At 42.1% G+C, this 140,411-nt stretch overlaps 18 protein-coding genes and 2 pseudogenes across 22 annotated transcripts; 6 read left to right on the forward strand and 14 right to left on the reverse strand.

The window, feature by feature from the left end:
• Window positions 1-5,990: 5,990 nt before the first annotated feature.
• On the reverse strand, window positions 5,991-8,763 carry LOC4344436 (uncharacterized). The gene is made up of 4 exons (XM_015792817.3): window positions 8,503-8,763; window positions 7,342-7,447; window positions 6,559-6,707; window positions 5,991-6,474 (listed from the first exon to the last, which is right to left on the reverse strand). The coding sequence occupies exons 1-4, from the start codon at window positions 8,692-8,694 to the stop codon at window positions 6,379-6,381; spliced, it is 543 nt and encodes a 180-aa protein (XP_015648303.1). The 5' UTR covers window positions 8,695-8,763; the 3' UTR covers window positions 5,991-6,378.
• A 2,949-nt stretch (window positions 8,764-11,712) lies between these two features.
• Window positions 11,713-15,880, forward strand: LOC4344437 (receptor homology region, transmembrane domain- and RING domain-containing protein 2-like). 2 transcript variants are annotated; one of them, XM_066312832.1, is made up of 6 exons: window positions 11,713-11,919; window positions 12,066-12,267; window positions 12,426-12,682; window positions 13,077-13,301; window positions 13,653-14,057; window positions 14,626-15,873. In XM_066312832.1, exons 3-6 carry the CDS (start codon window positions 12,442-12,444, stop codon window positions 15,240-15,242), a joined length of 1,488 nt encoding a protein of 495 aa, XP_066168929.1. In that variant the 5' UTR covers window positions 11,713-11,919; window positions 12,066-12,267; window positions 12,426-12,441; the 3' UTR covers window positions 15,243-15,873. The 2 variants fall into 2 exon arrangements, with proteins under 2 accessions (XP_066168929.1, NP_001409304.1); NM_001422375.1 differs by lacking the exon at window positions 12,066-12,267 and having other exon boundaries at window positions 11,722-11,919; window positions 14,626-15,880.
• A 1,504-nt stretch (window positions 15,881-17,384) lies between these two features.
• Window positions 17,385-18,050, reverse strand: LOC4344438 (uncharacterized). Its single transcript, NM_001422376.1, has one exon. It carries the CDS (start codon window positions 17,927-17,929, stop codon window positions 17,639-17,641), a length of 291 nt encoding a protein of 96 aa, NP_001409305.1. The 5' UTR covers window positions 17,930-18,050; the 3' UTR covers window positions 17,385-17,638.
• Window positions 18,051-25,194: 7,144 nt separating this feature from the next.
• LOC4344439 (ferredoxin-1, chloroplastic-like) lies at window positions 25,195-26,138 on the reverse strand. The gene has a single exon (NM_001403311.1). The coding sequence runs from the start codon at window positions 26,049-26,051 to the stop codon at window positions 25,632-25,634; it is 420 nt and encodes a 139-aa protein (NP_001390240.1). The 5' UTR covers window positions 26,052-26,138; the 3' UTR covers window positions 25,195-25,631.
• A 7,972-nt stretch (window positions 26,139-34,110) lies between these two features.
• LOC4344440 (putative 1-phosphatidylinositol-3-phosphate 5-kinase FAB1D) lies at window positions 34,111-42,262 on the forward strand. Of its 2 annotated transcripts, none has more exons than XM_015794604.3 (12): window positions 34,111-34,416; window positions 35,059-35,197; window positions 35,688-36,392; window positions 36,506-36,650; window positions 36,747-37,094; window positions 37,736-38,686; window positions 38,824-39,158; window positions 39,324-39,450; window positions 39,526-39,690; window positions 39,827-41,224; window positions 41,307-41,567; window positions 41,656-42,262. In XM_015794604.3, exons 2-12 carry the CDS (start codon window positions 35,160-35,162, stop codon window positions 42,013-42,015), a joined length of 4,833 nt encoding a protein of 1,610 aa, XP_015650090.1. In that variant the 5' UTR covers window positions 34,111-34,416; window positions 35,059-35,159; the 3' UTR covers window positions 42,016-42,262. The 2 variants fall into 2 exon arrangements, with proteins under 2 accessions (XP_015650090.1, XP_015650089.1); XM_015794603.3 differs by lacking the exon at window positions 34,111-34,416 and adding an exon at window positions 34,794-34,958.
• Window positions 42,263-43,517: 1,255 nt separating this feature from the next.
• LOC4344441 (uncharacterized) lies at window positions 43,518-45,092 on the reverse strand. Its single transcript, XM_015794606.3, has one exon. It carries the CDS (start codon window positions 44,771-44,773, stop codon window positions 43,826-43,828), a length of 948 nt encoding a protein of 315 aa, XP_015650092.1. The 5' UTR covers window positions 44,774-45,092; the 3' UTR covers window positions 43,518-43,825.
• Window positions 45,093-52,345: 7,253 nt separating this feature from the next.
• LOC4344442 (UDP-galactose transporter 1) lies at window positions 52,346-55,689 on the reverse strand. Its single transcript, NM_001403318.1, has 5 exons — window positions 55,191-55,689; window positions 53,722-53,971; window positions 53,380-53,587; window positions 53,006-53,237; window positions 52,346-52,922 (listed from the first exon to the last, which is right to left on the reverse strand). Exons 1-5 carry the CDS (start codon window positions 55,299-55,301, stop codon window positions 52,710-52,712), a joined length of 1,014 nt encoding a protein of 337 aa, NP_001390247.1. The 5' UTR covers window positions 55,302-55,689; the 3' UTR covers window positions 52,346-52,709.
• A 776-nt stretch (window positions 55,690-56,465) lies between these two features.
• On the reverse strand, window positions 56,466-60,590 carry LOC4344443 (PHD finger protein EHD3-like). Its single transcript, NM_001403316.1, has 6 exons — window positions 60,202-60,590; window positions 59,854-60,057; window positions 59,444-59,764; window positions 58,444-58,533; window positions 58,214-58,258; window positions 56,466-58,124 (listed from the first exon to the last, which is right to left on the reverse strand). The coding sequence occupies exons 1-6, from the start codon at window positions 60,301-60,303 to the stop codon at window positions 57,195-57,197; spliced, it is 1,692 nt and encodes a 563-aa protein (NP_001390245.1). The 5' UTR covers window positions 60,304-60,590; the 3' UTR covers window positions 56,466-57,194.
• A 1,027-nt stretch (window positions 60,591-61,617) lies between these two features.
• On the reverse strand, window positions 61,618-64,959 carry LOC4344444 (F-box protein At5g39450). The gene is made up of 2 exons (NM_001403313.1): window positions 63,211-64,959; window positions 61,618-62,159 (listed from the first exon to the last, which is right to left on the reverse strand). The coding sequence occupies exons 1-2, from the start codon at window positions 64,878-64,880 to the stop codon at window positions 62,156-62,158; spliced, it is 1,674 nt and encodes a 557-aa protein (NP_001390242.1). The 5' UTR covers window positions 64,881-64,959; the 3' UTR covers window positions 61,618-62,155.
• Window positions 64,960-72,146: 7,187 nt separating this feature from the next.
• Window positions 72,147-74,067, reverse strand: LOC4344445 (indole-2-monooxygenase). Its single transcript, XM_015793500.3, has one exon. It carries the CDS (start codon window positions 73,992-73,994, stop codon window positions 72,390-72,392), a length of 1,605 nt encoding a protein of 534 aa, XP_015648986.1. The 5' UTR covers window positions 73,995-74,067; the 3' UTR covers window positions 72,147-72,389.
• A 2,921-nt stretch (window positions 74,068-76,988) lies between these two features.
• Window positions 76,989-78,395, reverse strand: LOC4344446 (indole-2-monooxygenase-like; annotated as a pseudogene).
• A 1,776-nt stretch (window positions 78,396-80,171) lies between these two features.
• On the reverse strand, window positions 80,172-82,000 carry LOC9266988 (indole-2-monooxygenase-like; annotated as a pseudogene).
• A 3,311-nt stretch (window positions 82,001-85,311) lies between these two features.
• LOC4344448 (indole-2-monooxygenase) lies at window positions 85,312-87,711 on the reverse strand. The gene is made up of 2 exons (XM_015792971.3): window positions 86,410-87,711; window positions 85,312-86,226 (listed from the first exon to the last, which is right to left on the reverse strand). The coding sequence occupies exons 1-2, from the start codon at window positions 87,424-87,426 to the stop codon at window positions 85,594-85,596; spliced, it is 1,650 nt and encodes a 549-aa protein (XP_015648457.1). The 5' UTR covers window positions 87,427-87,711; the 3' UTR covers window positions 85,312-85,593.
• Window positions 87,712-91,603: 3,892 nt separating this feature from the next.
• LOC4344449 (indole-2-monooxygenase) lies at window positions 91,604-93,800 on the forward strand. The gene is made up of 2 exons (XM_015793665.3): window positions 91,604-92,785; window positions 92,931-93,800. The coding sequence occupies exons 1-2, from the start codon at window positions 91,808-91,810 to the stop codon at window positions 93,537-93,539; spliced, it is 1,587 nt and encodes a 528-aa protein (XP_015649151.2). The 5' UTR covers window positions 91,604-91,807; the 3' UTR covers window positions 93,540-93,800.
• Window positions 93,801-102,599: 8,799 nt separating this feature from the next.
• LOC4344451 (indole-2-monooxygenase) lies at window positions 102,600-104,989 on the forward strand. The gene is made up of 2 exons (XM_015793948.3): window positions 102,600-103,657; window positions 104,131-104,989. The coding sequence occupies exons 1-2, from the start codon at window positions 102,707-102,709 to the stop codon at window positions 104,752-104,754; spliced, it is 1,575 nt and encodes a 524-aa protein (XP_015649434.1). The 5' UTR covers window positions 102,600-102,706; the 3' UTR covers window positions 104,755-104,989.
• An 835-nt stretch (window positions 104,990-105,824) lies between these two features.
• LOC9272541 (protein DMP3) lies at window positions 105,825-107,007 on the reverse strand. The gene is made up of 2 exons (XM_015793502.3): window positions 106,854-107,007; window positions 105,825-106,761 (listed from the first exon to the last, which is right to left on the reverse strand). The coding sequence occupies exon 2, from the start codon at window positions 106,631-106,633 to the stop codon at window positions 105,959-105,961; it is 675 nt and encodes a 224-aa protein (XP_015648988.1). The 5' UTR covers window positions 106,634-106,761; window positions 106,854-107,007; the 3' UTR covers window positions 105,825-105,958.
• A 5,603-nt stretch (window positions 107,008-112,610) lies between these two features.
• LOC107276923 (uncharacterized) lies at window positions 112,611-113,736 on the forward strand. Its single transcript, XM_015794039.3, has one exon. The coding sequence runs from the start codon at window positions 112,768-112,770 to the stop codon at window positions 113,434-113,436; it is 669 nt and encodes a 222-aa protein (XP_015649525.1). The 5' UTR covers window positions 112,611-112,767; the 3' UTR covers window positions 113,437-113,736.
• A 5,017-nt stretch (window positions 113,737-118,753) lies between these two features.
• On the reverse strand, window positions 118,754-122,228 carry LOC112936061 (uncharacterized). 2 transcript variants are annotated; one of them, XM_066303314.1, is made up of 4 exons: window positions 121,887-122,228; window positions 121,115-121,624; window positions 120,801-121,026; window positions 120,085-120,715 (listed from the first exon to the last, which is right to left on the reverse strand). In XM_066303314.1, exons 2-4 carry the CDS (start codon window positions 121,622-121,624, stop codon window positions 120,276-120,278), a joined length of 1,176 nt encoding a protein of 391 aa, XP_066159411.1. In that variant the 5' UTR covers window positions 121,887-122,228; the 3' UTR covers window positions 120,085-120,275. The 2 variants fall into 2 exon arrangements, with proteins under 2 accessions (XP_015649062.1, XP_066159411.1); XM_015793576.3 differs by lacking the exons at window positions 120,085-120,715; window positions 120,801-121,026; window positions 121,115-121,624 and adding exons at window positions 118,754-119,493; window positions 119,581-119,910 and having other exon boundaries at window positions 121,887-122,225.
• A 3,728-nt stretch (window positions 122,229-125,956) lies between these two features.
• On the forward strand, window positions 125,957-130,475 carry LOC4344454 (disease resistance protein RGA5). Its single transcript, XM_015793666.3, has 2 exons — window positions 125,957-126,771; window positions 128,471-130,475. Exons 1-2 carry the CDS (start codon window positions 125,957-125,959, stop codon window positions 130,473-130,475), a joined length of 2,820 nt encoding a protein of 939 aa, XP_015649152.3.
• Window positions 130,476-134,631: 4,156 nt separating this feature from the next.
• On the reverse strand, window positions 134,632-137,580 carry LOC4344455 (uncharacterized). 2 transcript variants are annotated; one of them, XM_066303432.1, is made up of 2 exons: window positions 136,255-137,580; window positions 134,632-134,837 (listed from the first exon to the last, which is right to left on the reverse strand). In XM_066303432.1, exon 1 carries the CDS (start codon window positions 137,300-137,302, stop codon window positions 136,289-136,291), a length of 1,014 nt encoding a protein of 337 aa, XP_066159529.1. In that variant the 5' UTR covers window positions 137,303-137,580; the 3' UTR covers window positions 134,632-134,837; window positions 136,255-136,288. The 2 variants fall into 2 exon arrangements, with proteins under 2 accessions (XP_066159529.1, XP_066159528.1); XM_066303431.1 differs by lacking the exon at window positions 134,632-134,837 and adding an exon at window positions 135,869-136,172.
• Window positions 137,581-140,411: the final 2,831 nt, after the last annotated feature.

Consider the following 140,411-nt stretch of genomic DNA (forward strand, 5'->3'; position numbering starts at 1 on the left):
AAACAGGGGAGACAACGAGCAGGCCATACAGGAGTATAGTGGTGTGGAGCCGGCAACGGTTGGCGGTACTTCTAGAAATTTAAAAATGAATCCTTAAAATTTGAAATAAAAAATAAAATAAATTTTGAAAATAGAAAAATAATTCTAAGATTTCAAGTAGGAATACACTTTACAGATAAGAAAATATCGGAATGAAAAATATGGAATTTTCAGAAAAAAAAATAGTCCATCTCGAACTCAACGATGACAGATAACAATAAAAAGGGGAGAAACATTAGGCCCGTAAAGGAGTAAGTTGGTGGCAGTTGATGCGACGTCTAAAAACTATAAATAAAACCACAAATATAATCCCAATGATGATTAAGAGGAGGGACGATAGACAAGCCGTTAAGTAGCACGATCACGATGGTTGATGGGACTTCTAGAAAGTAAAATCCAATGACAATCATGTTCAATTTTTAAAATCTCAATGATAATAAAAATACATGAGTATAGTATGGCGGAGCTGGCGGCGGTTGGGCGGATTTCTAGAAAGTAAAAAATGAACCCCAACGATAGTTATATTCAATTTTTAAAATCCCAATAACAATAAATATGGGAGACAACAGGCGGATCATAGAGAAATACAATATTGACGGTTGACAACACTCCTAAAAATTATAATAACAGAACATGACGAGACAATGGACTCTAAAAACTAGAAGATGTTTTTTTAAGGTTTAAAGGAAGGTAAATAAAAGCCGTGATAGATCGGGTAAACAAATAAAGGAGTTATAAAAGAGTAAGAGTTAAATACTATAAAAATTTAAGGATGATAAGGTTCGATCTTTTAAGGTTATAAGTCAACATAATGGCCACTCACTCCGTTTCACAATATAAGTCATTCTAGTATTTCCCACATTCATATTGATGTTATTGAATCTGGACATATATACTCCCTCCGTACTCATAAAGGAAAGTCGTTTTGTACAGCGACACGGTCTCCAAAACACAACTTTGACTTATTGTCTCTATAAAAATATTTATTGTAAAGTGATATATGTATACTTTTATGAAAGTACTTTTCAAGACAAATCTATTCATATAATTTTTACATTTTCAAACTCAACAACTCGAGAGTTATTCATGATTTATATTTCTAAGGTTTGACTTAAATATTGTCCTAAACGACTTCCTTTACAAATACGGAGGGAGTATCTATCTAGATTCATTAACATTAATATGAATGTGGGAAATACTAGAATGACCTACATTGTGAAAGGGAGGAAGTATTTAAAAAAAGTAAGTAATTTCAAATATAGAAAAATGGATAATTTTATATGTGTGCTAGCCGCGTTGCACGGGTCACCCAGCTAGTTCTACATATAAAAGAGGGGGGTGGGGAGGGGGATCGTCAATTCCCTAGGAGCTCGGGCTTCAACTATACATACATGTACTGTATTTTTGTGATATTTAGCTTTAAATCTGTAGTTTTGTGATAAATTTATTGTTAAATTTATAGTTTTATGATAATTTGCTCAAAGTACATGTAAGTTTTGTAAAATTTACTCATTAATTAATTATGTGCAGTTTAATAATTAGTAAAGGTTTCTTGTAGGACTGTACTGTGTATGGTAAGCGTGTGCATGCTTTGTCAAGATCAATATCGCAAAGAGAGATCATGTTGAACACGCCACAGATCTATCGATCGATGATCTAGACGAACGTACACATATCGATCCATCGAATATATGAGACGTCTAGCTTGGATCGAGATGGTGATTTAATTTGATCGTTCGATCGCGATGGATTTACGCGTCATCCATGGACTAGTAGCTAGCGATCCAACATCGATTTGTCTCATTTTTACACTGGATCTGATCAATCAATCTCTCCTATACAGTGTCATCAGAAGCTCTAGCTCAGACACAGGGCGCTAGCTAGTAGTAGACCAATTATTGATTAATCGATCAATACCCGCGCTCCATTCCAATTCTCAGATATCATTTATAATAAAAACGTACGGGCCGCAGATTATATTTGTTGAATAATTAAATTTTTGCAGATCTAGTGGAATTTAAAATAGTTATGTTTTATATGCATCTCTTATTTGGTTCTTGTAAAATTTTAATTGTATCCAATGTGTAATTATATCAACCAATCTAATTATTATAAATATTAGTTGAACAATCGCATTACGATGTTTATATTTCTATATTTTCCTACTTTTGTAAAAAAATATTTTTTGAGATAAATATTTCGAGCGTATGTACGTACGTACGTCGTCGCTGTCTCATCACATCACTTGGAGTCTTGGATCGATCATGTGTATCTGGAGAAAAAGAAGATCGAGAGAGAGAGAAGAAATTCCTAGCCTAGCTAGATAGCTACTACAGGCAGATCGAAGCAGACTCTTCTCCCTAATTGGACCTCACAAACGCCGGCTGTCCCCTCCACTCGGAATCAGGCAACTAGCAGTAGTCAAACTAAGGTGGTGTTTGGATCCAATCATCCCTATCATATCTGATGTTTGAATATTAATTTGAAGTATTAAACATAGGCTACTTATAAAACTAATTATATAAATGAGAGCTAATTCGCGTGACAAGTTTTTTATGTCTAATTAATCCATAATTAGCACATGTTTACTGTAGCATCACATAGGCTAATTATGGAATTAATGGGTTTATTAATAGTCTACGTTTAATACTTCTATTAGTATCCAAATATCCAATATGACATGGACTAAAAATTTTTAGTCCCATCCAAACAGCCCCTAATACTACATGCTGCAAAGGAAGGCTACATAAAGCTATCGCTAACAAATACTCTATCCGTCGCAAAATATAAGTATTTTTGGATCTTGACGTACACGGTCTCCGAGATGCTACTTTGACCAACAATATTTATAAAAGAATGATGTTTTAAATAAAAATGGTTGTATATTATGATAGTTTGTTTAATGATAAATATAGTAAAATCAATTTTACATGATTGATATTTTTTTATTTTTTTCTATTAATGGTCAAAGTTAAAATGTTTGACTTGTCACTATGTTAAAATTGTTTATATTTTAGAACGGAGGGAGTACTAGTTTGTTTAAAAGAAAACAAATGGCATTAGTACTTTGATACGGCAGCTATACTTCTATCATATCCATTGCAAGTAAAGTACAATAATAAACGGGCTCTAAAAATTGCCACTCAATAAATATTTATATTTGTATGGTTACTACATTGATTGAAGATGATGTGTAATTCTTTTGTGTGTTCACGAAAAATAGATAACGTGTTAATTCTTGAGAAATGAATTTGAAATATATTCGGAGAAATGGATAATATATAGTGGAGCTAACTATAGCTAAAAATTAAGATAAACACTTTACAAGTAGAAGGGAGTAGTAATTAAATATTGACCTGACCGATTTTTATTTTAAGTTGAGGGTGTTAGTTTTGTCTGCGTTAGATCGACCGACTCCGAGAGGATTTGTATTGTGTCCTTTTGTTGTGCATCAAATTAAGGGAAACTAATACAGTATGTCATTCAAAGAAAGCAAAGAAAGTACTATAGTGCTAGTCCTTAGCAAGAGTAGTCAAGAGTCAAGATGGATTCTTTGCGATCCTCGTTGCACGATGATTAAGCAAAGTTGCTTTTTTTTTTGCTGGAAAAGTTGATGTTGTGATTGTGTAGGTAGACCTTGGCTAATGAACTGGCTATATATGTTATGTTATGTATGTGTCGGATTTTGGCTGGGACGGTCGGTAATTTGCGTGACGGATAGAAGCTTCTGGAGTAATTTGACTGACCGTCACATTCACATCACTACTCACTTAAAATTAATTTGTCTTTCGGTCGGCCCAGTGGTAGTGGAGTTTGATCGTTTCCAGCACCTTTCTGTTTCCAATCCTACAGTATCGATCGTCAATCTGCCTTCCTTTTTCTTTACTGAAAAGGCCACCACCTTAGCTAGCTCGTACGAGAGAGGAGAAATATGAGTTTGATTTGGCTCAACCGGCCGGCACAAGAGCCGATCATAGTGTCCTCTTCTTTTCGGCTTACATATTATGAATTATATATCATAGGCACACGCTTCTAATTAAGCTTCTAATCTGTAGTAAGAGTTAATCCAAAATACTTTCTTCATCAGTATTTCTTACGAGATATCTTCTGATTTTCAAAACATAGTACATACAGACATGAATGCTCATATAAACAAGCGCACAATCACCATATTACTGAGTTGTGATCCAAATTCATTTGCACATAATAAAGGCCAGCTTTTGCCAGAGCGAAGCGGAGGCCCGTCGCCGGAGGCTTAGGTCGGAGCGTTATCCTTTTAAGGTTTCACCTTCATATATACCTCTTGTAAGCCATCGTTCGCCGTTGTAACCTTACCCCGATATAGTGAAGATATTTTGCTGACTGGCGCCCATGGTTTTTCTCTCTTGTTTTGGGAGTTTTCTACATTAAATCTCGTGTCTTATGTGATTGATCTATTGTTCTTTGTCGTTTATTTGCCTATCGTTTCCTAACACTGATGAGCATACATGTCTTATTCTTGATAGGTACGTCGCCTACCACTATAAGAAAATAGCCATAAATACGAGCGCATATATTAAATCTAGAACTTGAATCTGAGTGGACAGATTCTTCTAAAGAAAAATAACCGGTTGAACTATGCTTACTCTATCTTCTTAGAGGACTTTTTATGTCAATATTTCTACTTTTTAGTTTTAATTCATCAGTTTATGTCCTTGAATAATTATCATAAACTTATTTCCATCCTTCATCCACATTACCATATCAAACACATTACCATAACTCTCACGCAAGTAAGGTGAAACAAGGACATTTTTGCAATTTTTTAGTGGCAGTCTTGTAATAACGATTCAGAGTAGTAGTAAATTTGTAATTGCCCAAAAAAAACTACATACCTAAGCTAAGAATGCGAATGCTCTCCATCTTTGTTTGGTATTCACCTCCGGTCGCTCCACCTTAGGAGGGGAAGAAGGAGGGGAGGGTTGGCGCCGGTGGAGAAGGGGGAGGGCCGGTGCCGGAGTGGGGCACAAGTGGTCGTAGCTGGCACCGATATGCATCAAGCGTTGGGAGGAGATCAGAACTCAGGAGAATAGGAAGAGGAATAGTTCAGTGCTAGGTAGGGTGGAATTTTTATGGAGAACCCTCGTAATTTTTATGGAATTTTTACAATGATATCCTTATAAGAGGAATTTCTCTTATTCTCATTGTATTTCGTGAAAATACGAGGGCTTTTTAGGAAAAATAAAACGAGTTGTCAGCTAGTGCGAGGGCTTGTTTGAGATTATGTATACAGATGAGGAGTTTTTGCAAAATAGACTGAACACGTGTCAAATTCTCTGAGAAACCAAAAATGAGAAAATTGGGAAGGAAGAAGTGTTATGACCGGAGGATTCTCTTCCATTTCAAATGTGAACCCTCTTTTGTCCTTAATTCTCTGTTTCTTCTTCTTCTTCTTCTCAAATACTCCTTAGGACTAGGCTGTTGAATTTATTTCTCCTACATGGGAATACAAGTTTATAGCCCAAATTAAACTCCATGAGCAAAAGGGCATAGGAGCAGCAAATTATTGTGTGATTGTTTCAGCATGTTAGGTTTAGAATATGCAGAGTTGCAGACCGTATGATGTGGCAAATCCTCTCTTAGCCAATGTTATTGTTTTTTAGGATCTTGTTATGCTTTACGGTCCACACAAATAACTTTGCATTTATTTTCAGTTTCCACCTTTCATTGAAAAGGGCATAAACACGGCCGTCGTATCAAATCACTTTTACTACCGCCCCAACCACTATCACGGCCTCCTAATGATAATAAAACCAGGAATCGTAACTTATTCCAACCATCTACATATTTGAAAAACGAAAGCCTTTTGGATGCTAATGAGGAAATAAAGTGAGAGGAAATGTGCTGGAAAATTGCTTCAGGAACTCAAAAGTGACCCGTATTCATAATCACACTCAGAGAAGACACAGGTGTTAAATCAAAATGAGTTATTGAATAAGTATTACAATTGCAAAATACCCTGTCATTCATGGAGCCAGATTCTCAATGGAAAAAGGATTTGCCCTATTACACATATTTCAGCAAATACAGTAACTCGACTCCTGCCTTCGCATGAAAAACAAGAATGCGTGGGAATACACAAGCTACAGGCAAAAGAGTCAAGCTCTGGGCCTCTGGCCATGATTTCTTCAAATGTGAAATGATCCCTAAATAAACACTGTTTTTGTGAACGACTGCTACATGTCTACACATGGTAAGTTCACACAAAAAAATTCCTTCGGTTAGATCAACAGTCCAAGGGAAGCAACTTGTCTGCTGGCCACCAAACAGCGTAGTTTCAGCTTTTCAGGTAGCTTAAGATCAATCCTGCTTGTTACGAACCTCACGAGCACGGTGCCTAAGCTCCGCCCTTTTCCATCTTACCATCAGCAGGCAGAGTGTGACAAGAGTGTTCACCTACAGAAACAAGACAAGAAACAGTTGCCCACAATGCACGGGATGGAAGACAGAAATGATCAACTGGATGAGACATGCACTTACCAAAATAAGGATCGTTATCAAAAGGAGGGGCCCAGACCAGACAACTGAAATGAACAGACCTTGGGGATCAAAATAATTCTGGCTTGAGAAGCTCTTCCAGTGTTGCCCTAAGAATGTATTTATTCTCTCAGCGAGAAATACACCAGAAACTGCACCAAACCAACAAGAGCAGGTAAATAAAATAGTAAGCTAGCATACCAGAAATAAATTCATTCTTTAAAATTGATGAAACGTACAAAATAACATGTGTCAGAATATGAAAGAGAATTTTCACTAATGCTCCGCTATCGTCTTGCAAACTAGGGTTGAGATATTCATCCTAACATATAGTTAATTCATGCTGAAGATAGCTGAAACAAGAGCAATGCATGCCCTTCACATCTACTGCATGGAACAAGAATCTGGAAAGGTTTACAGTGCATTAATTGACATAATTCGCCAGTAACTTGTTCAATATTCCTACCAATGTATAACTCAGAAGGTTCTACCACTAAAGAAACTTACATTAAATTTAAGCAAGTAGGTAGAACTCCACACAAATATGTTGTTTTTTTTATGGTTTTAGGGAACCTCTATCCACATTTGAGGGAAAACGTTAAGTTAGAAAGCACATAAAAACAAGACAATTATGGTTGGTAGAGTATAACATTTAATATGATACCAGCAGAATATAGGAAAAAAGGATAATAGTATTTATGTGAATATAAGCATTCAATAAACATTATAAAATTGCAGGAGAACCATGCAGGACAATATCAGCAACCAAGACAAATCAAAACTTACATGTTAAAGCTGACAAGATAAGTTGGAAGTTGACATTTCTCCTTGAGATGATTGTTACCAGCAGCAGAATGGCATGAAAAATTAACATGCTGATCAACCAAGGTTCCTGATGAAGGGAATAATAAAGATTATAGCACAGACATAAAAATTGATACGATGAGATATTGCATTTACTAAATGTTTGCTAGGTTGACGAAACAGACAATTAAACGTGAAGGCAAATTAGATGTAGCAAAATATGGATATCCACTACCCAAAGTATTCGGGTCACCACTGAATTTTGTTTGTCTTTAATACCACGGATAGTGTGCAGTTGGTTATTCATTTTACAATTCCAACTACCTATATTAGCTTTCATTTAGTATTCCTTGTTTTGAGAAAAGGAAGGAACTAGAAATTCAAGGTGTATGGTTGACTGGGTCAAGGAGGCTTTCCCCAGCAACATGGTACACGGATGGCCTGTCGGCATAGATGGAGCAACATAGCATGACAGTGCAAAGCATGCGAAAACTCAGGTATGGTATCACGTCCCGATAGAAGATTAGACATGTTCCTTTATTTTATAATTTCCCTGAGATGTTAGAGCTGTTGCGTTGTGTTTATGATAATGGAAAGGGAGAGGGCTACCTCTTTGCTTGTGAAGAAAACAAAATAGATTAGATATGTCATTCCGTAAGCATGGTATGACTACACAGTACAGTACACTTGTAAAAAACCCAAAGCTCATTAGTTTTCTCCATCTATCGATGGTTTCATGTACATAGGAAAGACAGGCACTCAATATTGTTGATTGGGGCAAAGAATTATCGCCATAGAAATTATATAGTTAGATCCGTCACAAGAAGCATGCATCATCTTTTTTTGTGGGATTTTGGATGAATAGCAAGCATCACAAGGTGGGTGTCGTCATTCATTTGCTAAACTAGCACTACTCCCTTTGATAAGCCCTCAACTATATACTGTATCAGGTAGCCCTATTGCTTTTCACTTGTCTTGTCTAATCTATCATACTGATATTGATGCGCGCGAGGCAGGGGAACGAATTTTCTTACATTATTTAATTACTTGATGATTGAGGAGCAAAAGGTTGAAGTGGGAAGTTAGATCCCAGGTAGATCCAGGGCAGATGGGGGGCAAGAAGGCTATAAGAAAGAAACCGACCTTCCAGTCGACGGCGTGGAAGAAGCCGAGGAAGGAGTCGAGGGCGGGGCGGAATCCGGAGCGGAGGTCGGAGGAGACGCGCCCAAAGAGCTCCGCCACCACGTCGGCGTGCTCGTTCAGCGCCTCCCGCACCTCACCCACCGCGCGCCCCACCATCTCCGCCGCCGACGCCGACGACGCCGCGTCGCCCATCTCTCCGGCGAGTCCAAGGAAGACTCGAGAGAGAGGCGAGTGAGATCGATCCAAGGTTGCGGAGAAGACGAGATGAGAGAAAATAATTAATTAAATAAATAAAAGCCCCCTCTTCTGCTGATCGGGGCCCACACGTCAGCCACCTATATACAGTATATGTTCTCGAAAATTCTCTCTCTACAACTCTCGAGTAGTGATTATATCACAGTTTCTCACCATCTTCCGCGTGTCTTCCACTTCCAGATGTTGCTATGTTAACGTGAGCAAACAATCTATTCTTAGCTTAATAAGAGCGACTAGACTAGCAGGCTACAAATCGGCTATAAGCACACGTAAAAAGAAGAAGAGAGAAGGAAAACGGGCTACAAATTTATAGCCAGTTACAGCACAGACTCTAATATATTATATGTGTATGAGAGGTGGGACCATATATTAATGGTATAGTATATGCTTGTAGCTAACTATTGTATGAATGAATGAGCTATTAGATTGATTATACATGAATTGGAGCTAATAGTTGGCTATACTGCTAAACTTGCTTTAAGAGCAAGTTTAATAGTATAGCCAACTACTAGCTCCAATTCATCTATAGCCAATCTAATAGCTCATTCATACAATAGTCACATACTACACAATTAATATCTGGTCCCATCTGTCATACACACATTACGTCTTAGAGTCCGTGCTACAGCTGGCTACAAATCTAGAGCCCCGCTACCCTTACCTCTCCTCATTTATCTTCTTAAAATATATTTACAGCTGGCTTATAGCGTGCTATTGTACATGCTCTAAGGACTCCTTAATCAATCGTCGTCGTATTGAAGAAAGAGCAATTAATGGCCCCGTAAAACCAAGCCAGCAATTTGATCAGCAATTCTACACAAAGCAATTCAGCAAAGAAGCTACTACTACTACAGATGAGCTTACACCTGTACCAGTAAATTACAGTGCATAATAATGTTGGATTTCAGGCGGTAGCTGTGCTCTGTGGAGTAGAGTACCTCGCAGCATGATCTGGATGATGTTATTAGGGCAGGAGAGAGAGTTGTGCCGACTTTAGTTCATCGGATTTGTTTTCTTTTATATGGCTCAACATCTCCAATGCAGTCGCAGAGTCCAGAGGAAAACGGCGGTATAGAAGAAAACTGGAGTATTCTATTTAGCACACAGATTACTGCTCTCTTCCCTTGAAAGGCCACATGCTGATTTGTTTCTCATACTCCTTCCGTTTTGAAATGTTTGACACAATTAACTTTTTAGCACATGTTTGACCGTTCGTCTTATTCAAAAATTTTTGTGAAATATGTTTGATTGAGAAAATCCCTTATATACCCCTGAAATTTTTCCTAATCCCTTCTATACCCCTGAATTTTGCTTACTTCCTTATATACCCCCAAAATTTGATTTTGATCCCTTGCATACCCCTCCCGTCAGTTGACCGTTAGTTGACCGTGTATTTTCTATAAAAATGACCATTTTACCCTTGGATGAACAAAGAAATTCATGAATTACATTATTAAAAATATAAAAGCTTCTCGCATGAGACTATTATAGTTATGAGTTTGTTGTGCGATGCATTATTTATCCCAAAAAATATTTTTAGATAATGAAATAAAAAAAATACGTATTAATTTTTTAAAAAAAAGGTCATAAAAATGAGGAGCATTCATATAAAGATAGGTATACCAATGTTCACAACATTTTTTTTTATGAATGCTCCTGATAAAAAAATCCATTGTCCTATTAAAATTTCAAATAAAAATTTTATTTTTTTTACATTTATTTTATTTTCAAAATTTATGTCAAAATTTTCTGCACTAATTATTTAGTCTCATTAGTTTTATAAAATGCACACGATGTGCACTCAAACAAAATTTTCAATTATTTTTGAAGCTTATATTTAAACCTAAAGCATCAAGGGCAAAAAAGACATTTGCAACCAAACGTAACAGTAAAATGATGGAAAATGTAACGGTAGGGGCATGGAAGGGATCAAATTGAAATTTCAGGGGTACAGAAGGGATCGGGTAAATTTTAGGGGTATGAAAGGGATTGAGTGAGTTTTCAGGGGTACACAGGGAATTTACTCAAAATTATATGCTTACATAAAAATATATTTAACAATGAATCAAATGATAGAAAAAAATTAATAATTACTTAAATTTTTTAAATAAGACAAATGGTCAAACATATTCTTAAAAAGTCAAAGTCAAATATTTCGAAACGGAGGGAGTACGTAGATACCCATGAAAACATCAGACATGGCTGTTCTGGTCAGAGTAGCACAACAGTGCCAATTGCAATTGCCATCATTCTTTACTGTCAAATACCTAAACTGCAGCTAAAGCCGGCCCCGTTGAATTGTCAGATGAAAAATTGTGCGTACCCTTATTTTCTCTGGTAGAGAACAACCGAGTAAGAAAATACTCCCTCCGTAAAAAAAAAGACACCCTGGTTTCCGTGCCCAATATTTAACCGTTCGTTTTATTTAAAAAAATTATAAAAAAAATTAAAAAGACAAGTCACGTATAAAATATTAATTATGTTTTATCATCTAACAACAATGAAAATACGAATTATAAAAAAATTTCATATAAGACGGACTATTAAAGTTGGATACGGAAACCCAGGGTTTGTCTTTTTTTGAGACGGAGGGAGTATATCACATGATAAATATGCTGCAAATAAAATACTAGTAGTACGTTTTTAAGGGAAAATATACTGCGTATTTCCTGAACACCACATACTGCAACTACTACTACTTTCTTTTATTTATAGCTACTTATATTATTCCAATTCCGAACAGTGATACCCATTAGGAGCATAGCGAAATCACCTGATATTCCAAATTTCCCAGAGTCAGTACTACGTGGCAAATTTTTAAAACACAAATGAATAATTGATTTTTTGTATTTCAGAGAATAACACAGGAGGTTCCAAAAATTGTAGAGGGATTGAGATAGATGATGACAGAGAGGGTCGGACAATAAATCTGATGCAGATGGATGGAATCAACTCAAGACTGAGGGAGGCCAATTTGAGCTTCCATTTCGCATCTCTCTCAGCCTCACCGTCGTCGCCTCCCTTAATCTCTCATGCTTATGCTCATGGCAGCCGACGTCTCCATCCCCACGCCGCCTCTCTGCTCTCTGCTCTCCCTCCACACCTACTGATTCTTCTTCCCCTTCCCTTCTCCGCTTTCCCTGCCTTGCAAATCCGCCAAAGGTTCGCCCTTTTTCCTCTTCCACCGGTTGCGTTTTTTTTTTCTTTTTTTTTTGGGGGTGGAACGTCCCGCGAGTGTTGGGATTGGGCCTTCCTCGTTGCCTCATCTTGATCTGATATGGTGATATTCTCTTATTGGAACGGGTTAGGGCTCATCTTAGTGTTCCTCTTGCGTGATTCCGAGCTAAAGGTGCCGTCTTTCCTCCCAAACCACCACCATTCATTTAGTGTTCCGGTGGTGATCCAGTGCAACAAATTGGGTAGTAATTTTGTTGGTTTTTGGAGATTGCTCAATTTTGGGGCAAAATTTGAGAAGAGGATGGTTAAGTTCTCGTCAGAGCCTCATCAGGGGTAAAAATATCTTGCTCCTCCTGTGAGAGAGGAACTGTTTTAGCCTCTCTGTTTTGCTACTATAGGATTTTTCCTTGGCTGCGATGCTACAAAGATTGTTTTGGACCTGTGCATGATGAAATGTTCCGTATGTTTATTTCGCTGGCTCAATTTTGCAGGACTTTTAGCTGATCGATGAATTGCTGTTCAAGTGAAGCGGTTTTAAGTTCCAAAGTGGCGCTTCTGAATTCACTCTTCTGTACTATAGTATTGCCAAAGGAGAATTGCTCTAATAAGATGAACTGTACAAAAGGAGGGGGATTTCCCCTTTTGTTTTGCGCAGTCATTTGTCTCATGGCCCAACAGGGGGCTTGCAATGTGGTGCTAATAGCGAATAACACTACCTTGTCATTTGATGATGTCGAGGCAACTTTTAGTGAGTGCTACAACTTACCAAGTATCCTTGCATTTCACTACTGATCAACAACCAATGCAGGCACTGCAGAGTAAACGTTAATTGTTTTTATGTTACGTGCTGCCTCTATAGGTTATGAATATTTATTTGGATATTGCACTAGTTTGTTTCCTAAACAAATGCTGCTAATCTTGTGTGACAATTGATGAATGGGATGATTGCTTTTCTTGCATCATGCTAGTTGTACTGTATGGGTCTTCTAGCTGTTGTACCTGTATTAGCTTTTACTAATTCTTCTCTAGCTATTTGCATGTTTCTTTACATTTGTTAGTGGCTTAGTGCGCAGTGCTATACTAGTGCCTGCATCATTCTATTTGTGTTATGGACAACTTATTGGCATATCAATCACTTGCAGCTCCAGAAGTGAAAGATTCAGGTGTAAATGGTGCAATTTACGCTGTGGAACCTCTGGATGCATGTAGTCCATTGAGAAAGAAAGCAGCCAATGGTCCTGTTTCACCATTTGCACTGGTCATACGAGGTGGTTGCCAATTTGACGATAAAGTTAGAAATGCACAGAATGCCGGATTTAAGGCTGTGATAGTATATGATGATGAAGACAGTGGTGTCCTGGTTTCAAGTAATTCTACTCGAATCTACCCTATGTCTCTTATGGTCCTGAAATCAATTTTCTTATGTCTAACGATATGTCACCCGTGATTATTACATATAAAAAAGTGTTTCTGTGCTTTGATCTGATCGTTTATAATGTATCATGATACTTTCTTAGCTACATGTTAGGGATGGCTGAAAAAGAATTTTCATCATGTCTATGTCACAAGATGTAAATTGTAGGAATAATTAGCACCCTTTTAAAAAAACAAAAAGAAGAAGAAGCAATAATCAGCATCCTTGTATAAACTGGATATATTACTTGCTCTGTGCATATATATGCAATAGCCATTTGAGTTTTGACTAGAAATTGTTACAGTGGCTGGGAGCTCGTCCGGGATCTACATATATGCGGTATTCCTCTCTAAGGCTTCAGGAGAGGTTTTGAAGAAATATTCAGGTCAAAGTGATGTAGAGGTGTGGATACTACCAGTATATGAAAACTCAGCTTGGTCTATCATGGCAATTTCTTTCACATCACTGCTTGCTATGGCTGCTGTTCTAGCTACTTGTTTCTTTGTGAGGAGACACCAGATAAGGCGGGACAGGGGAAGGATTCCTGTAACCCGGGAATTTCATGGAATGAGCAGTCAATTGGTTAAAGCAATGCCAAGTCTTATTTTTACAAAAGTGCAAGAAGACAATAGTACATCATCATCTTGTGCCATTTGCTTGGAAGACTACAGTTTTGGAGAAAAGCTAAGAGTGTTGCCTTGTCGTCACAGTATGTTCCTCTCACATTTAAAGATCACAGTTATTTTAGAATAGCTTTGTCAGACTTGATGATTTGGGTTCTCACTGTCTTCATGTTTTGTACAGCCAGATTAATCTGTTTCTAGCAGATATTGCCTTTTACATATTAGGATTTATGGATACAAACGCAACTTAGCATTACTAGGATTAATAGAAGTGCTGTTCTGGCGTGATTGATAAAATCTTCCATCAAGATCAATATTGGTTTATCTATTTGTTTCCTTTGCTGCTTGAGATGCCAACTCAATTAAATATGTGCTCGCTGGATTTCATTTTATTCCTGATTCCATAGCGGAGTAAATCTTGGCAACAGTGCTTTATCTCTGAATTTTTAGTTGCGTTGGTGGATGGTTCCACAGCATTGCTTGTGACAAGATGATCATTTAGTGATTCCACAATGTAATTCATATGAAATGATTACTGCATCCATTTAATGCAACTGCTTTAGATAGTTGAGTATTGCATTTTAGTTGATCCCTCTTCTATGTGGTATTATTTTTGACATGTGTCCTGAGACTTTGGTTGTTTCGCTTTTACAGAGTTCCATGCGACTTGTGTGGACATGTGGTTGACCTCGTGGAAGACATTCTGCCCTGTGTGCAAGCGAGATGCAAGTGCTGGAACCTCAAAACCCCCTGCATCGGAGTCCACCCCTTTGCTTTCTTCTGTTATTCATCTGTCTGCTGAATCAACAGCTTTGTCTTCTTTTCGGTCAACGGTGGCAGTATCTCCCCCTAGGCCAATAAGACGTCATCCTTCATCACAGTCCACATCCCGCGCTTACTCCATTTCCAGTGCCCCCCGCAATTATAACCTTCAAAGATATTACACTAACTCACCTTATATTAGTACGAGTAGAAGCAATGTAGATCTTGCAAATATGTCATCACAATGGTCTCACACTCCGCACCAAGCATCCATGCATTCTCTAAGAAGTGGCCATTTGTCTCTACCGATCAACATCAGGTATACAATACCACATGTTTCTCGTTCTGACTATGGATCTGCCAGCCTGGGTTTATCCCATGATTCCTGTTCTCACCATGGATCTCCGAGTTATTATCATAGCTCTTTGGGCCAGCAACGTTCTTACCTGATGCACCGCACCGAGTCAGGGCCAAGCCTGTCTACTATGGTGCTCCAGTCGCCACAATAGAGTCAGTAGCAGTACAATGGCGAATCAGGAGAAGTCTATCAGCTGCGGTTTAACTCGATCATTACGTCAGGCCTATGTACAGCATTGTCTTGATTCTGATGGAAGCTTGTCTGCTGTGACATCGGATCAGTCGCTACCAAGATGCTGATTGATCTTACGAAGTTCACTGTTTCATGAGCATTTGTGCAAGCCCCTGCTAGATTTGTTCCTGGGAGATGCAAATAAAACAGAAAAATCCTATGCGACACAAAACTGGCAGGTTCATGCAAAGTTAATTCATGGAACTATTTCGTGCCAGCCACCATTGTGATTCAACAAGGTTACTTACATTGTCTGTACGGAGGGGAAATTGGTGATCTTAAATCGAAGAAAGACTTGCTGAGTTTTGCTGAAGAAGCAAATATCCATCAGTCTACAAGGAATGGTTTGACTTTGCGTATTGTTTGAGGCTTGTATTATAGGTGATGACTTTAGAGTTGGTGTAATGGTGTGTTTCTTTTACATTAGTTATTTTGTCATGCGTATAAATGTTACAGCTTAGCAATAATCTGTTAGTCGGTGAATGTTTTGTAGCTCTCTAATATTTATTCTTTTTTGCGAAACTTTCTAATACTTATTCTGATCTTGGATATTTGTGCAAGTGTGTTTTTGTTGCTTCGTTCTTCCTTTCAAGATCAACTGTACCTGAAAATTCTAGAGCATGTTTACGCTATGTTAGCTGATGGGAGAATTCTAAACTTAACCCTATGTTCACTGAAATACAAGTTTAGACGTGGGACAGATGTCTAAAACTGTTTCGTTTCTGACATCAGAAATGGGAGAGGTCACCTCTTATAATGCCAGTTTGGTGGAGGTTTTCCATAAGATTTCTGGAGGTCCTGATGCTTGAAACGCTTCATGCAAACTTTTGATTCGTTGCTTGTTGTGCCTTTTTACTTATTTAACTGAGAATTTTCTTCTGGACTTATTACCAGGTATTTGATTATACTGTTTAATTAATGCCTTTGAATCTTTTTTACAAGAGCGCAACGTGTACTTTTACGGCTACAATTATGACAGTACCAATTACCGTCCGGGAGTTCCTGCATTTGAAATAATGCAGGCCTTTTAGAGCATAGAGATAGAGGGAGAGCGGCGCTTAGATAGGGGCATGTTTGGTTTATGGGATTTATCCGTAAGTTTCTTCATTTCAGTCGCTAAGAATCTAAACAGAGATGATTAAAAGGACTAAAATGTATATTAAAACTAAAATCTATTAGTCCTTTATATGAGAAAATTAGTATTATATATACAATCGCACTAAATCTAAACAGGGATGATTAAAAGGACTAAAATGAGAAAATTAGGGTTATACAATCGCATTAAATCTAAACAGGGATGATTAAAAAGACTAAAATATATATTAAAACTAAAATCCATTAGTCCTTTTTATGAGAAAATTAGGATTATACAATCGCAAAAGAGTGGTTTTGCTGAAATACCACCGCTTCAAAATGAGTTATTGAAATGCCATTCTAAACTGAGAGGTGTTTACCAAAATACTATTTTTATTTTTTTTATAGAAATATTTTCGCTCAATATTATTTTAATACCCCTGAGACGGCCCAACTATCGTACTCTTTCACTCTCCCAGTAGATCTGACACTTCTCTTTCCCCTCTTCCTCTCTCTCGGACGCCGTCGAGAGTAGTGGCCGAGAGGCGGACGGTGGCCGGTGGAACTTCTTGCTACCTTTTAGCTAAGTTTCTACTCTCTCCATTCCAAATTAACCAATAAAACCAATGCTAATTTAAACAGCATCAGAGAACAAGAATAATTTAAATCGCATTAAGACACGATACACATATTTCTCCCACGATACATATATCTTAAAACACATTATCAATTACACATTAGTTGTATCTTAAAACACCTTACCAATTACACATACTTACCAATTACACATTAGCATATAAGACCTTACCAATTAAACATTAGCATACAAGCATGCACACATTTTTCATGTTTTATTAGTTATACTTCTTTATTAATTATACTCTGATGAAATTCGTTATATAATGAACAATAACAATTTTAGTTTCCAATTTCAGTTATATGTTGATCAATTTAAGAAATTTTATATAATTATACGATGATTAATTTAGAAAGAGGAAGAGAAGAGAAGGAGAGAGTAATTATATATCGACCGAGGCGATGATCATGGATTATATAGTTCTATTTGAAAAAAAAAGGCTAGCTACTAGCTAGCAGCTTGTCGCATAGTAGTACTATGCATTATTCGTACTAGTATTACATACACACATACGTATACGGCCTGGCTTAATTAGCAGGAGAGGAGAGGAGAGGAGACGGTTCTAGCACGCATGTGCATATGCTTGAAGGCGGGGCAGGGCGCGATTACGCTTGGCGGCCCACCACCTTGTGCTGCTGCTGATGCGCGACGCGGCCGGCGTCGGAGAAGAGGTCCACGGGCTCCGACTCTGCGATCTTCCTGCAGCCGGCCTCATCTTCTTCCTCCTCCGGACAGACGCGGCGAGCCTGGTCGAAGAGATCGACGGGCTGGGAGTCAGCGACCTTGCCGGCCTCGAGCGGGGTGCCGTTGATGAAGCCAGTCCGTAGCATCTCGTCGTCACCGTTCACCTTCGCCTGGGCCGTGCCGTGCCTCACCTCCTTCTTGCTCGTCGCCATGTTAATTACTCTCTCTCTCTCTCTCTCTTCGATCGATGTATATGATCGATCTCTCCTGATGCGGCTGGCTGGATATATATATAATTAGTTAAGCGATCGATGATCGCCTTTAATTTGCTATGAAGGAACAGAATACACACACATATATATATAGGGAATTGAAGTGATGAAAGCTGATGCGAGGACACGCAGCAGCGACGTGGACGCTACCTGTTGATTTACGCGCCTACGTACACTCTCTAGAACTCTCTGCAATAAACTCATCTCCATGATCCATGACGACCAGCCTCCGCGTGTACTCCTGCACCGACCTCAATCGCCAAATACAGTCAGTCGGTGGACAGAAAATGCAAATAAGGACAGAGCTAGCAAGCCAATTTTGTCTTTGAGTATGGTTAATTACCTCTTCATTTCATTTGATAGCGAGTAAGGTTACCTCTATAATATAATATATATATATATATATATAGTATAAAATATACATATTGCATAAGTCTAAAATATGCTAAATTTTAGTAGAAAATCCCAATATCAAATTTAATAAACTTTATAAGACCAATTCATCCAAAAGAGGTTCAAGCACAATATGATTTGAGACTATACTAGCCAGTTGAAAAAAAAAATACTGAAACAAATTAAGACTGTGTTAAACAGTAAAACTCCGCCATATACCTACAGGCAACTAAAGAAAGTAAGGAAGAAGAAAACGGGCCTTGCCCTCGTCGCTGCTCATCCACCATCGCTCCCTGCAGTTCGCCACCATCATCGGAGCTTGTCCATCCAGATCCGTTGGACAGGAGCTCAAGGCTATTTGGTCTGACACTTATGATCTCGCGTGTCAGATCTAACTGTTTTGGTGGCTCAAGAAGGGGGGCAATAGCTTGTCAGGATGATGGCATCATCAGCAGCGACGGCAAGGTCCGAAATTTCCAACCGAAATTTCCGTCATTTCGGTCCCCTCCGATACGATATTAATTCGGCCGAAATTTTTGAATTTTTCAATTTTTTCATGAATTTGGGTAATATTTGTTCAAATTCAACTAAATTTTGTTCAAAATTTCTGAAATTTCTGAAATTTCGGTGACTCCCGATCAAAAACCTTCAACCGATAGAGTGAACCCTGGCGACGGCAAGGAGAGGAGGATCCCAACACCAACGACAGCGGTGGAGATGATGGCGCCCCTTGAGCTTCTGGATTTGACATCCTCTTCGAGTCCTTCCTTCTTCCTGGGTAGCAAGACCTTACCACCCACTAGAGATCTGACAACAACAAGCATGCCGACGCTAGAGCTGGTGGCCATGAAGTCGTGGCTACCTGCTACAGTCACTAAAGAAGAGAGGATGGCCTCCATCATCAACGAGGGAATCCATTGAGTGGCAATGACGAAATAGGAAACCCTAAGCTTTCAAATGGGAAGAGGGAGGTGACAGGATGTGTAAGGTCTCAACCTGGACGTGGAGTGAAGATCGATTCGGGCCTAGTTAGGTGATTTTGCATCAGCAGAACCATGCCTTGGCAACCAAGCAGCCGCTGTGTGCATCCATGGGTGCGAACCACCATCCATATCGTGTGCTGCTGGGAAGGGTGACAATGCGGAGGAGAATGGAGAAGTGGTCATGTGTCACGCCCCGAACTAGCTCCGAACGGAACCAGCCCGTGACGCTCCAAATTAACCTGTTAACCGATACCAGTCCCAGGAAATAGTGCTGGTATCACAGGAAGACAGAATATCGCAACAACAGAGGTCTCTTTATTACAGAGTAGGAGTACAGTCATGTTGGGCTACGGACAGATCCCGAGCTCACAACTGCATTACAAAAGAGGAAAGCGGAAGCCAAGACTTGGACCAATCATCACAGGCGCGACTTGGAAACTAGGCCGAAACCCTAAAACTCATCGTAGCCGACTTGCTCCTGGAAGAACTCCTCGTCAGCGGGATCCACTTCATCTTCTTCGGCAACTGGGGGGAGGATTATTTATATAGAGCAAGGGTGAGTACATGAGTACTCAGCAAACCATGGGAATTAAGTGTTTAATGCTGGCTTCAAGGGAAAGGCTGTTGTTTTTGCAATTGATTTTATTTAAACTCCTTTTCGAAACAGCTAAGTGAGTGCTTCTCAAACGACATGGATGAGACAGTGCATCTCGTCCGGTCGGAGTATGTGCATTGTATCAGTCTTTGATTGATTCAAGATTGGCACCCGGCCACAACTTTCAAGCGGCCACCCGGGCCTAGCTGATCCCATCAGCCACAGGGTTTCCAAACATCGAATCCAAATCCACAACAGCAATTTCACAAAGCAGTAGTCAAACAAAACTACGCTAAGGAATCACCTTACATCCACCCATGACCGTGGGCACGGCTGTTCGAACAGTTTAATAACCTCTGCAGAGGGGGTACACTTTACCCACACGGCATTACTAACCCGGATCACCCAGCCCGTGGGGATCAGCCACGTCGGGAGACCTCCAAGCTTTCATGACAAGGCATTTCCAAAGCCGACACAGATTTACCATATGCCGACGAGAGGGGTCCCAGACCAACAACAGGTTAGGTCCCAGACCATACTGTGCCAGGAAGCCCAGGGTCCTCCCCGACACCACCCCGGCGAATCCACTTGTCTCTCGGCATCAAGGCTCCCCTGATTAGCTAATTACTCAGCCAGGGGTGTCCCATTCCACCCATGTGGTCGTACTTGTTATATGTTCGGATGAAATTCCAAAGGAATCGGTCCTTAAGTGCAAGAACAGGAAACCGTGCTCCCGGCACGTCCCCTGGTCTGCGATTTTGGAAATTCATTTAGTTCGCAAGCACCGACCCAGGCGTCGGGTTTTTCCAAGTCTTTTGTAAAACCCAAGTTTTACCCATACTTGGATATTTTAAATTTGAGGAGAGGCGTTCCGATGCGCTTGCCCGAAGGCCCGTGCATCGAAGCACAACAGTCGACAAAGGGAGTTTAAGTGTTCAATAATTCAAGGAGGGTAATTGCAGCAATTAGGATTGGGACCGGCAGGCTATCTCGCAAGCCGCGGCCGAATTGCTTGTGTAAATCCTATTCATGCAATATTTGCGGAAAAGAAATACTTAGATTTAAATTATAGGTGCAAGATGATCAAAGGTGACTTGCCTTGCTCGAGATCTTGAGCTTGATTCTCGAAATCCTCGCATTGCGGGTCTTCGGGCTCCGAAACTACACGCGAAACGGGACAACTCAACAAACGGCGAAAAATAAAGCCCTATTATTGACCTCTAAGCGTGCCATTAGATAGATCTCGAGATTTGAGGAATTTTGGAAGTTGAACGGAGTCAAACGGTCATACGGTTGAGAAGATATTGAATTTCTAAGATTATTGGATTTTTGATCTAAAGGAAAAGGATTTAGTTAAACCCTTTTGAAAAAGAAAAAGAAAGAGGGAGGAGAAATAGACTTCCCTCAGGCGGCTAGGGCGCGGCCCGAGAGAAAAGGCCGCGGCTCGGCCGAGCTTAATGGGCCTGCCGGCCCGAGAAGGCGGCCCAAGGCACGCGCGAGAGGGGAGGAGAGAGAGGGAGACGGTGGGCCAGGTCCTTCTCGCGTGGTCCCGAGTGGGACCCGCTTGTCGGTGGCTTGGCTCACCGTGCGGAGGGAGCACGCGGCGTGCGCTAGGGTATGGGGAGAGAGACGCGGTGCACGCGCGCGGTTCGCGGAGGACGCGGATGCGACGGGCCCACGCGCAGCCTCACGGCTCGCGGTGGACCGCGCGCGCGAGCGGGGCTGGAGGGAGCGGCTAACCAGGGTCGGCTCGACCCGGTCTTGGCCGAGCTGGCGCCGATGTGGCACCTACGTGGCTGCCACGCGGGCCGGCGGGAGGTAGACAACGACGTCGGCCGGAACGGACGGCGGACGGCGGCTGCGAACGGCGGGGCGAACCACGGCGATACAGGCGAAAGCGAGCACACCGGGTGGTTGCATGAGACGAGGGGAGACGAGCCAACGGCTCGGATTCGCCGGAGGGAGTTCGACGGCGGCGGATTGCGGCGGCGGCATCCGGCGGCGAGAGAAGAGGGAAACGGCGACGGCGCGACGGGAGATCAATTCGGGCGAGCTAGAGCATCAACGCGACTCCGGGAATCCATTCCTTGCGCCGGATTAGGAGGGAACGCACCGAGGGAGGCCGGCGACGAGAGGCGCTACCGAGCTCGGGCGGTGACGGCGGCGAGCACACAGTGGGCAGCGGCAAGGCTTGGGGCGGCGCCAGCTAGCTACGGGGAGGCTACACAAGCTTCTATCGAAAGCTAAGGGGAAGAGGGGGAACGAAGAGGGAGAACGGGGAGATGCACTACCATGCGGGACGAGGCGCAGTGACGATGGGCCGATGGCACGGGAGTGATCTCTCCGGCCTCAGGCTGGGGAAGCGGAGGAAGACGATGCGCCCGAAGTCCCCTTCACGCGTCCTTCGCACGCACCGGCTCTCCCGGTGCTTGGCGATGAACGGCGGAGGCGAGACAGAGGGGCGGCAATGGCGCGGTGGTGGCGAGCGAAACGGGAGGAGGAATCGATGGGAGGGTGCCTTGGTTAAATAGGAGGCGATGTCGGTTTGGGAACCGACCTAGGGCGGTCAAGGGAGAGAGCTAGAGCTCGGCGGTCGCGGCCAAAACGGCGTCGGGGAGGGGGGTGACGCCGGCGGAAGAGAAGAGGGAAAAAGGAGGAGAGAAAGGGGGGCTTGCCCTTTGCCACTTTGGGAAAAGGCGGAGGGAGAAAGGGCGACGCGGCAGAGGGAGGAGGAGCTCTGCCTCCATCCCTTGGAAGCTAGCGCGCGGAGTGGCGGGGCCGGGTCGTGACAACGGCGATGACGGCGGGGGCGGTTTGGAACGGAGCGGTGACACGGGCGGCAGGCCCGGGCTCAGGCGCGGCAGAGGGCTGACTGCGGCGGCGACTGGCCGGTTGGCCACCACGGCGCGCGCGCGCGGGAAGCAACGGGCGGCGCGGCGATTTGGGCGGCGTCGGCGGGAACGGCAGCGAGAGCGGAGAGGGAGGGAGAGGCGCTCGGCGCGGCTCTCGCGCACGTGCACGCGCGTGCGCGTGCGGCGCACGGGCAGAGTGAGGGAGGGGAGAGAGAGAGAGAGAGAGAAAGATGGGCCGAGAGGGAATCGGCCCACCGGACCTAAGGGAGGCAAAATAGACTTTTCGAGAAGGATTGATATTAGGGATTTGAATTTGACGATGGATTGGGGATTTGAGATTTGGAATTGGCACGGAGACTGACAACAAGCAAAGAAACAATTTTCGCAATTAGGGTTTTTAGAATTTAAATTTTCCCGCTAGGCGCCACGATGGAACGGGCGCTACATCATGGCTTCGATCGGCCGCTATCGATAGCTAGTTGAGCTTAGCTTGTATAATCATCAGCGGATAACAGTGATCAGCCCTCAAGACACAGTGATTTACGTGGAAAAATCCCCTCGGTGTGAGGAGTAAAAAACCACGGGACCAACGGTCCACTCCAAGCTTCCACTATAATCCAGTACAAATGGAGTCTTCTCTAGAACATCTAGAGGCACATCACAACAACAGCTACAACATCAAGTTACGCAATTGGCATCATCCATCAACCATCAAAACTAACAAGAGGCATATCAGCAAACAAGCAAAGAAATGATAGATCCTGTCATCTTCGTTTCTCAGCTGAGATCTCCCAAGCCACATATGCAAATTGCACGAAACATGGCTGAAATGATGATCTATGAGTCCTTTCCAACCTTTCCAAAAAACACCTAATCGGATACCGTTTGACCTCTCAAACTGACACTTTACTAACTACTGCATAATCTGTAACTGCAGTAACTCGAGTTGACAAACCACCACTCAAATCCGGCGCTCTACTCAACCAATCCTCATACAAACTAACCAGACTAAAGTGCTTAAAGTGAGAAACAAACTCATCAAGTTTAGTGCCAATCCAACCACGTTTGAGCCTCCAATGAATGACTTGATGAAGATCGGGTAAGAATGCAGGCTAGGGTTTTTCTTCCCATCATAAAGAGATAAGGCAATATCCACCATTGATCAACATATGAATTAATGGCTCATATTTGTTGGACTTTTTCGGCTGCAATAAGCTGATAGTAAAGGCTTCATATGGAGAGAAATTTGGCCCAACCGTCAGCGGAAATGCTAATGGGCGATCGATCTCCTGGAGATGGGGGCAGCGATCGATCCCCTCCCCCTCCCTCCCTTCACCTGTTTTCCCTTTTTGGCACCGCATTACTTTCCTATTTTAGTAAATTTATGCACCTAAAATTTATACACATCAAGTTTACACATCTAAAGTTTAGAGACCCAATATCTAAAGTTTAGAGACCCAAAGTTTATAAGTCAAAAGTTTATATATCCGATTCAAGTTTGAATTTGAATTCAAATATTTTTTATATATAGTATTTCTATACACCTAAAGTTTATAGACCCAAAGTTTATAAGTCAAAAGTTTACATAGCCGTTTCAAATTTGAATTTGAATTATATCTAATTCAAATTTGAATTTGAATTCAAATATTTTCTATATATAGTATTTTTATGCATCTAAAGTTTATACACCTAAAGTTTATAGACCCAAAGTTTATAAGTTAAAAGTTTACATTCCCGTTTCAAATTTGAATTTGAATTATATCTGATTTAAATTTGAATTTGAATTCAAATATTTTCCATATATAGTATTTATATACATCTAAAGTTTATATATCTAAAGTTTATAGACTCAAAGTTTATAAGTCAAAAGTTTACATACCCGATTCAAATTTGAATTTAAATTCAAACTTTTTATATATATAGTATTTCTATACATAAATTTTTCTAACTTTTGTTTTTTTTAAAAAAATTTTTGTGGTGTAGTGTAGTAGGAAAAGAAGAAGGGGGAGAAAAAAGGGGGAGAAGTGAGAGGAAGTATTACCTATAGGGGGAGGGGGGGCCGGATCTAATCGCTTGGGTGATCGATCGCCCATTAGGACCCTTCGAACCGTCAGCTCTTCGGTTAGGTACACGAGACAACGCAGCAGAAAGAAATTAAGGGATGGATATAGAAACGTCCACGTGGCCGCAGGAGATTGGGCGTCTTATCCAAGCTCTGGGCTACCAGGATCACACAATAATACGTACATCTCTGAGTCTTCTCTTTTTTCATTATACAAAGTACCTACAAAGTATGATCCGTATTAATTTCATACCAAGTAACTTTAATATCTGGCGCTTCTGCTCCCTTAGCTTCTTTGTGTGGATAGATATATGACCGTTTTAGCGATTTTAATGGGATTAATTTTGACCTCGATCGGCATATATACATCCATTCATACACGAACAGTTAATTCAGTACGAAACACATGGAGTAGACACAAGAGTAGAACTAGGATATATAGCTTATTAATTAACTGTTCTTTCAAATACATGGAGTACGTATTTGACAGTAGTATATATGACACAGTAATGCATGCATATATGACACCAAAATGTGATATGGATATGATTAAGCAGGTGCAGCAAAACGTACATTAATTAAACAACAACAATTAACCCTCGGGCACGCCTGTGTTTTGTTATCTCGCTCAACATATACGTACGTAATACTTTGCTTGCATAGCATAGGGACGACGACATTATATTCTTAATTGATAAACTCAAGAACGCATGGAGATGGATCGAGAGATTTATAAATATGGAGCTTGCTTGATTGATTAGATGAGGTCGTCCTCCTTGTGGGTCTCGATGACGACGTCGGACTTGGGGTAGGCGTGGCAGGTGAGGACCCAGCCGGCGGCAACCTGGTCGTCGTCGAGGAAGCTCTGGTCGGACTGGTCGATCTCGCCGGAGACCACCTTGCCGGCGCAGGAGGAGCAGGAGCCCGCGCGGCAGGAGTAAGGCAGGTCGATCCCTTCCTCCTCCGCCTGGTCCAGGATGTACACGTCGTCCGGCACCTGCAGCTCCACCTCGCCGTCCGGTGTGATCAGCTTCACGTTGTACGTCGCCTGCATCCGCAGCCTGTCTCCCAGCTTGTTGCTCGCCGGCAGCACCGACACGCGCGCCGGCGCCGGCGCCGTCGCCACCCGCAGGGACATCGGCAACCGGACCTGGCTGCTCAGTGCCGTCGCCGCCATGGCTGCTATAGCTAATTAAGCTAGCTAGCTGCTGCTGCTAGGTAAGGTAGACGAGGAGGAGAGGAGTGAGCTAGCAAGAATGTGAGCGTGAGGTTGAAGGAGGCTGAGGCAATAAGAAGGGAGGTGGAGGGTGCCACGTGGCGAGCGGCGACTGGTTGGCTTATCTGCGGGGGAGTGGATGGGGCAACGACCACCACACGATGCACATCGCCGATGCTGTCCGGCCGTCTTGCGTGTGGTCGCCTCGCTTTTCTTTTTTGTTTTCTTCTTCACACCTTAACTTCTTTTGAGCTTTTTTTTTTAAAAAAAATAATTTGTGAGCCAATCACATGTACCTCCAGGATTCAGATCTGGTATCTCTTTTTCCCATGGCCGTCCATTGATTTTGTTTTTCACGAGAAAAATAATTGAACAAGATGTATGTGTGGTCACACACATTTTCTTTAATTTCTTTTGCTATGTATATATGTTGTCCACACATACGTTGAATCACAATTGTTAGATTGGGATTTGATGGTCACGAGTCTTGCACAAGATAGAGTGCGATGTGCAGCCTCTAATAATTTTGAACTGCTGCATGTGCCTTCTTCCTTCCTGTTCCTGGCTAGGAACTTTCTCCAAACTAACCTAACCTCTCTGTTTTTCTTCTCTCTTTTTTGAGGGCCAGGCCAAAACTTTTGCTTTGTACGATCACATGCACGCTTATATGATATTCCATGTAAATGGGCCGGCCCAATCCGCATAGCCGTACCCGATTCCAAGATACGGCCCATAGAACACTGGATGCGATGACCAGCCCATCTTGTCTCTTATTGGGCTTGTTTGTTGACAGGAACATCCATCTCATCTACTTCTAGGACACGATGGAACCTGCAGCAGGCAGCAGGTACATACAGGAGTGATTGAGTATAAAAATATGAGTGGATGTATAACAAGAGAGTAGTTCATGTGCTGATCGAATTCGATCGATCCAACTCTATATGCATGCAGGAATATATACGCATGATCGATGATTGTACATGATATTTTCAACTCTTTAAGTTCTACTCTATATATATATATTGCTACTGGCCGGCCGGCCACGTGTTGGTTACGTGGTCCTTTTGATCCTCACACGACACTATCAGTGAACAAACACGTTGTACACACACATATATACGTGTATGTGTAAGCGGAACAATAATTGATTGATCAATTAGTAGATCGAGATAACTGGAGTAGTATCAACTGCTGCACATATATGCATGTCAAGCATCCATCACATGTTCACATATATATACCCCGATATGAATATTGATCATCCGCATGCAATCGAATCGCCCTTCATGTGGTAGGACTAAAAGACAATTTTACCTCATTCAATTTTATATTACATTCTATTTAAGTCAAACAACAAACCAATTTAAATATTTTGAATCATTTATACTGATAGTATATGTGTGTGTAACTAGTACATTGTATCGTAACAAAAGAAAAACTCTCCACAGCTAGCTGACTCACATGCATGCCTTGGCCCTAGCTTGTTGGGACGTAATACATATCCGTGCATTATTAGCAAATTAATAGCAATTGATTAAGAAAATGACTAGCTACACAGATTCCCTAGGGAGGAAAAAAACACACATATCTAACAATTAATAGACAGATTGATATATGGAGTGAGAGAAAAAAAAAGATTTACAACCGAAAAGAAAGAAAACATCGGGAAAGCACCACTGGTATTGACGTATAGTAATGTGATGATAAAGTCGTGGATGCATATCTTTAGCAAATATGTCCATGAATACTTAGCAAATATGCAAGTGAAGCTTGTACCATGATTTGAGTGAGATCAGATCGAGATGTGCTATTGGTTTCTGTCTTTTTAGTACATGTTAGGGGATGCATTCTCGGGTGTACGAGTGTGGTGTTGCATGTATGGTGGTGTATGTACGTTTATTGCACAATTGAAAAAAAAAAGAAAAATCAAACATGGATTATATTTCATTAGTGAAATTAAATTGTAGCTGGGTGTGTTTAGTTCACGCTAAAATTATAAGTTTAATTGAAATTGTAATGATGTGACTGAAAAGTTGAAAGTTTATGTATGTAGAAAAGTTTTGATGTGATAAAAAAGTTAAAATTTTGAAGAAAAAATTAGGAACTAAACCAGGCCTAGGTACGGTCGCGTGAAGATTGCTCGGATCCGATCGACATCCAAACGTACCGACACGGTCAAACCAGGGATGCGCGAATGTTTCCTATCTATAGTTTGACCAGCATGCATGTTCTAATGTTTTCTATTCTTCCGGTAGCCACTACTGTTCTATTTTCCTATTTCATTAATCAATATACTAATAATGACTAAGCATATGCTTCCCACCCGGCCCTATCCAAATTCCAATCTCAACCAATAATTAAGCAATTAACCAATGAGCTATATATGAGATTTTTTTATTGTACTAGCCAAACTGATTAATTTTAATTGTTGCTTTTAATCATTTCACTTTGCTTGTAAGCAATTCATCGATCAGTTCGTGCTTTGCCTGCGGCCTACCCTTTTTGTTGCCCGGCACTACTCCCAGGATATATACGGAGTATATGCCAACACGTACCATGCACGTTTCTTCGTTTTGTATTCTCTCTCTTCGCGTGTGTGATCCAGTTGCCTTCTTTTATCCGACAAGATTAATCTTCATCACTTTTAAAGAAGAAACCACGTTTAAAATTGCTGATTTTTTTTGTTGAAAATTCTCTCTGTGTCTCTAGTATTTCAAGTGCTGATCTCGTGGTTTTTTTACTCCCCTTTGTCACAAAACATGCATGTACTCTGAATGCCGCATCTATATTGTTTGAAAATATAACATTGACTACTACTACCTCCGAGGACAAAGGGAGTAATTTGTACCTAATTAAAAGCAAAACATTTTAAAACCAACAATATTATAATACTATCAAAGTATTTTTCATGACATATTTACCACATGCAACTTTCTAATATTGGAAAAATAAACATGTTTAGAGTTTTTAGAGTTTAACTTGAGACATCAATTATGATAAATTTATATTACACGGGGTATATATAAGACTACCCACCTACAACATATGCGAAATATGTAACTTTTTTTTAATAATGGATATATAAAGTTGGTCATTGTTTCAACTGAAGCTACAACCACCTATTACAAAGTTTTAGTTCGAAGGCCAAGCACGGTACAATAAAACCATGATAGATGAAAAGACTGGTACAACAACACCAACCAAAGAAAATAAGCAACTTATTTAAAGTTTAAGTTTATTCCTTAATCTCCATTTAAAGGTAATGAAGATATGTATGATGATTGATCCTAAATTTCGACCGCAGCAATGCGAAATAGCTAGCTTGTTTTGACAGGGATTTGTATATATGCTATGCATCTTCTGGATTCCTAGTTGCCATCGTTTGTCATGACAATGATATATTGCGCTAGCTTGAAGAAATGGTAGTTGGACAAATAATTATCTCATTTTATATGGTATAAGGGTGAAACTAGGTATTCGATCATTGGCATATACTAGCTAATTGCTCATGTGTTACAACAAGATTTCACAAAGAGTCCTCATGATAATTTCGATCTTAGACCATTTCCTATTATCTATATCTATATCTATACCTAATTAAAAAATACGTAAGGCTTCGCCCTCCCCTTCGTCCATCCGCCCCACCCCTTCCTCCCGCGCCGCCTCCTCTTTCCCTCCCTCCCGGCGCCCCCATCTCTCCCCCTCCCCTGCAGCCCCTCTTCTCTCTAGCGCCCCTTCTCTCCCACCTCCCTCCTTGACTCCTTCCCTCCCGGCACCCCCCTTCCCCCCATCTCTCCCTCGCTGCACACTCCCCCTTCCCCCTCGATATCTCTTCTCCTTGGCGCCCCTCCTCTCTCCTGTGCCTGTGTTCCCTCCCTCTTGTGCATTCAAGAAAAACAGAACCTCCTTGTTCGGGAACACGTTTTGACGTACTCACTCGGCCGTGTTCAGCACAAGAGCTCACCATTGTCGTTTCTCTCTGTCGGGACCATGTTGTTGTCGGCCGCGTTTCCATTATTCTTGTTTTCTTCGTAGCCAACCGCCACCATCAATGGATGAGTCATAATGTGGAACACGTCCGGCCACCTTACTTACCGCCGTTGGTCGCTGGAGCACTGTCGCCCATCTTCTCTCATCTTTTGTTTCTTGTGTTGGCTAGGGAAGACGACGAATAGTATTAGTCGTTTTTTCCTATGTGTTTAAGGAAAAAAGAATCCTCTCGTCCGGGAACGTGTTTTGACACGCCTGCATCCAGTCGTGTTCACCACTAAAGCTCGTCGTTGTCGTTTCTCTTTCTATCGGGACCACATACACGTCCTACCACTTTCCTCACCATCGTTTGGTCACTGGAGCACTGGCGCCCATCTTCCCTCCTCTTTTATTTCTCGCCTTGAGTTAGGGAAGACAATGAACAATGTCTGTTGGGCATTATTCCTTCTTAGTCTAGCCCAACCATGCTACTGAACCACTCACATAATATTAAGACCATATGAGAATGAATAGAACATGAAAAATTCTAATTTATATCAATTAAACAAGCGAAAGGAACACCATAGAAGATCCAATATTGAAGACAATATCGATGCACGTTATTTGTTAATAAGGTTCAGCCGAAGCCTACATCCCCAGAGCAGTGGTCCTCCCCAATCAAGCATATTACAACGTATCCGAATTACAATTAATGATTCTCGGCCAGACGCCGCCGACAGCCGATACCTCTCACCTATGCTAAGTCATCATTGTCGTCATCATGTTTGGATCTCATATGACGTTTCTTTCGCGTTTGGTTTCCGATGTATTATCGGGGTCGGTTTTATAACAAAATCATTTCTCATTATTTATTAAAAAACATCACACTTGCATCAGTTATATTTTTCAGTGGTTAGCTTGACATATATACAGTCCATCAATCCTATTGTTTGGGGTCCACGTGGCAGTGGTAGTGGGTGTCTGGTGGAACCGTGACTAGCAGAACCACCACATCACTACCATACTAGTGTTTGGGAAAGAGGGACTTCAGTCCCTCTCATAAAAGTACAAGTCCCTACTAGTATGTATGGTGTTGTTTGGGAATGAGGGACACCACCAAAGTAATATAGATATTAGTGCGATTTCTGATAAATATTTCATGTTTTCAAATATGCTAGCTCAACGTAAATTATGACATTATATTACAGAATATGGAATCATGCATGTAGCTATAATACCAACGAGCTTAATTATCTAGACAGGATAAGGTTGACGAAAAGGATATTGTTATTATTTATTTTGTTCTCTATATATGAACTGGATATTAAGTCCAGCATGTGTGGTTCAGTTAAGTCATCGATCATGTTAGGACTTAGGAGTTAGGAACAACAATACACACTCCGTAAAGTCTTGTCGATTGGTTGCTTGAAATAAGCGTTCTTCAGACATACGTTAATTATAACGATTAATGGATCGATGGCAACTACAGATAGAAGTCTTTTTTATCTTTATCTTTATAAGTTGGTATTTTGAGTAGTTTTATTGTTTTTTAATTAAACCTTGTTTTTAGTTCATAGTTGTTTCTATAGTACCATTTTGTAGCAAAGACCGAAATATTTTTTATCATCTTAAAAAGAAATAATCGATGACGAATAAATGCTGTGCGTAGGAATGAGATCATCTGACACGAACCATACTAAAGTGTGATCCATATGTCACTTTTTTTTCGCGAACGCGTAAAAAGATTGCACGTCAATATGATCCATATGTCAGTGACTGAACTACGTGTCTTTACCTATTATAAAAGTTTAAGGTGTTTTTGCCAGAATTTTGGTACGTCATCTGTCTTTGAAACGGTTTTAGTTTTATGTTTCGGTTTTAATCTATATGTCTACTACAATAAATTCTTCTTAAAAAAAAGTAAAAGAAGTCCGACTAAAAAAAGGTAAATAAAGGAAGAAAAAAAGTCCGACTTAACGAGTGATTAAAAAAAAAGTTCCGTCGTCACTTAAAGAGCGATTAAAAAAAAAGCTTCCGTCGTCGTCAGTAAAAAAAAAAAAATCTCTTGTCCGACTATGTAGAAAAAGGAAAAAAATCTTCCAGTAAAAAAAAGTCCGTTTGGTTTTTTTTGGCACCGATATTTTTTTCCCTTTTTTCTTTGCACGCAAAAGAGTTTTTTATGCGCACACGCTAAAGCTTTTGGTTTTTTCTTTTTTTTAATCCGATCTATTCACCGCGCACCTCTCGGGTGCTTTTAGTTTTTTCGTCAATGTTTTTTGTCACCTGTTTTTTTCTCCCGTATGCTTTTTGTTTTTCTCTTCCGGTTTTATAATCCCATCTGTTTACCGCACGCCTCCCGAGGTGAACCCTAGCGCCGCGCCGCTGCCATACCGATTTGTGTATTTTCTCCTCCAATTTAATTGCAAAAATGGATTCCCCACTCCTCTTATCATTTTCTCCATGATTTTCCCTTCGATTCGGCTTTAATTGCCAGTTTTAATCTCTGTTCTATAGTTGCCGATGATGACGGCGATCTTCCTCGGTTATTTTTATCCCGAGTTTTATGCTCTGATTTTGGGGAAAACGGAAAGAGTAGATCGAGTGGATTAAAAACCCTCGACCAATTTTGGTTTACCAAGAAAGATTCGGCCGGATTTGATGGGGAGATTTGCTCTAGCAAACGTATGGGCACGGGATTATCTTCGGGAGGTTGAAGATGTAGTCATATTCGGGAAGTTGAAGATGGTAGGGTCGAAGAGAAGCAGACCAAATGGAGGGAGGTAGCGGACTAGCCTAGGGCTGAAAAGGAAGGAAGGCTTTCGGTCAAAACCCAGAAAATATTTTCATTAACTTTTTTTAATTATAATCTATAGCGATTCCAATATTAAGATTTTTATTAACTTTTTCAATTATAATGTATAGTGATCCCAATATTTTAATTTATTACTTAGCTCTCAATATATTACTGAAAAATGTTTACCCGTTGTAACGTACGGACATCTTTTCTAGTATATAATTAGGTGAGAGGATCTACTTCCGCACGCATACAACGAAGGGAGATTAATTTTTCATATTCGGCAATACGTACATGCTCTTTTAAAATTAATTATGTGCTTATTAATTAATTTTTTTTGCCGCGGGGTTTCTTTCATATACATGATGTGAGCCTATACATCATGCTTATTAATTACTAATAACATTGTTTAAGTAGTTAATTGTTCTTTAGAAGAAGTTGAAGGTGCGTGGCTCGTGACATAATCACAAGCTTAACGCAAAGCATCATATATATCTTCAACGTTCTTTAAACGTTTCTTGTGGTGGGGGTGGTGAGGCAAATAGACCCCACATAACTACTCCGTAGTACATACAACATACATATATGTATGTAGGAATAGGATGGTATGAGCATATATAGGATTTGATTAACAAAAGACCGAGAGCTAGCACATATAGCAGGGATGGTAACTAAAGATTTGTTGTACTAATTTTTTTTTGGCAGTAAGTTTTTTTTTTTAAAAAAGAAAGTAGTAGCATAAAAACGATTCGAACTACCCTGCGTAGGCATGCACATACATACGTGCATACGTCACGATTTTGTATATAGACATACATAACAGATGCAATGTCAACGTTAATTAATTAGATTTATTTACAAAGATTTGGAAGCAGTAAAATTTATTTTGATACTCCTACATGGGTTTTACGCTTGATATTGGTTAATCAATCAATCAATTAATTAATTGATGAGGTCCGACGCGGTCAGAGACGGTTGGTAGAGTCGTCGTCTCCCTCCTTGTCCTTGGACTGCGTCGCGTGTTTCCAAGGCAATTTTTTCTCCTCTCCTCTCCTCAGATAATTAATTAATTAAAGAAAGAAATTGAATAAAAATAGTACTTGTGTGTGAAAAAGAAAAAGAGAAGAGAAGATAGTTTGTGCGTGGGCTCCACGAGGAGCGTAGACCGGAGACGATTTGCCGAGTTGGAGTGGAGGGAGACTCATCATCATCAGAGGATAATACTCTACTTACTAGTAGTAGGAGAGAAAGAACACCAACATTCAACTACTAGTACAAATTCAACAACAATGGAATACACTAGAGTCGGGAAACAGCTTTACTAGTCGTAAATTTTTCTTTCTTTCTTTCTTGCTTTCTCCACCACGCCAAGTCCACAGCCACCTCCATTTTCTCCTCCTCCATTCTTCTCTTCTCCACCTCTCCTATCTTCTTCTTCTTCTTCTTCCCAATTGCTTGCCAGATTCAATTGTAGTGGTCGGTATTGTGCAACAAACGCGGGCGGCGGCGGAGATCTGAGCGAATACAGACTGACCCCTTCCCTGCCTTGCCACTTTGGCTGAGGTATAGATCCAACATCTCTCGCAAGCTGTTTCCTTTTCTTGCTTCACTTGGGAAATTTGAGATTTTTGATCCCCCGATGAAACTGACTGGGGGTTGCAATTGGATTTTCCGGGGATCCAAAGTCGATGATTTGGAATGAAAAATTATCGGTTTTTGATGTGAAATGTTCGTCCTGTGTCATTTTTTGCGATGGTGCGTGGTTCGTAGCCGTCAATTTGATTCCCCAATGCGTGCCAGCCGCTGACTTGGACCATCCCGACGCGCCCCTTGTGTTGTTGTGTCTCTTCTTTTTTAAAATTTCCTTCTTTCCGTGTTTATTTAAATTATTATTATTATTATATAGTTGTTGTATTGGATGTAGTCGGGATGGCCAGCCTGGACTCTCGGTTGTTTTTCCCCCCAATTGCTGCAAGTTTCCTCTTTGTCTTCTTCTTCTTCTTCCTCCTCCGGATTCAAGTTCAATCTCCTCCCCTCTTTTCACATTGCCACTTATCATCTGTGTCAAATTTGTTTTGCAAATTCTCTTTTGTAGCTCTCTACTTGTGAGCACCGATCGATCGTCTCTTTCTTTCCCTCGATTTGTTGGATGTGGTAATGGAGGTTTGACTGACTGACTGCCTGCTTCTGCTTGGTCGTGGTCAGGTCGTCGATTCGGAGCGGTGGCCGCCGGCGGAGGTGCTCGGAGTCGGAGGGGTAGCGTATATGTGACGCCTGCTTTGCCCTTGCCTTGCAGATTGCAGGCCATGTCATGTGCCCAGCAAGACATGGATCCACCAACAAGGTATTCCCCCACCTCTGTTTGTGGATCTCCCTTTCTTTTTACGCATAGATATACTACTACTAATTGCTTAACCTTCAATCTATCCATGTTTCATCACTCATTACATTTTGACAGTCATAGCAATATATCTTAGAAGCCATATATAGACCACTTCTTTGATTTTCGGTCTTGCACACATGTAGCCTGGGTCAATCAATTTCTTCCACCATCAACATCTGTAGCTTTGAGTCACCATTCACCATACAGACAGAATTTTTATTACTTAGGAGTATTTCTGTAGGTTTAATTCCCGACAACCTAGCTAGCTAGTTCGCCTCCAGGTAAGATGGATTACCCTTGAGGAAAGGGAACTCCGTTGCAACACATGTCATGCCCTGCAAGTTGCTATTAATTTGCTATTGTTTCACTTTGCCAAAACCCTGTATTTATTGTCTTCCTATGACCTATGTGTCTATTTGCATTGTGACCCGGTATTTTCTCATACGGACAGGGACGCTTTGTCTGAGGCTTTAGATGGTAATCGCAGCGATCACAGCGTGTATGATGCAGAGCATTCTGGACAGAACGGAATTGGGGATACCAAAAAGCGTACAAGCAGCAGCGATCTATCCACAGATGACAATTTCTCCTCTAGTGCTTTGCAGAGCAAACATGAACATATGAACCGTGATGCTCTTTCTATAGATGACCGCTCGGTTAAGTCTGGTGATGAATCCGATGGGGCTGAGAGTACCAGTGGCAAAAGTGGCAGTATTGACTCAACATGCACTGAAAATGATAGCATCTGGATACCACCTGAAGCTGCAGACAAGGAATATGAGGCTGACAGTGTTTCTGGAAAGATTGCTTACGCTGACGACGACGATGATTACAGTGATGGGATCAAGTGGGGCCGGTCAAGTTTCCCAGCCACTAATGAGGAGCAGGAGGTCAGCCACAATACTAGGGATGAGCGAGAAAGCGCGATGCTAGATGCCATGAATGGGCAGTTAAAGATACTTGTAAGTCGGTTCCTGGCCTCTGCTGGTATCTCCTTTTCCAAAGGAGAGAGCGGTGAGAGTTGGCTTGATATCCTTACCTCCCTATCGTGGGAAGCTGCACTACTGATCAAACCAGATGCTAGCAAGGGAAAGGAAATGGACCCTGGATCTTACATCAAGGTCAAGTGCATAGCATCTGGTACTCGTCGGCAAAGGTGAAACATAATTTGTTCCTTACTGAAGAAAATTCTTTGAAAACATTGAATTTTTTTTTATGTTTCAAATTATACCCCCCCCCCCCCCCTTCATTTTGCAATGTTGATTGCAGTGAGGTGATCAAGGGGTTAGTCTTCAAGAAAAATGCTGCTCACAAGCACATGCCGACCAGTTGCCACAATCCTAGACTGCTGCTTCTCAAAGGAGTCCTTGGGCATTCTGATGTTGGTTTGTCATCATTCAATTCAATGGATCAGGTTTGCCACTACATATACATGCATGCAGATATTAAATTAAATCCCATTTTTGTTGGCTTGAAGGTTAATAGTTTCCTTTTTGCGTCTCTATGGTAGGAAAAAGACCATCTGGAGAGGGCTATTAGTAAAATGATGGAAATATGTAGTCCTAATGTTATTTTGGTTGAGAAAACTGTTTCACGGGATATACAAGAACTTCTTCTGAAAGAAGGTGTTACTCTAATTTTCGATATGAAGCTCAATCGGTTGGAAAGAATTGCTCGCTGTACGGGTTCTCCCATAATCTCATTCTCAGAAGTCTTGGATAAACCAAAGCTGAAACGTTGTGACTCGTTCCACATAGAAAAATTTATTGAGGAGCATAACAGTGCCAGTGATGGTGGAAAAAGGCTATCGAAAACATTAATGTTCTTGGAAGGCTTCCCCAAACCGTTGGGTTGTACGGTATGTCTAGTTCATAATTGTAGTATCTATAACACATTCATGCATTTTGATCTTATTCATTTCGTCCATAAAATTTGTTCTTCCTGAAATCTCCCCATCCTTTTATTAGGAGTGACAATGAAACCTCTAATCAAAACACCCCTGTCACTGTTGTATGCCAATCTATTCTAGCTTGCTGTCTTTTACTTCAAACAATTATTGATTCCTGATGGTACTTGTCTGATCCTGCCCCATATCCAAGTGAAGTGAAGTAAAAGATTTTTATGTTTTGACTTACAAAAGGGATAGTAGGGAGGTGTAGATATCTGAAATGCTCTCAAAACATGACAAAGGAGCTGCTCCTTGTCTTTTGGCAAGGCATGCCAAATTTTAGCAAATAAAGCTTGGCAGGAGCTATGCACTCTATGGTTCTTTACAATAGCAAACCTGGTTTTGATTATGATGTGCTATACAGTAGCAAGTTTCATGCATCTTTTTTTTATTATGATGCCAAATGAATATGACCCCTTCCATGCATACTTATTCTCTCGACTGAATAGGCACATGTGGAGTCACTTCTTTCCACTGAGTAGACACATGTGGGGTAGTCCATATTTTTTATAAATTATCTGCACAATTATAATTCTTTCTTTATCATCCAGATATTGCTAAGGGGTGCAAATAGTGAAGAACTGAAAAAAGTCAAGCAAGTCATGCACTACACAGTATTTGCAGCGTACCACTTGATTCTTGAAACATCATTCTTTGAAGATCAGAGGATATTTTTGAATGATCAAAATGCTTCAAGAGAGAATTCTGTTACTGCCATGGCAGGGCCATCAGCAAATGGTTACGATCCATCTGTTCTTTGTGCCTCTGACTTTCCTTCACGAGATGACTCTCCAGCACTTAGACTGTACCATGCCACTTCTAATGGCTACACTGATGTGAAGAAATCCCTCAGTTCATCAACAAAAGTAGATGCTCCAAGTTCAATAACAAACAGCTCCTCGAGTGTTGGAGAAGATGCAAGTATCCGATACGACTCAAAGCCACCACTTCATTCTCAAAGGTTACCATCACCAGTCCCAGGAACGCTAAGGAAATACGTTGGCATGTTATCTCATCAGAATATTTATTTACCTGTCACATCCTTGCAAGAAACATCTGCTACCCAGATAGAAGGCGAGGTTGAATCTGGTAAAGAAATTGTCAGTAATGGTTTTCATGTTGGGTCAAAGGTGGAAGAGCCTGCAGTTTCTACTGCAAATGTGGATTGCTCACAAGATCACCAGAGACAAGAAAGAATTCAAGATATAATGCCAACAAATTCTACGCACGACAAACGTGAAGAATCACCTGTTATGGTAGAAGATGGGGAACAACATAGCACCATTGATATCATTAGCAAAGAGAAAACTACTAACGAAGATCAAGCGGATGATGCCCTTGATACTCACAGCATATTAATTTTGATGTCCAGTCAATGCATAACAAAGCAGGTTATTTGTGAGCAGAGCCATCTTTCTCGTATAAAATATTATGGGAATTTCGATGTGTCCTTAGGGCGATATTTGCAAGACATTTTGCAGAATCCGGTTTTGCAGAATCAGGTACACTGTTTATTAAACTTTTACTTTGTCCTCGAGTAGTTTTTCTTATTTTCACGAAATACCCACATTTTGTTTTAGCATTGCAACTTGATTCTGTTTGGATGCTTACTCAGCTCATTGATGTAAATTCATAGCAGAAACTGAGCTGCTCTTCATGTGGAGAGTTTCCAGAGTCTCATCTGTACTCTTACACTCATCGGAATGGGAATTTGACCGTTCGAGTCAAGCATTTGGCGCCTCAACATCATTTGCCTGGTGAATCTGAAGGGAAAATATGGATGTGGACCAGATGCTTGAGATGTGAGAATGAACATGGGATGTCCAAATCGACTCCAAGAGTGCTCATATCATCTGAAGCACGAAGTCTCTCTTTTGGAAAATTCCTAGAACTCAGTTTTTCAAGCCATTCTGCGGCAAGAAGGCTTTCAATATGCGGACATTTGGTGAACAGGGACTGCTTGCGCTTTTTTGGGTAAGCTAGCCAGCTAGGCATATTTTCATTTGCATCAAACAAAAATAATTTTAAGCTGAAACACCAGTATTTGGTTACCAAGCATAGCTATGCCGTGGAAAGACATACTACTATACCTTTCGTCTTTCTTGACATTCATTATTGTCTGTTCACTACTGCTTTCAGGTTGGGCTCGAAAGTTGCAATGTTCCGGTACTCATCAGTTGAAATTTATACAACCTGCAAACCACAAACCACTCTCCAGTTTGATAATCCCTGCAGGCAGGATTGGTTTAAAGAAGAGAGGAGATATGTATGTTTTATTAACTTCAGTATAATCATGCTATGTTTTCGATATGTTTTAATGTTTTATGTTTCATCTTTCAAGGTTCTTGCTAGAGGTATAAAGCTTTTTTCTGAGGTTGCAAGCATGCTACAACCCTTAAAGGATCAGCTTCTTGATGTGACAACAACCAATTGCACCGGCTCTCTCCCTGTTAAAGACTTCTCTGAACTTGAAGAGTTGTTGATCAAAGAAAAGGCCTTTTTTGAGGTAAGCATCCCTTCATTTCCATTGGTGTAGGTGTCGCCAATGGTATTCCTGCACATCACAGTAGGACTTTTGTTTCTAGATGAATTTGTTGTGTTTAATTTTTTTTTTTTGTGCTATCATCTGTGTTGCCATCCAGGATTCTCTAGAAAAGACAATTAATCAGAATGAGAATCTATCTGCATCTGTGCATGAACTTGTTGATATCAATTGGTCCTACCAGGATCTTCTACTTGAACTTTATTTGTGGGACCGTCGACTGGATCAACTTACTAAGTGTGTTTCAGCTGGACAAGAGCGTGTTGTTAGTTGCAAAGATCCTTTTGATACTGTTGTCAAGAATATTAGGGTAAATCAGGAGATTGAAAATAAAGCTGACGAATTGACATGTGATAGAACTACATCAGTTTTGAGCGCAGTTGGTTTGACTGAGTGTCCAAGTAATAGAAATTACATTGACCACCAATCAGTTGACATTGAAGCACCCGTGCTTACTGAAAATCAGGGGGCTGGGTGTGCTCAATTTTCTTCCACTGGAGGTAGAAATGATGAAGACTCTTACACTGCTCCTTGTCAACTAGAGGTAGATAGCATGGCACAAACCAAAGAAGTTCCTTCATTTGAAATTTCAGAGGTTCAGGGTGATGGGATAGTTGTTCATCCAATTTCTTTGGACCAGGAGCCTTCAAACGCTCCCAATCATTTCAGAAAAATTCCAGACTGGGATACAGGGGAAGGGTGGATTTGGAATTCTTTCCATGAATGTCAATTGGCTTACAGAAAGGACATACAAAATGAAATTTTGGATAAATTTGAAATTGTCAACCGTTATTCTCCGTCTCATATGTCTCCCTTGTTTGAGCAACATGAAGAAGTGAGCTCTCCACAGTTCACTGTTGGTCCAGGTGGTAATATTTTATCTGTACTGGAGGATGAGATATCTAGTATAATAGCCCGTGCTCTTGCTGTATCTGGGGAACACCGCCATTTAGTGGAGAATGAAACAGAGGGTGCCAGGTTGGAGCATGCTAAAACAATGGAAAAATCATATAGCTTTATGTCTGGAAGTTCTCTTGACTCATCACCATGGTCATCTATCGGATCTTTAGATTCCGAAGCAAGTTTTTTGTCTCTTGGTTCATCAGTTTCATCAGATGACCTATCTGGTTATGATAGCTTGCCTTTGTTCTCTTCAATACATCCAGAAGTCGCTGTAAATGGAAAAGTAGCTCTCAGAGGCAAATATTCTGTTACTAGCATATATGCTAAACAATTCCAAGATCTTCGAAAGAAGTGCTGCCCATCTGAGCTTGCATATATTACTTCCCTAAGTCGCTGCAAGAAGTGGGATGCTCAGGGTGGAAAAAGTAAAGCTTTCTTTGCAAAGACAGTGGATGACAGGTTCATCATAAAGCAAATAAAGAAGACAGAGTTTGAGTCCTTCATAAAATTTGCCCCTGATTACTTCAAGCATGTTTACCATTCTCTAGACACTGGAAGCCAAACTTGCCTTGCCAAAATATTGGGAATTTATCAGGTACTTTTACATTGATAATTGGAGTTTATTTCAATATATTCCTGACTTTATAGTGCTTTTCTTACAAGTTGCTTCTTCTCAGGTTAAGCAAACAAGGCATGGAAAAGAGATAAAGATCGATCTGTTGGTGATGGAAAACCTTCTCTTCGGGCACAATATTTCACGGATTTATGATCTTAAAGGTGCTATCTTTTCACGACACGTTGCACACTCCAATGACCGTAATACTGTTTACTTGGATCAAAACTACGTCGAGGACATGCGTGTTTCTCCGATTTATATTGGTGGAAGAACAAAGCATCTTTTGCAACGTGCAATCTGGAACGACACATCATTCCTCACTGTATGTATAAAGCAAATCCTGAATCCAATTACAGGTAATTGTGGCTTTCAATTAAAAATGTGTCTTTAACCGATTTATTGGCTTGCAGTCGGTCAACGTTATGGACTATTCTCTGCTTGTGGGAGTGGACAAAGAAAAGCATGAGCTTGTATTTGGCATCATTGATTATCTGAGGCAGTACACTTGGGACAAGCAGCTGGAAACATGGGTGAAAAGTTCCCTAGTAGTGCCAAAGAATGTTTCACCAACTGTAGTTTCACCCAAGGAGTACAAGAAAAGGTTCCGGAAGTTCATGGCGAAGCACTTCCTCACAGTTCCAGATACATGGAGTTCAGAGAATTCTTCCGGACCAAGCAAATCGTTTGGGCATAGCAATAACATGTTGGTAGAAGTCCATAGTGATGACAATCTGCTTCAGCATCCAATTGAGGCTGAGACAGTTGTATAAATGACTTCTCTGACAGTTGTTGAATCCTATCCTGTTGCTACTTGGCTTTTTTTTTTTCATTTTGTAAAATGGTGTACATAGGAGGGCCTCACTCACTAATTGATTTTGGCAACCCCAGAGAAGTTTGCAGATTTTAGGCAAGTCGATGGGGGGCAAGTGAGGCCTACAGTACATGTATGTATACAAATGTTCATTGTTAATTTCACAGTTATTACAGTGAAATTGCAAAATTGATGATTATTCTGAACCTCAGTTTCCACCAGCTAGTTAGTTGGTAACTTGTGACATTATTGATAGACCAATATTGCTCCGATTCATTTCCGCTGGAGACGATCTTCTTGCTGTGAGCACTGAGCCATACTCATTCGCAGAAGCAAAATAGGAGTGCTGCCATGAAGCACAAAACCTGGGTTGTCGCAAATTAAAGGGGTATGTTCACAACCACAAGCATGGCATCGACTTCTCGCCCAAATCCTTGTAATGAAGATTATGACGAGCAGAGGAATTTTTTTCTTTTTTAAGACAAGTATAACTATGGCATTGCGATTGTTTTTTTGATCTTGTCTTGGTGCTTGGTTGCAGAACTGCTTTAGCCAAGGGATTGTTGTCGCGCTGTTCATTTGTTGGAGTGCAGTCAAGGTCAGCTAATTTAATTCCCCATTGCATACATGCAGATTCTCAACCCACAAAGAATGGAATATGGGCTAGCTATACTCCAATTATCATCATTCTTCGTTTCTCCACCTCATGCATGACTCTGCAAAGAAAGATGCTTGAATCCAATCGATTTGGCATTTCTTCATCTGATTGAGTCCTACAAGTCAAGGTGATCATTGCCATGTCCCAATTCAAGAGGACCCACCTTCTCATCATCTTGCAGCCAAAATGGTGAGCAATATCATGGAGAATCATGTCCAAGAGCTCTGCGTAGCTGCATCGAGGGTGTGTGCTGTTCTCAGTTTTCTTTCCCTGTTCATCTTCTTTGCTTGAGTGATTATTAAAATAACCAATTAATATGTTTGTGCTGCCATATATATTCTCGCATAGTGGAGTGATGAATGATAAGGAAGGTGATAAGCCTACCGCCAAGAACAAAAGGGAGAAGAAGAAGAAGAAGCTAGAGCAAAGAGATGGAGGTTAAAAGATGTCATTTTTAAACCCTTCCCGATTACCAGTACTTGTTTCTTTTTGTCCCCTCCTCTCTAGTCTGTCCAAGTTGTTACTTTTCCAGTTTTTTTATTATTTTTTTTAATGGAACTTTTCCAGTTTTAGAAAAGGGCAAAGAGTTGGTTTCCCTTTCGGACATCTGATTCGTCGCACTTTTAGATTCTTCCTTTCACAGGTAGTAAATATTACACCATCATCAGTCATAAAACACCATTAAAATATGGAGTACAAAAGAAGAATTAGGACTTACTAGTGGACATATATATATGTTGATTCTGACAATTAAGCATGAACTGGTCGCTAGTAGCCGCAATGGTAATTTGGAGACACAAAGATGGCATGCATGGGCATATATATTGATCGATCTATAGCTAGATACAGTGACTAGATGAGTGATATAGCTAAGCTAGAGAAGTGCCTGAATTACAAGAAAACAAAAACACCTACGACCTTCCTAGCTGGAGTACTACATTAAGTAATTCTCATTTGTTAATTACTAGTAGCAAACTCATCCATGCATCTTGTGCTAATGCGACTATCTACCATGCATTAATTATATTAGTAATATGCATGCATGATGTTAATAATCTGTTTGTGGCAATAATTAATAATCATACAGTGGATGTCTGGATTAGACTTTGGATCAGCGATGGCTGCAGAGGTCGGAGAGCATCTTCCTGCCCTCGACAATGTCATCGAACAAGTCGTCGAGCTCGGCGATGACGGCCTCGGCGCCGGAGCTGAGCATGGCGAGGCAGCCTTTGACGAGGTGGGCCCTCTCGGCCATGTCCTCCCGGTGGGCGTAGCCGGTGCCGGTGGCGACGACCCTGTCGAGGTCGGCCTTGAGGCTGTCGATGGCGGCCCTGGCCTGGCGGAACTCGTACATCAGGATGCCGTCGGCGGCGGGGGCGGCGAGGGCGCGCATCTCCTGGGCGACGCGGTGGCGGAGGCGAGCCATGGAGGAGGCGTAGCCGGGTGCGGTGGGCAGGGGAAGGGGAGTGCAGGTGGAGATGAGGTGGTCGGGGAGGCAGGAGGAGACGGTGGCAGAGAGGAGGATGGCGAGGAGGAAGGAGGTGGCGTTGCGGAGGGCGTAGAGGAGGGCGCGGAAGCCGTTGAAGGCGTTGAGGTTGAGGTCCCTCGGGGAGCGGTGGTCGAGGAGGAGGAGGGAGGCCGGGTCGAGGATGTTGTCGTGGAGGAGGGCGCGGTTGTCCTGGAGGAGGCCGGCGGCGTGGCGGCGAGGGGCGTTGATGGCGCGGGCGGCGTGGATGTAGTCGTCGTCATGGTCGTAGAGGTGGTGGATGGCGTGGGCGGCGGCGGCGGAGTAGGCGTGGAGGGCGGAGGCGCCGGCGCGGACGAGGAGGCAGGCGTCCCACAGGCGGGAGGTCTCGTCCATGTACTCGTCCAGCCACCTCTCCCCCGCCGGCAGGTGCAGCCTCCCCACCACCTCCAGCAGCTGCGCGTGCACCGACCGCACCAGCGCCGCAGCCTGCTGCACGAACGCCGCCGACATGAACCCCACTTCGCCGACCGCCAGACTCCGGTGCAGCGCCTCCACCCCCTGCCCGATCGACGAGTAGAACCTCTTCATCATCCTTAGCTTAATTAATTAATTCCTAGCTATCTACTCCTTCCTTGTAGTGTTCATGGTCATGGCTGCTGCCTCTCTGCCTGTATATACTCCTGCGGTGCCTACATATAGGAGAGATGTCATGGCAGTGGCAGCAGCTACTCCTAGTCCTCGATGCTAATCTAGTGTGTACAGCAGCAACAGCCAGACTGCAAGAGCAATGGAACGAATGATATGATGGTGTGTCTGGGCGCCAGGGGGAAGGATGATTGTCACTGCCTACTGCTTCTTCGATCATCTCTCTCACTCATCTATACGAATGATATGCACTATTACTTGCTACTGTTCATCACTATCTATCCATCTATCGATTCGATTCGATTATGTGTGTATCATCACGTACCTGCCTTTGCATTGCCATTTTGATTTCCTACGTGCTCTCTTCCTCTCAAAAATAACTTAGGCCCTGTTTAGTTCCAAGGGTGAAAAGTTTCTGCATTTCACATTGGACATACCAACACACATATAAAGTATTAAATGTAGCCTAATAACAAAACAAATTACAGATTCCACATGTAAACCGCAAGACGAATTTATTAAGCCTAATTAATCCGTTATTAGCAAATATTTATTGTACCACCACATTATCAAATCATGGAGCAATGTTTCGCAATTTACACACAATCTGTGTAATTAGTTTTTTTTTTGTCTATATTTAATACTCTATGCATGTGTCCAAACATTCGATGTGATAGAGTCAAAAGTTTTTGCGTGGGAACTAAACAGACCCATAACCTAGATGGAAATGTGAACCCTCCTAGTAAAACAAATCAAGACAATCTTCTATTCAAATTCATTATACTAAGAGGGGTCACATCACCTCTTAGGTTGAGTTTTTTTTTCAACAAAGGGAGTGCTCATATACATATGCATCGGAAAACGCAATACACCTAGTTACTTACCCCCTCTGTCACATAAAAAATCCAACCTGGTATTGGATAAGACATTTTTTAGTTTAACGAAGAGAAAATGTGTATCATTCAATATTAAATTAGTTTTTTCTTTTTTGGACGGATGGAGTAGAGGGTACAGTACAGTACTAGATTAGCTTTGTGTCTCCATGGCTGGCTAGCAAGTAGCAACAGAAACAGGGGACAGGGGTAGTAGAAATACTAGAATGGTGCGTGGTTGTTTTGATATGAATGTCCAATTGCAAATTGATTGGGACCATATACAGAAAAAAGGAAGCTACCAAGACAAGAAGCAAGAGGAGGGGCCTCTCCATTAAAATTCATGTCTCGCTTCACATATACAGGCAGTTATACTAGTACACAAATAGCCTGCACTGTCATGAGCTGCTGCCGTCCTATGTACGTACTTGTATATTTTCTTCCTATACCATACGACTTATTAATTAGAGTTTCATCCGTATGTAACAAATATTCATTCTACTCGATGGATCGATCGGCAGCATAATGTAAAATTGAATTAAACGTGCCCAAGATCGATGATGACGGACAACAGGAAGAAGAGGAGAAACAGAATTAAGCAGAGCAGAGTGCTCTGTTAAGTTGCCTTTATCCTGTCTGTCCTCAATCTGCGTTTCAACAAACTCTATCGCCTACCTTGTACTCCAATTGATGGCAACAAATTTAAGCTGATGATTCATATATGAACCTAAATCAATTAGTTATTAACAACATTAATTAGAATAAGATCTGAAGAAGAAGAAGAAGAAGAGGAGGAGGAGGGAGGACAAAAATTCAAAGGTGGGCAGGAGAACGAGAGATTTGTCTGTCTGTCCATCGATGCAAGTTCCCATGGCTGTGGGCATGAATTTGCAAGCAAGCAAGGAATGATGGGTTTCCTTGTACCCGTACAAATCTCTCTGGCAATGGCTATGGCTATGGCTTCTTCCATCTTTTGAGGAGGCGGCTTCCTCCGCTTGCTCATCCCTCTCAACCGGGCCTCCGAACCACCCAACAATCATTCCTCATATATGCCCGTGCCCACCCCTCTTCTTTCAAGGACCTCAACTACTCTCAAATCATCCAATTTCTGATTCCTCCATTACAAACTTCACCTTGTACCATCCTACTTCATATTTGTTTTTTCCGACAAGTATTATCCAGTACTAATACTTTTAAACTTGGATGAGTTGATATGTTTTCTTAATTATTTGCATTGGTTCGATATATGTAAATCATACAGGAGCATGTACAATTTGTCCTAAAGAAATGCTACATGTTCTTTTATTTTGAATAGCCGAATGGTTGAATAGCTGAGTGAATTTGTGATGATTATTCAAATGTACAAATGAATCTATTAAGTAGTACAAAATTGAAAAAATGATTTAAAACCATTTTTTTAGGAAATCCATATTAAAAAGTTTTTACAGAAATCGCAACGTTTAGAAACTCCAGAAGTATACAAGTTTATCCACATTCTATTCCTCGGAAAAGAAGTATACAAATTTATCCGCATTCTATTCCTCGGAAAAGAATGCTCTTATTGAAGTTTTATTTGGAAAGCCGTATCAATGTCTAAAATGGAGGGAGGGAGGACGGATGATTCTTATGAAAGCACAATGCCGTTAAATCCTGAAAAATTTGCTCCCATGGGAAGTCAAACCCAGGATCTAAGGTGCTATTGAGACTCCTGTAACTACTAGGTTACAGGCCCTTTCGCAAACTCGACTATCCTTAGTTGAATACTCTCCACAAAATTCGATCTAAAATTTAAAATTATGACAATCAATTTTATATTAAAATAAGTTGATAGGTCTGGTAAGTTTATAACATTATGATAGTTAAATTTTTAGGCAAATTATTTATTTTGTCTTTAAACGCTTGTCAAAATTTTAAAAAGCTTAACCAAATCTTATTCTGAACATGATGGTGTATTTCTTTTACTAGCCTGAAGGAAGTAGTTTTTTTTTAGGATTCTTGTTGAATTGGCTCCACAAACGAGACAAAGTATGTTAATATGATTACAATTAGGGGGGAGTACGTGTAGTAGGGATTAGTAAATGGTGTTAGTGTAGGCGCTCGTGGGGTTTGGGAGACCGAGAGAGATCGAGGAGGGATCGGGGAAATCAAAGGGTATGTATGTTGTTTGCCTTTTATCTATCTAATCGAGCCATATACTAAGATCAAGGTTAGCAGCGATCGAGTACTAATTAATTACCTTTTGTTTTCTCCACTAATCAATGATGTATACATAGGACATGATGCATGAGTTGGCATGTTTCATTGTGTATATTTTATTACTACTAACAATTGCATCGGTGGCCATGCATGCAATGTCCGTAGTTGACCGGTAGGCTCCACAGCACTCAATGGTTGATATAATCATTCCTAGCTAACTTGTCTTGTCCGGCCACCCGTTTAATTAATTTTGCTAATCTTTAATTTCTACACTTCGTACTTCTCCCCTGTAATATACAGTTCGTACTTCACCAAAATGAACTTTTTACTAGTACTTCTCCCCTGTAATTTTTTTTTTAACTTTTTACTAGTACGCGGTGTGATTTGCCTTGCTTTTTGGCAGGCAACCTTTTGTCTTTGTTGTTTCTCTAAATTAAGTACTGTCTTCAGTGATCGATGCTAGATGTTTAGTCCAAATTAGTACGGTTGGTGTGGCAATTCAACATGAAAGCACACTGATCAGTAATTTAACTCATTACTGCTAGGAGTATATGGTGTGTGCAGTAGGACGTGTAGGATCTAGCTAGCAGTGATATGACCAAATTAAATTAATTGGTGATAAAAAGACCATCACAAATAACATAAATCTACTCGATTACTGTAGGTCTTGTGTAGCTACTGCTACTTGGTTACAGCACCACTTTGATGAATGCAGGAGTCAGGAGGAATATGCATGAGATAGATGAACACAGAGAGAGAGAGAGAGGTTTGAGTAGGTAGGTAGCTGGAAATGCTTGCTGGTCTCTTTGGGCATGCATGCATTGATGCATAAGGCTGCGCCTTGTATCATTATTCGTGGACTAATTAATAACTAGAGTCATGCATCGATCGATCACACAGCTTGTTTATATGTACAATCAGTAACAGTAGATGCAATGATCGGCAGCCTTTTTCTCCTAGCATCGCGGAACATTTCATCAGAGCAAGTTTAATAGTATAGCCCAGTACTAGCTTCAAATCATCTATAACCAATGTAATAGCTAATACATACAATAGTTGCTTACGTATAATTAACACCTAGTCCAACCTGTCATACACACGTTACGTTTTAGAGTCCGTGCTGTAGCTGGCTACAGATCTGTAGCCTGCTGCTCTTCTCTCTCTTCCTTTATCTCTTTAAAATATGTTATAGCTGGCTTATAGCCTGCTATTGTACCTGCTCTCATCACCATGGTCGATCTTCGTCGTATACTACTCCATGTATGTGCATGCATATAATATATATATATATATATATATATATATATATATATATATATATATATATATATATATATATATATATATATATATATATATATATATATATATATATATATATATATATATATATATATATATATATATATATATATATATATAACACTTTTTATTTTAGGTTATAAGAATTTCTAACATTATCAGTACCGATGTTAGATCGATCGATTGCCAGCGACGGCGCATTTCAGGGAGAAGCTCATGCCTAGTATACTCCGTAGCTAATTAATTGACCATACTGCATGCATCGATCTGCTTTTATATAATCCTATATGTACGCCAAATACTAAGCAAATTAAAGTGGTGTTCTTTTCTCTTGAAGATGAAGATAAAGATTAATGCTTTTATGCAAAACGAGATAGTATTAACGTATCATTGATTGAGTTTTAATTATTACAAATTTAAAAAATAGATTAATATGGTATTTTTAAAGTAACTTTTATATAGAAAGTTTTTGCACGAAACGTACCGTTTAGTAATTTAAAAAACGTGCTACGAAAATTTTAATCTTCATCAACTCTTGTTGGAGAAAAGAACGCCAAAGCCCGGCAGAGTCTTCAAGCTGCTGAGACTTGTACTACCAGCTGCTTGCGGAGTGAGTATGAGTATTATATGCAACACACTTCAGCAATCTGTTCCCAAGGCCAGCAGTACATTTTTCCTTCATCCCAATTTGCTTTTGACATGATAGGATCTTTAATTGGCTGCATACATAATTAAGGAAAAAAAATCAAAAAGGCAAGCATATGCAAGCTAGTCAAAAGATGATTGCTACTAGCGTCTTGTTCCAATGAGCAGCAGGCACAGCCGTAACAACGCCTTTATGATGATCGAAATGAGAGAGATGGTATATATGAGAATGATGCACATGGAGGAACAACATATAAGCACTCGATCGAATCTCTGAGGTAAGGCTGAAAAGTGTCTTATGTTGATGGCGCCCATGGATTGATTGTATTTCCCCTTCTTTTTGGAACACAACAAGCAGCTGCTACCAAGCACATTTATATCGATAGAGTAGCATAGTATCCTTCTCTACATATGTGGATGGGTAGCGTCACGTCTTATATAGTACTTCATCCGTCGTATAATATAAGAGATTTTGGAGAGACATGACACTTTCAAATACTACGAATCTGGATAGCTCCCCTATCCAGATTCGTAGTCCTAAAAGTATGTAGCAAAAAGTACAAGTTTCCTCTACTATTTTTTGACCAGCTAATTAAATAATTAATTTCAGCGTATCAGCATATATCCTTGACTCCACCTTTCCTCCACAGTGCACCCGTTGACACGTGAGGGTGGAGGTGAGAGGGGAGGAGCATATGCCATGTTGGAGGCCAGACCGGTGCGACGCTTCCTCATAGCGGCTGGTCGACGGATCCATGGCAGAGTGAAAATGGAAGTCTGGGAGGAGACTACAATAGGTGAGCTTGCGCATGTCCGCCTTGATAGGGAAGATAAGGTGGTGGCGTGAGACCAACACGGAGCTCCAAGAGGAGAAGAGCGGTACAGTCGCCATTCTCTGGCAACTTTCTGGGCATCCACATGATCATCTCCATCGACATGCTCAGAGAGATAGAGAGGAGAGAAATGGAGGCGCATGGGACTTGTGGGGCTAGCTAACTTTTTATAAAATATGTGTTGACTGGATTACCACGTAGAACCAAAACCACCCATATTAGGCTAAGAGTATATTAGTTAGTTTGATTAAATAGTTTAGGAGGATAATTTATCAATTTCTATAGTTAAGAGGGTAAATCTTACCTTTTCTTTACTATAGTTGATGAGGTAAATTAGACTTAACCCTTGTATGTATGCTCCCGTAGGTAGGTATGAAGGAACACATATGTAGGTACGTACGGTGAGGATCCTGCAGATGCACTTCTTTCCACGGTCGTCGGAGTGAGTTGTAAAGATGATGTGCATGGAGGTACTACGACTGCAAAGTTGGCTCACTTTCACAACTCATCTTTTGCAGCAGGATCTTATATTTGCTTCTCCATCATGCATGTTTGCTGCTGCCTAGCTATATATACGTACGTACCCTACCTCTAATTATATTGCATGGGCTGCTTTCTGGAGACAGAAAATGGATGAGCAACTTCTTTGGGGGCATATGCTGTCTGCAAACTCATATATTCCAGCTCCCAATCTTTGGATGCATTTTGATTTCTGCCTGCTGCAGGGCTGCTTGATTTCAGGGGCACCTTTCTTTCTTCAGACATTCCAGCTTGGCTTCCAAAAGATGTTTGCCTATGAATCGATATAATGCTTCTTCTCTGCTGGTGCAGAAACTAACAAAGCATATGCATATACTCGATCAGTGACTGGTAATATGTGTCGTTGTGCGTTCTGAGAAGAGGTGATCAATTGCACGGGTAGCAATTTCATTTTTGTCCCACTATAAACAGACAGACAACATTTTCTTCAATTGTAAAAAAAGTAGCTTCCAAGGTTACAACCTTATAGAGTTATAATCTTGTAATTTTTCTTCTGCTCTATCAATAGAACTTCGCACCGCCTTATGCGAGTCGTTAAAAAAAAAGTAGCTACCATGGCTAGCAGTAAGGGTATTATGTCTTTCTCATGTAGGTCACTAGTCAGATTGCTACCATTTGTAGCAATCCTAAGTATGAGTAAAATGATTTTAAAAATATAGGACAATTACCAGTGGTAGTGGTCCGAAACAGGGACCGAAATGAAAAATACCTGGTCAAGACAGGATTAAAATATTAAAAAAGATGTCGAGCCATTATCAATGTTATGGTCCAAACAGAGACCGATCAATATGAAAAGTAACCAGGAGCTGAATTGCAAATGTTCCCGTACTGGGCTCCTTGGGCCGGAACGGCCGTAAGTGGTCTGGGCACAGGCTTTGATGCATCTCTTTTGTCCTTGTTGTTCTTACTTCCATTCCATTGTATAGATTTTAATTGTTCTTAAAAACAATAGCAAATGTACAGACTATAATACTTAAGTTTTTTTTATGCAGTTCCTTTCTGTATTGAACATGTTGCGCAATTCCTTACTCCTTTACAGTAGGACACTTTGTTATTGAGAAACACAAACAAAAGAACAAAACAGAGGCGCCAGAATGATAAAAACAATAGTATAGTTTGGATGGAGCAATAACATAATAATAATATCTATAGTCAACTGAACAATGCTGTGTGATCAAATGTGTAGCAATAGTAGCATAGTTACGAGCAAACAAAAATCTTTTAATCCTGTGAGAAAAAGGAAGAAAAGAATAGAAAGAGAGAGAGAGAGAGAGATACAGCTGAGGAGCACCCCAGCATGTTCAGATGACAAGAAGGAAGTTCTATTAGCTCTATACGAACAACTCAACTGAAAACTCTGAATAATTTTCTATGACAAAAGTGCCTCAGGATTAATCCTGAAAGCTGTTAGATGATGCTCCTTTATTCCTATTGATCATGCACCAACAATTCCCTCCTCTTTTGAGTATCAACTTGTTTTAATTTGGTGGCCAATTAAATCTTCTCTTGCTTGTCTCCTACGAGGGGAAGCATCTCCATCCGGCTCCTCGGCGTGCGTGGGCTCGAATTAACGCTCTGCTGCGAGATGAGATGCCTCACATAGCCATAGAAGGTGCAGCCGACGAGCGTGATTGCGCACCCGACAGCGTTCATCGCGGAGATCGGGTTCCGGAAGATCATCCACGACACCAACACAGCCACAGCAACCTGTATAAATCACAGTATCCATCAACCCAATTTGTGAATGCAGAGCACAAATGAACAGCAGTAGAGTTGCAGTCGAGTCTCACTTTCAGGTTGCCGGCTACGTTAAAGGTGACAGCCGTTGTGGAATGGATGACGTAGAAGATGGAGAAGTTGAGGCAAAATGCGAGTACTCCGGAGGTGGTGATGATGATCAGTGCAGGGACGATGGAATCATACGTGTAGAGCCAATTGATGACGCCACTCCCTTCCAGCACAATCGCTGGTACTGACAGTATCATGGTTGCAAATGGCGCCATGTAGTACACAGTGTTAATGCTGCACAGAAGAAGAACAAAATGACAGATGCAGAATCAATAAACACACCAAAAGAGGAAAACATGCAAGGCTAAGTATGGTAAAGTAAAATTCAGACTGAATCAATTTTTACTGGCCCAAGGTAAAAAGAATCCATTTTTACCTATCAAATTTGTATCCATGGAGTAGAGACTCTGCAAGGATGGTCTTGGTAGATGTTGCCAGGCAACCAACCATAGCAGCACAAAAACCAAACATGTTGAAACTAAGCTCAGTTATTGATGTTAACATGATTCCTCCCACTATTGGTACCAGAGAAGCCCATATGCGCCACTCGAAATACTTCCTCCAGACCAACCACTGCAGAATAACTGTGTTACAATGGAAGAATCCATCAGAATATGCTTACATTAATTGCAGAAAAGCGGAATAACTGAGAACGACTGAATTGACAATAAAGAGCTCAAAAAAAAAAAGAGCTTAGAAAGGCCAGGAATCAGAGAACCTGTCGTTGCAGGGGTGAAAGATTTTATGGTCTGCATGAAGGAGACTGGAATATATCTCAGGCTGACATTTCCCAGTACAATGTTTATGCAGAACACAAATGACATTGGGAATATTCTTCTCCACCGATCCTCTGGGGCAACTTCAATCAGTGGTTTCATCTTGAGAATTTTGATTGCGATGTAAGCTCCAATCGAAGAGCATATAAAGTGGACACACGAGACAGTAAGAGGGAACTTGAACTCCAATTTCTGCATCCAAGGAAAAAAAAATGAAAACCATCAAATTGATGACTTGTGTGAATGATTATGCAGTAATATTCTGAAAAAGAACACAATTTTGGACTCCCAAGTCAATTCGAAGAAAAAAGAGGAACTGTACACTTCATCATCAAGGATCGATTTGTGCAGCGAGAAAACATCACACGCTACAGGGTTTCTTCAGTAATACATCACCCAGGCCACTTTAAGTGACAAAGGTTACAAAGACCACGAAGTTGCTTCAGAATAGCAGCAGTTTTGTTTTTGCACTGAGTCTAATATCCTGTGGTATGCAGGCTGTTAGTATCTTTAAAACCAAGTTTTCTTAATGCAATGATACGCAAGCTCTTTGTGTGTTCCGATAAAAAGAATTGTACCACAACCTTCAAAAATATAGATGGTTGCAAGGAGGTGATTTTTTTTTCCTTTTTGAACCCAAAAACAGGTGGAGAGATCCCTTCCAAGGGTTCAATATTCATGAAAGCTACTCCACCAAAGTTCCTTCCAGAATCAGCACTGTTCTAGTTAACTTTACATTGGACATCCATCAAGGGCATCAAGATGCAAACTTTAAGCTTTTTTTTTTCTTTTTGGATGCGACGTTGTACTTCAAATTTAAGGTAGAACCATAGAGTTGACTTACACTTGGGTGTGGCTGCGTGGGTGATCCACCAAAAGAGAATTGTCAAACTTTATAATCTTTTGAGGAAACATTTTCAGTTAGAATGATTGCCAGCTAGAAAAGGTAGTGTTTTGAGTCATATCCTCGATCTCTCCGTTGTATTTCTCGTTATCTTTTCTGAACATTTAACTCATTCTTAAGAGGACATGACAAATTGACAATTCCTTTCAGTGTCTGAAAGGAACAGAGTCCTTGGAGTTTTGTAAATCTCAATTCTCAAAAGATGATTCCCTTTTCCCAGTCATAGCCACCCATAAACTACCAGATGAAGCAAACTATACGCACAAAAAGATTGTTCCTTTGATGGAGTATCTTGTTTCATGTTCCTATATTATGCTGCATCCCTAGGAAATCAACTACACCCATGTGAAGCAGATAATTTGCAGGAAAGGCGTGCGTGACCCTTTGCTGTTAATAATCATACGAGGGGATCATCTCAAGGACAGAAAAGAAAAAGGAAGTAACGGAAGAAGAATAGGGGGGGGGGGGGGGAAGAAAAGGAGAGGAAGATTATGGAAGAATTGGAACCTGGAAGATCCATTTGTTCATGATGATGACGGTGACGTTGAAGCCCCACCATTGGAGGATCGCCAGAACGGCTCGGATGGTGGCAACGTCTCCCATCTTGGCTTCCTCCATCGATCGAGATCGAGATCAAGATCGATCTCGACTCGACTCGATGGATGGATGATAGATCAATCCGGCCGGTGTCAAGAAACGCACGCCCGAGGAGTGAAAAAACCGGCTTTGTATCAATCAAGCCATCGATAGGAAAGGAAAACGATCCATTAGAGGCATCTTTGTAGAACTAGAAGGCCTGCCTGCCTGCATCGATCGAACTAATTCAGTTGTCTTCTCTTTTGTTTGGGGGCTTTATAAATATATACTACTACAAGAGACGAGAAGAGAAGAGGAAGATGAAGTGAATCGAAGAGGGAGGTGTTTAGGTTGCGAGTTCGGTTGGTGTGAGCAGATGATTCCCTCCCTCTCTTTGCCTTTGGGTGTTGTCTAGTCTAGCATAGTACGTGTCTCTCTCTCTCTCTCTCGCGTGTGATTTGATTTCCCGGCTTCTTTCTTTCCCTTTCTTTGAAAAACGTGGCACCATCCATCAAGTCTGCAACTCTCTTACCTTTGCCGTGAGTCTACTCGTCGTACGACTGGTTCCATGTGCTCACACCTCTCAAATTTTATGCAAATAACTAGTTTGAGAATTTTTCTGCCATGACTTACTTCTTAATTAATATAAATCGACGCACCAGCCAACTGTTTTAGGAATCCATGCTTCCATTTCAGTAAAATATGGAGTCATAAATCAAACGGTCAAACGAGTCCAATTGATTTTCAGCAAAATAAAAGCATACTACTCTATTGTTCAGCTTTATCTAAATAAAAAAAATACACTATTGTTCTGAGTGAAAAACGCAACACGTACGGTTCCAGAAGCCAACCACATGCCTACTCCTGACAGTAGCGGCTAGTACCTCACTCCCAAAATAAGTGCAGCCATAAGTTTCAGCACCCAACTTTGATCGTCCGTCTTATTTAAATTTTTTTTATAATTAGTAATTTTGTTGTTATAAGATAATAAAACATGAATACTACTTTACTCGTGAATTATGTTTTTAATTTTTTTCAAAAAATTTTCAAATAAGACGAGTGATCAAAGTTGGACGCGAAAAACCATGGCTGCACTTATTTTGGGACGGAGTAAGCAGTACATAATGCAAATCCTCTACAGTTAGGCAGGCAGGCCTCCGTATCCTGCCGTGCAAATCCTCTCATGTTCATGCATTTGTTAATATAGAGGTCAACACTCACCACAAATATCATTAATTCATATCAAGGACACATATAAATTCATCATCTGGAGATATAGCTACACTACTTATTAATCCAACCACAGAATCTCTAATATGATATAGGAGTACTATTTACTATAGGAATGAATATTCAGGGTTAGTCATACACTCAAACTATATACTAGTACTACTTACATGCTCCATGACTGTCACAATTGTCTGACAAAATGAAGATCCACTTTCTTCCTTGACTCTCATGCTTGTCCTCGACTGAAATAAGACCTCCAAAAAGCTTCAGGATCAACCAAACCATTACATACACAACATACAGACTATAAACCTTCACAATCATCGATCACAGGCTATAAACAATGACGAATCAAGCAATAAAAAGGAGATTAAAAAAACAAAATCATATTTCCCCCAAAAAAACGTTTAAGAATACCATCACAGGGCAAGTACAGGACAACATTCACAATGGTCACTGAAAGGGGGTAAAGAAGGAAGGTGAACAAGTAAACAACACATCATTCCGCCCAGCTAAAAGACTACATACACCATCTTCACCAGGTAAGAGTTCTTCCTGTAGATGTCAACGGCAGTTAATTAAATAAACTACACAACTGATTCAGTATCAAAGTCGGTGTATAGCCCTCCTAAGGGGCCAAAGAATCTCTTTTCCTGAGCTTGTCCAAGCGAGCTCAGAAGCTAATCCACAAAGCTATTGTGATGATCACTTTTCAGTACCATCACCTTCAGAATCCTTCGACTGATTCACATTACAAGCATGCTTACTATTCCCATGTATTTTCAGCACAGAATCCTCATACTTATGCATTCCTTCCGCTGCCCTGCGGATCTTGCAAAATGTACAGTACCACTTACCTTTGGGGATAGTGTTGCGTGCTGGTCTCATGCAATATATGTGATAACCTTCATCACAGCCATCACACATGACTATCTGGTCATCATCCTTGTCTTGGAAGCACCCTCTGCAGAGGCAAGAGGGGCAGTACCAGCAACCAAGCTTCTTTTGTTGCTCAATTGCAAGCTGGCTTGTTTTCAGGCATCGGATATGATAGAACTTGTAAACGCAGTAAGGATGTCCGCATACCATGAATCTCTTGTCATCGTCTTCGCATGTGCCACAGTGTTTGCACAAGTTTGACAGGGCAGTTGTTGACAGGTCTGGTTCATTGTCTTCCCCCATGCTTGAGACGGAGCTCCCCTCTCTTTCTTCAGCTAATTCAATTTTTATGGGAAGCTTGGGATCTTCTTCTTCTGTCTTCACCAGCTCGAGCTGGTCACACAAAACACAGTTACCACCATGCAAGCAGTCATGGGCAACATTATTCGTGGTATCTGCAGCCAATTCTTTTTTCTTGAAGCTGCAGGTTGAACAATGCCAGATTGCTGGGACTTGCTTAATATCAGGATTGAGTAGCTTGACACATGCAAAGTGGTACATGGTGTCACATTCATCACAGATTAGGCCTTCTTCAACATCTACCTTGGTGCCACAACCATCGCAAGGGCACAGATCACGTCCAGGTGGCACAGTTCGTTTCGGTATTGTAGAATGACTAGAATCACATGGGGCCAACTGCACGGTGGTAGTCGACTCCTTTGTGACAACGTGGACAGCACCCGGCAAACTTATTTCCTAATGAAGAATGCAATTAGTAAAACCATTATTAATTAAGTGTGCATGTGGAACAATGATTAGCAAACATCCTCAAACAGACAACTTACCTCTATTCTGTGCTCAGCCACCTCAGCTTCAGAAAATCCAGAAGCCTATAAAATAATTTATCCATTAGTAATGCCCAGCATAAAAGGAAAGATTTCAATATACTAAAGCATCCTGCAAATTGCAGCATGGTTGCCAAGTGTGCAGTAATAGATTTATCTTAACTCAAATTGTCAAAATATAACCATCTCGACGCTAGAGACATTAATTGAAAGATAAAGCAACAGATTACCTGCTTTTGGTATGAAACTCGTGAAATGGTTGAAAGGTTGCTCGCTAGACCTGTCATCTCTTGGCCAACTTGCTCAAACTTCTCCCACATCTACAAAATAAACAAATAGAGAGTTGTATTAAGAGGAAGGCTCAGCAGGCAACAGTATCGTATAATTTTTCCTAGATGTTACTACACAACTTCTATGTTTAGAGCATGAACAATATAATGTAAACAAAAAAACTCACAGATGAAAAAAGTATATCAATGATAACTGATAAGGAAATCAATATAGAAGAGTAATTGTTCGGTCTTTGAGATGTGCTAGCACTAAATATTATAAAAGTTTTCTTTTTTGTGTTGTGCCCATTTAAGAAAACAAGTGATAAAACCCTAGTTGACTTAGACAGAAACCTCAGCATTGAGTGGTTACACATGCAGCATGCATGAGATGTTCCAGAATTTTGTGTGTGTCATACCCCAGCTCAACCACATTATCCATGGTCCACTTCATCAACCATGAAGCGCAAGGGAGTTGGCATGTTGCGGACAGCAGATGAAGCAGACAGATAGAAATAGAGCATATAAAGTTGCGAAGACATGATAGTGTAGAAACAGGGCTAGTATACCATTTAAGTTGACTAGCGTTCCAACCCTAACAACCAGAGTTCTAGAAGGTCAGTTGTGATAAACTCCCTAGGAGTCTGTTGCTTGGATGGTTCAAACAATTTGGGAAGATCTTAACTAGCAAACGCAAAAGAAGCTCAGATAAGCAGTTGAGCATCAGCATCATTCTATCAACTGGCCGTACGTAGAACATTTTGCTCTTATGATTTACGGAGTTGTGAACAATAATAGATGGAGAACACATTAAGCTTTAGCATACAGAGGGCGCTTATAAGTACAGGTAATATGCATCATCTTTATTAGATAAAAGATAAGAATAAACACTAGCTAGTATTATTTCCCTCCAACAACAGTAGCTAAATTACTTTCATGGGAGCAATAGAGAAACAATTACCTGCTGGATATCATCGTCAAATAGTGCAGGGTTGTGGGCATAGTCTCCATTTCTCATCTTGGCGTCGATTTTTTCCAAGTCGATGACATCACCAGGTTTATTGACATGGAAGGTCCCAAGTAGCAAATGGCACAACAAGGCAAATTTCTGGGAGACCAAAATGTCGAAGAGGGCATTATTACACATTGCCTTGTTAGCTTCGGAAGAAGCTGCGGCAGCCGCATCTTGTATAGCAGCATCTGCAGAAACCACCTTGCCTCCAGCAGCACCATTAGGGTGCTGCACTTTTGCTTCCTCTCCTTGGGAATGAGCTGGGTTACCCTGGTAATGAGAAAGAAGTCATGTGTTAGGAAAATTATCATTGCATAAATATATATAGGGTAGATGCAAACAAAGGTGGTGTGTGTTACTTTGAATTCAGTGTGAACAACAACACCATTGGTGAGCAAGCAAGGATTGTGTTGGAGAGCATGACGGATGCAGGTCTGAATTCCTCCACCCTGGCTAATAGCAGGGGATTGGAGGAAGCCGTGGAGAGTGTCCCTCCAGCTAATCCAATGTTGGGCCTTGGCGTCTTTCTTAGAATTGGCGCCGTTGGCCATGAGTGGCAAAGGCTGCAAGAAAAGAAAGCACAACAAGTAGATGTAATGAGAGATTGTAAGAGGAGGCAAGAAGCGAGAGTACGAATCTTGTAGAAATCGAAAGGAAATCTGGAGAAAGAAGAAGAAGAAGAGGCAGGGAGTTGGTTGGTTGGTTACCTGTGTTTCTTTGGAGCGGCGGCGCTTGTAGGTGACGAGGTGGTCCTCCGGCGGCGGCGGCTGCCTCTTGCGCGGTGGTGGGGGGCGGTTCTGGGAGCCCATCAGCCACCTGCGGGGGGCGGCTACAGCATGGACAGCAAGCCGAGCCGCCGGGAGGAGACGACGGACGGAGCGGAGCGGAGCTGCGGAGGGGAAGCAAAACCCCGGAAAAACTAGGGTTTGTGCGGGCGGGGTGGGCGCGGGTGGCGGTGGATTCGGATCTCTCGCCTCGCCGCGGCAGAGAGGAGCAGCAGCGGAGGAGCGGGATTTGGAGGCGGCGAGCGGAGCCGGAGACAAACCCAAAATCTCTCTCTCTCTCCTCTTATTATAACGGAACGGGAATGGAAACTGAAACGGGGTTGGGCTGGACACAAGACAACCCATCCTCATCCTGTGGGCCCTTGTGTTTGCTCGCTCCACCAAACCTCCAATACTCCAATGTTTCCACCATACACATCTACGAGTAAAATTATGGGTCTATTTGAGGAGCTTAAGATTCTTACAAGCAGCTAGTTGATAGCCAACTTCTGAGAATCTGGAAAAGCTAGCTTTTGGCTTCTAGTTCATTTTCTGGATTCTATAACTACAGCTTATCAGAATCTGGACCAAAAGCTGGGCTATTTGGGGGAGCTTCTGATTCTGGGAGAAGTTGTAGCAGCTAGAAGCTCCCCAAATAGAGCCTACATAGCCCTTGAGATTCTTCTTTTTCATGTTACATGTAAATCTTAGAGTTAGGCTGGTATATAGCTTAAGTGAGTAAAAGGAGATAATAGAGGTGGTGACAGAGATAACTTATAGAGTCAAAGAGATTATAGCTAGTCGTACATCTAGATTGTTCTTAATCGGTGATGTATTGAGTAAACAAGTATTAACATATTATTGCCATGCAGGATGGCGAAAAAAAGATAACGGAACATAGGTTAATATACAAGACAATTCGAGTTGGTTATGTGTTCCATTACGTGTGCGGGTGGATTCATGCAGTATGCGCGGGAAAAACCTATGACGTATTGAGAAATATAACTATAATTAAAATATAAATAATATAGTGACGGAAGGTTTTCGCTATAATGCAATACCACGTGTCGATTTCTATGCTCTATTTTTATATTTCACTAAACTCATGTTTTAATGGGTTTTGCAGCCCAGCAAGACACCCCAAATGTTTCAGTGGGAAAAGCATCGAAGAACACTACCACTTTCCATGACAATTGTCAATGATGAACAATGTCAACTTTATAGTTTCTTACCCGGGCTGGACCAAAATCAACGCTCCATACGCCCCCAAAGGCCCAAATACAACTAGTAGCGTTTCTTTTACTCCTCCATTTATATTCTACCATAACAGCTGTAGACGTAGCAATAGCACGCAGGTAATCAATACTGCAACGATTCACCCAGCGACATCATGCCAAAATAATTACTGTGCCAGCTTACAATTTGCGCTGGTCACCTAGCTGTATCTGTATGCCTCCAAAATTTTACAATTTGACATTAATGTAACTTTCAACTCATGTCAGTTTAACACCTCATGATGTTATCATCAGGAGGCTGGATCTGCGACTGTAGCTCATTTGCTAAATTTTGACATTTTAGTTTACTGCAGGCATGAAGATGCCAGTTCAGTAACAAGGGAAATACAGATGGAGTTGGCTGCATTTCCTTCAGGGTACCAATATATACCATATTAACACTGCTGCCATGCTGCTTCCATTAACAGCAGCAGCAGCGGTACATCAACTCAGATCAACGTACGGTGATGGCCAACCTTCAGGTTCAGGGTGAAAAATGTGGGATTCAGATCTTCAGTACAAGACGTATGGCAAGGAAGCACAGTAGAACATGATCCCGCAAAGATCTGTCGCTGTTGCCTCTGTATCAGGTGATACCATCATAACGGTTCCCAAGCCATCTTTTACCTAACAGAAGGGGTTTCATCTTGTCAAATGAGTTGATCAATGGAAGTATAATCACTAAATAGATAGGATGCTAGACTATACAAGACAAAGCATTTGGAAGCAAAAATAAAGAAATTTTGATCAAATATTCACAAAACTGTTTGTTACAACTTAGAAGGAAGCTGCCATGTTTTTACAGGGGTACAGGTCAAATATCTGAGAATCTGTAAATCACACACATAAGTCGTAGAAAAATGGAAGAGCTCTACATGGTCGTCCAGATTACACTCCAGGCTGGTCACAAAGAGGTAACTGTATAATATGATAATAGAACTTCATGCAGACAGTCTTATTTTGCATGGGGTAAGCAGAATCCTCAGAGATTCATGGATCATCCTATGGACCTTACTCAGTTTATACGTGATTAACAGCAGTACAGCACAGGCTAGCTAGTATATAATTATAAATCTACAATAAAGCAGTAGTGTAACAAGAACCACATAAAAACTAGTACATTAAGTTTTTATTACCAGTGATCACTTGTTTTATAGTCATTTAGTACTGCTGACTACTGTTTCAGAACAAATGCAAATTACCAGTTACTCGTGTATTTTTTCCATGTACAGAGAAAAGGCACTGATGTATTTTGCCGTGTACTGAGGGCACAGCCTTCAGCTGTACAGCAGTATAGAATGATGGGGCATGTATTTCTATCCATCACCATGAATACTGACACCTTAAAATTTACATTCAAAGAAGAACTAAATCGTGCATGGAACAGAACTAAGATCACTACATTTAGGCTTGACACTTTAATCCTGTCGATAAGAAGTGGCTGCAGTCAAAGAAAACTGGCTGAATCCTCCAATGACCTATCAACCAGCAAGAGCTCAGTCTAAAGTTTAGCATTGGCAACAAGAGCTCACTATCTAAAGTTTAGCATAAAGCGTCTGATTTTGCTCACAACTGAATTACCAAAATAGATAAACCTATACAACATGATAATACACCAGGGACTGGAATTCATAACAGGTATCATGTGCAGGTGCAGTAACACTAGTGATACGCATACCTTGGAGAAGCTGGGAAGCTCGTGCTGCCAGGTGCCACAGCAAAGACATTGGAGTAAGACTTTGTGAGGTAGGCGAAGTTGGGTATCGGCGGCAATGAAGGCACACGCTCCCCTCTCCTTATCATATCCTCCAGGTCCAGCCTTTGCAAGGTGAGAACAGCTTTGTTCTCTCTCCAAACAAATGCAAGCCGGCCATCCAGGAGGACAAAGAGCGATCCGGGCTTTGAGCCAGGATACCTGAACCCATACCCGGTGGCAATGCCCTCACCAGCAAAGCTTCTATTGATCTCCACAGCACGCGACTCCTCATCGGTTTGCCACGGAAAAGTCTCAGTGGATGGCTCACCGACCCGCACGATAAACATAGAGGACCCATTCGGATGCACGACATAGTGTGTACCCTCCAACACCTTGGTTGCAATCAGCTGAAGCTTCCCTTCGCTGTCCTCCTCATAGGAGAGGAGTAGGAAGAAGAGAGCCTTGCCAGGTTTGCGCTCATCCTCCGGCCGCCCTGGCGGCCACCCGAATGTGCCTCCCCACAAACCGGCATACTCCCGGCCAGGCATGGGCGCCTGCGTCGTCAGCTTGTAGAGCACAAACCGGTTGTCATGCATGCTTGGCCAATTCCGGTAGATAGACAGCCTCATCCGCGCGCCACGGAGGCTCAGGCCGACGCTCTCTCCGGCTCGCAGGAACTCGTCCAATGGCAGATGCTTGGGGTGGGCGTACTCAGCCCTGGAATTGGCGGACGCCGACCGTGTCACCATCTGCCGCAGGCTGTTCCTGACAAAACCGGCGACCACCGAGAAGGTCCTCCGCAGCCGCATCTTGTCGCCGGCGGTGTCGGCCGGCAGCGCCGCCGTCTTCCTGGCCCCGATCAGCAGCGCCTCGATCTCGGCCCTGCGCACCATGCCCCCGCCAGACTGGCTGTGCAGGCGCAGCATGGCCTCCCGGCGCGCGGCGAGCAGCGGGAGGTCGGCGTCGGAGCGCGCGAAGAGCGGGGCAGTGGCGACATCGGGGGGGAGGGTGAGGCGGGAGGCGGCGACGAGGGCGTTGAGGAGGCGGCGGCGGTCGGCGAAGGCGAGGCGGGAGAAGTGGGAGGTGGAGGTGGAGGTGTGGGCCTCGAGGAAGAGGGTGTTGGCGAGGGGGTGGAGGGAGGAGGAGAGGAGGCCGGGGAAGAGGGAGTCGTGGGCGGCGCCGTGGAGGAAGAGGAAGGCGGGGTGGCCGCGGTGGTCGGCGAGGAGCTCGAAGACGGGGGCCCAGAGGAGGCGCGGGGAGAGCTCCTGGGGGATGGAGCGGACGGCGACGAGGGAGAGGAAGCCAGGGAGGGCGAGGACGAGGTTGCCGAGCTCGGGGTTCTGGTGGGCCCAGAGGCCGAGGAGCGGGGCGGCGGAGTGGAGGAAGCGGCAGACGGCGAGGGAGGAGTGGGCGAGGGCGGTGCGCCAGGCGAGGAGGTGGGAGGCGGTGGGGAGGAGGCGGCGGCACTGGGCGAGCCACGCCTTGTCGGCGGTGGAGACGGCGTTGCGGAGGCTGCGGGAGGCGGCGGAGAGGGCGAGGAGGTCGCGCGGGCGGAGGTGGGCGGAGATGAGCCCGAGCACGTCCTCCGGCAGCGACAGGATCAGCTCCGCGCCGTCGACCTCACCCTCACCGGCGAGCTCGTCGGAAGTCATGAGGATGGATGAGGATTTCCTGGATCCGGAGGGAGGTTTCCTTCCTCTACTCTCTCTCCCTCCAAACTCAAAACAAAGTGAGGATTTTTCACTTCTTTCTTCTAGAAATATCACTGAAAATAGATATTTTTTATCTAAAAATATGATATTTTCTTTAAAGAGGAGAATAGAGGTTTCTGATAATATATAGTGCCAGGTACCAAGGTCTGATACCTAGATACCAGCTGGTATCCGAGGTACCAGATACCAGCCAGAACATCCATATGTACCAGGTGTGAAGAGGGAGCGCATGCCATCGTCGTCGTGCCCGGCCAATGAACCTCTTGCTGCCATATGTCCTCTCATTCCTTTCCCTCCTCAACGTGCTTCCTCCCTTTCCTTCCGTTGATATGGCTAGCAAGACAAGGAGAAAAGACGTGGAAGCTCAGCTATAAAAAAAAGGGGATGAGTCACTCTAAGTATCTCATTCTAACGGTATCCCGTCCTCTAGTCTCTCTCTATAAAATACGATCGTTTTTGGAGAGAGAGAGGGGGGATTGACTGAAGAAGCAAGACTTGCTCGCTTGGCACATATTAGGGGCTTGTTCAAATTGTAGCCAAAATAAACCTTACCAATTTTGGCATTGCAAAATTTTGGTATGTTGGCAATATTGTAAAAATCTTGGCAGGATTTCTTATATATTTATTAAAGTTTGGCAGCAAACTAAATGTAACCACTTTTTTTTGGCAACTTTGCCAAAATTTGGTAAGATTGAAAATGTTATCTAAGTGAACATGCTCTATAAGACAACCGATCTGGATCTGGTTTTTACTACTTCACTAATCAATTAACTAAACAATCAGGGCCTCTTTGAATCGCAACAATGCAAAATTGGAGGAATAGAAAAAATGCAGGATTCTAATAGGAATGTATGTGTAAAATAGAGGATTGCAAAATACAGGAAAATGGTCGTTTGATTTGACCGCGGGAAAAACGTAGAAATCGGATGAGAGAGATAGTCTCAAAGGGAAATTTCAAAAAGGTTAAAGCTCTTGCTAAATTTCCTCTAAAAACTATATAAGATTATCCATTCCATAGGAATTTCAAAGAAAAGCATAGGATTCAATCCTTTGCTTCAAAGGACTTCATAAGAGATTTTCTACAGTTTTGAAATTCTCTAAAATTTCTATGTTTTTTCTTCAAATTAAAGGGGCCTTAGGAGTGACACTTTGGGTCCTAAAACTAAGTGAACAAATGCTTCTCTCGAGAAAAAGAAAATATAAACCTTTTGTATAATACCTGAAAAAGAAAATAATCACTGAAAATAGAGGGTTTTTTAATCCAAAAATATGATTTTTTTTTTCTAAAGAGGAGAATAGAGGTTTTTATATAAAATACGATTGTTTTTTTTAGAGATTGACTGATTGACTGAAGAAGCAAGACTTTTGCTCGCATCGCACAGATCAGCAGACGACCGATCTAGATCTGGTTTTACTATACTCTACTCTACTAGTACTCAGGGCCTGTTTGGCGGGACTCTAGCTCCCATATTCATCTTACCTATAGCTGTAGTCCATCCAAACAGTCCAGATTCGTTCGAAACAGGAGCGGAGCGCACCGAATCGCTCCGGGAAAATGAACTACCGGACTAGAGCGGCATTTTTGTCGCTCCTCAACTCCAACTCCAATCACATTACAAGATTGCCCACACATTTTCGATGAAATTACCAGCAAATGCCACCGCCCTAACCCCCATCCCTCCCTCCCCCGTACCGCTTCACCCCATCTCCCCCGACCTCCATCTCGAGAGAGCGAGGAGGCGAAGCAGCAGACGACGTGGGGAGGAGGGGGGAGCAGCCGGCGGCAACGATGGACCAGCGGGAAAAATGCGGCAGCGCACGGACTTCTCCTTCCAGTGTATCCCCTCTTCTCTCCTTCCCATCCCGGCACACGGCGGGCGGCGGCGCATGGCGGCTAAGGGGAGCACGGGGGCGGTGGAGGCACCGGCGGCTAGGGGCAGCGCATGGCAGCGAAGAAGGTTGAGGATGAGCAAGGCGTCGGGTGCAAGACGGCTAACCACGGCCGACACTGAGGTAATTTGTTCCCCAAACCCTAAAGTTTCTCCCAGATTTTAACTTCAAATCTAGTTCGTTCATGTGGGGATGGCTGTCTACTTTGTTTGATTGGTTGCTATTATGCAATGAAAAAGGGGGAAAATTTCAGATCTGGCCGTGAGAATTTAGGGATGTGAAATTTCATATTTCAGAACTAGTGACCATGAGCATTTTGTTTGACTGAACATGTTCAATGTCCACCTCCCTGACATCTAGTTGTCTAAACTCTAAAGTTCTATATTCCCAAGCAAGTTGCAATGGATGCAGCCATTCTTATGATAATATATGGATGCATACAGTTGTCTGAACAAGTGCAGTTTGTGAGGTCAAAATCTCTATTTGAGATGTCATTGAGCAATTTGCAGGTGCAGTTGAACTAAATCATATATTAACCCTATATAACAAGTGCAGCTAAATGTAATAGCGAAAGAATACCATAAACTTTGCATTGATATAGTGATAGTTCATCTACTGGATGTACCAACCAGAGTTCATGTATTGATAGGATAGCTCAATAGGACTACAAGATGCCATGGACTTTGCGCTGATAGTGCATCTACTGAATGTACCATATTGTTGTAGAATGAAATAGCAGGAAATTGACTTAGTTATGCTTACAATTTCTTGATCCTTTTAGGAAGAAAAATGCTGAGCTCATTTTGCCATTCTATTGTTTTGCAGGTGGTGAGGGCTGAATTTATGCAGCGTAGAACAGGAAAGGAAGTTTTATGCTTCCTAATAGTTGTGTAAACATTTGATGATTATGAAGTAGGAATCTGAAGAACCTGACCAGATCCAGCAATGGATGCATAACTATGAACTGTAGAAGTGGTACTTTTAATGTCTCTTTGCTAGATGAGTGACTATGTAAATATGTTTGGATGACTATGATGCTATATGTATGTCATGGATATAGGAATGGAAAAGTATCCGGTGCAATACTACTATTCGGTGGGAGAATGCAATCATCAATGTGGACCGTCGGATGAAAAGTGTACAACACAGATCGAAGCACTCCCCACATTGTTGGTTGTTTATGCAAAAATGTCCCTATGTTATATGCCAAAATGCTTTCAGTCCCTCTATTATAGCAGAAGCCAAGCCTGAACATTTTAGCTTTCCCCATTGAGGGTTAGGGTTTCCGTACACGGTAGATTCGGCTCATCGCACTGAGCGGCGGGGGCGGTCTCAGGTCCGGCGTGCACCTCGTCGCCGTCGTCTTTCCAGCCGGTATGCGGCGGGGTGAGGGGCCGCAAGCCTGTTGCCGGCTAGGTCTGGGACAGATATAGGCAAGGTAGGTGGATCGATCCGGTGGGGGGAGAGCTTGGGGATGGAGATTCGTCCATCCGCGACGATCTGCCAGAAGCCAATGGTGGGCCGGCTAAATACAGTACAAAGTTGAAAATGATCCGCCAAAACAGTGCACTTTCACATCGATGTGTAAGGACTTTATTCAATTTGGTTCACAAGTTGGACAAGTTTGGACGTTACACACCAAACCATAGGTTAAAGGTGATCGGATCTGAGCCGCAATTTGATTCCAAGTTGAAACAACACGTGCTTAAACTATTACCGCCATTATTACAGCTATAAGTAACAAAAAAAAGGAAGAAGAGAGAGATTAGGAGCCACTGACTTTGACTGGCTGTCGTCGTCGGAGTCAACGGGGATATTCTTCCTTTTTACCGGTCAGGGCGGCCGGGCCCACTGCAAAGTGACGTATCGACAGCTCTGCTTATGCCAGCCACTCTACTGTTCTGTGCACAAAAAAAGTGAGACCACGTCAAATATACTAGCATCCATTCTCTTCAAATTACTAGTACTAGAGAATCTGCTGATGATGCTGGATGCTCCTCTTTCTTCCGACAAATTACATTACTCATCATATTGTACTTTGACTATTACTAAATTGCTAACACAGCTCACATATATCCAGACTAAATGAAAAGGTAAGTTAATTAAAAATGATTTGAAAAAAGGACAACTATCAACAGTCTAGCTGCTCCATACCAAATGGAGAATTACAGATCTCCAAATGTGAAGATTAAAACAAGGAGGTTTGAGTATAAATTGCTTAATGCATACTCCTTCCGTAAAAAAAAAGACAACCTAGGATGATTGTCCAGATTCGCTATACTATACTGTATCACATTCCATTCTATGTTGTATTTTTTTTTAAAAAAGGAGGGAGTAGTGTCGATGAAGATTCTTTCACATACGTCGTAGGACATGTGCTTTTAATATCTAGGCCCACTAGGGTGGACCTCACGTGTTTGTGACCCACATTATGTTGAATTTACGTTAGAGGATCTATTTCCATACAATGTAATGTGATAGATTTTCTTTGAGCTTATATAGGTTTAAAATCAACACTCTAATTAAAACAAATGAGAGTAAAATATAATACTTAGAAAAGTTCTACCATGTATAATATTTTTGGGCAATCTCAGCTTGCCATCAGGGCGCTGCTTAATTAGCTTCCCCTCCATTTTTTGAAATAATTAAGTTTTCTTTTACTAATCTATTTTTGGCATAAGTTTTCTAAAAGGGTCAATAATTAGTCAAGTTTTCGGAGGGGCGGATGGTTTTTGGAAAATATTTATTTTTGTACGTTTTTCTTATCTTGTGCTGCACACAGCCAATGAGAGTAGGGGCAGCGGGGATGGACGACCACACCTTTAGAGAGTAGTACTAATGTCATGCCCTGTGTAAAATACGGATTGTTGATTTCATAGATTTTAGTTTTTTTCTATCTTTTTTTTCTGGTGATCAATTTTATATGGGTACAATGCGTTTTAATTTGGTGGTCTTTTAGGCAGTGTGGTTTCTTAAGCAAGGATAATAGTGGGTTATACTATAAACTTACGTGGAAAAGAGAGACAAAGAAAAGTGAGGGTGTTGGCTCCTATACAAGAGCTAGTTTTACACATGCTCCAAGATATTTACAATAAATTTATAGCGAGAGAAAGAGAAAGGAGAGAAAAAATAGGGCTAACCTTATAATTAACCTCTTGTACAAGTTAACTCTAACTTGAGCTTATAGCTAATAGTTAGATCTACTATTAAACTTGTTTTTATGTGGGGAGGAGGATAAATCCGTTTTTACATGGGGATACTATAAAAATTTGCACCGGTAAATAAATGATTGTTTCCGGCTATAATATACTGTGTGGTTCGCTCTTCATAAGCATTAGTGCTAGGCAACGACATACATGATTTTATATAAATCAGTACACTCTAGATATGTATATGAGGAGGACTATACTGAACGAATATATCAATATAGGGTCTAGATATATATTTTTTTGAAGGGATATAGGGTCTACATATATATGAAATTAAAACCTAAAACTCTCCTCTTTCGTATAAAGGAAAACGAAAATTAAAAAGCAGGACGCCAACCGTTAAGCAAGCCGGATCGATGGGACTTAAATCCAGCCCATGTTTGTCAACAGTGTTTGATCGACCCACCCAAGGCCTCGTTAATTTGATAATCGCGGAATAATGGGCTGGAATTTAATTAGGCCCACCAGGAAAACCCACTTCAAAATAGTATCGCTACCAGTGACTTCATTCATTTTCTTCTCTTACTGTAGCAGCAAAATCCCTTGGTAGCGTATTCACGATAATGAAGTGTGGTGGTAAAAGGATGATGGAATGGCCAACGTTTTCTATAATATAACCAAATATATGGAGTTCCCTTTCAACTGCATGAGTATGTTGGGTAAGTAGAACTATTTTCAAAAACCATTTTCGACGCCATCAACCCATCACCATTTTATTTTTAAGAAAAAATACGAATTACCCCCCCCCTCGAACTATCGCGGTCGTCCGAATTACCCCCTGAACCCGAAAACCGGACATTCTTCACCCCCAACTATACAAACCGGACGAATTACCCTGCCTCGACCCAATCCGCGGTGGTTTTGGTCTAGTGGCATACACGTGGCAGTCCAGTCAGCATTCTATTTATTTATAAAAATGTGGGACCCACCTGTCATACTCCTCCCACTCTTCCTCTCTCTCACGGGCGGCAGGCGGGGGACAGAGCAGCGCCACCCCTCCGCTCTCCCTCGCCGCCGCCTCGCCTCCTCCGCCGCCGCGCTCGCCTCGCCGCCGCCGCCACCCCTCCGCCCTGCCTCGCCGCCGCCTCGCCTCCTCCGCTGCCGCGCTCGTCTCGCCGCCGCCGCCGCCCCTCCGCCCTGCCTCGCCGCCGCCTCGCCTCCCCCGCTGCCGCGCTCGCCTCTGTCCCCCGCCTGCTGCCGTGTGAGAGAGGAAGAGTGAGAGAGATAAGAGGGAGAGTGGGAGTAGTATGATAGGTGGGTCCCACATTTTTTAATAAATAGAATGCTGATTGGACTGCCACGCGTACGCCACGTAGACCAAAACCACCGTGGATTGGGTCGAGGGGGGGTAATTCGTCCGGTTTGTATAGTTAGGGGTGAAGAATGTTCGGTTTTGTGGTTCAGGTGGTAATTCGGACGACCGCGATAGTTCGGGGAGATAATTCGTACTTTTTCCTTATTTTTATAAGCGATAAAAAAAATCCTACCTCTATAAAAATGCAGCATGTGGTCCTAAGGTCACAAACCACCTGTGTAAATTAATATTATAGAGATTTTTGCAAGTGTTTCATTAAAAGAAAACGCCTATGAAAACATGTTCATTTTTACAAGCGGGACCGCATGCAAAATTCATTTAGATGTATAAAATAAATCAATTGAGTCAGTCAAGGGTGGCCTCTTTCTCCCTCGTTCTCTCTTTCTCCATCACCTCACCCTCTCCCTTAGAGCTATCTCTTTGTCCATCAACTCACTCTCTCCCTCACCTCAGATCCTCCCTCCCTCACCTCAAATCCACGGCAGGTGCTTGGCAGCAGCTGTGAATGGGAGGGGCTGTAGTGCTCGGAGCAAGTGTTCCAATAAATTTGAGTATTTGAAATATTGGTTCCACCTTTCATATAGTATATGTTTATCCTTTACATGTTACAACACTCACACAAATATGTTGACAAAAGGTAATCGCCATCAATATTAAGTTATTAACTAGAAAGGAAATATTAATATACCTTTTTTATTGTGTAGAAATGTGTACCTATCATTTTGCTATAGGGAATATTCACCTTAATTTGATATTATATGTGGCTATCCATTTAGAGATTCGATAGATTTTTAATACTGAGAAGTTCAAGGGGTTATTTGTAAAATTAGGAGTAGGTGGAGTGGCATAGATACATTATACATACAAGTTACAACAAAGCCCTCCTCAGAAGGAAAAGACAAAAATAGTTACAACGTACAAGCCCACTACTTACATAAGTTGTTGACGGAGGTGATTACTATACAATATCAAGCTATCAAATTGTAAGATAATATATACCAACAGCTTAAAGTTGAGATAAGTTGACTAATTATCTCAAGGGAGATGTGGGACAAGGAGGAGCTTCTCCTTGAGGTGAATAGTTATCCCGAAAGTCTCTGTCATATCGATGCCTCCATTTGCTGCTTGATCTATTGGTAGCTTCCAATTGAAGCGATACACAAGGCTTGCTAGCATGACCTCGATGGCGGCGATCGCGAAGTTCATACCTGGGCATATCCTCCGACCAGTTCCGAATGGCAAGAAATTGAAATTATTTCCATTGTACCCAGCCATTGTGTTGCTAAGGAACCTCTCTGGCATGAACTCCTCGGCATTTTCCCAATAGCTAGGGTCCCTGGCAATAGCCCATGCATTGACGATGACACGAGTGCCTGAGGGTATAGTATAGCCCTCAACATTACAGTCAACCATGGAGACATGAGGCACAAGAAGTGGCGCTGCGGGGTGTAGTCGGAGTGTCTCCTTGATCACCGCCTTTAGGTAGGGCATCCTACCTAGCTGCTCCTCAGTAACGATTTCCTGCCCTTTTGGTACCACACCCCTCACCTCAGCCTGTAGCTTGGCCATCAGCTGGGGCTTCTGTATTAGCTCGGCCATGGCATACTCTAGCTCTATGTATGATGTATCTGTTCCAGCCTCGAACATGACAACCAAGTTTGCTTTGATGTTATCCTTAGTGAGGCCATACTCTTGTTGAATAGAGAGTAGAACATCGATGAAGTCACTCTCCTCATCATTGTTGTCGAGCATGGAGGATCTTCGCTTGCTAGCGTGGTCATCGATGAGTTGGTCAAGCAACTGATCCCATCTCCTCTTGACGTGATAGGCCTTGGCACAGAGCAACCTCCTGACAACAGGTAGCCTGGCCAAGCTAGGGAAGTAATCCTCAAGGTTGAAGCCACCAAGGAGCGACGAGTTGATCTCGATCAGCTCCTTGAATAGCTGGTTCCGACCTTCTTCGCGAAAAAACTTGCCAGACACAGCATGGCACACCATGTTGTTGGAGTAGCAGCTGAGCAGCTCAGTCAAGTCTATTGCCATATGTGTCGCCGCCTCCTCGACGATCTTGGCCATTACCAGCCGCACCTCCTGTTGCCGTGTCTGGCCATAGGAGTGGACCTTCTTGATGGTCAGGAGATTCATGGTGACGATCTTCTTTATTTGCCGCCAATAGTCACCATATGGTGAGAATGCCACATCTGTTGCGCCATACAAGAGGATGTCGGCTATAGTATTGTAGGGCCGTGACGCAAACACACGGTCATGAGTGCGTAGGATGGCCTGTGCTGTACGAGCCGACGAAACCACTAGGGTTGGCACCGCGCCGAGGTGGAGGAGCATCAGATCAGGACCATGCTTAGTTGCAAGGTCGCGGAGTGATTTGTGCGGGAGAGAGCTGATGAGGTGCATGTGGCCAATCACCGGAAGCCTTCCCGGCGGCGAGGGGACCCTGCTGAGCATCCCGCCGGACCTTGTTGCGTAGGCATAGCAACGGAAGATGATGAGCAGGAGGATAAGAGGGCACATCATGGCGAGCAGGAGATCAGAGCACGACATCGTCGGCATGGTGCTGGCCTCCTGTGGAGCATGCAGCGATGCTTGCTCATCATGCCTTAGGCCGTCTAGCATTTGTGCCATTGCTACGTTCTACGTATTAGTGGCCTAGCTTCCAAGGCAGAGCAAGCTCGCTAGAGCTAGCTACCTTCAAATTTGATGAATGGAATGAGTTGAGGAAGGCATTCCTTAATTGCTTCTTTTATAATGAGTTGAGCAAGCTCGCCATGCATGCATCATTACTGTGTTTATCTTTTATAATGCCATGCATTATTTACTCCTATGTTTAGAGGGAGAAGGCAGGCATCGACACATCATCCTCCATTAAATTTTAGTTCTGTTTAATTTGGAAGATATGATGTATCTATCGTTCTTATTCTCGTACTGGTGACACTGACATGGCATATATATTGATATTGGCATTGCGCGATCGACCAATCAATTACCATTCAACGGATGGTGCTAAACTAATAATTCTTGCATGCAGTTGATTACCACATGCACTATATATACGTACGTCCGGTAAAATGATTTTATGCTCAAGGCTCTAGCATTAGTGCTTAATAATGCAGAATTTAATATTATACTTCTGCATTCGTATGCTTATATAATAGTGCAATGAAATGAAAGAATTTGGCGAGACTCCGCTTCTGACAAGTGACACGCACTCAAGTACGTACGTTGCCAAATGTGATGCGCCGGTTAATTGTTGCGATTCGCCAACAATTAATATATTAATCTATCGGCTCATGAACAATTAAGCATTAATTATGGAATTGCTATATGTCATTTGAATGAAATTTGGGGATGAAATCTTAAAGATTTTGAACCATTGGATCCATGCCAAGATTCGTGCATCGGCATCTCTCCTCTAACTTCAGCGGGCTCCCCTTTTTCTTCGGCGCTGGCGACACCCCCAACTCCGACAGTGAGCATACGCGTTAGGGTTTGGGGTTGGGGTTAGGGTAGGGGGGGGTTTCCTCGGCGCTTAGAGGGATGGCCGTGGCCGGCGGAGGACCGGCAGTGGGCGGTGGAATCCAGCGGGTGGCGAGGCGGCGGCGGCACCGCCGAAGCTGTGGGGATGTAGGAGGGTGGTGGGCCGGCGTCGGCGGCGGGGGCAAAGCAAGCATGAGATTAGGAGGCGGCGGCCGGTGGTGGCGGATCCAGCGACGGGGAGCTGCCGGAGACGGGGAAGACGGCGGAGCGGGGGAATCTCGCTGTCACCTTCTTGAGAAGAAAGAGAGGGGGGGTGGGGGAGGGGGCCTCGCCGGCGTCGTTGACTCCTTCCGGCCAGCCGGCGAGGCGGGCGGCGGCGTGGTGGGGCGGTGGCGGCAGTGGATCGGGCGGTAGCGATGGTGGCGGTGGATCGGACGGAATGCTCGAGCAGAGGGGGGGGGACGGAAGAAGAAGATAGGGTTAAGTGTTTGCACGAATCTTAAAGCATATCCAATGGTCCAAAATTCGAATAATAGGAGGTGTGATTTTCTGTCACATGATATATATATACAGCCCCCTTAAATTTATATTGCTTCCTGAATCAGATAGATATACTTACAACTGCATCGCCGTCTACAACTGTGGGCGTCAAGGATGCCGCCGCCGGCTTCCCTGTCGTCGACTTCTCCCGCGCCTCCGCCCTCCCCGCCGCCTGCCAAGAGCCTAGAGAGAAGAGTGAGAGAGAGAGTGATAAGAGGAAGGGAGAGAAGAGGGGAAAGAAAGAGGAGGCTGACATGTGGGGCCCATGTAGGTCTTACGCTGACTCAGCAGTCACGTAGGATAAAACCGGGATCAAAACCGTCGAGGGACCTATTGTGACTAGTTTTGCATAATTAAGGGACCCCGCATATCTGGTTTTGTGGTTGGAGGACGATTTTGTATCCCGATGAAAAGTTGAGGGACCTTTGGTGTACTTTTTCCATTTGATAATCGCGGAATATGGGCAGGAATTTAATTAGGTCCACTAGGAAAACTCACTTCAAGGTAGTATCGCTACCACCTACTAGTGACTTCATTCATTTTCTTCACGATAATGAAGTGTGGTGGTAATAGGATGATGGAATGGCCAACGTTTTCTAGAATCTAACCAAATATATGGAGTTCCTTTTCAACAGCATGAGTATGTTGGGTAAGTAGAACTATTTTAAAAAATCATTTTCGACACCATCAACCCATCACCACTTTATTTTATAGGCAGTAAAAAAATCCTACCTATATAAAAATGCAGCATGTGGTCCTAAGGTTACAGACCACTTGTGAAAATTAATATTTCGATATTTTCACACGTGTTTCATTAAGAGAAAATGGCTATGAAAACATGTCTATTTTTACAAGCGTTCCTCCTAATAGGACCGCCTGCGAAAATCATATAAAATAAATCAATCGAATCAGTCAAGGGTGACCGGTTTCTCCCTCGTTCTCTCTTTCTCCTTCACCTCTCCCTCTCCCTTAGAGCTATCTCTTTACCCATCAACTCTCCCTTCCCTCTCCCTCACCTCAGATTCTCCTCCCCTCACCTCAAATCCACGGCGGTGCTTGGCAGCAGCGGTGAAGGGGAGGGGCTGTAGCGCTCAGTGCAAGTATTCCAATAAATTTGAGTATTTGAAATATTGGTTCCACCTTTCATATATATAGTATATGTTTATGCTTTACATGTTACAACACTCACACAAGTATGTACGTTGACAAAAGGTAAGCACCATACAATATTAAGTTATTAGCTAGAAAGGCAATATTAATCTACCCTTTTTTATTGTTTAGAAATGTGTACCTATCATTTTGCTATAGGGAATATTTCACCTTAATTTGACATTATATGTGGCTATCCATTTAGATCTGATTGATTTTTAATATTGAGAAGTTCAAGAGGTTATTTGCAAAATTATGAGTAGGTGGAGTGGTATAGATACATTATACATACAAGTTACAACAAAGCCCTCCTTAGAAGGAAAAGATAAAAATAGTTACATCGTACAAGCCCACTACTTACACAAGTTGTTGACAGAGGCGGTTACGATACAATATCAAGATATCAAATTGTAAGATAATATATATACTAGACTTAAGATCGAGATAAGTTGACTAATTATCTTGAGGGAGATGTGGGACAAGGAAGAGCTTTTCCTTGAGGTGAATAGTTGCCCCGAAAGTCTCTGTCATATCGATCCTTGAGGTGAATAGCTTCCAATCGAAGCGATACACAAGGCTTGCTAGCATGATCTCGATGGTGGTGATCGCGAAGTTTATACCTGGGCATATCCTTCGACCAGTCCTGAATGGCAAGAAATTGAAATTATTTCCATTGTAGTCAGCCATTGTGTTGCTAAGGAACCTCTCTGGCATGAACTCCTCGGCATTTTCCCAATAGCTAGGGTCCCTGGCAATAGCCCATGCATTGACGATGACACGAGTGCCTGAGGGTATAGTATAGCCCTCGACATTACAGTCAACCACGGAGACATGGGGCGCAAGAAGTGGCGCTGCAGGGTGTAGTCGGAGTGTCTCCTTGATCACCGCCTTTAGGTAGGGCATCCTACCTAGATGCTCCTCGGTAACGATGTCCTGCCCTTTTGATACCACACCCCTCACCTCAGCCTGTAGCTTGGCTATCATCTGGGGCTTCTACATTAGCTCTGCCATGGAATACTCTAGCTCTATGAATGATGTATCTGTTCCAGCCTCGAACATGATAGCCAAGTTTGCTTTGATGTTATCCTTAGTGAGGCCATACTCTTGTTGAATAGAGAGTAGAACATCGATGAAATCACTCTCCACATCATTATTGTCAAGCAAGGAGGATCTATGCTTGCTAGAGTGGTCATCAATGAGTTTGTCAAGCAACTGGTCCCATCTCTTCTTGACATCATAGGCCTTGGCATAGAGCAGTCTCCTGACAGGTAGCCTTGCCAAGCTAGGGAAGTAATCCTCAATGTTGAAGCCACCAAGGAGCGACGAGTTGATCTAGATCAGCTCCTTGAATAGTTGGTTCCGGCCTTCTTCGCAAAAAAACATGCCAGACACAGCATGGCACACCATGTTGTTGGAGTAGCAGCTGAGCAGCTCAGTCAAGTCTATTGCCATATGTGTCGCCGCCTCCTCGACGATCTTGGCCATTACCAGACGCACCTCCTGTTGCCGTGTCTGGCTATAGGAGCGGATCTTCTTGATGGTCAAGAGATTCGTTGTGACAATCTTCTTTATTTGCCGCCAATAGTCACCATACGGTGAGAATGCGACATCTGTTGCACCCTAAAAAAGGATGTCGGTTATAGCAGATTGCTACCGTGACGCGAACACACGATCGTGCGTGCGCAAGATGACCTGCGCCATACGAGAGGATGATACCACTAGGGTCGGCACCGTGCCAAGGTGGAGGAGCATCAGGTCAGTCGCAAGGTCGCGGAGTGACATGTGTGGGAAAAAACCGATGAGGTGCATGTGCCCGATAAGTGGAAGCCTACCCGGCGGCGAGGGGAGCTTGTCGAGCATCCCGCCGGACCTTGTTGCATAGGCATAGCAACGGAAGAGGAGTAGGAGGATAAGAGGGCACAAGATGGGGAGCAGGAGAGAGTATGACATCCTTGTCATGGTGCTCATCAGGCTGTCTTGGAACAATAATAATGCTCCTAGCATTTGGGCCATTGCTGCTACGTTCTACTACGTATCAGTGGCCTAGCTAGCTTCCAAGACAGAGCAAGCTAGCTAGCTCGCTAGAGCTAATTAAGCTACCTTCAACTTTGATGAATGAATGAGTGAGTTGAGTAGGGAAGGTCCTTGCTTCTTTTATAACGCGCGCCGTGCATCGATCATTACTGCATCGAGATACTTTTGTTTGGAAGATCGATACTCCTATATACGATTACACTGGCATGCATGGCATATTGATCTTCGACATTGCGCGATCGACCAATCATTTACCATTCAACGGATGGTGTGCTAAACTAATAATTCTTGCACGCGGTCGATTACCACATAAATTAGTAATTTTGTTTGGAAGATACGACGACACTAACATAGCATATTGATATTTGACATTGCGCGATCCACCAATCAATTACCATTAAACGGATGGTGCTAATAAACTAATAATTCTTGCATGCAGTTGATTACCCCACATGCTCTGTTAAAGAAATAATGACCGACGTCCTCCTCTGTTAAAGTATGGTTTTGTTTGGAAGATACAATGTACTATATATATATATATTTTGTTATGGGTGTACTGAAACTTATTCTGTTTTAAAAATAAAAGGAACATGAAACTTGCTTTGCATTGAAATACTGACATTGACATGCCATCTGCTCTTTTATCTCTTGGCCCGTTCGTAGCACCGATGGCTGGATTTTTCAATTTTTGTTCCTTGCGAAAAATTTATTTTAGAAAAATAGAAACCTGAAAAGCTTATACTAAATAAACTTTTTTCACGGCGCCAACTTCTATGATATATAGGAGGTTGATGTAGTATGTTGATGTCGTAACTGTTATTTTGTGTCTAGCTGCTTAGCCCGATCTATGGTGCTCTTGATGGATTATTCTGATTTTGTGGTAATTAATCGAGGGTACAAATAAATAAATTAATAAGTATTATAAAGTTTAAAATTTTATTTAAAAAAGTCTAATTCGAAGCTTCATCAAGGAGTGTGCTCATGGCAATCGATAATCCATAATTAATCTGGTTCGAACTGGGCCAGGACAGTTCCACTTAATGATATACTCCCTCCGTCTCACTGTAAGTGCAGCCATAAGTTTTCGTACCCAACGTTTGACCGTCCATCTTATTTAAAGAATTTATGAAAATAAATTAAAAGTTAAGTCACGCATAAAGTATTATTTATATTTTATCATCTAATAAATAGTAATCATAAAAATATTTCAAATAAGACGGATGGTCAAAATTGAACGCTGAAACTCACAATTGTACTTATTATGGGACGGAGGGAGTACTATGTACGATAAAGATGGTGTAATGTAACAACCTATTAAATGAAAAAAAAACGGATTTTGCATAAGTCCTATATATATGTATATATGTAGCTTCCTAATTTATCATGAAAGATTAGTGCTAATTAAATTAGCGTACGTATTAAATTGGTACTATGTGCATTATATATATTAAATTTGTTAGGGACACCATAGTGTCCGGGCTCATCCACCATCCAAGTGCTTTAAGATCCGTGCAACGCACTAGAGGATACTATCTATATAGATGTGAACCGCTGACTCGTCGAATCTGCATGCCTCCAGTCCAGGACCACACGCTCCACATATAGGGGAATTTCCATTTTTTTTCTCTTATTATAGATAAATAGATACCAGTGAACAAGCACACCACTTACACGATGAAAAATGAGATCACCACAACTACTTAGATAAGATATATAGATTGACTATTTAATCTTGTGTGAGCCGAGGAACAAGGAGGAGCTTCTCCTTCGGTGCACGGTCAGTCCAAACGCCTCGGTCATATCGATGCCTCCCTTTGCCGCCTGATCTGCCGGTATCTCCCAATCAAAACGGTAAACAAGGTTTGCTAGCATGATCTCGATGGTGGCAATAGCAAAATTTATGCCCGGGCATATCCTCCGCCCACTACCGAATGGCAAGAAATGAAAATTGTTCCCATTGTAGTCAGGTGCTATGCTATTGAGAAACCTCTCTGGTATGAACTCTTCAGCATTTTCCCAAAAGCTAGGGTCTCTGGACAGAGCCCATGCATTGACGAAGACACGTGTGCCAGAGGGTATTGTGTAGCCCTCGATATCACATTCAGCAATAGAGAGGTAGGGTACGAGAAGTGGCCCTGCGAGGTGTAGCCGAAGCATCTCCTTTATCACTGCCTTTAGTAGGGCATTCTTCCCAGTTGCTCTTCAGTAACTATCTCCTGCCCTCTTGGTACCACACTCCTAACCTCGGCCTGTAGCTTGGCCATTAGTTGGGGCTTCCGAATCAACTCGGCCATGGCGTATTCAAGCTCTATGTACGCCGTGTCCGTGCCGCCCTCGAACATGATCACCAAGATTGCCTTGACGTTGTCTCTAGTGAGACCGTATTCATGCTGAATGGAGAGAAGGACATCGATGAAATCACTCTCTTCATTGTCTAGGTCTAGCACCGAGGAGGACCGTTTGGTGGCATGATCATCGATGAGCTTGTCGAGCAGTTGGTCCCATCTCTTGTTGACATTATGGGCCTTGGCGCAAAGCAACCTCCTAACAGTAGTTACCCTCGCCAAATTGGGGAAGTAATCCTCAAGATTGAAACCACCGAGTAGCAATGAGTTGGCCTGAATTAGTTCCCAAAACATTTGGTTTTGACCCTCTTCACGGAAGAACTTACCAGACACGGCGTGACACACTATGTCATTGGTAAACCAATTGAGCAACTCACTCAGATCGACAGTAGTGCGTGCCACCGCTGCCTCGTTGATCCTGGCCATTACCAGGCGCACCTCCTGTTGTCTTGCCCTGCTGTAGGAGCGAACCTTCTTGTTGGTGAGGAGGTGTGTGGTGGCAATCTTCTTGACTTGCCGCCAATACTCGCCATAGGGAGAGAATGCTACATCTGACGAGCCATAGAAGAGGATGTCGGTGACGGCAGAGTAGGTCCGTGACGCGAACACGTGGTCATTCGTCCGCAAGATGGCCTGCGCCGCACGAGCGGATGACACCACGAGAGTCGGGACGGTGCCGAGGCGGAGAAGCATTAGGTCAGGGCCGTGCTTGATGGCAAGTTCACGGAAGGAGACATACGGGAGGGAGCCAATGAGGTGAAGGTGGCCAATCACAGGGAGCCTTCCTGGCGGCGAGGGGAGCTTGTCAAACAGCTCGTCGTCCCTGGTTTTCGCCCGGCAAAGTTTGATGAGTAGGAGGAGAAGAGGGCACAGGAGCGCCAGCAGGAGAGTGTAGTAGGATGCCATTGTTGGCTGTGGAGCTACCGGCGATGGATGCTCATGCTCATGGTTGTGGTGCTGGTGCAAGAGTAGTAGTGGAATTGGCACTAGCATCACAGCCATGGCTGCCTAATCTCTCTAGTGTCTTCTCCAAGAGGTTGGTGTGTGAGACCTGTCACTTGATGAGTTGTGTTCAATATATTATCTTGGCACAGATATGATCCTCCTGATATATATATGCTCATTAATTTGTCTAGAATATTGTCGAGTCGACGTCGCAGCCGGCTGCTAGCTAACGATCTAGTAGAGCATTCTAGCTAGCTAGTAGCTTGCTTGTCGTGCCCTGCAGTGCAATAGGCTTGCTTTGTTGCGAAACTTAACAATACGTGTCGTACCATACTTTTTTTTTAAAAAAAAAGCCCGTGCCGTACCATATACTTGTTCTGAATCAATGGAACTCTTAACTCTTTTGAATTGTCAAAAAAAAAACTTGCTTTTACACCATAGTCCAGGTTAAATAATTTTAAAACAGATTTCTATACCCTTATTATACATATATTCTTTTTGTCAGCTTTCCCGTTAAATTCATTGTCACTAGTACACAAAAAAATTTTCCTACACAAGGAGCTCCCATTTTCCTATACGGACCTCTTTCATGTTCGTCTATAAAAAATTAGCCTTCTATTTTCACGCGGATCCTTAAGAGACCCGTACGGAAAAATCGATTTTTACGTGCGGACCTCTCCAGTGGACCGCACGCGAAAATATCTCTTCCTTTTTTTCCCTCTCCTTCACTTCAAATTTTTCACCTTCTCTTTTCCTTTCCCCTTTTGTTCTCCCTCGATCACTCCTCTCTCTCTGCCTTTCCTCTCCTCCCCTCCCCTCCCCTCCCCACCACTCCTCTCTCTCTCCTCTCTTCCACTCCCCACCAAGTGCACGGGGCGCTGGAGGCGCTCTGCTCACTGCTGCCGCCGAGGCGGCGGCCAGGAGCGGGCGGGAGGCGGCTCAGAATATGTTCGGGTTCCGCGTCACCGTCTTTGGGATTGTTGGGCCGTGTATTATGATGTAGTATAATAGGGACGTGTCCAAGGGTCCAAGATATACCCTATAACCTATATATTCTGTAGTCGTCATTGAGTTAAGGTTGAATTTTGCTTAGATTATTTCTGCCATCGCAGTATCGCTGCTAGTTCGGTTTGTGTAACCCCAACTTTGAGTTCTTAGTTAATCATTCATCTACAAGAGTGCAATTGAGTTGTTGTCTCTCTTATTCTTGGTTGTGCTCTACGATTCACTCGTAGCGATTAGCCTTCTCGGCGAGGTAAATCGGGTTTCGGCATGGTTGATAACCAAAAGAGACATGGTACTGCGATTGCAGGATTTGGATCGTGTTGATCAGAAACCGGATCATGAGTCAAGTTTCTGCCAAATCGATAGTTATCTTCACCTGACAGAAGATCGAGCATCCCGTGGGCCGTGGCCATCAATTCCTTGAATATCTATATAGATGAAAACTACTCACCTGCATAGAATGAGAATTGTCAAATGCATATTATATAATACTGTCTCTTAAGTGTCACTAGCCATTTCGTGACTGCGATACGCGTTAGTTTAGTTTGCTGATAAAATTTAAGTTTGCCACATGGAAAAAATACATTTGCCCACGTTGGTCCCTTGTTCCACCTCTTGTCATGTCACTTTCTCTCTGTCTGTCCTTGTCACCTCCTCCATTTTCCTCCGCAATCATCCTGCGATTTGATTCGATTCATTTTGCACGGCGGATCGAGGAAAACCAGTGCAAACAAAAAGGAGTATGTATAAGGTCATTGTACACTACTGCTACGTGACTGAAATTGGCTACCAACCTCATCAAATTCTTCTTGTATTAAGCATATATTTTTTAAGATATTGTAAAAGAAGAATTGGAAATGGGAAAGGAACTCTGTTTTGGCACTACAAGAAATATGACATTCTGTGACGAATTTCTCGTGACATCGGAGCTATTCGTCATTAGCACATTCCATTTTATGACGATTAGTATGAGATGGGTGGCTTAGTGACGAAAAAAATATGTTCGTCATTAATACCAACTACAAATCGTCATAAAGTATTTCAATGAGAGATTGTGACGAATATTAATTTGTCATGAGGGGAAAAAGCAAACGTCATAGATTTATATATGTATTTCTAGAAGCAATTTAATCAAGTGAATTAATAAGGAAACAATTTTTTCCTTTAAAAATCATGGCCGGAAATATTATTTAATATTATACATGGTCTAAATTATTCTTTGAAATTTTCTGTGAATTGTCGAAGCTCAATAAATAATTTTAATACCATAATATTCATTTAACCTATTAAAATAAATAGAAAACTAATTAAAATCCTTATCTCTGTAATTGGGCCTTTTTCGGCCCAAGTGTTACTCTCTCCCTCCCTCAGCTCTCAGCCTCTCTCTCCCTCCTTGGGCTGGCTTCCCCTTTCCCTCCTCCCTCTTCGGGCCGCCGGCCCAGCTCTTTCGCTCCTCCCTCGACGCAAAGTCTATTAGGCCTCCCTCCTCTCAATTTAAATAATTTTTTGGGTAGTAAATAATTTTAAATGAAAAAATTGTCAACAAGAAAGTTATATAACTTATCAAGATCTACAACTTTTGTTTTGGTCATTTTGCTATATGACTTTGTTTCAATAATTTGAATTTGAATTTAAAATTATGAAAACTTCAAACAATATTTTTAAATACTAAATGATTTCAACTGAAAAAGTCATCCACAACAAAGTTGTATAACTCATCTACAACTTTTGTTTTGGTCTTTTTGCTATATGACTTTGAAATTTGAATTTGAATTTCAAATTATAACAACTTCAAACAACATTTTCAAATACTAAGTGATTTCAACTGAAAAAGTCATAAACAACAAAGTTGTATAGCTCATCAATATCTATAACTTTTACTTTGGTTATTTCTTCATCCGATAAAGTAATAGTAACGTTGTTTACAAAATTTATTTCTCTCTTACAGTCTATAAAACCATATAAGAGATGGATTTTAATACTTTGTATGTTTCTATTTTTTTTTCCTTGGCAACATTGAGCATGAACAGAAAACTCAATTACCTGATTTTGGATTAAACTAAATGAGTGAATTAATAGTAAAAAGAAAGAAAAATTTAGAAGTGTATATGTGATTAACATCAAGATGGCATGGATATTGTGTCTGGTGAGATTGTACTCTTGTTGATGATCGAGCAGAATATCAACAAAATCTGACTCTTGCTCCAGAATATCAGCGTTATGTACACTACTGTTTTGTGACTGAAATTGGCTACCAACCTCATCAAATTCTTATGAATTTGTTGCTGTTACTTATTAATTTCTATTCTTTTCACACCTTAGAGCCACTTTCTTTCGGCTGTCACCATCAGGTTGCAACGATATAGAGGTGAAGAGAGATTACAGTATATAAGGTACCAAAAATAATCTTTTTTTATATAATGACCGAAAAGAATCTTCCATGCGCATTTAAACAGAGTATGTACCTGTACTTAATTCAACATAAATTTCTTAACAAACGTACATATTGACATCTGCTATATTATAGCATATATTCAACATCTTTATTTAAAACATATTGACTTTCTTCTTGTTATTTACTTCTATTTGTCCCCCTCAAGAGACGAATGGACTCTCTATTTTATTTGGTACTATTATATATATCTTATAGCAGATAACTACGCTATTGCTTGGTATCTATGGCTACCATACAGAACTCATGGCTATTGAAATGTTGGCCATATGTTGTGTTATGTGATCTTGATAACGTGTGATCTCGGGATGAGGTAGAGTTTCTCTTTTCGCGCCATTGTAAGTGCGAACTGATCTGTCATATCGACATCATCTTTGTCCATTCCAACCGGGAGCTCCCAGTCAAAGCAATACATAAGGTTTGATAGCATGAGCTCAACAGAGGCCATCCCAAAATTCATCCCAGGACAAATCCTTCGTCCAGCTCCAAATGGGAGAAACTGAAAGTCGGTTCCCTTGAAATCAACATTATCTATAGTGTCTCCACTATCCATAAACCTCTCTGGCATGAACTCTTCTGAATTCTCCCAACATTTAGCATCTCTGCCAAGAGCCCAAACATTGATGATGACACGTGTGTTGGCTGGGATTGTATAACCATTGGCATTGCACTGAGCCATGGAGAGGCGCGGGAGGAGGAGCGGAACTGGTGGATGCAACCGAAGTGTCTCCTTTACGACGGCTTTTAGGTAGGGCATATTGTTCAAGTCATCTTCACTTACCATTTGGGTAGTTGTGTTCTTCCTAACTTCATCTTGTAGTTTGGTCATGAGATGTGGTTTTCTTATGAGCTCGGACATAGCAAATTCAAGGGCTATATATGAAGTGTCCGTCCCCGCTGCAAACATGTCCTATACAGAAATTAAAGATTAGCTAGATTCGTCAACTCAAAATATATATATTATATTAACGTTGTTTGGAAGAAACACATGTACAAAACTCAATTACCTAATTTTCGATTAATCTAGATGATAGAATTAATAGTAAAAAAGAAAGAAAAATTCAGAAGAACATATGTATAAGTGATTAATTACCATCAATATGGCATGGATATTGTGCCTGGTTAGATTGTACTCCTGTTGACGATCGAGCAGAATATCAACGAAATCTGACTCTTGCTCCTCCTGATCATCATCACGGTCATCATCCATCTGTACTTGATCGTCACGACGCAGCGACGATTTCTTTTCATGCTCGCTTACGATGTCACCAAGAACACTGTCCCACTTCTCTTTGAGCTTCTTGGTGTCGGCGCTCACCACTCGCCTCAGCAGATCCACCTTCGCCAAGCTCGGGAAGTAGTCTTCCAGGTTGAAGCCAGCGTACTGATCAGCGTTGCCGGCGGCGAGCTCCATGAACAGCTTGTTCCGGCCTTCTCGCCGGAACGACGACTTCCCGCACACGGCGCGGCACAGGACGTCGTTGGTGAAGGAGCCGAGCAGCTCCCTCATGTCGACGGCGGCGCCCGCGGCCGCCGCCTCGTGGAGCTTGGCGACGGCGATGCCCACCTCCTCCTCGCGGCCACGGCGGAGCGACTGGACCTTCTTGGGGCTGAGCAAGTGGGCGGCGACGAGCTTCCTCGCCTTGCGCCAGTAGTCGCCGTAGGGGGAGAAGGAGATGTTGGAGGAGCCATAGGCGAGGATGTCGGCGATGGCGGAGCGCGGCCGCGACGCGAACACGTGGTCGTGAGCCCGGAGGACGGCCTCGGCGGCGCGCGGGGACGAGACGACGAGGTTGCGCACCTGGCCGAGCTGGAGGAGCATGAAGCCGTCGGCGGCGTGCTTCTCGGCGAGGTCGCGGAGGGAGACGTGAGGGTTGGAGCCGACGAGGTGCATGTGGCCTATCACCGGCAGCCTCGGAGGCGACGGTGGCAGGACATCATCGTTGCTCTTGCTCGCCGCCGATGATCTTCTGGTTGATGCAGACAGGTAGTAGTGAAGAAGCACCAGCAGCAGCAAGATGATGATCATGATGAGGACGAAGGGCAGTGGCTCCTCTGCCATTGGAGCCATGAATTTGTCATGGAAGAAGAGCATCAATTGAACAACCATGGCTGCTAGTACTAGCTAGTGAGCTAATTATACTTGCTAACTAACTAGGGTTCTTCTTGTAGTGAAATCGATCGAAAGTTTGTGGAAGCTAGATGCATGACGAATGGTTGGATGCCTTCGATTTCTCCTCTTCCTTGGGAGGCGGTAGCTAGCTAGAGTACTGTGCCACGCGTCGCGTCTCTTCGGACGCTTCGCTTGTTTGCGTTAGAAGCCACTATAGCTGACTGGTGTGTGAGCTCCATGGCCGTTGCTTTGTGTAACCAGCCAAAAAACACGGGAAGATTTCTGGCCCATTCATTTATTATTGACGTTATCGACGACTCATCTCGTCCTGATCCCAATCTCTATCGATATTGCTCTGCGTGTGTTCCCTTTCTGCTGTAAAAGTTGTAATCCCACCGGTTTCATAGTTCTTGATATTTCAAACACGTGAAAAAGCTGTTCTTAGAGTAGACATAAAGGAATTAGGGTGTGTTTGGTTGTCGGTCACACTTTGCCACAACTAACATTAGCCAAGTTGTGGCAGCTATAAAAGTGTTGCTAGCCACAAAGTGTGGCAAAATTGGCACGAAAATTAAGTCTATAACATGTGGGAGATGCTATTGAAAAAATATGGCAAGCCATGATTGTGGCAGTGAACCAAACACATGCCTAACAAACTGTGACAGCCACAGAATTAGTGTAGCAAAGTGTAACCATGAACCAAACGCCCACGTTCTCACTTGGCAAATGTGCACTCACTAAGATGTCTACTCTAAAAAATTAAACAAATATGTAAAATGCTATATGTTAAGTCCATGTATTACTCGTTATCCCTGAGTGAGTGCTATATTGGACCTAATTAACTTGTCTTTTTTTTTTTTGGAAAACTAATTGAGATTCTCCTAGCTAAGTTCGTTTATCATATTTTGATTTCGACTTAAAGAAAAGTTATGTCCTGGTGACGACAGGTGTCTCTTTCGGCCGAGCTCTTTTGTTGGAGTTACCAATATATATATGAAGGCTCGGGCCCGATGGCCCGGCCCATGCATGACGCGAGGTTTTGGCTCGGCCCAGATACGGCATGACCCGACTGATGTCGAGCCCATGCCGGTCCGACCCATATGTTTGGTCGTGTCTGGACCTCTATCTTGGCACGGTGGGCTGGCCTGACCCAGTACAGTTCAATAATTAGGGAGGCAAAATAAATGAGGGACGAAAAATAGACTTACTTTAGTCATATAAGACATGGCCAAAAGAGACGAGGGATGCGAAATGGATTTATTCTAGCCATATAAGACAAGGTCGAAAGAGATGAGGGAGCAAATAGACTTATTGCAACAACGAGCACGATAGACTTTGTTCCTTCTAGCCGACCCAGCACGGCCGAGTCTTATTGGGTCGTGTTTGGGTCGTTAGTGCAGCCCATAGACAGGCCTGGCCTGACCCAGCATGAAATTAATATAGTATTTAATAAAACTAATTTAGTATTGTAAACGTAGCTAATTTTTTCTATAATAAAAATAAAGTCAAAAGACTTGAGAATACGGATTGTTCCCATATGAATATAATGTGGTATAGGAGGAGTATATTATACTGTAATTCTTCAGAAAGTAATGCTGATCAGACTTCTTGCGTAAAACGATTCTTTTACTCCAACCTCGTGGGACAGAGACCAATCAAATGACTCTGTTTTAATCTGGAGATCTGTTCAAGTCAATATACATTATTTTTTGACCTTCAAAAGGGATAACATATCCAAGTAGGCAGGTCGTCATCGTCATGTATATTTAGGTGGCATGGTAGCCTAAGGGCCTCATCTTTTTTTTTCTTAAGCTTATCAGCCAAAATTTAAATTTTCAATTTTAAATTTGGAATTGATTTTGAGGTTTTTTCATCAAAGTTTATTTTTCAGCATTTGCTTTTAAATCGCTAAGGACATGTACATAAAAGTTTTATTCACAAATTACTTTTCGTTTACAAATATATTTTTTTCTTATTCCGCAATGGGTCCGTAATTCTCCAAAATTGTTATATATAGACGCAATTGATCCTTTTATCAAGTTTTGTAACTTATCTCAATATATATATATTAATTACCACGTTTTAATTAAAAAAATTCCTAGCATTGAGGCCTGAAATGAAACTAGCTAGCATGCACAGGGCCTTGCCAACTTACAGATTGTACTTACTCGAAAATTAATTAGACATGTGTGCGCTTAACAGGGGTGGATTCACCGTTGGGGCTTGTTGGGGCTCAAGCCCCAGCTCCATTTTCCGCCCCCAAGTATTCTCCCGGTAAGCTCAAAGCTAGCAGAGGACACCAAGGCAATTAGAGAAGGTATATTTTGGGCCCGCAGCTTTAGAGAAGAAGGCAACTCGCGTATAGGTCTGTGGTGTGATTAGTGCTCCATCTGCTAAATGGTTTATTAATTGCTAAATGGTATACCAAGCCTAACCGGTGAAGACAATTAGGCAGATATTATGACCCATTGGAGGGTCTAATACAACTGGACAAACATGATTTTACAGAATGAAACATGGATTTTAAGATCATATTTTTCAGGAAATATGATTTTCAGTGCTGAGTATTAGCACCACCTCTATTTTCATCCTGGATTCGTCACTGGCGCTTAATATGTATAATCATGACTTAATTTGTCTCTTGATCATTTCGTATTGACTCAAAGAACGACAGAAGAGTTCGACATATTTTTAATAGCGATAATCTCTGTTAGAAAATATAATATATGCAGGTATATATACGATAATATTAGGCGGCTAAGAAAATAAAAAATATATAATCATATATTAAGATTTGAAGACATTGGCCACCGAAACAAAAGAGAAAAAGACCAAGTACACAAGTGTTCATACGCATGAGAGAGACATGCACTTGATTAATTTCCAAGTTTTTAGCATGAATGCACTCACACTCACGTGACACGTCACATAAGAACGCCATTGATCGATCGTACTCCCACCGTTCCAAATGATCGGCAAATATTTTTATTAGGATAGTATATTCCTAATTGATATGATTGTACTCTCTATGTATGTTCATTATCCGTGCATTAAAATAAATGAACATGGTACATGTATCCATACACACAACTATTTAATTTATTTACAACTAACATGCAACATCCGGATATATATAGTTGTCGACGTTTGATGTCGCAATTCTGGTATTTGCATAGTATGGGGATCGTCGGTGCTAGGATATACGCGAGACTGAGGTAAAAGAGATGGAGACGAGAATTTTTATACAGGTTCGTGCCCCTGAGTTGTCAGGTAATAACCCTACATCCTGTTGGCCGGAGCCGGAGTTGCTTTTATTCACCATAATCACACCAGTACAATATGTGGGTAGCCTATCTAACTGTTGTCGACATGTCGGTCTGAAGGTCTGACTCGTAGTCGACAACAGGGTAGCCTTCCTTCTCGAATCCGTGTCCGGCGAGATCAGAGATAGCGCTTTCGTCTCTCCTGACGGTATCCGGAGACACCATAGGGAAATAGCCATGCCTATCCCTGAAGTCGATATCCGGCGGCGTGTCTTGGCGTATGTTGGCTTGTATTGGCTTCTGTTGTTCCGTATATTGCGGTGGTTGTTGATTGTGATGGGTCTCGATCATGGTGACCGTGTTGATCATGTTGATCATGTCGATCGTCTGTCGATTGTCTTGTCCCCTCTCCTCCTAGGGGGTTTTGTATTTATACCCATAGGTATCTCCTTGTCCAAGTAGAACTAGGGAAACTAATATGGATACAATCCGAGTAGTCCTGGTCGTTTCCATGTAAAACTCTGGTTGTCTTTCTTTATCCGGAACTCCCTCCATATCCGCAGGTTGTTTCCGTATAGGACATGGTATGTGGTGGGCCCTGCCGAGATTTAGTCAACTACTATTAGGTATGTGGTATCCATAACCTGACAATAGTACTCCAGTATAAAATAGTTATTAACTCTTTTTTCTGTAAAACCATCATGTTGTATGTTGATCAATTGGGAACGGAGAGCGAGTATACTATTGATAAGTGATCAATACTCTCGGAGCCATCGTTTCACTTATTTGCGGAATAAGCGAAATGACATATTTATAAATGAAAAGAAACTTTTATATACGTGTTTTTAGCGATCTAAAAGCAAAAGCAAATATTAAAAAATAAACTTCGATAAAAAATCTCAAAATCAACTTCAATTTTAAAGTTAAAAATTTAAATTTTACCTGATAAGTATAAACATAAGAAAAGATAAGGCAGTCCAAAGTAATACAAGGAAAAGACAGACAACACAAACACGCAAGTACGTACTAATGAATGATATAGATGAATTAGGCATCCAAGGCTCGATCGGCTATAAAATCACAGCGCAGATTAACACTCTGGCTCACCTCAATCGATGAAGCAATTAGCAATGGAGCTCAACAACACCGAGCCATTAACAGCTAGTAGGGCACAAGCAGCAGCCGTGTTCTTGCTCCTTCCCGTCGCGCTCCTGCTGCTGCTTCTCCGCTTTGCGCGAGCAACGACAATGGCAGGAGATCGCAACAGCGAGCTTCTTCTGAGCAAGCTCCCTTCGCCGCCGCTGAGGCTGCCGGTGATCGGCCACATGCACCTCGTCGGCTCCCTCCCACATGTCTCCCTCCGAGACCTCGCCGCCAAACATGGCCGCGACGGCCTCATGCTCGTCCACCTCGGCTCCGTCCCCACCCTCGTCGTCTCCTCGCCGCGCGCCGCCGAGGCCGTCCTCCGCACCCACGACCTCGCCTTCGCGTCGCGGCCGCGCGCCATGGTCCCCGACATCATCACCTACGGCGCCACCGACTCGTGCTACGGCCCCTACGGCGACCATTTCCGCAAGGTCAGGAAGGCGGTCACCGTCCACCTGCTCAACTCCCACAAGGTGCAGGCCTACCGCCCCGCCCGGGAGGAGGAGGTGCGGCTGGTGATCGCCAAGCTCCGCGGCGCGGCGGCGATGGCGGGCGCGCCGGTGGACATGACCGAGCTCCTCCACTCCTTCGCCAACGACCTCATCTGCCGCGCCGTGTCCGGCAAGTTCTTCCGGGAGGAAGGGCGGAACAAGCTCTTCCGGGAGCTCATCGACACCAACGCCTCGCTCCTGGGAGGGTTCAACCTAGAGGATTACTTCCCGAGCTTGGCGAGGACGAAGCTGCTCAGCAAGGTCATCTGCGTCAGGGCAATGAGGGTCAGGAGAAGATGGGACCAGCTGCTCGACAAGCTCATCGATGACCATGCCACCAGGTTGGTGCGCCGCCACGATCATGATCAGCAACAAGACAGTGACTTCATCGACATCTTGCTCTACCATCAGGAAGAGTATGGCTTCACCAGGGACAACATCAAAGCTATACTTGTGGTGAGTGCTAGCTGCTACATGCCAACTTAAATTTAGCTACTGTTGATGTAGAATCAAGAGTTTACACTTCCCATGTTGTACAGATTACGCTACATTACACAAACCGCCATACACTATTAATTTATGTTATTTATGCGATATGTAGGACATGTTTGAAGCAGGCACGGACACATCGTACTTAGTTCTAGAATCTGCCATGGTTGAGCTCATGCGCAAGCCACACCTCCTAGCCAAGCTAAAGGACGAGGTGAGGAGGGTCATACCGAAAGGACAAGAAGTAGTCAATGAAGATAACATTGTCGACATGGTCTATTTAAAGGCTGTTATCAAGGAGACACTACGGCTGCACCCACCAGCTCCTCTCTACATCCCCCACCTGTCTAGAGAAGATTGCAGTATCAGCGGCTACATGATCCCTACAGGAATACGTGTATTCGTCAATGCATGGGCACTCGGTAGGGATGCTAAATTCTGGGACATGCCAGATGAGTTCCTACCGGAGAGATTCATGGATTCAAACATTGATTTTAAGGGACATGATTTTCATTACCTGCCGTTTGGGTCTGGACGAAGAATGTGTCCTGGAATTCACTCAGCAACGGTTACCCTCGAGATTATGCTGGCTAACCTTATGTACTGTTTCAACTGGAAGCTACCAGCAGGTGTGAAGGAGGAGGATATTGATATGACAGAGGTGTTTGGATTGACAGTGCATCGGAAGGAGAAGCTCTTCTTAGTCCCGCAAGCTGCCTAAGTACATGCCTATACAAGAATCAGTACTACGTTCGTTGGGGCAAGTTATATTATTCATCCAGCAATCACGTGCTAAATCAATTAGTGTTACATGTTGTCGTTAATTGTTCGTGTAATAATAAGAGCTATTATTGGCACATGTCATTTCACTTGTTTGTAAAACAAATTGTCCATGTGGATCACCCTCCATTTGTGCTGTTACTTGTATAATGTATACTACATATACACCCAAACAATATAATCATCATTAATGTTTGTGATATTCATTGGTTGTTTAATTTGGTCCTTCTGTAAATTCAAACTCTTCAATATATATATATATATATATATATATATATATATATATATATATATATATATATATATATATATATATATATATATATATATATATATATATATATATATATATATATATATATATATATATATATATATATATATATATATATATATATATATATATATATATATATATATATATATATATATATATATATATATATATATATATTAATTCAGACAGGGTGGATCTAATAAATATTGGGCCTAGATCTTGAGCTGGCCCAGCCTGCATTGGCCTAGATCCTAATTAGGAATAAGTCTATTTTGCATTCCTCATATGTTGCCCTTGTCAAATCGCATCCCTCAATCGTAAAACCGGGCATAATGCCTCCCCGAGCTTCAAAAAATGGTGCAAATTGACTCCTTTGGTGGTTTTGAAAGCGATTTATGTTGAAGTGGCACGTTGATTTGGTCCAAGTATCCTAATGTGATAGCCCAATCATCAAAAGAATTAAAAATAGAAGTGGGCCCCACATTTTAGTGACAAAAGTAAAAATAAAAAACGGTGGGGCCCACTTGTCAGCCCTACTTATCCCTTTCTTCTTCGTCCTCCCTTCTTCCCACACGAGACTACGCGGCAGCGGGAGGCCAGCAGCGTGACAATATGCTACTTCACTCTGCTGCTCCTTTATCCTCCCGAGCCGCTTCTCATGGCGACCCCGATCGGAGAACTGGAGGTCGGGGTCGGAGTGCGGCGTTGACAGCGAGAGGTTCGATGGGTGCAAGCGTGGGAGGCCACCGTCGGCCCCTTCATCACGAGAGGAGCTGATAGCCCAATATAGTAAAGATAATAGTATGCATACATCACTCTAATTTAATTTTAGAGCATTTCGTAATACTACGCAATGCCGCAACCACGCGCGAGCTGTTTTTCTAAGCTAGAAAAAATAAATAAAGAAAAGAAAAGCCATCGATCGCCGAGACCTAACCCTTATAGTCTACAAGGTAGACCCTCCGTATTTTAATGTATGACATCGTTGACTTTTTAATCAACGTTTGACCATTCGTCTTATTTAAAATTTTTATGCAAATATAAACATATTTATGTCATGCTTAAAGAACATTTGATGATAAATCAAGTCACAATAAAACAAATGATAATTACATAAAGTTTTGAATAAGACGAACGGCCAAACATTCATCAAAAAGCAAACGACGTCATACATTAAAATATGGAGGGAGTAATAATTAAGGATTATGCGGTCTAGTGTTTGCTCTGATTCGGACATCACTCGTTTTATTTGTTCTAGGCCGCCTTAGGAGAGCGCTTCCACGTATGCATGCATATGGGTCTTCTTTTATGGCCGGCCCAACGTCGCTAGCCCATGTGCTCAGCATGTTCCTAGCCTCTCAATTAATTTTTTGCCCAGTTAAAAAAATTATAATTTTATAAAAAATAGAAAAAAATACCCGTGTGTTGCAACAGGTGAAGGCTATTTTAATCGTATTATTGTTAGATTTTTTTTTCTATTTAAAAAGTCTATGGGATTTTTTATTTTGATAGTATTTATATCTAATTCGGAACTCTTATTAGGACGATTGGTCATGTCATGTACGTTGCTTTCTAATGGCTTGGCAAGAATTATGAAACAATTAGTTGTCCGACTCTCGTCCCAAGTTAACATGCAAGTTTTTTAAAATAATTTTTTAATATATTTTCAAAAGTGAATAAACTTAAAAACTGACTCAAATACGAACGATGTAACGATACAGCTGAAACATCTTTAATTTTTATAATATCTTTTGATTTTTATAAAAGTGTACATGCATTCGGAAGAAATAGGGAGAAGCAATAAAGAAAAATTAGGGGAGAACACCAAACTGAAACAATAGAAAAATACCAAGAAATAATTTACTAAGAATTATGTGGGCCAAGACAGATGAGGCCCATCAGTTAAAAAGAGGGACACTCAGCCCGTGGTGGCCAAGACGCTCGGCCCGGAGGTCAGCCGTACGGTAGAACGACCCCAGGGTTGCACCGGTCATCTGCGTTGCGCTCGGTAGAAGAAAATAGAATCGGACACACGAAAGGAAGATATACGAGTAAAAAAACAGAATCGGAAAATCCGGAAACTAAGCTACAGATTCACGACGTACCAAAGCACATGGTAAAAACATCTTTAATTTTTATAATAGTAGAGATAAGAATTCATGGCACATGTCATTTACTTGTTTGTACAAATTAATTAAAATGTCCGTTGAATATGCATATACATATATGTCACCGTCCATCATTGTTTTTCATATTCACGGGTGGCTTTGGTCCCTATCAATTTGAAATACTTAATCTTTTTCTTTCTTTTTCGAGACAAACTTTTTTTTCTAAGTAATTGATATGCCAAACGTTGCAGACGTTGTAGACCCAGATTAGCAAACATTGCACACATGATCGATGACACCCGCAGGCCTAGACCGGCGGACCAAATGGAGTTAATAGCATGCCAAACGGCTTATTAGTGATAAAAAATAATTTGTAAGTAAACTTTTATATATGTTTTTAGCGAGTTAAAAACCAATGCTGTAAAAAAAACTATGTCGAAAATATCTCTTTTAAAAATTTAATTTTAGTAGCGACTGATACATCATAAGGCAAACGATGAGGTCTGCTTGAAAGCTTACAACACATACAACTTAAGCCCCCCTCCCATCAACACTATTACGGTCTAATCGAATATCTTACGGTTTGAAAAGCGTGTCGTCCATGTGATAATCTAGCGGGAAACGTGCTGTCTGTCTTCACCCACCTATGAGATCGATGCCTTTTTAATATTATTATCACGTACTTGCATGGTACTCCACTTATATTCCCTCCGTACTCATAAAGGAGGTCGTTTAGGACAATGTTGAAGTCAAACCTTAAAAATATAAATCATAAACATCTCTCAAGTTGTTGAGTTAGAAAATATTAAAATTATATAAATAGATTTGTCTTGAAAAATATTTTCATAAAAGTATACATATATCACTTTTCAATAAATATTTTTATAGAAACAAAAAGTCAAAGTTGTGTTTTGGAGACCGTGTCGTTATCTAAAACAACTTCCATTATGATTACGGAGGGAGTATACCTCCTCAAAACACCTTCATATATGTTCCTCGAAAAAGAAAACTTTTATATGTCACCAACAAGATAAGGCATTCTCCCTTCATTAAAAAAAAAATCAATTCTAACTATATACTTGAACATGATGCATATCCTACATAGCTTGGTCCCTTTTTTAGATGGAGCTAGTATGTGATAAGACACCACACCTATTAGCAGTGAAGAGACAACATAAATAGTTAAATATATAGATTCTCAATGAGATCCATAGACATATGTCTTTTTTACTTATATATAGCTAATGCTATAATGTTGAATATCTCTCGTTGATCTTAAGCTGCGATCCACTTAATAAAATAATTTCTATTAGTCCTTCTTGCATGCATGAAGGATTAATCAAACCAACAAACATGTTGAAAAGACATAAAGTAATTTTATATTCCGTATGGGATTAGCCACAATTTTTTTTTACAAATATAGCTTCCTATGCATAAAATTATACTACAAATATTAAGTTATTACTTATGCTCACTTTTACATGCATATTGGAGATGCCTATAATTACTTAGCCACAATTAACTTTTTCTCTAAAATTAATATAAATGGTTATGAAAAAACGTGACAGTGTAAGTACATCATCTGTCACTCCACTAAATATCAATTCCAAAATCAACCTACAAATAAAAAACAAATAAATCTGCTCAAAAAATAGTGATATAAAAACCCAAATCTAGGTCGGGATATGATGTGACACTATCTAGTACAACGAATTAATTAAGTTGTTCAGATTCGTCGTACTAGGTAGTAGGTAGTGTTACAACTCATCTAGATTAGGTTTTTTTAATGGAGGGAGTATGATTATTGTGATCTTTTTTTAAAAAAATTGTGATAACTATTTAAAAAAAAGTTTACCCACAAGTTGTCTTTAACCCTGCTCCTCTCCACCTTAGCTATTGTCCAACATCGCATATCATTTCAAACAAATTGATTATATTTATTCTCTAATTGTATGTGTTTCAGCTAAAAAATATTTTCTCTTTAATTTCTTAAATCAAATGAGTTCTTGACCAAGCTACTTTATTATTAATAATTGTACTTCTTGAATCACTCAGCAACATATTTTCCACATTTATAATATGTGGAATTGACAGCATGCATATACTATACACGTATGTTTCATTAGAGACAACTATAAAAATAAAAGCATGGACTGCTCGTCTTTTGTACTTTAAGATTCTGGCCGTTCGTTTTTCACATGGAGATTTTAATGTGAAGATATAAATGTGTTACATTTAATTGTTTTGTGTTCACCAGTCCACCTATTAGACTATGTTTGAGTGAAAGGGTAATACGCAAAATAAGATAAACCATCATTACATGATTAGTTAATCAAGTATTATTTATTTTCAACTTTTAAAATAGAATAATATGATTTTTTTTCAAACAACTTTTCTACAGATTTTTTTTCAAAAAAAAAACATTGTTTAGCAGTTTGGGAAGCATGCGCACGGAAAACAAAAAATCTTTTCTATATTTCCTTTCCTATAGATACCTTTTTAGCTTGAAGATAACACATACATGATGCATATGGTCGGGAAGTATATTTGTCCCTCGAGCGGATATGTCGCTCATTCTTGTGTGTTATCTTAATGTCATTAAAAAGTCTAAAACAATTGATAAGATAGGTATATATAATACATCACTTAAAAATACGTAAGTTTAAATTTAACTTACACAAGTAAAAAAATTACCAAATTTGTATATAAATAATACACGCTATATTCGCAACTGTTGCACAGGTAGTATTTTGTAACGTACAGTGAAAAGGCAGCACAGGTAGTATTTTGTAACGTTGCTATTATCTAATTAACATGGTGCATATATACGTACCATCAGACCATGAAGCAATATATTTTCATCAGCTCTAATTTCTAGATTTCTGACCAATTAATTGTGCATTTTAATATTCTTGAATTAACATAGCTAAACCATACTTTCTAGTATCTAGCTCTTAATTCAAATGAAATCTTGACCAGGCTATTTTTTTAAAATAGTGACTAATCTACTCTGTTAATTATTGTGTTTCATGCACGTACGTGTCACTTTACACCCAAGTTTCACGTTTGTAAAATGTGGAAGTGAGAGCATTCATCTACACTTGTTAGCCTCCGCACGGGGAATTGTTATTTTAGCGCTATATATCGTCGTACATATGTGTGCAAACCCTCAAAGGAGGGCTAAAGGACGGAGAGGGATTATAATCAATCGTGTGTGGTGTCTACTTGTTTATCACATGTTAATTAAATAGTTATAATATTTTTTTTAAAAAAATAACAAGATAGATAAATAAATAATATATCACTTCACATAAATGAAAGTTCATAATCAAATAATACAAGTTATAGCAAAAATAATAAATTAAACTCCAATTAGTATACACATATAGTAGAATTTATTTTTTGTTACAATTTGTAGGGGTCGAATTTGAACTTTTATGTTTGCATGTAAGGTAATATATTACATACTAAAATAAATATATATAATATATAATATATCTTGTTATTTTTTAAAACAATTTATAACTATTTAATTGATCTATAATAAATGAGTAGACGTGCGATTAAAAGAGTTTTATCTAATGGAAGGAGAGGGACATGCATGCACTATAGAATATTGGCAAGTTGGGTTTCTGCAATTTGGATCGATCGTTTTCAAGTAGTACACCATTGAAAAGACAATATATAGCTGATAAAACCTTCGTCTCATGGTTATACTGTATATATGATAGAATTTCAGCATATAATATAACAAGGACCACATACAGTACAGGAGAAAGAGGAGGAGGGCAAGAGGGCGACGATGACGCTTGCTAAGCTACTCTATTGTTGTGTTTCTCGTGTCACTTTACAACCAAGTTGCAGTACATATTAATTTGTAATATGTGGAATTGTTGTGTAGCACGCGGCTTTAATTTGTTCCAAGAGCACGCTTCTTTGTAAAGAACTTTTATATGAGAAGTTTCACCTGAAAAAAGTATATATACGCTATAGGAATACAGCTAGCCAAGCTAAATAGCAATTCCGATGCGAAACTGCTAATGCGCGGGAGACCCAGCGATCACCCCGCGCTCTCCTTCCCCTATAGTCCCTCTTCTCCCCTTTTCTCCTCCCCTTCTTCTCTTTCTACACCACAAAATTTTTTAAAAAACAAAAAGTTAGAAAAATTTATGTATAGAAATACTATATATAAAAAATTTGAATTCAAATTCAAATTTGAATCGGGTATGTAAACTTTTGACTTATAAACATTGGGTCTATAAACTTTAGGTGTATAAACTTTAGATGTATAGAAATACTATATATAGATAATATTTGAATTCAAATTTAAATTTGAATCAGATAAAATTCAAATTCAAATTTGAATCGGGTATGTAAACTTTTGACTTATAAACTTTGGATCTATAAACTTTAGGTGTATAAACTTTAGATGTATAGAAATACTATATATAAAAAAATATTTGAATTCAAATTCAAATTTGAATCGGATATATAAACTTTTAACTTATAAACTTTTGGTCTCTAAACTTTAGATGTGTAAACTTGAGGTGTATAAACTTTAGGTGCATAAATTTACTAAAATAGAAAAGTAATGCGGTGCCAAAAAAGGAAACTAGGTGGAGGGAGGAAGGGGGAGGGAATCGATCGCTGCCCCCTATCTCCAGCGATCGATTGCCCATTAGGATCGCCCATTCCGATGGAGCCTAGTGTGCAATCTAAGGCCTTAAGGGTACACAAACGCACTCAAAACGAGGACCTAATAGATGGAGAGGGACTTGCAATTAATTGATTGCCAAGTTGGATGTCTGCACACTATGCCGAATCAGGTCATCTGTGACGGGTCCAAATCCTCACCTTTGATGGGTTTATCCCTGGTCACAGATTAGTGGTCAGTGATGACTTAACCTCACCTATGACGGGTGAAGATCCGTTAGTGGTGAGAGACACCTGTGAGGCTGTGACGGGTTGTAATGAGCAACCCGTTAGTGGTGAGAGACATCTATGACGAGTTATAATTAAAACTCATCACAGATTATGTCACCTCAAATGAGTTGAAGCAGTCGACCCGTCACAGGTGTGAAAAATCAAACAAAAAAAAGGGTGCCCCGCTGCAACAATGAAAAATCGGTAACAGATCCACGCTGAATAATCCAAAACATTTTAGACTACATTTCTAATCCAAGAACTTACAACGTTGATGTTACAAGGAACATAAAAACAAACTAGCGCAAAACTACTTGAGAACTGCAATGTTCAGATTCCAATTTTCTAGCAACATCACCAAAGACAACGAAACTCTAAACACTTGCAGTTCACCACCTTCAAGAAAAACAAAACACCAAAGAGCGCAACTTTTCTAGCATCAGTCATCCAACCCTTCCTTCAATTAATTCCCAGTGGCAACACATCATGCGGAAACAAGAATGACACACCCCAATCGAAAACTTGGTACCGATAACTTGCAAGGTCTAAAATCAAATCACAAGACTACAAACACATAGATCAATACCCATCCAATGCATGACGGGGGAGGCATTGACACGTAGTACTCGATGGTGAAGGCGTCGGCTGCTCGAAGATGGAGGATGCGGCGAGGACCAATGCTCAAAGGAGGAGGCGGACGCTGTGGCAGTTGCCTCTCGGGGATGGAGGCGGCTAGCTCTTGGAGGTGGCTACTCGGTGAAGGAGGAGGAGCAGGACCCGGATCTGGTTACCCCCGACCTCGGAGAGGCCGGATCTGGTGCCCCCTAACCACGAGGACGACTGCAGCGGCGGCCAGATCTTGCCCTTCCTCGTCATGCCTGCAGCCACACCGGTGCTCGAGGACGAGACATATGACGACTGCTCGCCGGATCGAGCCAGAGGGGAAGGAGGGATCACAGGAGGCCCAAGAAGAACGACGGCCGGCGGTCGGAGACGCATCTAGCTGGGCTTGCAACGGGAAGGAGGGCTCATAAGAGCTAGCGCCCGGCGGCTTTGGTGTGGGAGGTGCTCGGAAGAAGGGAGAGAGAGGGAGGTGGCGGAAGAAGAAGGGAGAGAGAGGGTCAAGGCAGAAGAAGAAAGGAGAAGAGGATAAGGATGGGCGTGGGCTTGTGAACCGGGAGGCGAGGGGAGGGTTATGAGAGTGAATTTTTTTTTATCATCTTTGACGGGCACACAAATTTTACACACATCACAGGTGAATACCTCATCTGTGATGGGCTAGATCAGAACAGTACACCCGTCACAGTTATTTGATCGCCTGTGACGGGCCAGAATTTGAACCCAACAAAAGCAACTCTCTGTCGGATGTAAATTCTGGCCCGTCACAGGTGATCAAATACCTATTACGGTCTCTGGATAGACCCGTCAAAGGTGAAGCCGGCCATCCGTGACAAGCACTGCAGCCTGTCACTGGTGGGCCGTCACAGATGAACGGTTCTGGCGTAGTTGTAATCTTGATCAATCGTTCTCAAGAAGTATAATACAACCAATAAATTAAAACTCCATCCATTTCATGGTTATAGTGTGCACAATCTAGATCAATCGTTCTCAAGTAGTACAATACAACCAATAAATTAGAACTCCATCTCGATCATGGTGTTATAGTTTGCCTATATATATGAAGAACTCAAGAAGAGAATATCAGCACATGCATAGCACAGCCAGTAACTGCATGCAAGCTAGCTAGCTCACACGATAGAGCTTATTGGGAGCTTTCAGCTAGCATGTATCTAGTGAGCCATGGAGCTCATCCTGCAGCTAGAAGCAAAAACTGCAGCACAAGCAGTGGTAACCGTCTTCTTCTTCTTCCTCCTCCCTCTCGCTCTTCTGTTCTACTTTGCACGAGCCGCAATAAGTTCCAGGGATAGTAAAACTCGTGAGTTAATTCTGAGCAAGCTCCCTTCGCCGCCGTTCAAGCTACCGGTGATCGGGCACATGCACCTCATCGGCCCCCTCCCGTACGTCTCCCTCCGAGACCTCGCCGCCAAACATGGCCGCGACGGCCTCATGCTCGTCCGCCTCGGCTCCGTCCCCACCCTGGTCGTCTCCTCGCCGCGCGCAGCCGAGGCCGTCCTCCGCACCCACGACCTCGCCTTCGCGTCGCGGCCGCGCTCCATGGTCACCGACATCATCATGTACGGGGCGCTGGACTCCTGCTTCGCCCCCTACAGCGACCACTTCCGCAGCGTCAAGAAGGTGGTGACCGTCCACCTGCTCAACTCCAAGAGGGTGCAGGCCTACCGCCATGTCCGGGAGGAGGAGGTGCGGCTGGTGATGGCGAGGCTCCGCGGCGCGGCGGCGGCGGCGGCGGCGGTGGACTTGAGCCAGACGCTGCAGTTCTTCGCGAACGACCTCATCTGCCGCGCGGTGTCGGGCAAGTTCTTGTGCGAGCAAGGGAGGAACAAGGTGTTCCGGGATCTGATGGAGGCGAACAGCAATCTGCTGGGAGGGTTCAACCTGGAGGCCTACTTCCCGGGGTTGGCGAGGATGCCTCTCATCAGCAAGCTCATCTGCGCCAGGGCCATCAGGATCAGGAGGAGGTGGGACCAACTCCTCGACATGCTCATCGACGACCATGTAGCCTCAGCTCGCGATCGCGCTAAAAACGACGACGACGACTTCATCCATGTCCTTCTTTCCCTCCAGGACGAGTATGGCTTCACCAGAGACCATATCAAGGCCATATCAATAGTGAGTTCCTTCTACTCCCTCCTTCCCTAAATGTTTGACACCGTTGATTTTTTTAAACATGTTTGACCGTTCGTTTTATTCAAAAACTTTTGTGATATGTGTAAAACTATATGTATACATAAAAGTATATTTAACAATAAATCAAATGATACAAAAGAATTAACAATTACTTAAATTTTTTGAATAAGACGAACGGTCAAACATTTTTAAAAAAGTCAACGGCGTCAAACATTTTGGGATGGAGGTAGTACAAAATATATACTTTCTCCTTTTCTTTATTAATGTATGTATGACATCTTGCCTTTTGACATGACGTTTGATATTTTTTTTTTATTAAAAAAAATTTACATAAACATTATTTATTACAAATATAGTTACAATAAATTTAGAAAACTAAGGATAGTTGAAACTATAAACCACACGGAACATTTTAACTGTTTAACTCCAAATTATTTATGTGCCATTTATCGTAGGACATGTTTGAAGCTGGTACAGATACATCACACCTAGTTCTAGAATATGCTATGGTCGAGCTCACACGCAAACCACACATTCTAACAAAGCTACAAGATGAGGTGAGACGCATCACACCGAAAGGACAACATATGGTAACCGAAGATGATATCGTCGGCATGGTCTACTTGAAGGCTGTCATCAAGGAGACACTTCGGCTACATGCACCGGGAGGTTTCACTATTCCCCACCTCGCCAGAGAAGATTGCAACGTTGATGGCTACATGATCCCAGCAGGAACACGTGTACTTATTAACTTGTGGGCACTTAGTAGGGATGCTAATTACTGGGACAAGCCAGATGAGTTCTTACCCGAGAGATTCATGGATGGAAGTAATAAGAACACCGACTTTAAGGGGCAAGACTTCCAGTTCTTGCCATTTGGATCAGGACGAAGAATGTGCCCTGGAATTCATTCTGGAAAGGTCACACTCGAGATTATGTTGGCGAACCTCGTATACTGTTTCAACTGGAAGCTACCGTCAGGGATGAAGAAGGAGGATATCGATATGACAGATGTGTTTGGATTGGCCATACATCGGAAGGAGAAGCTCTTCTTAGTCCCGCAAATTGCTAATTATTGAGGATAGATATATATGCTGTGCAACATTGTGTCGATATATATGCATCCTGCATATATAGCCATGCATGCGGTACAACATTGGGTCAAGGTCTACAGTATCCATCTAAATTAATTATCAGTGTTAGATGTTATCGTGAGTACAGTCCTGTAAGTGTGTTCAACTACTTGTAGAATAAGCTATTCTTAGCACATGTCAACTTACAATGTTTGCATAAAAGTATAACATTTGTGTCGCACTCCATTTGTACTTTTGGATGTACATCAACAAAACCTTCATTGGCCCTTGTTGGAATCCTAACTACCGTGGTGAATTTTTTTTTAAAAAAGAATGATATGATTGGCTTTCACTTTTAGGTCATAGCTCAATTCGTACATGTCGAAATGCAAGTTAAATTCAGAATCCAAACAAGGCCAATAATCGCCTAACATTTGCAGCCCAAGCTAGATACACTGGACTTCATGTTAGCGTAGTACATGTACACAGTGTAGCCCATCCAATACGGCCCGGCCCATCTACTGACCATCATTTTGCTTGCATTTTCCTTCCAAGAAACGACCAAATTAAAAGAAGTTAACACATACTGTAGTACATATGTATGTACTTTTGTACTTATAAGGATGCATCCAAGTTAACACATACATACATACATATGTTAATCCACACACACATTTCCTTGCAATTAATCCGGCACTTGCCAATTTTTCATCACAACTGAATCAAACCATACATGGTTTTACACGCACCATGTACGCGAGAGCAGAGAAGGTGAACAAGAGATGGAACGAGCTGTTCGACGCCGGCGAAGCCACTTCTCGTTCTTTTATGTTTCCGGTTGAGCTTCAATATTCATCATGTGGTAGCTGTTTATTTTTTTTGAGAGAACAGAGCAAAATATATTGACCCAGCTTTGCAAGAAATTGCCTAAGAACAAACAGACTCTTACCCAAAGAAAACCCTGTGCTAGGTGTGCATCAGGTGACAAATCTTGTCGCATAACAAATGCTAGTAGCTTCTTAATTTTAGACAAAACTTTCAGAATTGCAGTCAAAGATTAATCAACACAACTGTAGTATACTTAATGAAATTTACTTAATCCACAATTAATTGAAACAAGGAAAATTGAGCCGTAATTAATAATGGATCAAATCGAGTAAAGTAATTACTACTAAATAGGAGTAATATATACTTTGATCGATGCAAGTAACTAAGAAGAAGAAGTAGTGTTGTTGGTGACGGGGTAGCCGATGCCATGGCGAGTGGTGGGGAAGACGACGAAGAGGAGGCTGCACATGACGCCGACGCCCAGCGGCACGATGCCCAGCACCTCCTCCGTCCCCTTCGCCGGCGACGGCCAGAAGCACCCCACCACGTTCTTGTCCCTCGCCGCCACCACCCCGAACACGCCCACCGACAGCAACGCGTGTACGCCGTCGATGGCCCTCATCCGGTACCTCGACGTGTCCGGCTGCGGCGGCGCGCCGGCGCCGGCGGGAGGGTAGTCGAGCAGCCAGAGCCCCCGTGGCGTGGCGAGGCCGTAGTAGACGCGGCCGTCGGGGCCCCTGACGGAGTCGGTGAAGGAGGCGAGGACGCAGGAGAGCGCGAGCAGGGCGAGGAGGGCGGCGGTGAGGAGCGAGGTGGTGGCGTCGCAGGCGCCGTTGTTGGTGAAGGTGGGCGCCAGCAGCTGGAACGCCATCACCGTCCCCGTCGGGAGCAGGTTCGCCAGGCTCGCCGTCGACGCCAGCGCCTGCGACAACAGCGACGGCCGCCTTGCTGCCGGCGGACGACCACCACCGCCGTCGCCGGCAGCAGCAGCGCTCTCTCCTTCTCCAGCTTGCTTACCTACCGTTGGCCTCTGCCTGACGACTGCGGGAGACGCCATGATCGATCGATCACTGGATTGTTCTTGGACAGGCAGCTAGCTAGATAGCTCAATTAATTTGCTCCGGTGAATTGGTGATCAATGGAGATTGTGCAAGGCGTGAAGGAATGGACATGGACATGCATGCGCTGGAAGAAATAGAAAAGCATATATGTTATTGTTGTATCGAACAAAAAAGAAAAAAAAGAGAAGGAAAATAATGTGGCTTGAAGAGATCAACTGCTAGGTGCTGATGGAATTGAGAAGCAACGACGACGACGACAGCAGCATGCAATGCAAAACGCGTAGGCGTAGCAGGACGAATCACACATTGTTTTGGGAAGGCGTAAAGTCAAGAACTGATACCCAATTTGCAACGTACGTCATAGCTAATCCTCCTTTGATCGATCGATCGTGAACAAAACGTGTTGTTAATAATAATTAATGAAGATGAGGTGAGTGTAAACATGCATGATTATGTTGAACAAAGTTAATTACTCGATCGTCGTTGCTTGCAAGTTGCAGCAACCGAATCGATAGATGACGAAAATATAAGTAAGACGTGGCAGCTGGCAGATATATAGCATAATACACATGTAGCCCGGCCCTATGACAGAGACTGTTCATTAATTGTGTGGCACATATGCATGTCTTGCTTTTAGAATTGGGAACAAAGCAACATCAAGTATATATATACATTCGATCCATGTATTGTTGCCGTGGTCTTCCACAGGAATTGAATGCTACAACAGACAAGAAAATGCTATATAAAAATGTTTCTATGTAATTCGTGCTTTGAAATGAAGACAAAAAAACTGAGGAATGTTAATATGAGGTTTTATAGTCTTTATTTCCTCCTCTAATTACGGTGTTCTTTTCCTACAATTGTCTAGTCAAAGTTGCCATTCTTATATTTTTCACATGTTTTTTATATTTCTCTGTTTTGCACTTATACTCTTATCAAAACCCTTAGGTATTGTTTGGATAATGGGATTGGAAAATGATTTCCCACCCATCAAAAGGTATCTTTAAATACTAACCATTCATTCTCCCTCTTCCATTTAATCCTAACCCTTTATTCATTTCCCAATCACAATCCTACTCTTCATTTCCCATTATCCAAACACACCCTTAAGTTTTTAAATCAGCATCGATTAGACTGGAGATTAGAAGGGGTTGAGCTAGAGCGGCCGGAATTGAGTAAGGAGGCGGTGTAATGGGCTTAAAGGAAGCCCAACCTCCTTTTGAAATGGGCCTTCGGTCTGCTGCGACTTAAATTAAGTTAGAGGGGCAAGGCCTGCATTAACCGAACTGAACTCAAGATGGGCCCAATCAGCTCAGTTGCAAATTAAGAGGATCAGATCGGATAATCAATTTAGCTACCTGTTCATTGCCTGTTTCTCCAGATCACTGAAGCAATCGATCTGTATTGAATTAGCTAATAAATTAAGTGCACGCACGTTAATTTGCTGTATTGTACAGTAGTTCAATAAGTCCATCGATGAGAGAATTAGCGTCAAGATATGTTCATCACCTATCTTGCTTATCGGGACATGTACAATTAATCCATGTATGTGCATGTATGGTACGTACTACCAACAAGTACTCCATATAATTGTAGTGCAAACAGCTAATAGTAGTTAGTCCTAAGTTAGGTAGATAGGTAGGTAGATTAGGCAGCATATATAAGTTAATGATCAAGTACCACTACTGTTTTTGTTCTGCATACATGAACACTTATTAAGAGTCAACATTAATTCCACATGGAAATCAGGAGATCAGTCACTTAACTATGCTACTCCACTTCCCTACATATGCTATATATGTTTCTACTCACCATATAGGATGTCGTTAATTACATTGTGCTCTCAGTTAATTTGTCAATCTGTGCTGCTCTCACTAATCACAGTTTTTTATGAAGAGCTGCTGCTGTAGTTTATGGGAATGAAGAACAAAAACGTACCACAGCTGATGGCAAGTTGTCCAATTGCAATTAATTAGCACCCGGTTTTCCTGTCAAAAGTTTACAAATATTAATTTGGCAAAAGTGAGTCAAGTACTATCTAAAGTGAATAGTCAAGTATGAAATTGCAATCGATGCGAGTAGAGCTATATCTCTGCAAGAGGACTTTAAATTTGTCCAATGTTAGGCGCAAACCGTAGAGAATCGATCGTCCACCACCAGTAGAAAGGATACATATGGGAGAAGGATCCAAGTTGAATCCAAAAGATGCATGGAAACGTTAACTGGTTAGCCCTTGACTCCCTCTCTCTCAAACGATCGAATTAGGCCTTGATTGACCAATGTCCATATAATCTGGCACGGTTCGGTCGGACCCCATTGACCCTAACTTGAACCTGTTTTTTTTCTAAAAAAAAAAAAAAAAAACACACGCGGTACAGACACATATACTCATCTTTATAAATACAAACACACATATCCTAATCCTACGAGCACCTTTAAAACAACGCTGCCGATATATCCTGTAATTGACGAGGTCATCGTGATCAAATCGCTCCGACAGGTAAGCCTGGTTCTTTTTAACTTATTCACCAAATTATAAATTGTTCCAATTTTGAAAAAAGAATTTTCTTATAATATATTCTTATATTGTATTATATTGTTTAGATCATTTGTTTGTTGAGTTCATTTCTAATTTATCCATATAGTAAGTAGAAAATGGCAATAACACACTCAATAGTTTACATATTAAGCTGGGTCTTTTCTTTCGTAAAGAGGGTAAAACCTTTGTCACATATATATCGTATATATTGATAGAGCAGGGGACAGTGGGCTTTAATTTGGAAAAAGTATGAATTACCCCTCCCCCGAACTATCTCAGTCGTCCAAATTACCCCCCTGAACCACAAAACTAGACATTCTTCATCCCCAACTATGCAAACCGGACGAATTACCCCCCTCGAACTAATTCAGAGCGGTTTTGTCCAACGTGGCACACACGTGGCAATCTAGTCAGCGTTTTTTAAATAAAAAATTGTGGGATCCGCCTGCTATACTCTTCTTTCCTTCCTCTCTCTCTATTCTCTCTCTCTCGCTCTTTTCTCTCTTGCGCGGCTCGTGCTGCGCGCACAGCAAGGACGGTCGGCGAGGACGGCGCGGGGATGGGCGGTCGGCGTGGGCGGTCGGCGACGGCGGAGGCAGCGAGCGTGGCGGAGGAGGCAGCGGCGGCGGAGGCAGCGAGCGTGGGGAGGCGAGCGGCGGGGCAGGGCGGCGAGGCAGGCAGTGGAGGAGGCGAGCGACGGCGGAAGCTCATGCTGCTGGCAGGATGCGGTGGAGGAGGCAGCGGCAGCAGCGAGACGGCGGCCGACGCCATGCGCGACAACCAGCCCCAGCCTGCGGCCGTGCCTTCCTCCGCTTCGTCGCGGGCGCTGCCTCCGTTGCAAAGAGGGGATAGGCCGGCGGCGGTAGAGAGGTGGCCGGCGAGCCCAATCGAGCTTCGCCGCCTCGAGGGCCTTGTGTTGACGAAAAAATCGAACACACCGGCCTGGGAGATCTGCTTAACTCCAGTGCAGGTCCAAAGGTTGATGAGATGCGGGCGTGCCAGTCAGTTTGATCCTGCAACTGACAAGATATGCAAATAGTAGATCAAAACAGCCGATCGGCTGACAAGCGGATGGAGTAGTTCCAGCCGATAGCCGATAATAGCCGATGCCAATACCAGCCGATAGCGATAGGGTGTAAGCAATCGGCTATATGTCCAATGTAGATAATGATATAAAGGCAATCGGCTGATGATGATGTAATAAGATAACAATATAATCCAGTATAAACCAATCGGCTGATAATAATATGATGGAATAAGCATTGATCCGAAGGTTAAAGCATACATCGGCAGGAGGTCCGATGCCATAAAATCCAAAAGATTATATTAAACAATTAAATCTTTATTGCCATCGGCTAAATCCAACTTATATGTATATGCAATCCTTACAAGCCAATGCAACGTCCAGATAACTCACCGGTTGAAACCCCGATGAAACCCCTATTGGCAGTCAAAAAGCAGGCTAGAGATTATGGTTCTAATCTAGCAACACGATTTAGCTGATACCGGCAGAAACCCTAAAGCGAGAAGCAGCCGATAGAGGTAAATTGATATGCTAAGACTATATTAACAGAGGCATATGATAAATAGGTAGACAAATATATCATCCAAACCGGAGCGATCCAAGAGGTCTAATGTACTGATGCAGCCTTAAACGACGCCGATGTAGATGAGACAATTGCCTGGACCGACGGAACATTGGACTTACCCCTTAGCCGGAGATCGAACACTGATGCAGCCCCGCGTCAGGTGCCAAGTCCCGCCGAACGATAAAATAAAGTAGAAAAGGTAAAAGGTGGCGATGTGCCGAATTGTATTGATCGTGAAGATAGATTACATAGACCCCGGGTGTACATATTTATACCCATGGGTTGATACAAGTCCTTGTCGGACAAGAAAGAAACTAACCTAAAGATAAAAGGAAAACATAAAGTCCTTACACACTTTCCTAAAGATAAAAGGAAACTAACAAACTATTCCTAATTAATAGATAAACTGCCATGCCGCATCCTCTTTAAACTCGGTCACTTAGGGATAAGCTTCCTTTAGTAGATTGATTTCCTTAACCGAATATAGTAGGAATCCGACTATTGGCGACTTGATAACTCCCATCGGCTGATTCCGAGATGCTGCAGCCGATATGATTCTAAGCCGATGATGTCTTTGCCGATTACCAAATTTCACTGTTAACACCTTGCAACGGGAGGAGGGAGAGGGGGAGAGGGGAGGTGGACAACGAAAGATGGGGGAGGGAAGAGGCGCGGCGGTCGGCGTCGCCGCCGGTGGGTCCGCCGTGGAGGGGGCGTAGCCGCTGCCGCCTCCAAATGATGACTTGGACCACCCTGACGAGGTATTTCCCGACGCTCTCGCCTTCCTATCAACGGGCCAACACCGGTCACCCACGCCTCCACCTCGCCATCCATCGCAACGACAATGTCATGCTTGGCCTCCTCTCCCCCTCTCCCGCCGCTCTACTCCACTCTGCTGGCGGCCGCGCGCTCGCCCACTTGCTCCGGTCGCTCGCCGCCGCCCGCTCCACTCCGCCTACCGCGTGCTTGCCCGTTGCCTCTTGCTGCGGGCACTTTGCTCCACTTCGCCGGCCACCGCCGCCGCTGCCTCCTCCACCGCGCTCGCTGCCTCCACTGTCGCCGACCGCCCGTCCCCACGCCGTTCTCACCGTGCGCGCAGCACGAGCCGTGAGAGAGAAAAGAGCAAGAGAGAGAGGAAGAAGAGAAGAGTATGGCACGCGGGTTCCACAATTTTTTTTATTAAAAAAACGCTACTGGATTGCCACGTGTGCGCCACGTTGGATAAAACCGCTCTGAATTGGTTCGAGGAGGGTAATTCATCCTGTTTGTATAATTGGGAGTGATGAATGTCCGGTTTTATGGTTCAGGGGGGTAATTCAGACGACCGCGATAGTTCGGGGGGTAATTCGTACTTTTTCCTAAATTTTATTGTCCTTGAATATTTGTTCGGGTCAAGTCAACACCAGATCGAAATGAGCATTTCAAAATTCGTACATTTTGCTTTTTTCCCTCTTACTTGACACATATATAATCCCACCATTTATAATGTACATTGCAAATCCAATGGCAAACCTTGTTTTAGACCGAATCACAAACAGTAGTAAGTAATTTTAACATTGAGATGGTCATAAAAAAGCGACTTTGAGCACTGTTTTATACCAGGAACAACAGTCAAACAAAATTTGAACTGTATTACTTTCTTTCTATTTTACAACCCAGTGATATTTCAACTTTATAAAATTATATTTACTCAACACAAATTTAGACACACGTTTTCATTTCATATACAAGACATAAAAAAAATCCAAAAAGAAACAAAGCATTGACCTAATTATAACTTTATCGTCATTGGTAGTCCACTCCTAGTAATAATGGTAATAAAGGGCGACGATGCCGCTCGCTGCCGTCATTCTCTCCTCCTTTCCTTCTCCTTCCCTTGCATCTCTTCTCTTCTCTTCTCTTTTCAGTTTCCATTTCCATTTTCCATTTGAACCAAGACCACGACGACGACATCACTCCACTCCACGCGATCGAGCAGCAGCAGCAAGCCGCGACGACGACGATGCCCATGGCGCCGGAGCAGAAGCAACGACAAGAAGCCGACGACGACGACTTCACCTTCCCGACTCCGCCGCAGCCGCACCTCTTCGCCACCACCCGCCACCTCCCCTGCTCACCGTCACCATCCTCCTCCCCGCCCGTCTGGCTACTCTCCTCCCCCATCCGCCGCAGCTTCTCCGCCGCCGACTGCTCCGGCTCGCCGTGGCGAAACGCGCGTGTCGTGCTCCGTCGTCGCCACGCCACCGGCGGCGGCGGCGGCGGCGCATGCTCTCCCGCCCTCAGCGACTACGCGGCCGGCTTCTGCGACGGCGCGGAGGAGGAGGAGGAGGAAGAGGAGGAGGAGGAGGAGAGGATGGACAGTCTCTGGGAGGACCTCAACGACGACGACGCAGCCGGGAAGAAGGGCGGCGACATGTTCCTCGCCTCCCTCGACGTGTCGCGCCGCCGCTCCGTGGGTGGCGCGGGCCTCGCCGAGAAGCGCGAGGGCGGCGGAGGCGCGGCGGTGTTGGGGTTGGGGGCGTCGAGGAGCTCGCGGCGGCGGGCGCCGGGGCTGGTGGCGATGATGCGGTCGCTGAAGAGGATGCTGGTGGCGCACAAGGGGAAGAGCAAGGTGCACAAGTCCGACGACCACACCACCGCCTCCTCTTGCAGTAATTCCGGCAAGAAATGATGGTGAAACTGACCATGCAATGCAACAGTAGAAACCTGCGGTTTTAGTGGTAAAAAGAATTTCATTTTAATTTATACGTGTCAGTTTCCTCACTTCTTGATTGAGATGGCCTTGCAGTTGCAGATGGAATGATCATCAATCACAGATCAGTGTTCTTTCATGTTAATCACTATGTAATTATGTATCCCTTTTTGTAAAGTTTCTGTTCATCTTTTTTGGTGATAGTTAGACAGTGCTTGGCAGTTTGCATGAATATTTTTTGGAATGAGATATAATATACAAATGTTATTCTGTGGTCTACTGAATGAATATTTTTTCTGAATAATTCTACTTAGCTGCAGCTTAATTCTTTACTCTTTAGAACATCGGTTGCAGCTGCCCTTTTCATTATTTATTTATCCAAAAAAAAGCATGATTATACTGCGTAGCAGCGAGATTAAAAATTGTGTTAGGTTTTATGGTACCTAGAGGCTATAGCTAGAGCACGTACGTAGATGGTCCTGTGATTGCGGTAGTAATTGAATATATACTCCTAATGATATATAGTGTGTAGATTATATTATTCTTGTTTTGTTGCAGGAATCAAGAAGAATTAGGCACAAGAGTCTTGTGTCATCGCCTACTCATCTTCCATGATTAGGAGCAATCAGGACCAAACCCAATATAGCAGGCAGCAGCTAGCTTAATTAATTAGGTCGGTGTGCACAATGGACAAATTAAGTTTGTTAGGCGCTCTAGGTATTTATAGTGGTAAAATACAACGAGATGCCAAGTGCGTGGTTAGCCATATGCTGTAGTTGAACAAGCACTAATTCAGCAGTACAAGGGGAAAAAAAGATTACTACAGTACCATTTTAACCACAATTCTAGCAGAATGCATGCTTCGCCTGCTGAAAACGCATCTGTGAAATGGAATTTAATTTGAGTGATGTGAAGAAACAAGCTAGTAGCGCACAAATCATTGCAGTTTTCTGGGCATTTGTACGGCAGTTTTTGGTGAAGCAATTACAGTTGATTGTACTGGATAAGTAGCATGGAACGATACACAGTAGCTGAAGAGCATGGCGTGCAAGCTAGGTTATGACTAGTGTACAGCTAGCCGCATAGTATCATGTATACTTCCTGTGTTGCTCAACTTGTTGTTTTAGGAAGAAGGGAGTTTATTAACACATTATTAAAGCATGCATCATGTATCGCCATACATTTATTCACGTACGACGACGTTATATAGTTTCGCGTATGCCTATACTTCAATAATGAAATTTTTTATATAACTTAAATTGTGAAATTGATTTTGTGTTTTTCTCATTATAGTTTATTTTATAGTTAAGAACACATATAAAAGTTTTACATATAAATTAAATGGTCTTTGCTTACTTACAAGTATTAAGTCATACCGATAAGTATAAGTAGAAGTGAAATGATGGAGCATCGTCGATAGCATTTCCAGAGACAGTTTGGACAACATGCAGTTGCCCCATTTTTCAGGACTTTATGTCTAATAATTGAACTAGGTACACACCCCTCATGTCTGGTATATGACTGCTATAATATATATGTAGCCAGAATATTACTTTTTGTTGATATCATGGCCGGTTTCTGTGGAAACGAGTGCCAAGTTTATTTATGCTGGGCGGAAAAAAAAAGCCAACCTTATTACTTGAACTCATAGGCAATATACACGCTCGCATTGAGCGTAGTTAACCACTAGCTTATGTCAGTGCGAAAATTTTATGGTTCATTTAACTTATACTGGTACTTCATCCGTTTGTAATGTTTCATATATATTACAGATGTTTGAACTTTTTTTCTAAGTCAAAATTTTAAGTTTGATTAAATTTATTGAAAAAAATAGTAATATGTACAACAGCAAATCAGTTTCATTATATTAAATATTGAACATTTTTGGTACTATGTTTTCTTTTATGTTAAAAATATTGCTATATTTTTTAATAAATTTGATCAAACTTAAAATTGAATAAGAAAATCAAAATGTACTATATATAATACAGAAACAAAGTTAGTACTATATATACATGTATGAGTGCGTTACAACTGTAGTCCACGACGAGTATAACTTTTGGCTAAATTAATACTCGTACAAGAAAGACTACAAGAGTGGCTCGTAGCTTAAAAAAAAGGCTCAATGAAACAACTAGTACTTGTTTTATTTGGGTGTAGCAAGATTATATGGCTAGCTAGCAAGGCTAAACAAAAGGACCTTGATTATTCCTACAGTATTTGTTTCCCTCTTCTCTTTCTTGGGCCTTTTGGCCTGGGCCTGGCCCATGAAGCCACTCCATCAACCACTCCGGCCGGCAGCCATAATCAAACACAAGCATAGGGAGGGCTAGCATCTACGGTATGTCTGAGATTGTGGTGACCGCTTCCAAGGGGGCGATGAACCCCCTACTCGCCAAGTTAGCCACACTGATGGGAGATGAGTACAAGAAGCTCAAAGGCGTGAGAAAGGAGATAGTTTTTCTCAACAGTGAGCTGAGCACCATGAATGCGCTACTTGAGGAGCTAGCCGATAGGGATGAGATTGGAGGAACCATATCAGGGAGATGGTCTCCGATATTGAGGACTGCATCGATGACTTCATGCACCGCGCAGTATCAGATCATAAAGGAGCCAAGCCAAGTTTTCTTCACAAGACTGCTCACCGTCTCAACACACTGAGGGCAACCAAATCCAAGAGATTAAGGCTCGAGTATTGGAGGCGAATAAACGGCGCATAAGGTACATGCCGACAATTGTGTCCCTACTTCTGTTGTTCCCATTGATCCTCGACTGTCCGCACTCTACACGGAGACATCCAGCCTTGTGGGTATTCATGACCCAAAGGCGAACCTTATCAAATGGTTAATGGGTGATGAACAAGAAAGGAATGTGGTATCTGTTGTGGGACTTGGAGGTTTAGGTAAAACCACACTTGTCAAGGAAGTGTACCGTGATATTGGAGGGAAGTTCGACTGTAAGGCATTTGTATCAGTTTCCCAAAGACCTGATATGACAGCTCTTCTCATCAGCATAATTTTACAAATTGGGCGGCAAAAGTCTTCTCACTCCTGCAGTATGAAGGACCTCATCGACAGCCTAAGAGAATCTCTGCAGCATAAGAGGTACTTGGCTCTTATATAGCTTATTAATATCTAATAGGATTAGGATGGATATGTAGCAGCTGAAACTTTTTGTTCCAAAATTTGTTGTGTGGTCTAATTAATCTTCAGAGAGGTTTATACAATTTTAATATTTTTTTTTCTTTTTGCGTGGATGTAGTACTCCTTTCGTGTGTATTAAAAATCACTCTGAACCAGGGAAGTCAATTTGATACTACTACCTACGTCCCATAATAATTACATTTCTACGATTCAAAGTTTGTCCCATAAAAATTATATTTCTGATAAGATAAGACCCAACAAATGGAATTTGTACCTCAACCTTCCTTTTAATTAAGTTTACCCTTATAGTCGTCTTTTCGGGGGATATTGTAGTGGCTCTTTCTCTTATGAATGGTGATGGAGACATCACCACCATGGATATAACCATAGCTACCTTATGTATTCATCAAGTAAAGGTGCATGATTTATATGTTAGATTTACATGTTATATAATTGAACAAACATTATTGCACTACGAATTTTGTGTATTCTCGTTTACAGAAGTACTTACTTGGGTATGGAGAAAGAGACTAAGCACAAAGAATACTTGGATGATCAAAGAAGTTGTGAAGTAGATTGGGGACCAACCAATATCCTTCCCCTTGTCTACTCCCATGTCACCACGTCACTTTTGATCCACAAAAGATGAGAGATGAAATTTTACACGTTTTGGATTCGGATTCGGGCCTCCTGTTAACATTAACTTCAAGCGGACCTAACTACTAATCTAGAAGGAATCTTGGAGCTTATGAGTATTTTTGGAAAACTTATGTAGTCTACTTTCAGATGGTTTTAGTCTCACGTCAACATTCCTATTGGGTTGTTGGGATTCTGCAAAACAAGTCACATAACTCATCTAGTCCAAGTCTAATTTGGACCTTGGCACTTATAATTGTGTCGTGGGTTTACGCCCTAAGGCTAACCCTAAGACATCGTCAAGTGCTTCTCTTTGCTAATCCCAGCATAAGGTGTAATGCCCTATCCCTCTAATACCCCCTTCAAGAAATTTCTCTCGCGTCTCTCTAGTGATAAGAGTGCATTCTCTAACAACTTTGAAACTGAAGCTGCTATCCTTTTGCCAATCCTAAACAAAGAAAGAAAAGCCCTACCTGCCTTCATTGGTTGAATAAGAGGCATTTACTTATCAGTTGTAATCCCAAGGCACGATCAGAACATTGTAAGGCATGTTTTCCATACCTTTAAAGTCTATCACTCGGATGTATCGAGAAGAGCGAGAAATCATAGTGATAACTACTCCCTCCATCCCCTAATATAAGGGATTTTGACACTTTGCTTGCACTGTTTGGCCACTCATCTTATTCAAAAAATTTGTGCAAATATAAAAAACAAAAAGTTGTGCTTAAAGTACTTTGGGTAATAAAGTAAGTCACAAATAAAATAAATAACAATTCTAAATTTTTTTGAATAATATGAATGGTCAAACAGTGCAAACAAAATATCAAAATCCCTTAGGATGTGTTTGGTTTGAGGATGTGGTGGGATGGGTTAGGTCCATTCTTCTTTTTTTGGGATGGGATGGACCTAGTTTCTGTTTGGTTGGAGGGACAGAGCGAACCCTGTTTCTTGTTTGGTTTGAGGGATATGATGGGTTGAAATGGCTCGATCCCTTGTTTGGATAGAGGGATGAAGGTGGGTTGTTTAGATAGGGATACCTCTTGGTGAGGTTACCTCTCACATATGCAATTAGTTCTTATCCATGAATACCACACTAACAATTCATATCACTATATTAGAAAATAAAATGTAGAACTCATGGTGAAGCGAAAATAAATTTATTTGTGCTTGAACTGAATAAGCAAAAGGATTGCTCATATTATAAAAAAAAGGAACATTGCTCAACACAAGATTATCAATGACGTGCACTCTTGAACTTCTTATTACTGCACTCCTGAACTTCTTATTACTGCAAACCAATATCAACACAGGAAAGTTGACCATTTGACACATGCATCCATTCAAGCCATGATCAACACAAGAAGATCAACAATTCTGAACTTTCGATTACAGCAAAATATATGGCTCTCCAAACCATGTTATCTTTTCATACCATATAACACATGCATCCATTAAATCATAATTTAAGTTGAAGAAAAATAATCTCACTCATAACTCACATTGTAGAACCAAGAACAGAAACAATCACACATAAATAGCATACATCAATCCACACATAGAAGGTTCAAGACACAAATAATGAGTTAGTAGCCCATTGAAGTCTTACACATAGCAGTCCAACCATAGTGGCATTGCAAGCATAGAAGCCACACATAAGTTCCCTACAAGTTCAAGCCTTACAAGTAATGTCCACCCACTGGCAGCACATTCATAATAGCAAAAGAACTAGATAACTCATCCAACCACCCTACATTGATCCAGGAAACTTGTCACTAATGAACATAGCAACCCAATGTAGCTTGTTTTCGAATGGAAGTCCATCGAAAGCTCTAGCAATGTGAGGGTTAGCCACCAAATAAGCATAGTAAAATGATATGTGGATGTCCTGAAAACCAGGAAGGCTTTTCAGGGTGTCAAATAAACCTACCGGTAGCGTATTATCTGGCTCACCAGCCTTCACTATAGCAGCAGCAAGCTTGTCACCCACATTGGTGATTGCCCTAATCAACCCATCATCTTCACTTTCAGATGTTTTGGCCTTCTTTGGCTTGCTTGCAGATGAAGTTTCAGCATCAAGATCAATAGTAGTTGGAGCACGATTCACCTCTTCGTTTTCAGTTTCTACATCTTCAGTACCAAGAACTGAACTTGAGTCCTTTGCAAACTTTCCTGTAGCCATTGTGCTCCCAAAGATTGTAAGCATCTCACCATAGTGCAGAAGAGGTTTGTTAAAAAACTCAGCATCGGTCTTGTGATCCTATCATGTAACATATTTAACAAAATAAGTGCTTGCAACAAAAATGAAAAGTCTGTAGAAATTTTCATGGAACAGGAGTGTTTATACCTTGATATATTCATTGTAGTGCTCAGCATCAAGAGTAATAACAAAATTAACTTCATCCCAACCAGCAGCACTCACTTTCCTAAGCCTGTTCATCTTTGTGAACTTCTTTTGCCATGTTTTCAAGTGATTCTTAATCTGATCACCGGTAAAATTAGTACAAAACATCTCATTGAGAGCCCTCGCACATGCGTTGAGATGGGCCTGTTTGAAGCCAGAAGAAGTCCTCGTCCCACTAGCCACAAGATTGGCTAGATGAGACAACATGAAAGAGGACATTGCATATGTCCATGAAGCATGGTTGCTTCCTCCCTTTCCTTTGCTATCCATTTCCTACAAGCCATAATATTTAGAAATGAAAATTAAGTTCAGCAAGCATGATATGGTACAGAAATAATAAACCAATGACCATAAAAATACCTTTCAGCAAACAAGTTGTCCATTTAAATGAAATTCACACATAAAGTGAAGAAAAATGACCATCAACAGCATATTTAACCATACAAATTAAATTCAACCAACTAGCTCATCCATTCAAATGACCATCAGCAAACAAGTCCATACAAATCAGCCAACAAGTCCATACAAATGACCATCAGCAAACAAGTTGTCCATACAAGTGAAACTCGGTCCAGAAATTAAACATACAATAGAAATTCAAAAAAATCAAGATGTCCATACAACAGAACTGCTACATATTAGTGTCCACGATGGTTTTGACGGTCCTCCCACATTTGATCAGCAAGGGCTTGCCTGAATTGAACCATCAATGCATGTTCATTTGCTTCGCCAATAGATGTTTCATTGGGTTCAATTATTTCATTTGGACCTATGAAAAGCTCATCAATCCCATCATTTATGACCCAATTATGAATAATGCAGCAAGCTGCTACAATATCTACTTGAGTTGGGAAAGGGAAGAATGGAGTGGCATCATCAAGAATTTTGAATCTTCTCTTTAGTGACCCAAATGCACGCTCAACCGTGATTCGAAGGGATGAGTGCCTAAGGTTGAACAACTCCTTCTCATTTTGCACCGGATTATTCCCCCACTCATTCAAGTGGTACCGGACAGCACGAAAGGGAGGAAGGAATCCTTGTTTGGCTCCATATCCAGCATCAACTAGGTAGTATTTTCCTATCAAATGAGGGACAAGTTGATCAAATTTCTACCTTTTAACATTTCCCATGGACAAATTGATGGAACTAAATATATCTATTACCTTGTGGAATACGAAGGCCATTTTCACGTTCCAATGCATCTCTTAAAACTACAGCATCATGTGCTGTCCCCTCCCAACCAACCAAGACATAAGTGAACCGAAGATCAAAATCTACGGCCGCCATTACATTTTGCGTGGCATGAGACTTCCTACCACGAAATGAAGACTCCATATTCTTCCGGACAGAGGCTCTAATGTGTGTACCATCAATAGCTCCAATACAATCCTAATTTGTGTTCAGTACCATAAATAATTAGGGACCACATATATATTTGGAAATAAAAATCTGAAAAGGAGATAGATAAATGCCACACCTTAAAGTAAGGATCCCATCTGGGGTTCCCGGCTATTTTATTTGGGGTGTCCAATGAGGGGGGCCTGATTAGTTCATCTCGTAGCTCACCAATAGCATGAAGTACTTTGTTGAAATAACGACTAACTGTTTCTCCGGACCTATCAAAATTAGTGCGAACTAACCTATTTCTAAGGTTGTGTCCCACTGTATTTAGAAACATAGCAACCTGCTCCTCAACACGCATGTGGATGGTATCCTCAAGCAAACCCCGATCTCTAAACAGCTTACAAAATCGAAAGAAAGAATCTTTTCTAAGTCTAAGCATGTCGATACAAGTTGTATCATTCCTCCAAATTTTTGTGTCTAGGTATTCAAATCTCATTCGATCCCTTTCATCCATTGGGCCATACTTAACACCTTGTCTCCGTGCACATCTCTTTCTTTTTCTAGATTGAATAATAATGGCCATCATTGACAATAAAATATGTGCAGCAGCAGCAAAAATTAAAAGCTTGGTCCTCTTATCCATCTACAATACAACAATCAAAGTAAAGCACAAAAACTCTTCTCAATCACACATCATGTAATCACAAATTACTTGCTCACGTCAGAAATTAATCACTGTGAATAAATAGACAAAAATACCACATCAATAGGCAAACATCTATTCAACTATAAATTGATCTACTGTGAATTAACTGCTTCACCTAGTCCTTTCAACAACAAGGGAAAATCATCTCAGGAAACAAATTCAGCAAGATCTAGGGTTTCAAGTGCTAGGGTTTTCTTACCTTTCTCACTGAGGATGCGAGGACGAGGATGAGCAGTTGAGTACAGAGGAGGAAAGGAGGCGACAGGTGGGAGGCGCTGGTTCTTCTTCCTCTTGTTGCTGCAGTAGCCAAGGGGGATGGAGGATGGAGGACGGACAGAGGATGCGAGCTGCCGCCGCTTGCTCCTGCACGCGCTGTCGCCGGCGCCTCGGGCTCCTGCACGCGCGGTCGCCGCCGCCTCCGGCTCCTGCACGCGCGGTCGCCGCTGCTTCTTGCGTTGCCGCCGCCGCCTTCTTTTTTTTTCGATGGTGAAAGTGCGATGGGGAAAGGCGCTGAGGGAGGATAGGGTTACCGCTCAGGAGAGGCGCGTGCAACTCACGTGCGCGAGAGGGAGAGAGGTGGGTTCGATCGGTCCGGTCGTTTTTGGGTGGTCAGTTCATCCCGAATATTGGTGGAATATTCCTTTTTGGAACCAACCCAACCCACATAATCCTCAAACCAAACAGCTCCGAAAAAGGGATGGCCCCGACCCGACCCACCAAAACCATCCAACCAAACACATCCTTATATTAGGGGGCGGAGGGAGTAATAAAGTAGGGTTTTCACTCATGTGAGTTTGCTCACCTTCTGTTCAGCATCTCTACTGGGCACTCTGTACTAAACTGAGGAATCACTTAGAGCAAGGATAGTAGTATAGCTTACTTTCTACTATTAGTCCATCTTAAAGTCAACATATATAATAAATTAGCTATAAGAGCAAGTTCAATAGTATAGCCCAATACTAACTCCAATTCATCTATAGCCAATATAATAGCCAATTTATACAATAGTTGCTTACTATACTATTAATATACGGTCCCACCTGTCATACACTCATTGTGTCTTGAAGTCCGTGCTGCAACTGGCTACAGATCTGTAGCTCGCTGCTCCTCTCTCTTATCTTTTATATATCTCATTAGAATATGATTGTAGCTGGCTAATAGTCTGCTATTGTACCTTCTCTAAGGTTGGCTACAATTTTCTTCTCCTCTCTCTATCTCTCACTTAGAGCAAGTTTAATAGTATAGCCAACTACTAGCTCCAATTCATCTATAGCCAATCTAATAGCTCATTCATACAATAGTAACATACTACACTATTAATACCTGGCCCCACCTGTCATACACACACTGTGTCTTGGAGTCCGTGCTACAGCTGGCTACAAATTTATAGCCCGCTGCTCTTCTCTCTCCTTATTTATCTCCTTAAAATATGTTTGTAGCTGGCTTATAGCATGCTATTGTACCTGCTCTTATACATTTAATGTATTTGTCTTGGAGATTGTGTTAAGCTAGCTCTTGCATGAGAGCCAACTCCCTTGATTTTTTGTTACCTCTCTCCTCCACAAAAGTTTATAGTAGGCTTATAGCTCACTATTATACTTGCTCTTATGCTCCTAGCTTTTTTTCCCCAACAACTCAAAGCCACTGTATGGGCTTGTCACCCGGCATTCCTAATTGTTTTGGACCTTACTCAACTCATCGATGAATTTAGTCTCGATCTACCATTGACCAAGGTTGATCCAAAAGAAGTTACACACCAATATAATAACCAAAACAAATTGTTTTCAAGCATATAGATATTGTCATGATTCACATTATTAGCACACACACTCTCAAAGCCAACATTTATTCGATTTTCCAAACCAAATTTTCAAATATATTGTTAATTTTTCATCGCAAAATATAAACCATCAAATGGTCTTACACGTACTAAGCCCCAAATAAGATTGGCGGAGATCAGTATCACTGCTGGAGAATCGCTTTTTAGTCCCGGTTGGGAACCCCCCTATAGTCCCGGTTTTCTAACCGAGACTACGAATTCGGGACTAAAAATAAATCTTTAGTCCCGGTTCGTAACACCAACCGGGACTAAAGATTCTAAATCTTTAGTCCCGGTTGATGTTACCAACCGGTACAAAAGTTATTTTTTTTCTTTTTTTTCTTTTCTAGCGCCAAATATCACATATTTGTGTTCCCACATCACTCATCACATATCGTTCACACATCTCAACATCCCAAATCATCCACAGCAACAAACCAATATATATCTCAAACATCCCAAATCATCCACACATTTCAACATCCCAAATCATCTACACCAACAACCCAATATCCCAAACATCCCAAATCATCCACAACAACAAATCACAGATCATTCACACATCATTCTCAAATCACAGATCAAATCATCAAACAATTATTCACACAATGAGAAGGAAAAAAAGAAAAAAAAGAAAAAAATCCGGGAGCCTGCCGTTGCGCGGCCTTCAGCGCCATGCCGCCGTCGCTCTGGCACGGGCTCGGCCACCGCCGCCCCAGCTTGGCACGGCCGGCCGCAGCCGCCGCCACCGCCCCCGCCCAGCACGGGCCCGGCCGCCGCCGCCCCTCCCCAGCACGGCCCGGCCGGCCGTCGCCGCCCTTCCCCGGCACGGGCCCGGCCACCGCCGCCCCAGCTCAGCACGGCTTGGCCGCCGCCGCCGCCATTGCCCCCGCCCAGCACGGGCCCGGCGGCCGCCGCCCCTGCCTGGCACGGCCCGGCCGCCGCCGCCGCCCCGGCACAGGCCCGGCCGCCGCCTCGGCTGCTTCTCCTGCAAATCTGAGGAAGAGAAGAGAGAAAAACTCTATCAGATGTGTGGAAGAGGAAGTGGATAGGAAGAGATGAGAGTGAAAGAGGAAGGTGAGAAAGAGATAAGGCCTAAGGGAGAGATAAAGAGTGGAGGGGAGGAAGAGATAAGGGTGAGGACTGAGTACTGACTACTCTGCGCGCGGAGAGAACAAGGGAAGAGAGAGATACGTGGGAAACTGATTTGTTGTCCCGGTTGGTATAAACAACCGGGACTAACCGGGATTAAAAATATTAGGAAACCTGCCACGTCGTGCCAATAAATAAACCGGGACAAAAGATGATCTTTAGTCCCGGTTGGTAACACTAACCGGGACTAAAGATCATTGCACTTTTAAACTGCTTTTTAGTCCCAGTTTTTTAAGCATCCGGGACTATTGTTGTTTTTGGTCAACCGACCAAAGATGGTTTCTCCACCAGTGTATATACTTAATAATGTGTAAGATGCTGAAGTTGCAGGGCACATGACATGGTACTATGGTAGGTGAGTATGGTCGGGAGGGACACATATACATCATGGCCGGATTGGTTTGAGCAAGTTTTTTGTAACAATATAGCCAACTGCATAGAGCCAGCTCATGCATATTGGTTGGGATGGACTTGGGGGCTGAGATAGTGGGATGCATATGCAGGAAACAGCCAGCTCATCAGAACGAATCCTAGAGACAGCAGATTGATCGATCTTACTCCAGGATTCCCGCGAACGGATCAAAGCACTGGACGTATCGACGAATGTATCGCAAGAACTGCAAGAGCAAGTAAAACTACCTTCATTTTTTTTAAAATATATCATACCGTTAACTTTATACATCATTGTGTCTGGATGCTTATAGTACTTGCTCTAAACTAGTCACTCCATTCTAAATTGATCGTCTTACATGTTTATGCACCCAGACCAACGCTAATTTAAATCGCATCAATCAAGACACCATACACATATTATCTCACAATACATGCATCGATTAAAATATCATACCAACTACATCCTCCTTGCTACATCAATTGTATTCCGATGAAATCCGTGTTCATGCGGTTATATGATGATCAATTTAACAAAATTATTATATGATGATCAATTTGAGAACGAGAGAGAGTCGGCGTGGATCTCGAAGCTAGTAAGATCATTACTGTAATCTCTCTATTTTAACTAGTGGTTGCGCAAATCTCAAGGGAAGAAAAATGTTTGCCCCCAACAAATGGCTGCACTAATTGGGGCTAATTGTATATAGTATATATATACAGGAAAACTCGATCGGTTGCTCAGTTGCAGGCTTGTTGTAGCTGGAGTAGCTAGCTACCTCTCACACGTACGTAAGGTCACACTAGCCACTAGCTAGGTACTGACTGATCAAACCAGGAGAGGAAATTAACCCGATCGATCAGCCAGCAGAGAGACCAAAGAAATTAAGATGGTGGTGAGTGCATCCATGGGGGTGATGAACCCGCTGATGGCAAAGCTCACCACGCTCATGGGCGACGAGTACAAGAAGCTCAAGGGGCTCAGGAAGCAGGTCTCCTTCCTCAAGGATGAGCTCACCACCATGAGCGCTTTCCTCGAGAAGCTCGCGCTCATGGATGATGATGATGATGGTGAGCTCGATCCTCTGGCCAAGGACTGGAGGAACCACGTCAGGGAGATGGCCTATGACATGGAAGACTGCATTGATGATTACTTCACAAGTCATCTTGATCATCGTTACTCTTCCTCAGATGCAGGGTTAATCCGCAAGATAGCTCGCCGTCTCAGGGCATTGCGGGTGCGTCATCGCATAGCCAGCCAGATCAATGAGCTCAAGGCTCGTGTGGTCGAGGCAAATGAGCGTCGCGTGAGATACAGGCTTGATGACTGTAACAACAAACATGGTGTTTCTGCCAATCCTGCTATAGATCCACGGATAACATCGCTCTACCAAAATGCCGGGAGTCTTGTGGGTATTGATGGCCCAAGCCAAGAACTAATCCAGCTGTTGTCGTTAGATCGTGATACCGATCAACGACAACTCAAAGTGGTGTCCGTCGTGGGATTTGGAGGTCTCGGTAAAACAACTCTTGCAAAATATGTGTACGACAAGATCGGGCATCAATTCGATTGCACGGCATTCGTCTCAGTATCCCACAAACCTGACATAACAAGGATCCTCAGTAGCATCCAATCCAAGCTTGACATAGGGGGCACGTCTCAAGCTTGCGACGACGTGCAACAACTCATCGACGACATACGAGCCTATCTGGAGCATGAAAGGTAATTAATATTTATCTACGTAATTTCACTTCACTTGCATGTACTAATCAAGTCATGTTCAATCTATATCTGTATCTGCCATATATGTCTATGTTAATTAACCAAAAATATATGACCGCTCGTTAGGTACATCAATGGTATTGCTATGATTGTGTAAATCATATTGAGGATTTGTCTTCAATAAAACATGCATCTTGTTAATACCGCGTGAACTCTATGGTTTTTAGGTTTTAGTTTTTAGTTAACAGGTTATTCAATTACAAAAGGGAAAAAACACTGCCAAACACAACCAACTTATTATTATTTTGGAATTTCCAAATGTTAAATAATGTCTATCATTGAGACTCTAACCGAGTACATGCAACTCAGTATGCATTACTTAATTATGGAATATTGAAATTATTAGATCATGGAAAAAGGAACTACTTCGTATACTGAGACTCAAAACAATGTACTCCCTTCGTCCCATAATATAGCAACCTAGTACCAGATGGGACATTTTATAGTACAACGAATCTGGACAGGAGGTTGTATAGATTCATTGTACTATGAAATGTCACGTCTGATACTAGATTGCTATATTATGGGACGGAGGGAGTAGTACAACTCAGTATTTATTAATTTTGAATTTTAGAGTTGTTATATTCAGAAGTATACTAAAATTAAGACTCAACACACAAATGTGACTACATACTTATTATTACAAATTTCAACAATGTTAAACTAAAAAAGGAAAGCCGAACATATATTATAATGGATTATGCAGAGTCCTTAACACATGATCAAATAGACGAGAGCCCCGCAGTAAATCCTCAACCTCAATAAAATCCTATTGAAAGTTTTAGTAATTATGATTCTTCCAAGTACAAAAAAAATTATTTTATAAGTAAAAGTTTCAGGTTGAACATTTGCCTATATTAAACCAAAATAAATTGAAACTATTGTAAAATAAAGGTTCCTCCAGGAACAAAAAAATATATTCTATAAATATAATAAAAATATATTTATGGGCTAATTATTCCTCATACAACTCTCATACAGATAATTTGGGTTATACATACTGTATACAAACTTTTTTTAAAATTGGACCGAGTTTGTAGAAAATATTAGCAACAACTTCAAAACAAATTAGTTTTATTAAATATAATATGATAATATCTTTGTTTTGTGTTAAAAATGCTACTCACTCCGTCCCAAAATATAACAACTTTTAGCCTTTAGAATTCGTCCCAAAATATAACAACTTTTCCACCAACATTCTCTTCTCAACCCATCATAACCCTCCACCATTCAATTTCCCACCTACCTCCACTTCTCAACCAATCACAATCTTTCACCATTTAATTCTACCTACTTTCTTAATAACCATGTCCAACTCTAAAACTCATTATATTCTGGGACGGAGTTAGTACTATATTTTCCTATCAAGTTGGTGAAACCTAAAGTAGCTTGACAAGGAAAAAAGTCAAAACGTCTTATAATATCAACCAGATCGAGGGAGTATATTGGATCGCCTATGGCATATTCTGAATTTGATATCGACGGAGATTTCAGTGATGCTTTTCTAGCATTATCCACACATTATCAGCTTGGATAGATTTACTTTATTTTGTAAAGGATATATTGCTCTAATGTTTCATTTATAACACATCTTAAAGTGGTGCATGTAAATATAATATTTGAAACAAAAAATTGGCAGGTATATTATTATAGTCGATGACCTGTGGAAACAAGAAGCATGGGTTATTATTAGTTGTGCCTTTCCAAACAATGGCAAAGGTAGCAGAGTGATAGTAACCACACGAGTGAAAGATGTGGCCAGGTTGGCATGTGGCAAGGATGGACAAATTTACAAAATACAGCCTCTGAACAATAAGGACTCAAGAAAGTTATTCTTCGATAGAGTATTTAGGCCTGAAGATAGTTGTGTCCTGCAGTATGAAGAAATTTCAACTGAAATCTTAAAGAAGTGTAGTGGCTTGCCACTTGCAATTGTTACTGTAGGGAGCCTCTTAGCCTGTCGACCAAGAACAATGGAAGAATGGAAGAGCATACGGGATTCTTTGGGTGCCCCGTTTGACAAAAACAAGAGCTTGGAAGGCATGAGGAATATTTTAAACCTGAGTTACAAGAATCTTCCTCTTCATCTCAAAACATGCCTCCTATATATTGGTAAATATCCAGAGGACTATGAGATCGGGAGGGATGAACTAGTTACGGAGTGGATAGCTGAAGGTATTATGGGTAACCCTCATGGGGAAAACTTGGAGGCTACTGGTAATGGCTACTTCAGTGAGCTTATCAACAGGGGCTTGATTCAACCAGAGAGCACCGGCTATGGTGGGGAGGTGTTGAGTTGCAAGGTGCATGATATGATGCTTGATCTGATCCTCATCAAGTGTGCAGAAGATAATTTTGTCAGCGTTGCACACAGTTGTAAAGACTACATGCGCATGGCTATGCACCATGAGCGGAGTTGCAATAAGGTCCGTCGGCTATCCCTGCAGTGCAAGGCTGCAAGATCAGATTGCGCAATTGAGGGCAGCGTCATTTCTACAAGCATGGCTCGTGCTCGATCAGTTTCAGTGTTTGGTGAGTGTTCACGTGGGCTCCCATTTCTGATGCTATCCAAGTATATACGGGTGGTGCACATCGAATTGGAAGGCCATGGCGGTCAAGTCGACCTCACTGCCATTAGCCATGTGCTTCAATTGAGGTATTTGAGAGTGGAGACGCCTGGTTGTGAGATAGATCTCCCCAGCAAAATATGTGGGCTCGTGCATTTGGAGACATTGTCAATATTTTCCCATAAAGCTGTAAGTCGGCTCCCTTCAGATATTAGCAGTCTTCCCCGCTTGTCAGTCCTGTCCCTGGTGGTTCCATGGGCTACAAGGCTACCCAACAAGTTAAACAAGCTAAAAGGGTCACTACGCAGTCTCACCATACTATTCAATCCCCCGGATGCGTTAGGCATGGAGGCCATTGGTGAGCTGAAAAATCTAAGGGACCTAAACATCTCTGTTAACAGGTGGCGGGACGATGAGATCCTTAGCCTTTATGCTCTGGGGTCTTCCATTGGAAAACTGGATGAACTCAGGAGTTTGCAAATTCATGTCCCACCTGCTACCTTAGGTGATGTTGACCTGCTGGGCTCATTACCCATTTTTCCTCAAAGTATCGAGAGACTAATACTACACGGTTGGTGCTTCTCCAAAGTACCTCGATGGATCAACGGTACTCTCCGTAACCTCCAACATGTGTTGCTGGAGGTATCGGAGACATCGAGTAGCGAGGTTGACCTTCTTGGTGAACTACCCTCCCTCGCCGACCTCGAGCTGAGAGTAGGACTCAAGACAAGAGATGTCATCGCGTTCGGTGGCACTAGAGCATCATTATTCCCTGCTCTCCTGAAACTCAAGCTGCGTGTGGGTGAACACGTTGCCTCAAGGCTGCAGTTCCAGGCAGGGGTGATGCCCAAGCTCCAAAGCCTCCATCTGTGGTTCCGGAATTGTGAGTCGGGCATTCACGTAACACCGGAGGGTATGCAGCACCTCCTGAGCCTCCAAAGCATCTGCGTGGAGATATACCTCCGGGATGAGGAGCTGAAAGCAACTTATCCATGGGACGCCATGGAGCGTGCGTTCAGGGAAATCACTGGAGCAAACCCCAACCGGCCTTCCTTCAAATTTGTCAAGCAAGTCTGATTTCTACAGCTGACTATAAATACTTGTCCCTCTTTTCGTTTTATTGGTTTCATATGTATGGTTTCCTTCATTGGATTGATAATACTCATCTTCATCTTTTCTTCTATACTATTATTTTTTTCCCGACCAAATTTTATTAAGAGGAAAAGGAGGTTTACTAGTGTTTACAAGATAGACATTAAGCTGTCAAGGCGGGGTGACAACCAAACCGATATCAGCCCAAAAAGACAAAGACAGGGCAAGGGTTTCCATTAATCACACTCTCGAAAAATCCTTGCTTCCTTCCAAATGATGATTTCCTCCCTTATATCATTATACACCCGTGCCACTGAGTACGAACGTTGTTCGAAGATCCTTGCATTACGCTCTTTCTAGATGAACCAGCAAACCATCATAAAAAGGGAGTCTATATATACTATAATAATGCACCAACTTTTCTTTTCTACATTCACCGACCTAACATTAATGACCTGTGTTTCCACAGTCATGATATCTCCTACATCCGCCTCTTGTGCACACACAAATCAGCAGCCATCCTCAAATAAAGCATCTTTCCTTAGACGCCTTCCTGGGATCTAAAGCAGAATGATCTGCCTGCAGTAATCAGCATACTCATTCAATTCAGAAATAACAATGGTGAGATAAGTATTGTACCAATCATGTAATTTAAGGTGGCTAAAACTGGATTAAATTAATCAACAGCAGATTTGTAAGACCAACAAGTGAGATTCATGACATGAATCATTAAAACATACAAGGAGTTTGGGGGTAAATCTTAACCCTTCTAGTTGCACTATTACTGCTACTACAACATTCAGTGCAGAATCTTCGATTGGCATAACCTCTACTGGCTAAAGGTACAAGTACAGTTGATGATTATTTTACCAATTAAGTCCCAACCATGATTAACCATCCCAAATTAGTGACTTAAAATTATAAGCACACTAGTGGCAGCTGATGATTATTCTCCTAATTAAATCTGGTGCCCCTTGGTGAACCATTTATTTTGACATTTACTCTTGATAATTTGCACAGACAAGTCTTTGCAGTTACATAAAATTATTTGCATCCAACAAATAATCAAATGCCGAATTTTCCATGGAGGGTCACATCACATGCTGCATGGAGCATGTTCATTTAGAAGCAATGGTAACATACATGTGTATATCATTCACATAATTTTTGAGCTTCTAAACACAGGAGTAAATTGATGAGAGAAAATCCCAAATATCGCAATAAAACAAATGCATTATGGATCTTCCAGCACCAGTTAAAGACAACTATTACCCCAATGAATGCAATTCATGACATGAAGCATTTCAACTCAATCAGACAAGAGTATGCATGGCAAAGGCAGCGTAACTTAGTTATTGCACAACTACTGTTAGTACATTGATTGCACAACACTGGAGTGTACTGAATATCCATGACATCATATCGCCCATCCAGAGCAGATGATATGTTGATGATGATTGTCATCCACACCCCAAAGCTGATCCAGATTTTCCATGGAATACTAACATCAATCCAATTGCATAATCATGTTTGTATTGCAAAGGAACTGTTGAATCAAGACAGCTTACCTTAAACTACTTTGCAGTTTGCACTAGTATATTTTGTTGCTTTTGGGGGAATTCAATCAAAACAAAAAATTGAATACACAACCACAGGCTACAGGTACAAGTACAGCTGATGGTTCGTCCCAATTAAGTCCCAACGAAGATTACCTATCCAATTGATTATCATCGTGACTCGAGAATACAGTACGACCTCTGTACAATAACAATCGCAGTGTAAATTGCTCGGTAATATCAATCACAGTTGACATCCTTCACCTCAAAATTTATAGTGTCCCTCATAATGTAACTCCAATTGCGGAAACAGTTGATTGTGGTTTATCGAGTTTCGGTTGTGGTTTAACGGAGGGCCCACCTTTTGATTATAGAGAATCAGTTTTAGACTTTTCTTGGATCGGAGGTACATCAGTATATATATTTTCACTTTCTACATTCAGTTTAGGAAACCCATAGAGGATGAATATATATATTGTTGCCAATTTTTTTTTAGAAAAGGGGAGAAACCGCAGGCCTCATCGTTTGGCTTTTTTCCTAATAAATCAAAACGGCTTATAAGGGAATAAAAATGAATTTATAGGTAAAAATTTTTATGTATATGTTCTTGGTGATTTAAAAGCCAATACTAAAAAAAAGGGGTGAATACCCAACATGATCCTTGACCTTTCGCTTAAGGATCAATTTAGTCCCTGACATTTCATATTGTCCAAACAAGTACCTTAAGTTCATTGTGTGATTCAATATAGTCCTTAGTCCCTCTAAACATGCCATGTGTACATGTCACATCATCTATGCATGCAAATTCAATATTTAAATGTCATTTACACCCTTACGTTTTCATAGGAAATAAAGAAAAACTATTGAGAAAACACACAAAAAAAAGTTTTTGGCCATTGGCAAAAATATGTAGCATTGATAGCTAAAAAATTGACATTTTTCTTTGTTTTATGATTGCTTCTTCTTGTTTTTCTTTTCTTTATTTGATAGAAAATTAAATGTTAAAATGGACATTTAAATATTATTTTACATGCACGAATGACGTGGCATGTACACGTGGCGTTTTAAGTGGGTCTAAGAACTATATTAAGCCGCATGATAATCTTTAGGGTCTTTGTTTGGACATTATAAAACATCAAGGACTAATTCAACCCCTGAGCAAAAGTTGAAGGACTGAATTGGCTATTCACCCAAAAAAAACTACATTAAAAATATCTCAAAATCAATCTTAAAATTAAGTTTGAAAATTTAAAATTAGGCTTTTTCTTTGGCTTATTAGGCCATCCGATGGGAGCCCGCGAGTTGCCGAGATCACAAATCCCCAATCACGCCGCAATATCCAGATCCTGTCGACATTGGCGGTGCTAGGTCAGGTGTTGCTGATGGCGTCTTTGCTCCTCCTACGTCCTGCGGCTTCAGGCGGTGCAAATCGGATCCGATTCCCCTCGATCATCTCCTCCTTCAGGAGGGGCCTATCCTCCCACATCGACGCCCATGGTAATCGATCTGCTTCCTCTTTAATTAATTCCTTTACGATTATATTATTGGATTGATCTTAAGGAATAGAATGATGAAGCGATATAAATTTTTCATGGGAACATACAATACCAACTTCTTCTTCTTTTTTTTCTTCTAATCCCGTAACAAAATACGAGCACTTTGCTAGTTACTTTGTAGTATGATCCACCTCTGCCTGTATGCCCTGTAGGTAAGGTGATGTTTGTGGCAGAAGAGAAGGACCTTTGCTTCAGATGATTCCCTGTGGGCCTTGTATGAGCAGTGGTGCAAGGCTTCTCTTCAACCAGAAGCGTGACCATGCTGGCTGAGATGGTTGAGCGCTTCGAAATCTTCAAGAGATCGACGTGTGCTCCTTGTGGACAGATCGAGCTAACAAGGAAGCTATCAGAGATGGTCTGTCCCGCAGACGACTTGGAATAAACAAGTTCACCGATGGGAAGATTTCAGAGCTCCAGGCCAATAAAATGCATCAGGGCATGGGCCGGTGTTCGGTGATTCAAAGAGTCCTGTTTTGAATCTATCTCAAACTCCCCAGAATCAAATCATCTTTAATTTTGTGCACATGGTGTTATGCTTAATGTTTAAGGTAGTGCTTCGGAACCAAAGTTGTGCTCTTGAATTTGTATTATTAGCATTTTAGCAAGCTATATATAGCAGGCCGTGCATACTTAACTTGTACCAAGCGATATATGCCCTCTTCCGCAAATAAATGCTTTGCTCCTGCACGTCATGCATACTACTTATGTCCCAAAATATAGCAAGTTCTGGCTATGACATGTAATTTAAGGAACTAATAACATGGGATAAAATTAATAAGCACCAGATTATATGGCCAGGCCAACCAGTAAGACTCATGACAGGAATTATTCAATTCACTCCAAAACGCACAAGAATTTGGGGGGTAAATAGCTCTTTTGATTGCACTACTACTACTACACGATCAAATAATTCCGTATTGCCCCTCAACTCCCAGATGGAGTAGCCTCTTACCATTTAGTAATGTGCAGTTAGAAGGGTAAGTGCTCCATGGCAAACCAATTATTTTGACACGTGCTTACTCCTGATAATTGTCGAACTCAAGTTTATTGAGCTAATAAAGCTTAGCGTCTTTCCAGTTACATAGAACTACTTGCATCCGGCAAATAATCTAATGCCAAATCTTCCATGGAAGGCCACCTAATGCATGGAGCATGCTCATTTTAGAAGCAGAGAAGTGCCATATGTACGTATCGTACGTAGTGTACCATTGGCAGGACTTCAGAGCTTCTGAAAACTGGAGTAAATTGATGAGAAAAAAACACTATCACAATAAGAAATGCATTAAGGATGTTCCCAGCACCAGTTAAAGACGGCTATTTTCCAGTTAGTGCAATTCATGAGATGAAGCATTCAACTCAATCATACAAGAGTATGGGCAAAGGCAGCTTAAACTTTGTTATTGCACAATTAATATTAGTACATTGATTGCAGAAATCTTCAAATGATAGTATACTAATACAGGAGTGCACTGAATTATCCACAGAATAGAAGATAATGATCAGTATCATTCACACCCCACAGCTCCAAAGCTTAGCATAAATGCATGATCATGTTTGCACCGCTAAGAAACCGTTGAATCAGCATAGCTAGCCTTTGTTGTTCTAATTTGCACTAGTATACTTTGTGGTTGCTTTTGGGGATTGAATTCGATCAAAATAGCAAATGTAATACACAACCTCTAATGGCGTGACGGTTATTCTCCCAATTGAGACCCAACCGGATTTTTAACCATCCCAAACTGTCTTTTCTGTGGTACGAGTATCTGTGTTGAGAGTAAGATATGATGATTATAGAGAGAGAATCCAAGTGCAACTCACGGCGAGGATTAGAGTTAGAAGGATAAGTGCTCCATGGCGAACCAATTATTTTGACATTTACTCCTGATAACTTTCAAACGCGAGTTTATTGAGCTAAATAGCTAATAAACCTAGCGCCTTCCAGTTGCATAAAACTATTTGCGTCTGGCAAATAATCTAATGCCGAATTATCCATGGAAGGCCACTTAATGCATGGAGCATGTTCATTTAGAAGCAATGGTGCCATATGTGTGTATTATAGTGTGCCATCCGCATGACTTTAGAGCTTCTGAATACTGAAGCAAATTGGTGAGAGAAAAAAAAACAATATCACACTGAAAAATGCATCGAGGATCTTCCCAGCACCAGTTAATGACGATTATTTCCCAGTTAGTGCAATTCACGAGATGAAGCATTCGACTCAATCATATGGGTAAAAGCAACTTAAACTTTGTTACTGCACAACTAGTATCAGAACATTGATTGCATAACCTTCAAATGATAGTAGTGTACTAGTAATACAGGAGCGCACTGAATTATCCAAAGCTTAGCATGAATGCATGATCATGTTTTCACAGCTAAGAAACCGTTGAATCAACGTAGCTAGCCTTTGTTGTTCTAATTTGCACTAGTATACTTTGTTGTTGCTTTTTGGGATTGAATTCGATCAAAACAGAAAATGCAATACACAACCTCTAATGTCTACTGGTACAAATACAGCTGACAGGTTATTCTCCCAATTGAGATCCAGCCTGATTTTGAGCCATCCCAAACTGTGTTTTTGTGGTATGAGTATCTGTGTTGATGAGAATAAAAATATGATGATTACAGAGATATAATCCAAGCGCAACTCACAGCGATCGGATCGGATGGAGCGGAGGGTTGATGATCAGAGGTTGAATTGCTCCATCTGGACGTCGCTGGCCTTGAGCGGGACGTACTCGCCGAGGTAGACCTCGAGGTGGTCGGAGAGGTTGCTCTTGTCGATGCTCTCGTGGTGGTAGCTCTTGCACACCAGGTACACCACCGTCTGCACCACGAGCGCCAGCATCACGACAGCGCAGAGCGCGGCGAGCATGGCGAGGCCCAGGAGGAGCCTTGAGCCGGCGCCGAGGCCGTGGGTGGCCCCGCGCACCACCCACGCCCGGAAGGCGACCTCGACGACGATGAAGACGACGTTGAGGACGAAGAAGATGGCGGAGGCGGTCCAGAGCTTGCCCTGTATGAGCGCCTTGCTCTTGCGCATGGCCTCGAATCCCTTGTAGTCCTCGAGGACGGAGACGACGCTGGCGAGGTGCCAGACGACGCTGAGGTAGACGAGGCCCGCGATGTAGGCGAGGGCGAGGAGGAAGGCGAGCAGCGCGGCGAGGCCCGATCCGGAGTCGGCGGCGACGAGGAGGGCGACGAAGACGGCGACGAAGAGGAGGTGGTAGGCGAAGAGGAGGAGGAAGGCGGCGAGGAAGGTGGCGGCGAGGCGGCGCCAGACGCGGGGGACGACGGAGAGGACCCTGGGGAAGGAGAGGGCGTCGTGCTTGGCGGAGTAGACGGAGGCGACGGAGAAGACGGCGGCGGCGGTGGAGAGGAGGGAGAAGAGGAGGAGGGCGAGGAGGTAGGCGGCCTTGAAGAGGAGGAGGGCGAGCCAGTCGTCGGCGAGGCGGTGGAGGAGGCGGCGCTGGGCGGGGGTGCCCGGGGCGGCGGAGTCGAGGGCGGAGTCGTCGGAGTCGATGTGGGAGAAGAGGGCGTGGGAGATGGCGATGTGGAGGAGGAAGAGGAGGGAGAGCGGGAGGACGAAGGCGGCGGCGATGCGGGCGAAGAGCGGCCGGTGGGCGCGCAGGATGGACGCCGCCTCCCTGTAGATACCCACCATGCCCAGGAATTGCAGCTCCTCCGGCTCGCACTCCATTTCTTCGATTGAGGATTGGATTTGATTTGGATTCCTCGTCCGCTACGCTGTCTGTAGCTACCCTTATTAATTTGGTAGGTAGCTAACGAAACGAGATGAGCTTGGTGGTAGGCGAGAGATCGGATTGGGGAATTTTGGATTTGGGGCGTGGAGGAGTAGTCGTACGTAAGCAATTGGTGGGGGAAGCGAGGCGAGCTGGAGGTAGACGAAGAAGATGATGAAATTGGAATTGGAATTTGGGGGAGAGACCAAGAGAATGGTCGTCTCCGTGTGGTGTCGAATTGAGACGATGGTTGATTTGGTCAAGTCAGGGAGGGTGCCTCGTCGGTCGCTGCCTCTCTCTCTCTCTCTCCTCTGCTTGAGGCTTCAGACAACAAGACACAGACCAACGAACGAACCAACAGGTCCTGTTTCTTTTTAAAAAAAATAAATTAAAAATTATACTAACTACTCCAGTAAAATAATAGGGACATTTGTAAATCTGTCACTGATTTTTTTTAATTTTATAAAGATGCCACTCGAATAATAATTTTAATGGTATGTTTGCTTTTTTTTTAAGTTACAGTTATTGTCTTTACGGTACCGATTAGAATAAGTGGTAAATCTATAATTGTTCCTTCAACGTTTGGTCAAATCAACAGCAACAAAGGCATGTCAAATCGACGCACGAAATGGTCACTCCGATAACTCGCGCCCGCGCCCACACTGTTCGATTGGCCGTGTGGCAATCGGCGAGGCAGCACCACTTCAGCTCGGCGGCGTTCCCCGTGTTCGCGTTCTCTCGTCCCGCCGCCACCGCTTCAGCTCCCGCCCGCCGCCGCTTGCTCCCGGCGGACGGCCGAAGGGGAGAGGGAGAAAGAAAGAGAGAAGGGAGGAGGAGGGGAGGAAGAAGAAAGGGAGAGGATGACATGTGGAACCCACATGTCAGTGGGACCCACAATTTTGTGTGTGTGAATAACAAACGGGTCCCACATATATGTTTTTAATTGAAATGTCACCTAAGCGCCACGTCAGCACACAGACTAGGTCAACACCACCGCGTCAGCGCCACGTTAGAGAAGCCGCTCTCCAAAACCGCCAAGGGAGTCAAATTGCATCGGTTTCAATAGTTTGGGGGTCCAGATATCCGGTCTTGCGGTTTAGGGTCATGGATTAGATTCGGGTCACTTTAGGGAGTCAAAGTGAACTTATTCCGAACAGAAACACACAGAAAAGGATCCCACAGAAAAACAAGAGACGCCGGCCCAACATGTACATATACTACCAATATACTGGATGGGCCAGATAGGGGAGGCCCAACTTTCTCCCGAAGCAGGCCGTCCAGCCCAATTAATTGTTAGGTGCTCGGGATGGTTGGGCCTTTTCTCCTGGCCTTTCACGGCCCATTTCTACAACTGACTTGCTTTCCCTTCTTCTTCCTCCGTCGGTCCATCCGTACAAGGAAAGCGAATTTCCTTCCCTCACTTCAATTCTCTCGCTTTACAAGCTGGTTGCTGCTAATTACCTACACAACACATATATAATTTTCAATATTCAATGACCGATCGGTGCATACGAAAATCAATCATTTGTTTTTTTTTCTAACCAAGATGCGATGACATAATTGATCTTTTGTTTATAAATATATGAATTGAGAGCTTGTAATCTTACAACTGCTATTTGAGATAAACTAGCCATCCGCCGACACACACGATCGCGCTAGCCACCCGTGTCCAACTAAAAATGAGATGCGCGGCAAAGTGGCCACTATCGAGTAGCATCCATTCTCATTGCAACCATTCCTTTTTTGTACCCACATTTCTTTAAAATCTAGTAGTAACATGTTTCTTCTTATCTTAGATATTAACTCTGTTCCAGAAGGCATACATCGAAGAAGCAACAAATCATATATTATGAGTCTGTTCTTGAAATCTTTAAAAGACACAATAATTATAATATGGCTCTAATAGTTAAATATAACCAACATTGCAAATTTTTTAATGAATATAATGTCTATTTTAGCAAAATCTAAAATCAAGAGTAAATTGCAGTGCCGGTACACGAACTTGTCAGGTGGGTGCAATTTAGTGCACGAACTTGCAAAATGCTCGTTTTGGTGCATGAACTTGTCTGGTGCATGTGGAAGAAGACGAAAAGGACACTACATGTCTAATCTTAGATTTAGAAGCAGATTAGGATACTATATAGACATATATATATATATATGAGAAGGTTGCTATTAGATATACACATCTTCAATAAAAAATAGAATAGTATATAGTGATAGGAGAAAAGGATTAAAAAAAATTCAAGAAATGATATAAGGGTTAGAAATATATGAAATTCATCATTTCCATGATGAAGGATAAAGTAGAGACCAAATTTATAAATATAGCATTTCTTGTGTATACTCACTAAACGTACGCACGTTAGATCCTAATCAACGTCAGCTTCATAAAATTAATATTTCCAAGTTATTCTGGTCCTCGTTCGCATAAACTAGACAAGTTCGTGTACTGAAACGAACATTTTATAAATTTATGTACTAAATTGCACCCACCTAACAAGTTTGTGTACCGCCAATACAATTTACTCTAAAATCAAAATCAAGTCTAGATCAGGCAAAACCGTGCAGGCAGTGTTTAATGATATCGAATGACACCATGTCTAGATAAATCTTAGCGATGGTAAAATTTATAAATAACTAATATGTTGTTTGGATTCTCTACATAAAAATAATAATCCATCTGTTCAAGTAAGGTATCTAAGGAAAGCCAATATTTTTTTAAAAAAATTGAGTGTTACTTATGTGGATCGTTATCCGCATCTCTCCTCCACGATGCATGTGGAAGAATTAGGGAGGATGGAGGCACCCTGAACCCTCACTATAGTTTCCATGCTTTCTTCATGGTTTGTTTTTGGTAGCTATGGAACCACGGGTACAATGTGGTCTTAAGAAACGAATTCGCATCGATACAAGGTATTATGCTCTACATATCTGTGTTGAGGATGCATCCTTGACTTCTCGTGCGCTAAACAAATGCAACTAACGAACACCATGTGTTGTGTCGTGCTAGTAACAACAATTCTCTCTCTTGCTCACATTTCCCTTATCAAATGAGACAATTCG

Source organism: Oryza sativa, chromosome 8 (assembly GCF_034140825.1).
Source record: "Oryza sativa Japonica Group chromosome 8, ASM3414082v1".
Lineage (NCBI taxonomy): Eukaryota > Viridiplantae > Streptophyta > Magnoliopsida > Poales > Poaceae > Oryza > Oryza sativa.

Bases quoted from the DNA above. Each gene is read 5' to 3' on its own strand.
- LOC4344437 (XM_066312832.1), top strand. From the start codon at position 12,442: ATGAATTGCTGTTCAAGTGAAGCGGTTTTAAGTTCCAAAGTGGCGCTT. The intron at 13,302-13,652 runs GTAATTCTACTC...AAATTGTTACAG, and splicing joins CAGTGGTGTCCTGGTTTCAA to TGGCTGGGAGCTCGTCCGGG. The intron at 14,058-14,625 runs GTATGTTCCTCT...TCGCTTTTACAG, and splicing joins AGTGTTGCCTTGTCGTCACA to AGTTCCATGCGACTTGTGTG.
- LOC4344440 (XM_015794604.3), top strand. From the start codon at position 35,160: ATGTCATGTGCCCAGCAAGACATGGATCCACCAACAAG. The intron at 41,225-41,306 runs GTACTTTTACAT...GCTTCTTCTCAG, and splicing joins AAATATTGGGAATTTATCAG to GTTAAGCAAACAAGGCATGG. The intron at 41,568-41,655 runs GTATGTATAAAG...ATTGGCTTGCAG, and splicing joins ACGACACATCATTCCTCACT to TCGGTCAACGTTATGGACTA.
- LOC4344436 (XM_015792817.3), bottom strand. From the start codon at position 8,694: ATGGGCGACGCGGCGTCGTCGGCGTCGGCGGCGGAGATGGTGGGGCGC. The intron at 6,708-7,341 runs GTAAGTTTTGAT...GGTTTGGTGCAG, and splicing joins TATCTTGTCAGCTTTAACAT to TTTCTGGTGTATTTCTCGCT. The intron at 6,475-6,558 runs GTAAGTGCATGT...TTGTTTCTGTAG, and splicing joins TGATAACGATCCTTATTTTG to GTGAACACTCTTGTCACACT.
- LOC4344448 (XM_015792971.3), bottom strand. From the start codon at position 87,426: ATGGTTGTTCAATTGATGCTCTTCTTCCATGACAAATTCATGGCTCCA. The intron at 86,227-86,409 runs GTAATTAATCAC...ATTTCTGTATAG, and splicing joins ATATCCATGCCATATTGATG to GACATGTTTGCAGCGGGGAC.
- LOC112936061 (XM_066303314.1), bottom strand. From the start codon at position 121,624: ATGGATAAGAGGACCAAGCTTTTAATTTTTGCTGCTGCTGCACATATT. The intron at 121,027-121,114 runs GTGTGGCATTTA...AACACAAATTAG, and splicing joins GATGGGATCCTTACTTTAAG to GATTGTATTGGAGCTATTGA. The intron at 120,716-120,800 runs GTAATAGATATA...CTCATTTGATAG, and splicing joins TGGCCTTCGTATTCCACAAG to GAAAATACTACCTAGTTGAT.
- LOC9272541 (XM_015793502.3), bottom strand. From the start codon at position 106,633: ATGGCGTCTCCCGCAGTCGTCAGGCAGAGGCCAACGGTAGGTAAGCAA.
- LOC4344442 (NM_001403318.1), bottom strand. From the start codon at position 55,301: ATGGAGGAAGCCAAGATGGGAGACGTTGCCACCATCCGAGCCGTTCTG. The intron at 53,238-53,379 runs GTAAAAATGGAT...TCTTCTGTGCAG, and splicing joins CATGGATACAAATTTGATAG to CATTAACACTGTGTACTACA. The intron at 52,923-53,005 runs GTGAGACTCGAC...TGATTTATACAG, and splicing joins ACGTAGCCGGCAACCTGAAA to GTTGCTGTGGCTGTGTTGGT.
- LOC4344444 (NM_001403313.1), bottom strand. From the start codon at position 64,880: ATGACTTCCGACGAGCTCGCCGGTGAGGGTGAGGTCGACGGCGCGGAG.
- LOC4344449 (XM_015793665.3), top strand. From the start codon at position 91,808: ATGAAGCAATTAGCAATGGAGCTCAACAACACCGAGCCATTAACAGCT. The intron at 92,786-92,930 runs GTGAGTGCTAGC...TGCGATATGTAG, and splicing joins ACATCAAAGCTATACTTGTG to GACATGTTTGAAGCAGGCAC.
- LOC4344441 (XM_015794606.3), bottom strand. From the start codon at position 44,773: ATGATGAAGAGGTTCTACTCGTCGATCGGGCAGGGGGTGGAGGCGCTG.
- LOC4344438 (NM_001422376.1), bottom strand. From the start codon at position 17,929: ATGGCGACGAGCAAGAAGGAGGTGAGGCACGGCACGGCCCAGGCGAAG.
- LOC4344451 (XM_015793948.3), top strand. From the start codon at position 102,707: ATGGAGCTCATCCTGCAGCTAGAAGCAAAAACTGCAGCACAAGCAGTG. The intron at 103,658-104,130 runs GTGAGTTCCTTC...CATTTATCGTAG, and splicing joins ATATCAAGGCCATATCAATA to GACATGTTTGAAGCTGGTAC.
- LOC107276923 (XM_015794039.3), top strand. From the start codon at position 112,768: ATGCCCATGGCGCCGGAGCAGAAGCAACGACAAGAAGCCGACGACGAC.
- LOC4344454 (XM_015793666.3), top strand. From the start codon at position 125,957: ATGGGGGTGATGAACCCGCTGATGGCAAAGCTCACCACGCTCATGGGC. The intron at 126,772-128,470 runs GTAATTAATATT...AAAAATTGGCAG, and splicing joins GCCTATCTGGAGCATGAAAG to GTATATTATTATAGTCGATG.
- LOC4344455 (XM_066303432.1), bottom strand. From the start codon at position 137,302: ATGGAGTGCGAGCCGGAGGAGCTGCAATTCCTGGGCATGGTGGGTATC.
- LOC4344445 (XM_015793500.3), bottom strand. From the start codon at position 73,994: ATGGCACAAATGCTAGACGGCCTAAGGCATGATGAGCAAGCATCGCTG.
- LOC4344439 (NM_001403311.1), bottom strand. From the start codon at position 26,051: ATGGCGGCGACGGCACTGAGCAGCCAGGTCCGGTTGCCGATGTCCCTG.
- LOC4344443 (NM_001403316.1), bottom strand. From the start codon at position 60,303: ATGGGCTCCCAGAACCGCCCCCCACCACCGCGCAAGAGGCAGCCGCCG. The intron at 60,058-60,201 runs GTAACCAACCAA...CTTTTCTTGCAG, and splicing joins GCCGCTCCAAAGAAACACAG to CCTTTGCCACTCATGGCCAA. The intron at 58,259-58,443 runs GTAATCTGTTGC...ATTATTTTATAG, and splicing joins GAGTTTCATACCAAAAGCAG to GCTTCTGGATTTTCTGAAGC.